Below are 107,885 nucleotides of genomic sequence, written 5' to 3'. Positions count from 1 at the left end.
CATAGTGTTTCTCTCTATTTCTCTATGTTCTCTATGTTCCTCTGTTTCTTTCTCTTCTCTGCATCTGCGTTTCTCTCTCTTCTCTTTCTGTTTCTCTCTCTTCTCTCTCTCTCTCTGTTTTCCATCTTCTCTCTCTGCTTTCTATGTTTCTCTCTCTTCTCTACCTCCGTGTTTCTCTCTCTCTTCTCTGCATCTGCGTTTCTCTCTCTTCTCTCTCTGTTTCTCTCTCTTCTCTCTCTCTCTGTTTTCCATCTCTCTCTGCTTTCTATGTTTCTCTTTCTGTGTTTTACCCTCTTCACTCTCTGTTTCTCTCTCTTCTCTCCCTGTTTTCCCCCTTCTTTCTCTCTGTTTCTCTCTCTTCTCTGTCTCTACGCTCTCTCTCTCTGTCTGTTTCCCAAATGTCGACAGAGTTGTGCTATTTCTCTCTCTTCACTTGCACCTGGTCTGTGGGGCCCACCAGAGCGAGTCAGTGGGCCCCCGGCACTCTTTCTCTCTCATGCGTGTTGACTGGTTCATCTCTCTCTATCTGTCAGTCAATCGCAACATGTTGGACATACGTGGCACGTTTCCATTTATCTCTCTCTCTTTTTATCCATCTATCTCTCTCCATCTCTCTTTATCCAGGTCTACATAAAGCGCGACACGCTGGGCATCTGAGGCACGTCTCTCTCTCATGTCTCTCTATGTATCTCTCTATTCCAGAAAAGTTTGAACAACAGTCGCCTCTCTCTCTATCGTTATATTTCTATCTCTCTCTCTACTCCAGATCAAGTAGAACACCATCTCTCTCTATCTCTCTGTTTCTCTCTCCATCTCTCTCTCGTATAAAGCAAGGTAAAGTAAAGTAAAGATCCCCACCGCTGTAATTTTACGTGGAGGCCCACAAAAGATTATTAAATGTGAAGCTGGCCAGCGCGGAAAGACTGAATTAACCTGTCATTATCTCATTAATCGTTATTAGTAAGATAATGACGGGTTTGACTTATTTTAATTAATATACTGATGTAAATTCGCTCGTAAAAACCGCCAGAAAAACTGTCAGTGAGTCGTGGGCCATGTGTGAGTCGTAAATTTATCCTGGGATTTATTATTTTATTAATATCAAGAAATTGGTGGCTCCAATTTTGGTAAGTTGTTTTTAGCGGTAAATTTGTAAGTAACTGACTTTGTGGGTCCCACAATGTCACGTGACTCTTGCCTGTGGGGATTGCCTGGCAGAGCGGGCAGACACGTGATAGCTATTAAGAGTTACCCGAACCGGGGCCGGTTCAACCCGGCCAGTCCGGTTCAACAGGTAGAAATTACCATACAATTAGCTTAGGTGACAGCATATATCAAAGGGAACTGCAACCGATATAGTTTCTCAAATCTATAATAATTGAAGGAATTCTATCAACAGAATAAAACTAATGGATTTGCTTTTTTATTGTTAACTTGACTGTTCCAAATAAATGTTCATGTTTTGTCTTCTGATGTTTGTAAATCTTAGCATGTTATTAGTAAGCAAAAGTGATTTATGTATTTACAGTTTTTGGGTTAAGTTGATATGTTGCTTTTCTTTATTAGAGCACAATACTGTGGAAAGTTGTTTCTCATACTGAAGGATCAACTAAATTATTCCCCCAAATCTGATATTTGTAAACCTTGACGTATTCTAACAGTAGAAAGCCAGTATGTGTGTGTATTTTTTAGATAAACTGATGCTTTATTTTTGTTCTCTAACATACAGAAGTATGGAAAAATCTATCTCAAACAAAATATCTATCACCCTAGTCAAGTAGTCTTTTTCATTAGTATATCCATTACAATATTTTACATACTTGGTAAAACTTTGTGGCTTTTTAGCATATTAAAATTGATATAGATTACTTGGTCGAAGAATATATAGACTGTTCATACACTCATACATATTTACAAAGCTCGTCACCCAAATCAAATGCCACATTATACCAAATTATGGTAAATCTCTGAATAACTCTAATTATCAAATTTGGAGTCATATTAGGTTGTTTACATCAACTCGCCATCATAGTATCCATCAAAGACATTTATAATATATATAGATTTTAAAAATCAATTGAAGACATTAAATATCATAAGAACAACAGACCAACACCCTCAGAGGTATTTCAGATTTGGAATTCATCTTGATGTTGGAGATGGAGATTAATATACTAGATCTCACCTGTCACACGGATTTCTTTAATATATTCAATAAAAATGTGAATAATTCACATTTTTAATAAAGTAAGTCTATAAGAGGATCACTGATTTCTCCTCAAGGATGGGAATTCAGGACAAATGATTATAAGATCTCCCCCTCTAAGATCCGGAGCATATAATTTTTTTTTTACTAATATAGTAAATGATGGGGTGTTATGGAAACCATATGGCGACCTTTCTCTTACACATTTCTCTAATAAGAATGGAAATTCAGAATCTCTAGAGGTTTAACGAATTTGATGATTCTCAAAGCCTCAAGGAGTTCAAGTTTATCCAACCATTTGACTTAGTACACGAGCCTAATAATTTATTACTTTGAGTAAATATATAGAGCTTTTTGAGGAGTTTATAATATCAGTATATATTGTAACATACTCATGATTGTCTTATTGTTTACTCATTTATACAAACCTGATTGCTTCTAATTTATTTTGCTAATAAGTAAATTCATATTCCATTTATGTAGTAACTTTCTGTGACATGCATGTGTACTTTTTATTTACATAAAATATTTTCTCATTTTTTTTGCAACTATATTTCTCAATTTCCTATTTTAGATTAAATATTTATCCAACTCCTATTTCTTTATACTCTTTATTTTTCCCCAATATTTTTTCTCCCCTATTTTTTACTGAAATGTCTCTTCAATAAATATCAATACAGTTAATCCTCCCCCTACTAAGCTACATTTACATCTGTCTACACGGAGAACCCTCAGCCCCTTGATTTAATCTTTTGGGAGGAAAACTCAAAGCATAATTCATGAAACATTATCCTTTCTAAGACATCTATTTGGACCACGACCCTCATATTAGAAGAACTTAGAGACCTAGTTCAAAATCTCATAATAAAATCATAAGCTTGCAGATGGAAGGCGATTTGAATCCCACCTCTTCTTATCAATGCATCAGTTGTGAAGACAAACGCTTTCAACCACTAGGACATTCATCCCTACCTGCTTTGCCCAACCTATCTATGACGTAAACAACAGCTGACTGTAAGGAGGCAGGAATACCTCTTGAGGGAATCAGTTGTCTGAATATGGCTGAAATCGGGCGTTTACGGGGTTGACCAGCTTCGGTTAATTGACATAGCCTTGTAACTTGAAACAACGTGGACAATGCTCAATATTGACTATCATTGGAGAACGTACAACCACCGAATCCGAACAAAAGAAACAACACCAGCAGCTCACGCTAGGAGGAGGAGAAGAGTACCTGTGTGCTCCGAGGGGAAGTCCTTAGTAGGATGAGTAGCACTGTCGAGTCCAGAAGGGGGGAGGAAGCCAGAAACAATAGGTTGAAAGAGAGAAAAAAGCTAGAGAAGAAAGACTACAAATGTTCCACAAGTTGTTCCCCTTTCATGCCCGTTTCAGGGGCTATTAAAAGTAAACACACATACACACTGAATAGTGTTTTTGACCATAAATAAGAATGGGTCTTACCCACCGATAAAGCCCCACGTGGAGATTTACTCCATCCGGCGGCAGACGTATGCAATAATATGTCAATTGATCTGCTTCCCAACATGTCTAAAGAATTTATACATTTTTGTCCTATCGTGAATTAGAGACAAATTAAGACTATTAGTAGAACTCATTTTGTACAAGGTATGAATACTTTTTTGTATCATAATATATCCATATAAGTTTCTCCATCTAGACACTGGCAGTAGAGGTCAATATCAAAACAAATACCATTATCAAATGCCAATAAGTTGAGGAACACGATCCATTTATCTGATATCCATTTATATTAGATAAACTAATTACAGAAATTGATATTTAATATCAACATCCAGATGGATGTTTGCATCTTCCAGTGTCTCTCTATGTCAATGGTAATATGAAATATCACCGTCAGAAATTTGAATACAAAAGCAAGCAAAAATAAAGGGCGGAACTCTAGGCCCACCCCTTGCCTTCCATGCGGATGCCAAGTGGCAGGCATGCAGGTCAGCTAGAATAGTGGGTCAACCAGTATGAGTTATTTCCACTTATTAAAAGAACCTTGAAAAGCATGTACAGTCAAAATTTAATAATTTATAATATATAATAAACCGGTGATAGCAAAGAGTCGGTCTCTATTCTAGTTTTCAGTTTTAATGATGTGTTTGTGTGCTTTTTATTATGATATTCTTGAATTATTATTGTTATGATTCTTAGACAAATAATTCACAAATAGTACAAGAAAATAATTATTTGATCACACTTTCATAACATCATTTGGGTTATGTTGATTAGGATAATAATCACTAACACACAGTTGACCTTATATGAAATAAGATTGAAACCTTATCCTTATAGGGATTCATATCTTGATAGGTATTGATATATGTGTTAGTATAAAGTACTTCCTTACTGGCTAGATTAGAGCCCAAGGATATAATCATACTGGATATCTGGATATATTATGGTTTAGAGTGAAGTAAGATTAGAGGGTAATTCAAGTACAGTGGAATCACCGGCACGAGTTTATGAGCAGGCGCTTAGGAGCAGGAGCAAGAAATGAAGATGAATTTGCTAAGAAGTCAGTTCAGATTAAGATTCATGTTATGAAGTCAATGAAGTTATGGAAGGTGGAAAAAATCACCAAAAAATATAGCAAAAAAAGTGGCAATGCAAAAATGTGCTCCATATGCACAAAAAGGGTTTAAATGAATTTATGTTCATTGAAGAACATGAACCTAAAATAATTAAAATGAACTATTTATCCACAATAAAATAAAATTATGATTTAAATGAGAAATATATCAAAGTAATGTTAGTCAATATATATATATATATTCACTTTTTATAAGGTTCCTAAGGAAGCAAAAACTCATGTTCTGGGTTTTTAAAATTTTCACAATATAAAAGAATATGAGTTATCAAAAGCCATAAAAAACTGGAATTAATTATTTTTGTTATTACAGGTCATGCCCTAATACATCCATTTGTACGTGAACTAATGTTTGATATATGCTTTATCATATGTATGAGTCATAGATGTATGAAGATCTACATTTGAGGTAAAAAATCAATTTGTTCATAGTGATTTCATGCTTTATTTTAAAAAGTCTAAAAAGATCATGATGGAGCACGCCCAAATGATGTCGACAAAACGTCATCAGATTCGTCATTGCCATCATCAGCATCACCGCCGGTCTGTGTCCAGCCCAACCGGCATGCCAAAGCATCCGTGAAGACGCTCAGGTTTAAATACCCCAGGTAGAGCACGTCCGCACACGTGTTCACATTTTAATTATCTGTTTTCAGTCGTTTAATTTTTGTTTTGTGTTCGTCACGATGAGTGCACCATACTCGTCGTGACTTGTCCGTATCACTGTGTTTTCGTATCCATTCGTACCATTTTATTCTCATGTCATATAATCAAATATTTTCTTTAATCGTGTTGTAATAGGGGGGTCTCTTATTGGGCTCCCCCCTTGTTGGACCCATTGTAAGGGGCCCATCATGGCTCTATATAAGGCCATGATGGGCACCACATTCAGACCAGATCTGGAAGTTGTATTTTGCAGTTATTCCTCGTTTCAGATCTCACCCAAGAAGAAGATAAGAAGGAGAGGGAAAGGAAGAAGGAGAAGAGGAAGAAGAAGAAGGAAAGGAAGAAGTAGGGAAAAGAAAGAGGCGAGCAAAGCAGCAAAAGAGGACGAAGGGGACATCTGCATGCTTACATCGACCTAGAAGTGCAGCACCGTTCTGCCGAGGTCTTTTCCCATAACCGCGCTTACGCGCTGCCTCGGTCCACAGTTGTACCCTGCCGTGTGATCAGCCAACCTGCGTGATCGGTGCAATTATTCTGGTGATGCTTCAAAGTCCACTCGCACATGCATCTCACCGGTGTGCTCCACCCTATGATCACTGACCATCGATGGTGGGATCAATCCGCGACGCTGTGAATTCCATCTCACGGGATTGATGGAAAATTTCCCGGTCGCGTCGTGAGGCTCTCCTGCATCAGTATCTCATGGGCTCGCCTCACTCGTCATCCGTGAATTTCTGATGGTGGGTCCCCCCATCCTACCCCTGATTGACGGTGGTTTTCATCACCCGTGTGCCAAAAACATCAGTCGTCATCGTGATATTCCAGAAGGGATTCTGACGACAACGTCTGTTGACTTGCACCTGGTGTCTCGACCGCCAGAAACATCCCGTGGAGGTGCAATCAGAGGCTTCTTTGGTATGGGTCCATGTGCTACCCTCCACGGCCGTGTGCTGCACGGTGTGCCCACGTTGCCCCCTCCGTGTATATCCAATGTGTGCTGCAGTGTATATCCAACACTGCACGGTGTGCTCCGTGCCCGTAGCCACCGCAATTGATTCTCCTTGCAACAGCATCACACAACCCATCGAGCCCCTCGCTTCACTCATGCCGCACGACTGATTTGGCCTTGCTAACATGCATCTTGTCGACGTTCGCAACTGCTGTTTGACACCGCCGTGGTGTCCATCATAAACCCGCCGGTGGCTGCTCTGCCTTCTCATACATGCCTTCTTTCTTCGACTATCGCTCCCGTGTCAGAAACCCGCCGCCAGTCGAGCCTCGCCACGCCCTTCGGCATACCTTCTCCACCGCATCTGTCCGAGCCAGTTTTTGTGCCGACGAAGATATCGACGATGAGTGTCACCACTGCCGAGGTACTTCGTTTCCCCGCGATTGCTCGTTACATTACGTCTTACAGGATATATTCGATTGCACTCCACTACGCTCGGGTTAGAATTTGGTGAGAGATTATTGTGAGAAAACTATGTCACGAGTGACTTCATAGGTATGGGTCAAGCCCATCTGTTTACATGTGAGCCCCTACGGAATCATTCTGTTTGGCGTCGTAGTTCCCGGTGTCACTCTGACGAGGTTCAGAAGGTCACCGTCACCGTCCGCGGTCACCTGCCCCAGAACTTGGAACCTGGTGAAATCCCACGAGTCGGAGCCTGCACGTACACGCCATTTAGGTCAGATGAACTCACGTAGTTACATTAACTTTAGTGAATTACCATCGGACAAGGTCATTACCGACGTCCGACATCAGATCATTCTATTTTTGTTTATGTACAAAATTTGAAAAAATAACTATAATTCGTTGACACCTACTATCATTCAACATCTTTGACAAATTTTAGGAACAAAATCCCTCACTTTCGTATTTAAGATTCCTTAATTTAATCATATTATGAATCTATTATTTTACATGAAAAATTCATTTCTTAAGTTATTTTTATCTATTCTTGGAAATTTATCTCATGAAGTAAATTAACCAAGTTCCCTATTTCATCGAATCTCAGCTGTGAAGTCTATAAATTAGATGTAAGGGGCACGACCAGACATTCCCATGATTACATCACATGTGCAAGAAAGCTTGCAATCTGAGAATTTTGAATTATAATATTTTAGGCTTATTTCCTATTTATTTGAGCCATTTTTTCCTCCATCTTTTTTTCTCAAGGATACTTTGAATATATTAAACACTGCAAAATACCTTTGCAAAGTCAGAGTGTGCTTTAGAATCATTTCAGATATGAGATATTTATATTTATTCTGACAATACGAAGATGAAAACTAATAGAGAATAAAAACAAATATTAAGGTTTAAACCAGGGCTCTCTTGCGCAAAATAACCCATATGGAGTCAAGATATGACAAAGATCCAAGTGTTTTTAATGAAAACCAGGTAATTGGGCGATTTATGAATTCATCCGTACAGATTTTGCATATATATATATACATATATATATTCAAACTAACTAGACTAGTAGATTAATTTACACCTTTTTTGTTTTCTTTTTTTTCAAGCAATAGTATATAAATGATTGAAAAATAATAAATACTATAAATTTCCCCATTCAAATCCTTTCCTGATTCTACCACCATCACTTACCAACTAAAAGTTAAAATAAAAAACACATTGAATTGCTCCTTGTGTATGGATCCCAGATCGCCAAAAATAAACTTACAGATTATTCAAGATCAACTTTGAGTTATAAACATTAGGGATGTTAATCTGGGGTTAGAATGATATTAATTCACTTTTAAGCCACTATTTTGGCATTGTTAGACAAGGAAATATTTATGCCAAAAGGCTAATGGTGATTTTTATTTCCATATATGAATTTTTCATAAGCTTTTAATGTGAGGGAAACAGGTGTTTGTCCTGAGAAAAATAGCATGATTTTTTAATAAATGGCACAAAAAGTGAAGACTTTGAAATTTATAAATTTTGATATTTTAAGGTTTATGGTTTGTTATTGGGGATTTCTTTGAAAATTATGAGATATAATATTTTTTAATTAAACTGGTCAAAATAAATAGAAATAATGATCAAGACACATGTTTCACTTGAATATGAAAAATCTAGATCATGGTTTTGACTCGCAAACAGAGCTCAAAAGTTGATACCCTTTGGATTATTTTGGAATTTTGAATCTAGATTTTAAGAACTATAACTTAACTAGATCATCTATGAAAAAACAGTAAATTATTGAGTGTAAAAAAGAATTAAAACATTTTCAAATTAATAAACCACTATTTATTCCTAGAGGACCTTGTGAGATACGTTTGAAAAAGTGAGGTATACTCCATACTAATCTTAATTTCTAGTTAGCTAAATTTATCTTAATTTCGTAATTACTGTGTTTTGGGAAGAGGTATGTTCCAAAACTATCTCCATTTCCTTTTAAATTATAAAAATGATCTTCTTTTAATTTTATCATCACTTTATATCATTAATGGTGAATTATAATTTTAATATAACTCTTAACCAAAAAACTAACAATAATATTCCATCTCTATCTACCTCTATATGTTCATCAATATATATATTTATATGAATCCCTATTATATCATTAATAATATCTTTTAGGAAAAAGTGTACTAATGATATAAAATATAAACTAACAACAATATTGAAATTAAATATATGTACACATACATTTCATATCATATTTTCAACATATTAGCTTTTAAATTTATTTTTATTATCTTATGTAAATAAAATATCATAATCATCATTTACTATATCATTTCCAAGATCGTATGAAACTTCTAGAATTATTCACACGATCCTAGGCACATCAAATCTAATCCTTTGCCTTGACGAGCTCAGTTCAGCTCCGTTGTCATTGCTACCCCATCCCGATAACATCAATAATAGAGAGGAGCTAAGGAGAGAAGGGAGAAGAAGGGGAAGGTCCCAAAACAATTATGGCATGGGTGAATGATAATGTCAAATTAGATCAGTTATGCTTTTATACTTATTTTTTACCACTTATTTTTAGATCTTCACCAGCATTATTCATCGTTTAAGGAATAAAATGAGAAACTTCTGATTTATTTTCCTAATATCTATTTTTAGATATTTTATTGATTTTTGAGACTAACCCCATTTGACTTTTTCGAGTCGACTTGATTTCTCACATCTTCTTGGAGTTTTATTTGATAAATAAGACTTAGGTAAATACAATGGTGACTTTGAGATGCAAATGAGAGGAAAATATAAGTCTAATAGATAAGAAGAGGATGCCCAATACACAAAAAGCCCATTCTAGAAGCCCATTTAAACCTCCCTAAAGACCAGGTCAACTAAAGGGAAGAATTGTGGAACTAACCCACAATTTGAATATTAATGTTTACTTTCAAGTATGAGGAGGGCACGTGGTTTCACGATAGAAATCAAAAAATCCTTGCCCTCCAATCCCTTGGAATTAAATCCAATGGCTGAGAGAGTTTTGGCACTTCTATTTATTCTCTTCTCCCCTCTCTTTGTATCTCATCTTGGATTTCTGCTCCCAACTTATTGTTGGAGGCCTAATACATCAGATTTCTTTGATCCATTCTTTTTATACCAGAGTATGGGAGAGATAGCTCAAGGGTGATCAAAATTCTTGGAGAAAGAGTACCACTTGGCTCTTGGGGGATGTGAAAACCAGGTTTGTGTGATCTCCTGAATGTCTGATTTGAAGTTTCTCATCATTTTTCTAGATAAACATTTCAGAGGATCGCATGCTCTTCAAGCTTTCCAATGCATCAAACAGCACTAAAAAATTCTCCTGTAGAAAAGTTATAGTGTTTTCAATCTACTACTCACCCCATGGAACGCTACCGCCCACAAACTGCGCTCGAAGGTTTTTTTTCAATGTTAAATCTTATTTATTCACCTAAGTTCTCCAAAAATCACATTTAATCATTAGAAATTATCTAAAAAAATAAATATGTATTTAATTTAGTTAAAATATTTGTTTACTAGTTTTCATTTATTTGATTGATTTCCCTATTTTGAAACTACTTAAAAATCCAAAAAAATATGTATCACCTAAAATAATGATTTTAAAATGTAATTTACCTTCTCCTTGTGGATTTGAACCTTAATTACCCTATTCTAAGTGAGAAAAAATTTATAAATATTATTGCATAAATCAGAGCCTTAAAATGACTTATTTAACCCAAATTCTGGTTTATCAGTAAATTTCATTTAGGGCCTTCCCTTATTATAATACGTGGGTATTTTTCATAAAAATCCCTGAACTTTATGAACATATTTCAACATCCAAAGACCATTTACGTTGTGATCCTCTAGGTCCATGTATCCATCTAGTTAATGACTCTAGCGACCCAATAACCTTTATTGGCCTTCCAAATTAATTAATTAATTAATGTTGGATTGATTTAACCCAATTGATAGGTTGAGTCTCCAACCCTTGGGATGACAAGCTACACCTCGTGCTCTAGAAGATACAAAGGAGTGTGTATCGACACACTCATGTAACCTGTCCATCATTCATTACCATGTACATATAGTCCCTCATCCCCTTAATGCTCCTAAGATGGATTAGGATAGGGTCAACTATCAAAACCCTAATCAATCATCCAAGTTAGTATTGATGAGTTCGGAAATCATTGGAAAACTCTTCTATGATATTTCACCACACTGGCCAATGACTTTATTGCATTGTCTTCCCATGTACCTTGAGCTATCTCCTCTTATACTGAGGACAGACGATTCCATCTGGACCATTCAATCATCTTCGTGAACTTGTTGATGCACCCGAACTAAGACTATTTATAATCACATGAGAAGATACTCGTAGGTCATAGTCAAAGTACAATTATTCATTCACAAGACGTCATTGGTGTCTCATATCTAAGAACCACTTACAATTGTGACATGAATCAACCTGATTGATGTTTTGGTACAATACCATTCATACGAATCAATTTGGTGAACTCTTTTCACTAAAGAGCACCCACTTTCTATCCTTAGTGTCTCCACACTAATAGCTACGGGACCGGCCATACTCATCATATAAGTAAGGCTTGATAGTTTTATTCTATCCGGATACTTCGATGTCCTTCTTGAGTATCCTTCAAATATGAATACTCAAGAAACATGCTTAAAGATTAGTGATCTCTGTGTTATGATTTCATCATATTTCACTAAGTTTGATTATGTATTCATGGACTTCATTATAAGCATCACACGTGCACAATAATGACTAAGTTCTATTAATGAACATGGAACGAGATATGGAATATCTGATTGGCTTGCTGACCACATGTATTTCAATTAAAAATCTACCTTTATATTATATACTAATTCTACTCTCTCATTCTAAGCCCTTCACCTCCATAGTAGGGATCGAGGATTCGGACAGATCGTTCGAATGTTCGATCGGATCGGGCATTCGAACAAATGAATCCGAACACCGATCTGTCCTGTTCAGATCCAATCTGAACACGATCTGCGCGTCTGTTCGAATTGGATTGTTCGAACAAGATGGATGTTCGGATCGAATGTTTGAATTCAATCCAATTCGAACGCGTTGTTCGAATCGGAACGGTTCGAATGTTCGGATCCAACCAGACGCATTCCACGTGGTCGCAGACCAGCTCTAGCGGCGCCGGCGTCCAAGCTCAGCCCCTCCGACGGGCCATGCAGAGGAGAGGAGGAAGACGACGGAAGAGAGGCTTCTCCTGCCGCTACGGAGAAGAGGGAGGAGCAGGCCGTGAGCGAGCTCAGACTCTGCGCAGCGGTCGCGGAGGAGACGACGGCAGAGCTCCGCCGGCTGGTGGCTCTCCGCCGTTGAGGCGAAGTGGAGGGAGTGCAAGGAGGTGCTCTTCACCGTCGAGAATGAACCCCCCACCGAGGCGACAGCGCCACCGAGCTTGAAGAGGGCGCTGGAGCTGCTCAGCGCTGAGGAGGAGCTGCCACGGCTCTCCCGCGAGATCAAGCGGGCCGGCGAGGCGGCGCGCGCGGCGGCGGAGGCGGAGGCGGCGCTGAAGGCGGTAGGAGTCAAGAGGGAGGCGGCGACGGCGGCGGGGTACCCCTGCGCGTCCGCAAACAGTCCGTCTGGTGAGCCCACAGACTCCGCCAACTGCAGTAGCGCTAGCCACGCCGATTGTCGCAGCTGCGCGCTGGCACATCCCACTGCCGCAAGCAACCGCCAGTGCAGCACCACCAGCCACGGGCAGTCCCCGGCGAGCCACCGGCCACTTATTTGATTTTGTTCGAACAGTTGGAACAAATGGCCGATCGAACACAAACAAACCAAAATGTTCGTTCAAAACTTTCGATCGAACACAAACAACGGGATTGTTCGATCAAAAGATTCAAACAGAGTTGTTTGAATAAGCATTGTTCGTTCAAATCTTTCGGTCAAGATTCGAACGATCCGATCCGATCCCCGATGCTTACTCCATAGTTATATCATCTACCTCCTCCCTAGTTCACACCTCCTTATGTAGATATCCAAAACCAACATTTTGGATTTTACATAACTCATGGTCTGTATATTTCATTTCTCAAATATTTTTAATTTTCTAATATGACATTATTTTATATTATTATCTAGCCAAAAAATACCCAATTCAGTTATTTCAGATAATAGGATATTATTTTAACTATTAATTCGACCAAATAATACCCAATTCAGTTGTTTCAGCTAAAATGGTATTATTTTCTAATATTATTTCAAATATGTTGAATTCTATTTCAAATTGGTAGAGATTCTCATTTTTATGGACAATTTATATGTTTCTAGCGTGCTCAAAATAAGGATGATAGAAAGAGGCTGATGGGTCATCATTAATATATGTTCTATAATCCCTGAAGATAAGTATATTTCATTTTAACCATATGTGGATGTGAATGTCCATTACTATATCAAAATCTATTATCAATTCTAAACAGGATAGTAAATCAAAATATCCATAAAAATATGAAGATGTTACACAAACGGAGATACTCTCAGACAATGATTCCTTCATCATTACATAATTACTTTGTAAAACTGATAATGAACTTTGATATGGTTCATACGTTAGCCCGGACCTGGGGCTTTTGCCTAGATCTATGCAAATTAACTCAAAAGGCTAGCTCTAGTGACATATTATGATATGGCTTCATGCACCCATTGTTCTGGTTCTAGTCGTAGCAAGGAGAACGTACGATTTATGGGAAGAAAATTCCATTTATTAATAATGGATCTGATCACTGGAGAAGATCTCTTTATCACAACTACATATGAATATATTTTTAGTATATTTCACACTTTAGAGGGTATCAAAGGAAGCTAGAAAAATGTCACCATCCTATGTGATAAACTCAAAATTTGGGATTTAATTCATCATTATTGGCTTTTGATTTTAATCAATAAAATTTATAAAAATATTAACTCAAAGAAAATATGGCTAGCTAGTGATGAGTAAGGATCATAAACATATGGAACTGCAACTCGGGATTTTGTATTATTTGAATAGTGATTAATAAAAAATAGTTAATAGGAGTTAGTTATGTGCACGAGATAATGAGAAAGAGTGAGACGGAGTATGATGTAGTGAGGACGAGATAAGAAGATAGATAAATAAGTATGTAATGATAAAAAGAGAAATAATGTAAGGCAAGGACCATGGCAATTTGCATGTGAAGGTGAGCTCCTCTTCTTCTCTATTCCCTCTCCTCAAACAACCATGAAACCAAGAACATGATTGATAGATCTTTAAACTTCACGCTCTTTCAATCAGCCCAGAATTATTTTTCCACTAATTTCCAACTCAATTATAAACCTGAGGGCATGGATCAAAAGAGGGATAAAGATGAAGTTGCCGTCCAAAATTTTAGCACAATCAACCTTGTGGATCATCAGAATCAAGCTTTGAAGTTGGAGAAATTTTTGGTCATTGATTTGATGAAATACTATCTCTCTCCTCATCAGTGCCACTATCACTTCAGGTCTATCCATTGAAGATTTTTTGTAGCCTTAAAATTCACCCAATGTTCCATCCAACATGTAGATGTGGCATGTGGAGACGTGTTGGCACATCACATTAATATATTGTTTAATGTAACCTTATTCTTGTATCTTCATGTGTTATTACATGTGTGGACTTTTGAGCCATCAATCATCACTGGCACAGACATATAAATCAATGATTTAGTAGATGTGTGGCCATTCCCAACTTTGACTAATGACATGCCAAAATATGTCAATTTTGATATCTAAAAATGCACATACAATGGTTACAAAAGTAAGGTTATGATGTGGTGAGAGGGATTGGGGCGCCACATCGACATGATTTTTCATTCTCCACTAATGAAGTAATGTCACATAAGTACAACACATTTATTAACTTTTCTAGCATTGACTAACACATAAAGGAATTACATCTTTCTTTTCTCCATGATCGTATTTATTCTTACTTGAATCCAGTCTTTTTGCTATTGTTCCACGTTACCTGTCAATTAAAAGATGAAAAGGTGTCAGTTAATCATTGGCCATTATAGCATCACAAATTGTGATGCGATGATGACATCTGTTGGAAGATCCATGGTCACCTTGCCTAGGCATCTAATCCATTCAGTAAGACACTACGTGGCTCACATATGAAGATATTGATCTTTTTTCTGAACTTTATTAGGCCAACCTACCTGGTCCAATCAGTTATTCCTTCTTGTTTCTCTATTGCTACCAAATCCCGTCACTTTTATGACTTATGGATCTTAGATTCCTGTGCTACTGAATATGTGAAACATTAAAAAATTATTTAAAACATATGAACCACGCTGAAGAGAGTCCAAAGTTCCACTGGTAATTTGTTAACTATCATAAGAAATGGGTTGAAATGGGAATGGCTTCCACTACCTCACTGCATCAACTCCATTCCCGGATCCCTCTCATATGGCATCTACTGTTGTGTTGTCTATGGTTTCTTCATTGACATCTCAATCATCCATCAATGTTTTAAAATCAATGTTTCCCAATATCTGTTAGGGATTAAAATTGGATACTCTTATTTTTCATATCTATAATATGGAAAAAACATAAATGCACCATTTAATCTTCCACTCAGTCTCATTCTAAGAAAGTTTTTGAAATACTTAACTGTGATGTATGGGGTAGGGCTCCATTTCCAAAAATCCATGTGTTTATATGATTCCTCCTTCTCATTGATGATGTTAGTTTCTTCAGATGTATTCATATCATGAAGGCTAAATCTGAGGTGCCCAATATCATTCATTATTTCATCAGCATGATTCATCACCAATTTCATGCCTAGATTAATCATTAACTCCAAAACTACCTCCCTGTTTAAGAATATAGGTATTACTGATGAATCATCATGTCCTTATACCCCATAAAAAATGGTGTAGTGGAGCAAAAACTGGGGCATATTCTTGAAAAAACATGTGCGCCTAAAATTCAGAGTGAGGTTCCACCAACATTCTGGGGGAGGCGGCCTTGTTATATATTCATCTCTCTAACATATTATCCACTCCCTTGTTTAGTGGAAAAACTCTGTTAGAACTCCTTAAGACAACATACCCTTGAGCTACACTTCATCATACTTTGCTGCTTCAAATATTTGGCTTTAGTATTATGTCCATTTCTATCCACATCAGACCAATAGGTTAGCCCCTCAGGCACTGCCTTGTCTAATACTTGGAAATTCCCACAGTGAAAGCCATAATCTCCAAAGATATCAGATGTAATGAAAGTCAATTATGGTGGTTCTGCAACTAAGTTATAGGCAGAGATTACTATATATGTTGACTATATGCTTCCTCAGATATGATATCCTCTAAAATCATTCCCTGAACCAAATTTGGTCCCTCCAACTTTTCCGAATACTCTAAAGTCTATTCATTGAGGACCCTATAATCATGGGAAACTCCAAAAGGTCCAATGCACAGAAATGGGTCGTCCCATTATAGGATTCCTCCCTTCACATCCTCAACACATGGTTCAGACTTAAAGAATCCATAAATTGGGCTTTCATACATTGTTTAAGGGGTTAATGCAATAATACTCATAATTTTCCTTACGAGCAAATGCTGACCAAGGGTTAAATCCATGAGGAGAAAGTATTGAATAAGTGAATTTTAGTTTTAATTTCTATTCTTTTAGATTACACCGACCAGAGATGGAGGGGGTGAGTGATGATGTTATTTTTTCTGGTGCAATAGAGATGGAGGCTGATATGTGCCAACAAGTGGCAGAGTTAGAGGTGGCATGCATGAAAGTGGAAACCTAGGCCACAGGTGATGATTACCTAAGAAAAAAGACAAAGAAGTGAGTCCAAAAAAATGAAGATCACACTTACCTTGTTGTCACGTGCACAAAGGGTTGAGTGGTGTTTTTTCCTTCAAGTGTCTTGATCTTAATGTCACGCCTTCAGGCCTTCACTTTTGGAGTACCAAAACAAATCCAAATGAGATTTTGAATGAGCAAATCACTCTGCTAATCGTAATGAGGAATAAAATCCAAGGTGCCATTTTACAAGCATGAAGGGTTATATTTATAAATATAATGTGGATGGCTAGAGGAGAGAAAGATGGAACTACCTTCAAAATTTAAGCCCAAAATTTCTTATGAAACGTTAGATATCATCATTTCAATTTGGAGCAATGTAAGCCATCCGATTTTCTCTCTCCTTTAATTGTATGGTGGTTGACATCGTGGCACACATTTGTAGGAGTATGAAATTTTAAATTTTCAGTTAAAATATTTCAAAAATTCAAATTATATTTCCTGACTTAAACATTATATTTTCATGAATTTAAAATAAAAATTCCATAAAAATAACAAATCCAAAAATCAGAATAGCATTTCGAAAATATATTAAAACCTTAATTATTTAACTAAAGATAAATATTATTTTATGACTTATAAAATTATTTTATTTTATGAAATTAATACCAGAAAGTATGTTTAAATACCATAAAATAGAGAAAAATTAAAATTCATTATATAAGTGAAATTTATCATTTTGACCATTAATAACATGCATTTACTATCCTTTAATTGAAAATAGACACATAAATGCATGAAATTATTACTAAAAATAACATAATATTTATGATTATCAGGACCCTGGTCTAGTCTTCTCTAGTTTCGCATACCCAAATACTCAACCGTCCTCTATACTCTCCCCCTCAGCTGCATGCATACTACTATTAATCCTATTTCTGATATTCTGATTAGCCGTAAGACATTTCTTCTGAATCTTCTACAAATAACAATGCCCCCCACAATTATGGAGTCTCTTAGTTATCCACAGTGGAAACATGCAATGCACATTGAAATGGTAGTTCATCATGCTAATTACACTTGGGATGTTGTGTCTCTCCCTCCAAGGAAGAATCCAGTTGGATGTTGATGGGTTTATACCATTAACTATACTACAAATATTAACTTATAAAGCCCGTCTAGTTGACCAGTTGGATATGGGGTCGACTATGTGGAAACACAATCAGAATTATCCCTAGCAATCAACCAACATTAAGACCTTTATCTGGTTTATGTAAAAATGATGTCTTACATAGTGATTTAAATGAGGAAGTTTATATGAAACCACCTCCAGGATATGTTACACCAACCGACCAAGTGTGTTGTTCAAGAAATGCGCATATGGTCTGAAACAATCACCTTGAGCTTGGTTTGAGAAATTTACTCAAGCTGAACTCATAACTGGAGACAATGTAATGGTGTGATACTCTCTTATATCGTCACATTTCACCTCTGCATGTGGTTATTCTTATTGTCTATGTTATCAGCATTATAATTGGGTGAACAGCTTCATTCCTAGTTTGATATTAAGAGCTTAGGCATCCTCAAATACTTTTTGGGTATCAAAGTGTCCCACTCATCCAGCGGTATCACTCTCTCTCAACATATAGATAATATATATGTGTGTGTTATGACCAAATGGTGAAACAGGTCACCTCCAATGTCAACCTCCCCATACCCCTCAAGAGGTGAATAGTAAACTTAACAATGATCCCTCTGACCCAGATACTGATTCACTGTTGTATCAACACCTAATTGGTTAACTAATCTAACTTTCTCATACCCAACCAGATATCCTACTCTGTTAATCTTATAAGCCAATTTATGCATCAACCTAAAATATCTCATTTCCAGGCTGCACATCAAGTGCTTTGGCAATTGACAGGAACTATTGACCTTGTCCTCATATTCCAGTGAGGTAAACTTTAAGCCATAGTCAACCAAAACTGTTTACATTTAATTTTTTTTACTTTTCCGTATGACCTGTATGGCCCATTATGATGTAGCCCATATGAGTGCCCAATATATAATGGTACATGGTTCTAGGTTTTGTAAGAAAGGATAGTATTCTGTTACTTCTTCATCTTGTCATCTAGGGCTTGCAAGCCTTGAGATTATTTGCCCCTTCCTGTTCAGGAACTCACATAAACCATTGACTCTTGAAATTTACACTAACTCTGATTATGACGCCTCACAGGTTTATCTCCCATCCACAACGAGATATGGCTCTCTTCTGTGTGGGAAAGTAGTTACCTGGCACAACAAGAAACAAAATGCTGTTTCTCGATTCATTACAGAGGCTGAAATCTGGGCCCTCACGCAAGGCATTTGTGAAGTCATCTGGAACTGGGGCATTCTCCAAGAGATAGGCTGCATCCCCCGCATGAGGCCCAACAAACTCTGATGCGATAATAAATTAGCCATTTGTCATCCCCTGATCCCATTCAGCATGACTGCACCAAGCATGTCAAGATAAGAATGGGGTAACAAAGAGGAGGATAGATCTTGTGACTGATACAAATCACTCATCACTCTTACATTCTGAAGTGATGAAGGGATTTTGGGGTGAGGCAGTCTTGATAGTTGCGCATATAATTAATTGACAACGGTCAAAGACATTACCTATGAAAGACCAGAATTTTGATGATGTATTTTCATTTGTTTTTCTTAAATTAATATTATTATTTTTGAGTTTAATTGACTATAAATTGTTATCTTTATCCCATGTAAAGCTAAAAAAACTAACTTATCTTAAATTGTATCATCATGTTTGGTTGAAGATAGATTTGATACCCATGGTATTTGGTTGTATAGTGTTTGCGCATGTCCATAATCCAGGAGATAAATTTAGTCCTAGTGTGGTGTGGTGTGTGTTTCTGGGTATTCACACACCTAGTAAGGGTAGAAGTACCTTCATCCTGCGTCGAGGAAAATGTTCATATCAGCTGTTGTTGCTTCCATGAAAAATTAGTTTATTAAAACTCAAGGAAGAGCAAGTGTAGAAACATCTGAAATACAAGTGACTGGAATCCATGACACAACTAGGATTCATCAATTTGTTATTTCTATGGAAACTTCTTGGATTACATCTGATGACCTACATGCCTCATTCGAGGGAGCTCCAAGGACTCAACATGATAAATTAAGCCATCTACAAGTTCAATTACAATGGACACAAAAGGTGAAATTGATGAAGTTATGAGAGCAGAGGACGAATCAAATGAAATCCTAGATCAACCAGCTGTAATAGAAGAAGTTGACAGTTGATGACCAATTTCCCCAAGAAAAGGAAAATGACAATGTACTCAAAATACTAGGTATCTTATTTGTAATGTGGTGAGTTATCACATGATAGTACATGCTTATTAATCCTATATTATAGCTCTCAACTCTGTCTATTCCAACAACACATGAGGCAACATTCAAAAAGGTGAATTAGAAGAAGGCTATGTATATTGAATTAGAAGCATTAAAGAAAAACACATCAGAGATTGTAGGAGCCCTATCTGGCGAACATCAGTGGGATGGGTATTTACCATGAAGTATCATGCAGATGGTACGCTAGAAAGATAAGATGCTAGATTAGTGCTCAAAGGATACTCACAATCCTATGGGATAAACTATGGGGAGACCTTTTCTTTAGTTGCTAAATTCAATACGGTGCAAATGTTTATTCTTGTAGCAGCCAGTTATGGAAAATAGAGAGAATAGAGAGAGAGGGTTGGGGGAGAATAAGAGAGAATCCTGGGGTGAAGACGAGAGTGGAAATGAGTAGGAGATGACGTAGGATCATTGATGACAATGACTGATTCTCTTCAAGAGGGACTGGGTCAAATCTTTATAGAGGATGAGTTACAACTGAGCAAGGGTAAGGCAGATTCAGCTAGGGTGGCTTACGACTTGGGTTTTACTGAGGCCGGGTGGAGGATAGGGTTTAAGTAGCTTCAGTAGTGGGTTGAGCCAGCAGTTTAGGCCCACATGAGTGTCAATATTTTTTTCTGTTCATAGACCTACTGCAGGAGCATATCAACCTGATATTGCATTCACACTTGGACTGTTAATAAGATTCATGGATATTTCAAGGAAGCCTCACTTAGATGTGGCTTATAAGGTATTGGCATATTTGAAGGGGTTTGCAGGTCATGGGTTACTATATAGTCGTCAAAGGGAAGGATCATGGATTGATAGAAGGTCTACATCAAGCTACTGTTCATTCCTAGAGTAAGGAAAAATCCAAATTTTATTGTCAAGTGCTGAGGCAGAGTATAGAGTATTGGCCAAAGGCACTAGTGAGACATTGCAGATCAGAGGTATCCTCACAGAGGTTTGACTGAAACAGAACAATCCCACAACTACGTATGGTGATAATAAAACATCCATTTGTATTGTCCATAGTCCTTTTCTGCATGCCATAACAAAGCATATCCAGATGAAAAAGCATTGGATGAGGGAGAATATATACCAGGGACATGTCCTAATCACACAGACCAATTGATGAGAAATTCTTTGCATTTCCCTCTCTCTTCTCTCCCTTTTCTTTTTCTCTCTATCTATCACGTTCTTGTTCTCTCCTCCCTCAGCCCCCTTCATTGACTTTTCTCCTCTCTCTCACTTTCTTTTTCTCTCTCTCCTCACTCAACCCCTTTCTTTGAATTTTCTTTCCCACATGTTCTCTTTCTTTCTATCTGCTCTCTCAACCTCTGAACCACCCACTATTATTGACTATTCCGTCATTCTCTTCCCTCTCCAAATTTCTTTCTTTCTCTCTTCCCTAAAACTTTTCTCATAACCTCTCTCCCTCACCTTTCCCCACAACTTTATCCACGTGAACCACCAATTCTTTCTACCACTTTCTCTTAAAAATATCACCTCGAAAATTTTCTTTGTATTTGCATGTTTCTCTTCCTTTAAAGGGGCTATGAGCATGTTTGTGTGGACACTTTTGCTTGAGACTTAATTTGAATTTTTTTGCATTAAAAAAGTTATTCTCTGGTGATAACGATGACAGAACGGCCCCGGTGATGTCTCGTCTTCAACATCGGTCAACTCCTCTTGGGTTCTTCCTTCCCTTCTTCGTACTTTATCATCTCCATCATTTTCCTATCATCTTACCCCCCCATCATCCCCATCATTGAACACATCCCTTCATCTCACCCTATCATCCCCATCTAGTTCTCATTGTCTCCCTTCTTCTTAACTTCATCAATTCTCATGCCTTATCCCATCCGTCGTGTAAGTCATTTCCACACTTCATCTCCCCCCTTTCACATTACACATCAACATCTTCTCGTGCCAATCAAATCTCACACTCCTTTTTTATCCGCTTCCCACACCTCCTCTATTCACATCTGCTCATGGAGCTGCATATCAACATCAATCAAGGTCATTCAACATCAAAACAATCAACTTATTGGCTCCCATCTCTGAGGTACCTTGTGATGCCATAATTTTGAGATAATTATTGGCTCATGATAATTGTTTATTTGCATTGAGTGGTTGCTTACTTTAGAATTCTATGTGCCAAACTTTGATTGATCATTTCGCATCTCCTACTTCCATAAAGTTAGGAATATCATAAGTATTCCCAAAGTGTCGTTGTTAAATCCCTGTTCCATCGACTTAGTTCCCTTCTATAGAATTAAACTGAATTCGGATCACCCTCAAGGAATACATAATTTATATTGTTCTGGTATTGATTTATCAATTTCACGAATTCCATTTGCGTGTCCCACATCACCAAGTCAGCAAATCAGATTGCTGATATTTTCACTAAGTGACCAACGAAGACACTCTTTGGTAGGTGTTCACCAGCGCGAGGGGGATGTCATCAATTGTTTTTTACTTTTGTAATTTATTGTCTTTTCATACTTTTCTCTTTTTCCACTATGCACTCAACCTGTTTGTAATGAGCACACTTTGTAACCCCATAACGGATGGGGCTGGAAATTTAGAGAAATGAACTGATCATTCCCGCAAACCCTAGCTAGCGCAATCAATGGCTTCCATGTAGACTTCCAGCTGGACGAATGAGCATTTAAATGTGTTTATGATAATATTTTTTCATCATTTGACAAATTTTCCATTAAAAATCATTGCATTAACAGGAATGAGCATTTAGTATCTCAATCAGTGATTAATAACTTTAGATCGAGCTGTAGTGAAAGAATAAATACCCTTTGATGGATTTAGATTGTACAATCTCTATAGGTACACAAGAGAGTACTTTTCTGGATTTTGTAATAAGAAATAAAAAAATTGAAGCTGTGGCCGCTCGAAGATGCGATAAGTTTATCTATGGCGTACTCCAACCATTTTCATGTTTGTCGGTCTCCATCCAAAGTTTTCCAAGAACTCTTCAATCAACCTGGAAATAAATGGAAAAAAACAAAAACAAGATGAATACTTATGTGAGTGACCTGGGGCAAAAATTAAATGAAACCAGTTGACTTACAAGTTACATATTGCCTTTTGTGAAGCTGCTGCTTCTCGATCCGGAAATGAATCCTCCATTCGGAAACTCAACCAAACGTATAGATCCAAAACCTAATCCCATATTATGTGTTCAATAAGATTTGGCAAATGGTAAATGATTTATTTAAGAAAATTTAATGCACCTTACTTTTGTATGAAATAAATCAAATATAAAATGATAACTTTGAAAAAGAATTCAACATTTACAAAAGCACTGTAAATAAAGAATAAGAATAGGAAGACCAATACACCTACAAAAGCCAGTTTGTTAAAATATCTCAACAGCGGCATGATACATAACAATAACTTACTAGCTCCTCAAAGCCATCCAATCATTTGACAAGGGATAAGGAAAAGAATTATAAAGAAAAAATGTTCAACTATTTTTGCATATTGTCAACATTTGAGAGACTGGTCGGAAAGTCAAGAAGTGAGGCGGCCCGGGGAACACCTGCCAGCCTAGAACATGATGTTTGGTTAAACACTCCATTTTATTCCATTCTATAAGCTTTAAATACGCACAAAGGTACGAATTTACATAAAACCTTATTAAAGATTGATTGGGCATTCTCATACTGTCATCCAACAGATATCAGTCTGGGTTTTTAAGATAATGTGGACACAAGCTAAAATGAAATGAATGGAGATATATATATTCAAAGTCAATCTGTACCTTGTGAATCGATTCAAGCTCCTTGAGTGCCTTGTGGGTCTTGGGCACCTTCACCGTTCCTGGGGTAAATATCTCCCTAAGTTTAACGACCCCTTTCCTGGCATAGTTTTCTGCAAACTGTTTTCACCAGGTACAGCGTAAAGTAAAGTAATCTGGTTTAAATGTATAACTACATGGAGTATTTCATTTTCAAACTGCACCTGAGTCAAGCCCTGAGCTGATATATCATCGTTCATATCAACTGGGCTATGGAATGAACAAAGAGAATGAGCAAGGAGACCAAAGAAGTCAAGTCAAAGCATTTAAAACTGAAAAAACAATTTTCAAAAGAAATTTACAATTTCAGAAGTTTACCAGATGCAGAAGAGATATTTATCCTTCAAAGCCATGGGCAGTTCATCAACAACAGCAGCAACCTTCTGAAATACATAAGATTGTAACGTCAGGAGAAAATGGTACCATCAAATTCTGCTCAAGAATGTCAGTGTTGATTCCTATTGGTGCACTATCTTATGCATTATGAAGAAACCCAGAATGAAAAGATACTCAACCCTCTTAAGATCATTTTAGGGTTCATTAAATAGTACTTATAGTTGGGAGGAAAGAGTCTGAAGTGGGCCCATATTAATGGGCTATTACATAGAGATACAAAAGGGTATGACCCCATCGAAGAGACTCACCCCCTAGTATGATAAAACCTGAATTGTTCGATTTAATTGGTATAATTTAATCTTAACTTCTCATTTAGTGGTTAATCCAGATCTTATCATTATAATGGATTATGAGACGGATAATTGTACTCATCATTTTCATCTGACTGTTTCAATTGAACCATTGTGATACGATTCTCACTTGTACCTATTTAGAGAAAAGGATGAAGAAGAGAAGTCGTAGTCTCACACATGCCACATCAGACGACACAATAGAAGAAGAATATGAGGGACCCCTGCCTATTATTAAAGAAAATGGGGGATGACTCGGTGATAGGCCCCTAACTAGGCGGCATTCCCTGCCCAGAGGCCTGCGTGCTCATTGGAAGGGCGTGTTCGTGTTAGACTCACGATATTTAAGGACTAAGTCATATTTAGTGCTCTCGCACTATGGGTAGCAATTCCCAGCCTGATCTTTCAGGCCATCACCCCCGTATGTGGTGATACACAGCAGACGGTGCGCGTGCCCATTCGCGCCTAAGACAGAACGGATCAGGTGAAGTCCGCGCATGCTGGGCGCATGGGCTGACAGGCGTGAGCGCGCGCGCGCCAAGCGCAACGCGCCAGCACCAACACTATGCGCGAGCGCCAAGCGCTGCGCGGGAGGGGGACGTGCTGCGCGCGAGCGCGGGATGTGCAAGCCGGGCGACGTGCCGCAGGTTCAGTGCGCGGAGTTGTGCGGGGTGCCGCGCAGCGGCCACGTGGGCAGCGCGCGCATTGGGTGTGCGGGGCATGGGGCTGAGAGACATCCCACTAGGAGACTAAGGCATGTGGCGCACTGAGAGCGCCGAGGCGGCATGGGGACGCGCAGCGTTCCGGTGGGTAGTTCTGGGCGCGCAGTGCCCAACTTGAGGCGCCGAATGCGGCGGCGTCGCGCAGGCTGCGCGCGAAGGTGTCAGCGCGGGTGCTGGTGGCATGTGTGATCGTCAAGGCAGGGGTGGCATGTGTGATCACCACCTCGAGGCAGAGAGGCGACACTACCCTGGTGTGATGCGCCTCGCCTCGTTTGTTTGTATCACCTCTTGTCTTCCCCCATGTAATTGTCCCAACTACAATGTAACCTCTTATGATATGAATGCAATGACCCTATTCCCCGATGAGGCTGCGTCCCCACCATCTCCTCTAACCCCTTCTATGCGATCTTAAGTAATTGCAAAGACTTCCGCTGCAAGAGATCAAGGCTGCTCAGTGTTTTGCTCCGAGCACTGAGGCTGGCACATGTCAGATTCGAGCAAGAGACCTAGCTCGGAATTTGACCGTGTGACACTCAGGAATACTGGGAAAACGGTTTCAGCAGACTGGCTGAGCGGGAGATCCTCCCCTTCAGAGGAAGATGAGAGTGATTCGCCTTGTCTATCGAGCCTAGTACATCCTTCCATCGATTCCCCTCTCCATCCCCGTTCTTCCTGCACATTGTTCTTGGTTTCTCCTCTTACGTGACTCTTTCTTGAACAGCATTGCTATTCTTGGAAATCTCTGGTATTTTCTTGGACATTTTGAATCACAACTTGCGTTGGTCTATTTCTACATCGATATTCTCCTGGGAGTGTATCACATTGCCTCTGGGTCCCTAGACAGGGAAAAATCAATCATATTTACACATCCAGATTTTAGTAGGAGTTGGCAATTTATCATTTTGTTTTTCCACTTCTTTAGCCTTCAAATACACAACCAGAATGCCAGTGTTATGAAACACTGCGACAACCAGTAAGATTCATAAAAGAGATATATCCTAATCAACAAGAAGAAGGATTATATGGAGCACAAGACACGTCCCCCTCTCATTCCCGACATCTTGCGTGTTCTTTACCCTGGCATCCACCTGACCTTGTTTCTGCCTCTCTATTCCCACTCTCAACCCCTCTATCGTTCTTGCTTTTCCCTGCTCTTCTTCTGTTAGTCGCTCGCTAATCAACAAGAACAAGGATTAGAACCACATTCAATTAAAATTATGAAATGGGCTAATTCTGAGAGTTGATGACTTGCACATGCCACTAAAAAGAGACTTCTTGAATAAACACAAAATTTTCATAGGGCACAAAAAGCTAGAATTGGCAAAATTCTAGCTTTTTTTGGCAAAATTCCAATATAAAAATTCTAGAATCGGCATACCAGCATTTGTTCACAGTCGGATATGAAGTAGTTTGGAGATAACTTGGCCTTCTCCACAAATCGTTCCTGAAAGAAGTAAGAACGTAACGGCTGTTGATGAGAACACTGTTAATCAAAACATACCAGCTAATGAAATCACTAAAAGTTCCAAATGACACTCACCAATCAAGGAAGAATTTTGCATTCACACTTTTACCCTACTTGAGTTATAATTGTGTTTAGATCCATGTACGACTAACATTCTGACCATTGTACACGTATCGGGTTCAAAAATTAAGATCTGAACCCGTTATGCTCCTTATAAGGCATTAGTCCTATCCAAGAAATATGGGTTATTTTTCTCTGAATATCTCTCTCTTATGTTCTTCTTTTGGCCTCACCTCATGGAGCCCTTGCTCATCTTCCCTTCAAGATTGCTGGATTCATGGGTGCATTGAGGTGATCGACATCCAAGAGAATAATAAATTAAAGGTATTCATTTACTTAGTTTCAGACCACCAACTAAATATATCAGGATTGTCAAGAAACCTCTTACTGAAATCCTTCATTCCAGCAAAAAAAATTGCTGATTGATTCCTTGTAATGCAAGTCCTTGACGATACAAACAGAATCGTATTCCTCAAACCTTGCCTTGAAAGAGCAAGTTCAGTGGAGGTCATGTTGCTAACAACAAGCTAGCTAAAATCACCATGTTTTGCTTACCTAAAAGGTTTAACACTCAAAAGAGACTTCAAAATATGACAACAAATCATCAAAGATTCCTACTTAAGAAACCGTCAATAACAAAGGGTTCTCTGATGCACCAATCACTAGAAGCTTCAGCCAGAGGATGTATTTTTGTTAAGAGAAAGGGAAAGAGAAATTCTAAAGATAATGTACTTTTGTTAGGAGAGAATGAGTATTGAATACCTAAAATTATAAGGTCTGCCTGATCAGCTAGGGTCGAATTGATAGCTATCTCTGATCACGATGTTACAAGTGTTCCATCCAATAAAGCATTTGAAACAAGACACAGACTGTTCTTGGTTAGAAATCAGGTACTTATGAGCTGAGAAAAGAACTAGGCCTTCTTCACTGGTAATAATTCATGAGATATAGATGTAGCATATTGCACGTTCCTCTTGGTGTAGCCTGTATGACGCTGTCAGAGTGCCCCTCTGCCATTATCCAAGAGATTTGGGTGAACCTTAACAAACGAGTCACTTCAAATTACTTCATTTACGCATCGAAATACCACTTACGTGAGGTGATGGGCTAGAACCTCTAATCCATTAAGTAGGTCTGCCAACTACTTAGGAGGAAAAAGTTCAACATTAGAGTAAAGAGTGAAAATTTTAACATTTAAAATGACAACTAAATAACTAAAAACAAAATAATCCATTATTTTCATGCTCGGCAGAAGCAGAGATTGCCAAGCCACCAGTCGCTACCCCATAGGGTTAGGAAAGAAAGTCATCTGTACATAAGATTGGCTGGTTTTAGTACCAGCTTACAGAGGGTGGGCCACCTATGAAGAAATCAAAAGTGGCCCAATGCCAAATGTGAAAAAGGTTTATTTAAACAATACAGTATGGGTCTATTACCAGTTACATAAGACAACGACATTAAGGATGAAAAAGAGATCGCCGGAGTCTAACACTTATGAACACCCTTCCACAAGCTGTAATCCATACCATGCTTGGATACCATCTTCTGGAAGGTTGGACCAGGAAGTACTTTGAACAAATCTGCTTCCTAATTAGATTTCCCTGTGCAGTGAAAGCAGTAATTTCATCTTCGACCTTTGCCTTCTAAAATGTCAACCCATCTCGATATGTTTTTCTTTGTCATGAGGTACAGAATTTCGTGCAAATGCATCAGCCTACTTATTTCACAATGTACTGTCATACTTCCAAATTAATGATTTTTTGAATCATTCAGCAAACTTTAAATCAAATCTGCAAGGGTACATACTTGGGGTTCTAATTCATTATTGAAGACCAATCTGGCATACTTGATACCCAATAACGTGTACCAGTTCCATTAGTTAAGATAAATCTCTGCACATAGTTCTGGTAAAGAATATAAACTGTTTATTCGTATCAAAATTTTGATCTTATAATATACTATAGGAGAAAAAAAGGGACATAAACAAGAACTCAGATGAAAATCTATGAATCAATTCACACAAATAAAAGACATCCCAATGATGATAAGATCAACCACCCACCTAAAAAGGATAACTTAAAGACATGAACCATCAAATATGCTCAAGATTAGAAAAAGGAGATAGATGAAATGTACGTACCAATATATGGTGGAGATCAGTAGTCATATGTATCCGAGAATAGAGGGATAAGAGGTCGAATGACGGAAACAAGCCTGCCCGCTGTATAAAAAAATTGAACATTGGCATAACAGAACATTTCACACAGAAACGGGATCCCATTACGTGTCTACACAATCTTTGAAAGCTATTACTAGTTTCACATCAACATAAATCACAGATACAGAAAACAAGGCAAATAAATGGTACATCAGATCTGCAGTTCAAAGAAAATGATACAAATGATTCAAATAGGCCTCTTAGACAATTTTTATCTTTATCAACACTTTTTTCTATTGAGGTGATGTAAAAAATTCTAGTATATCAGTATTAGATCAGAAATTCTGACCCCGAAGGCCAGAGTTTAGTTAATACAAAATGAAACATGAGAAGATGAGAAGACACGCAGGAAAAAAACTTAAGATGAGGGATGGAGTTAATGAGTGATTCAATCCTTGAAAAACATTTTCCACACAGCTGGACTAATGAATTCTTCAGTAATTGCCCATATCTTTTGTCTTTTGTGTACATGTCTCCACTTGCTATCTTTTTCTATAATCTCTCAGATATTTAAGATCCGTGCTTTTGATACAACCCTGGTGTAGACGTTTCTAAATTCTAATCCAAACAAAATAAACTCCTCACAATGTTTCCAATGTTCTCAACGGCAAAGGAAGAAACGGAAGTAGGGAAAGAAATGGTGGGGCAGACACTGCAAGCCGAAACAGATTGGAGGGGACGTCGCCTACTGCCTGGGAGAGATAGAGAGAGCTACCACTTCACAGGAGTGGACACCTGCAAGGAATGCCTAAAACTGCGAGGAATTCTTCAGAACAAATTCCATGGCTTGGGACCCCACTAAGGAGAAGATAGCAAAATTCAAGAATCAGTATTTATATCAGAAAAAAGAAATCATAATCATATGTTGTCAAAGATCCATGCCAACCATCACACCTAGGACAAGCTCATTGATATGGGTCAGCATCTGCGAACACTCAAGTTTTTATTCCAACTCAGAATTTGTCTCATCCAAACAATATCCGTAAAACAAAGTTATATTATTTTACTATTTATTCAAATAGTCCCGCTTTCTATTTTTAGAATTTCTTACAACCCCTTTCTCTATATATTTGTCAATGCGCCCTTAAGATGATCTACAGACAGGGATTTTCTTAATAGGATGAATTGGGCCAGACCCCAGAGACTAAAATATGAATTTATACTAGTAGTTCACCAGCAAATAGTGATTTTTCATGTTTCACAAACCCTAAACCTTGTTGGGCGTGCCCGGCTTGAGATCTACAGAAAGAGCTCGAGATCTGTCATGGTATCTGGTGGGACCCGTTTCTTCTCAATGAACTAGTACAAAATAAACAACCAGTATCCAACATTCCTGTGCAAACCCCCAGAAGGAGATGCAAGTAGAGAGGACAGAGGAGCGCCGCACAATCTCTACTCACGATGGCGCGGCCGCTCTGCCAACCCCTCTTTTGGTGAGATTGGCGAAGGATCGAGAATAGGATGGAGAGGGAAGGACTCAAGGTTAGGGTTGAGAGAGCAGAGTACATATCTCACATTTCTTTTCTACCCGTTCAGCATCGTGATCAGATCCTTGAAAGGATCCTCGACCTATCTAGGGGTAGTCTCGTCGTATTAGCCCATAAGGGCATTTCAGTCATTTGGCTATTGTGTATTTCCTTTAAATAGGGATACCCTCCCTTAAGGAGGGCAGCCAAGAAAAATGAAGTAAGGTCTCTTGTCTCCGCTCTCCACATCTAGGTCCTCTCTCTCTCTCCCTCGACAACCCCGATCCCTCATGATCTTCTCTACCTCACCACATTTTCAGGTAGCTCATCCTCGGCCGATCCCTTCCCCTCTGCTCAGCCTCCTCTCGGGTCCTTCCCGTTTCTCCTCTCTACCCCGAGAACTTCTACCTCGCCTCAGCCTCTTCTCTCCTCCCGATACAAACCTAGATCGAGGTTTGCATCACATCGAGGGATGTTCCCCCTAAATCCAAATAAGATTTCTGTTGGCCCTATGTGCTGATGGTCCCAGGCCTTCATCCTCCTTGTGGGGTGAAAATAAACGGGGTCCTTTGGGATCCATTTTCTTATGGTAAGAAAGGATCAATGTCTTGGCAGGTATCAGAGCTCAGATCCATCTAAGGAGTCTGAACAGGCATTTGGGAAAGCTTCATGCGAGCACAGGAGAATCTAGAAGCTAGAGGTGTTTCTCGTTCCTACGTGTCACCCTTGATTTTTTACTGGATGTTTGCACATGATGGGGTTGAAGGTCTTTCATCTAAAGGTGCTTTAAGGTATGAAATCTGGACATGAAGTCAACTTCCCCCTCTACTGTCTTTCTCAGACTCAGATAGGGAAAAAAGGGCACTTGTTCTTTGTGCTGCCAGGCATTCCTGAGGAGCTGAAATTCTCACAGGGCCAAAACTCTATTTTATGGAATCATTTTGTGAGGTTGACACTAATTGGATGGGGTCTGGAAAATCATATGAATGAGGAACTATCAGATGTGGCTCACCCAGAGTTAAAAAAAATGAGAAGCCGAGGAAGCCCTCATTCATGGGTGGCTATAGTTCCGGATGGAAGGACGGGACGGGACAAAATTCGTCCCGTCCTACGTCCGATGTTAGCTCAGGGACGAAGGACGGGACAGTTTTTCATCCACCGACTGAAAAACCTTCCCGTCCAATAATCTGGGGACAGTTTTTCGTCCCGAAATTCGTCCCGGATGAAAATTACCCATTTAATATTTTTAATATATTAATATGGATTTTTTCAAGTTTTTAGGGAACTAATGAGGAGATAGAACGCAAATGGACATATCTACGATTAATTCTGAGCGGCGTTAGTTTGCACACGCGATAAAATACAGGGACCTTGATGCAAATTGTCATTGCAACGCCACGTGGCGAGATCTCAACCGTTGAATGTGAATTCGACGGTTTTCGTCCACATCCTTCTGTCCTTCGTCTGAGACCGCCGGACGGACATTTTTTCGTCCCACGGGACGAAAACCATCCTGTCCGGTGGTCTCCGAGACAAATTTTCGACCCAAAATTCGTCCATATCCTCGGATGGGACGATTTTTTCCTCCCGGGACGAAAAAAATCGTCCCGTCTGCGTCCCTGAATTATATGGGTGGCTTCTCAGTACTATGATGCCCCAGATGTATGAAAATTCGTGTTCATGGGATCAGTTGAGGAGCTTTGGGAGAAGATCCAGTTGAACTGCAGCAAGAAGCATGATGGAGAGACAGATCAGACAATGGAGATGAAAGGGACCATCTGCGGGAAGATCATACCGCCCTGGGAGTCAGGCAAAGAAGAGAAAAACCATAATCATATTACAAAGGAGGTTCCCCATCCTCAAAGAATAGGAAACCATTAGATGAGCTACATATTGATATGATACATCATCATGTTTATGTAAGGAAGAAGGCCCAACATTGGCCCAAACCAGAAGCATGGCCCCCAGCCACGACGGCCCACCTCGAAGGAGGTTGGAGCAGGAAATCACATAGTGAGCTCTCTACTTCTCTCTAGAGTAATTCCCTCCTCTCCCTGACCCGGTCATGACTCTCCCTCTTTTGTGCTCGTAGGTCGACATTGCTTTCCCTTGCTGAGCCGCAACTGTTCATCAGCAACCCTTCGCCATCACCTCGTCATTCCCATTCTCTTACCCTCCTCTCCCTAGCACCCTTAACCCCCTACTCGGACCACAATGAACATCGTTGGTTTTTGAAAGTATTTCTTGGTTGAATTTGAGATTAGAAGCAAGGCATTGATCATGTCAAGGACCTGGGTACACATCACACATAAATACCTAACTCCAACAAATTTGTCTCTGACATTTAAGCGATTTTGCTATATTTTAAGGGAATAATTAGTAGGGATGTGGGGTCTCCCCCAATGTCCTAGAAGACAGGTTTGGGCTAAGAGTTTTTCACTTTCATTACATGTTTATCCGCCTCAAATAGGCATAAAGAAAATAAGAAAATTTTCCGACAACATCATTCTGATACAGAGAATGACTAATCTCTGCCTGCCATCCAACATATTATGATAACCGGCAATTTTTAAATAAATAAAACCCAAAGCAAGTCGAATTAGCATGATATTTCATTTCTGTGAATGGCCATCACTTTTCATTATGCAAATCAAGTTCACCTCAAGTACAGGTGATGGAGATTCCAGAGAGGAATGAAGCAGGGGCAGGTCATCAGCATCAATACATGTGACCTCCCCGGTTTGAAACTTTGACCCATAACGTCCAGCACGACCTGCAGTAGCACAACAAATAATATTATCCGCACGAAAGATAAATAATATCATCTGTGAAGTAGAATAATATCTGCACAAAGTTAAAGGAATAGAATCTCAATCATGAAGAATAAAATTAATCACAGAAAAATGTGGAGGTCATTGCAGGGTGGGCAGAAGAGAAAAATGAAAAAATTAAAAATATAAACACAAATACATGCATTTCTGCTTGCGTGTGTTGAACTTTGGGAAACTGGAGGAGAGAAAAGAGGTCAGACAACAGGAGGAATGCATCACCCTGGGAGCCAAGAAGTAAACATTCTGAGAAGAGAGTTCTAATTTCTCCACTAAAGTGCACTTAAGATCTGATGAAAGAAACAGGAATGCTGGGATGCAAATCAGCCCCAACTTCACTAGATTAAGAATATAAGCTTCGATCAGAGGAAGATCGCCCAGCTGCAAAGAAAGATGTTGGGAAATAGGTGGTGTGGCCTATTAGGTCCACTAGACCTTAGCCCACTAAGGGTTCCCTCTCTTAATCCCACATTGATAAATCTCTAATACTCTTTCTCTCTCAGCCCTATATAAGGGCATGTATCCCTTCTTTTCTAAGTAACAAAGTTCTATCTATTTTATCTTCTTCAACAAAAGATACCAGAGCGTAGGTCGATGACCTAGGGCATCTTCTGCATCGGCATCCAGGGCGGCGGAGGTTTTCCCTCTGCCGCCCTGCATCTTCCGTCCGCGAATCATCTCCATCGATCTCCTGCGTGCGCTCTGCATCCCTCGGTCGATCTCTGTCCCACGGCGCTCCCAGGTTAGGACTCCTCCCCCTCGTCGCCTCACCTCCTCTCCACCCTAGTCTAAATGCCGGCTTCCTCGTCGGGATTCGCCTTCGCATCCTCATCCGTCCCGTCTACCTTCTCTTCGCACTCGCTCTCGGTGTCCTCCTCCTCGCCGTCCTTGTCCCTTTTCTTGGCGTCCTCTGGCCAGCCTTCGTCGCCGTCTATGTTCTCTTTCAGCTCGTCTATCCTCTCCGGTGGTCTCCAGCGGTCTCCAACCGCCTTGGCCGCCTTCAGCCCCCTTGTCGGCCACCTCCGCAGCCTCCGGCCGCCCTCGCATTCTCATAACCCTAGCACATTTCCGGACGTCACCGGCCGTCTCCGGCCAACTCCGGCCGTCTCCGGCCACCTACGGCCGTCTCCGGCCGCCTCCGGCCGTCACCGGCCGCCTCCGGCCGCCACCGGCCGCCTACGGCCGTCACGGGCTGCCTCCGGCCGTCACGGGCCGCCTCCGGCCGTCTCCGGCCGTTTCCGGCCGTCTCCGGACGTCTTCGGCCATCACCGGCTACCTTGGCAGCCTCCGGCGGCCTCGGTCACCTCCGGCCACAACTGACTGCCTCGGCAGCCTCCGGCGGCCTCGTCGCCTCGGTTTCCACCAGGTACCTTGCCTCAGCTGCCTCGGTCGCCTCTGGTCGCCTCGGTTTCCACCAGGTACCTTGCCTCAGCTGCCTCGGTCGCCTCTGGTCGCCTCGGCTGCCTTGGTCGCCCTTGGACTCCCTCCACTGCCCTCCGCCGCCTTCGGCTGGCTCCGGCACCTCAGCTGCCTTGGTCACCGCCGGCCACCACCGACTGTCTCGGCTGCCTCAGCAGCCTCCGGCGGCCTCGTCGCCTTGGTTTCCACCAGATGCCTCGGTTGCCTCAGCTGCCTCGGTTTCCCTTGGGCTCCCTCCTCTGCCCTCCGATGCCTTTGGCCGCCTCCGACGCCTACGGCTGCCTCAGTCACCTCAGCAACCTTGGATGCATCCGGCTGCCTCCTGGTGCCCCCACCGCCTCGGCCATCTTCTCTTTTTCAACCGTCTTCAGCCTCCAGCCATCCTCTCCCATCTTTCCGGCCATCCTGCTCCACGCTCTACACCGCCTCCTACTACATCACAATCTGGGCGTGGATGACGAGCATCCACGCTCCAGCTTGCGGGGGAGTGTTGGGAAATAGGTGGTGTGGCCTATTAGGTCCACTAGACCTTAGCCCACTAAGGGTTCCCTCTCTTAATCCCACATTGATAAATCTCTAATACTCTTTCTCTCTCAGCCCTATATAAGGGCATGTATCCCTTCTTTTCTAAGTAACAAAGTTCTATCTATTTTATCTTCTTCAACAAAAGATACCAGAGAATGTTGAAAGATGTCTGCACTTCTCCTGTTTTCTTTTTTCTTCCTGAAAGATTTCTACTATATGTCTGGAAGTTTCCTTATTGTAATTATGCCCTTAAGGAATCTGATTCTTTTTTTTTTTCTGAAAGAAAGGAATCTGATTCTTATCGGATCCATCATATTAGGTCCTTGAGACCTGACTGAATTGTAACCCAGAAAATGTACTGGGATTCTATGTGGAATGAAAGTGTTTCCCTTATGATTATTTCTCTGACGGCCTGTGTTTAGACAGGTGGAAATCTGCAAAGTGACAGAGAACAGTTGGCAAACTTATTAATATATTAATTTGATTTGAACAAACTTATTTATATATTAATACCAGACTAGACATAGCATTTCTGGTTGGGTTGGTCAGCCAATTTATGCAGGAAGTGAAAGAAGCTCATGAGATTGCTGTGAGATCATTTTCTGAGCGGCCAACCACGATAACCTTAAAATTTCCAGAATTTTCTTTTTTTTGAACTATAACAAGGGATGAACACCCGATGAATCAGTGACCTTCCCATTAAAATTTCCAGAAATGCTGGCGATGAAGCGAATATTACTGATAGGCACTCTACCACACGTTACTGGGTCTTGCTACAATAGAACCTAATGATACAGAGCGCTTCTTCTCCAAGAGTTACCAAAGAAGTAAAAGAAATAACAACCAAAAGAAGACACGAGATCCATAATACCGCACGTGCGAGGAGTTATAAATAACAAGATCCTGAAGGTGCAAGAGTCCTTTTCTTTTTCAACAATTGATTGTGGGGAGTAACGGGAGGCTGGTTCGCAGGATCAAGCCTGCTCTTCTGGAAAGGGGAGATCTCAGCAAGAGATCTCAAATTGTCATTCTGTATTCCGTCCTGAATCTTATCCTTCTCTCTGAGTATTCTTGATACTTTCCTCCACAGATCTTGGATTTCACATCTATCGTACTTTTCTTGATACAAATATTGCATCATCATACTATCAGAAATTGTCATCGAATTTTGGTCTCATCACCAAATAACCTGAATGAGCAAGAAGTGCTTTCAAGATTAAGCACCACGGCGAAGTTTAGGGCCATGTTACTAGGTGTGTGTAAATCAAAGTGGAGCAGAAATATCCTGGATGATACAGGTTATTTCCTTTCGACAAACTTTCGGCACCACTTGACACAATTGGGTGTAAAAGTTGTCACCGACACAGCCATCCTCAGACTGTGTTGGCTGGTCCCTGACATGATTCCACGTCGGGTCTGTGTCCGCGTAAGGCCCAACAAGGGACTCAAAGGGAAGACTGGGGCCCAGATCCCTGAAGAGTTACTTAAACTGTCAAGTCCCTCTGGGTTAGGGCAAGAAGAAAGTACCCAAAGTGAGCCTCTCTCTCTCTCTCCCCTCCCGATCCATTTCCCTTCCTCTTCATTCAGTCTTACTCATCTCTCCCTCCGCTTGCAGGTCACTCCTAGCTGCAAGCAACGACTGTTCAGGGTGTTCCGTCGTCCCTTCGGCTCGTCCTCGCCTTCCTCCTGTTCCCGTTCTCCCTTCTCGCCTCTCTTCTTTCTCATCCATCAGACATTTGAGACTCTAAGTTCAATTGAAGCATTGTGTTACATTTGGTTTATACCAGTCCCATAATTAGGGCTTTCGAATGGATTGAATCTCAGACATCTTCTCCTCCTTATCCATGAGAAAAACAAGGTGAGAAAAAATAAGTGCATTGTTTAACCTCTTCTTGTTTCCACTAGGGTTAGCCAAATGCAGGAGATCCCATGAACTCGAGGCAAGGAGAGAATAACAAAAAATAATAATAAACAAAATAAAAAATGATCCCAGCTCTGTATGTTTGTCTAAATTTGATACCACATGGAGGTTCTGAGGAGCGTTTTCCAAAGCAGACCTCAAGGAATAAGAGGGACAACAGTAATAAGTCCATTATCTTCAATGAGTGCGTGAAAATACTTGGGATATCTATATGAGAATATGTTGATAAGGAATCGATACAAATAATAAAATACCTCTATCTAATTATATAGTGACTATGTAACAATTGCAATGATATATAAACACAAATGTCCACAAATTGAAAATCTTTCTTAAAAATAACACGACATCATTAGACCTTCTCAAAGTTTAAAGAAAAAGAGTAAGTACCAGCAATTTGCTTAATTTCTGGAATGCTAAGTTCCCTTAATTCAATTCCATCAAACTTTTTCAAGGTTGAGAAAATGACCCTTGAGATGTTCAAATTGAGACCCATTCCAATAGCATCACTTGCCACAAGTACGTCAAAATTGCTCCTTTCATCATTGAACATGGAGGCCTGGAAAACATTGAATTTTTTTAAAGAGACTCTTGTACCGATTACCAGTGGTTACCTTTTACTATGAAAGGGAAGAATATAATTTGCTTTAAAGATTATTCATCAAAACATATCTGTAGTTGAAAAAACCAATCAACCTCAGTGAAGATTCATAGAATGAGCAATGAACAAAGTGGATGCCCAAAGATGACATGAACACAATAAAATTCAACAAAAAAATTATATTTACAAAAGAACAGGCAATGAAAGGTTTTTACACTATTACAAGATAAATATAAAGATCCGAATTTATGGACCACAATATCCCCAAATTTTGCCTTTTTCTCAGTATTCTTGCTCCAGATTTCTTTGAGTCCTACAATACACAAAAATAAATGGGTTTATCCACCTAAGCAAAAGTTTGATGTTGTCTGATATCATCCGTCAGTGCATCTATGCCTGGAAGAAGACCCGATAGTGGCCCGACCCCGAAGTACAGGCCCAGCCTGCTTCGGCGCCTACTTACGCCCTTCCTCCCAGGAGGTAGGGCAGGAAGAAGATTATTTGTGAGTCCCTCTAGTACCCTATCCTCTGCCGCGTTCCGGCCGTCACTCTCCCTCCCTGTGTTCGCAGGCCCGACATCGTCCCCCCCCCCAAGCAACAACTGTCCATTAGCGATCTTTCACCATCCTCTCGACCATTCCCTTCTCTCCTCTCTACCTCAGGAACTACTCCCTCTTGTCTCTCCCTCTCTCGTCTCCCTTTGAAAGCTTGTGAATGCTTCGTAAACAATTGCAATGTCATTTTTGGTTTGAAAATCGAGTTAATAGTGCAGATCGATCATGCTCCCAAGTCGTGAACCTATCATTGGTATTAGAGCAAGACCACCCTACCTCCGCTGCCACCACCACCATAATGGAAACCGAATCTGAACATTCATCATCGATGAGCGGGGATAACGCGCAGGCCAAGGCACTTGCCGAAGCCATGGAACTCCACCTCTCCCTTTGGTTGCGACGATAAAGCTCCTGACAGCCGCAGATCACCGCCAAGCTGCCACTGCTGCGCCACTGCCCAGGATGCCCCCTCTAGGCCGCCGCAGAGCCTTTCAAAGGCAGACCTCGTCATGCCGGACTTGATATCCGACAACAATGAGTCCAGACTTTTGGCATCATCACTGTGTCCTTCCAACCGCAGATGCGTCACCGCCAGGACCTCAAACCCTACCACTGCCGCCGCCATTGCCCATGCCTTCAGCTCCGCTGTCACCTACACTACCGTCACTTACACTGTAGTTGCCTACACCGCCGTCCGCCTCAAGCTCAGGTGAGGGTACCCCAGCCCACCACCTAGGGTGGCTGAATGGGCGGCCCTTCCCACGCCTGGGTGAGCCCGATTTTTAAGCACGCGAGCAGAGCGCCCCCACCAGAGGAGCTCAAGGGCCTGGCCAACATTCCATTCCTAGGCGAGTTTGGACTCCTCACATGAGAAAGGCCACTGGGGGACCCCCCCTCAAACCGGGACGAGGTTAGCCCAGCCTCCCTCCCCCTCCCCTTATCAGAAATACAGCCAGGGCCGATAGAGCCATGGACATCGACTGAGCCCGAATTAGTCCCCCTTCACAGCTCTTGCCTGTCCTCCCACACCATGATCGGGAGAGTGAGTTTCGGTGGTACGAGACTGACGACGAGTTTGATGCAGTGTCCACCTCTTCATGGCAGCTGGCACAGTATGGCCCCCCACAGGATCGTCACTGCCGCCCTGACCACTACCTGACTGAGGTTGCCCCTGTCACCACACTACAGAGCAGCCCATCTGCTCCGAAGGGAACCTTGAAAGCTGGTTGCGGCGCGTTGAGCAATATTGCCATGCCGCCCCCACGGATGATATGGAATGACTACATATCACCTCTTCTTGCTTAGACGTAAAGGCGTCGACATGGTTCTGATACAGCTCATTTGGTGGTTTAGTCCTCAACCGCAAGAGGCGTATCGCTAACTCATTTGGCTGCAGCAGACAGGGACAGCGGACAAGTTAGTTGCCTCCTTTATGGAACTCACGGGCTACCTACCAACTCTTGCCAATGACATCGTGACGCATGCCCTACACGCCCACCTCCAGCCCACCCTACTTGCTGGGGTAAACCACTGCCCCCCAATGATTGCATGTGCATTTGAAGCGAAGTCAACCCTTGCCGAGTTACAGTATAAGAGGGCCGACAATTGGGTTGACCATTTTGCCCCCGCATGGCCAGCCAGCTACAGTCGGCACCCCTGGTGCTAGGATGCACCAGCTATTGCCTACACGCTGCCTGAACCTCATAAAGGACGAGTTCCTTCATCATTATGCACATGGTCTTTGCTTTCAGCGCAATGAATGGTTTATGCTGGGGCATCGTTGCAGGCTCCACATCCACATAGTCACCTATCACCCCAATAAACCCAAACTGAACCAGTCGAGGTTGTTGACCCAGCACTAGAGGATGATGAATCGATCGACGACACTTAACATAGAGCAAGTGAAGTCGCTGACCGCCATGGGTGTCACTTTCCCCCATGCTCCCCAGATCCAAGACATCCCAGGGCGGGACATACAGGTACTCATTGGCACGAGCCCCTCAGCAAACTTCATCTGCCACTGTCTCACTAGTGAGCTGGGCCTCCCCTTCGACCATACATGCCTGTATCAGCTATGGCAACGACAGGGTCACCAAAGACGATGAGAACGTCGCGAATGTTCCATTGGGCCTCCAGGATACACGGCCATGGTCACCTTCTTGCCGGCTCCTGACCTAAGCATAGACGTTATCCTGGGGCATCTGTCGCTGTACGCTCTTGGTTTGACGCAGGCGCACTAGGATCACTTCCTCTTGAAATATCAGATGGATGGGGTGTGGCACACCTTGGCCGAAAACCCAGTTTCTAGCCGCAAATGAGCTACACGGCACCAGCCTAACAGGGACCCGCACACTCTGAACGTCATGTACATGTTTTCAGTAAGCCCTTTACCACCTTCTGCGTTGAACTAAGTCACGGCTTTCCCTTCGGTTTTTCACCACCCAGGGGGGCTCCACGATGCGCCCTCAACCACCAGATTACCTGCCTTCCAGGTATGGGGCCAATCAACTCATGCCCCTACCGCTACCCTCATTTCCAGAAGAAGCTTGAGCAGTTGGCGCGGGAACAACTCGACGCAGCCATTATTTGGCCGTCGCGCAGGCCTTACTCAAGCCCGGCTCTCTGGGTCTGCAAGAAGGACAACAGCTGGTGTTTCTACATTGACTATCACACCCTCAACAAGATCACAGTCCCCAACCAGTTGCTGATCCCTGGGGTAAACGAGCTGCTTGAAGAACTGCACGACATGTCGAATTTTTCCAAGCTCGATCTCAAATCCGGCTACCACCAAACTTGGCTGTACGAGCACGACATTGACAAGATAGCGTTACGCACCCACTTGGGACATTATTATTATTATGTTGCCATGCCATTTGGGCTGTCCAATGCACCTGCGACCTTCCAGGCCTTGATGAACCTCGTTGACCAGCCCATGCTACGGAAATTTGCTTTGGTCTGTTTTGATGATATCATGATCTACAGTCGCACCCAGGACAAGCATGTGGAGCACCTCACTCAGGTCTTGCAACTCTTAGAGGCCCACCCCTTCAACGTCAGCACCAAGAATTGCTTCTTCCTCCAGCCCTAGTTTGAATACCCAGGTCACTGGATGTCATCTGCCGGGATTTCCATAGACGTCAACAAGGTGTGTATCAGAGCCATCCAAGAGTGGCCCACGACTCTTACCCTCCCTCTCTGCGCTTGCAGACCCAATGTCATCCCCCCATCGAGACATGATTGTTCGTAGGCAATCCTTTGTCCTCCCGACCATTCCTGTTCTCTCCTCTCTCCACAAAAACTTCTCTCTCATCTCTCTGTGAACACTTGTGGATGCATCATTAACATTTCGGATAACATTTCTGGTTTGGAAATCGAGTTAGAAGCACAGATCAATCATGCTCCCGAGTTAGGATGGTATCATTTTTATTGTTAAATAACATCCCAAGATAAAACATGTTGAAATTGAAGACCAGTTCATTAGAGGGAAGATAGACTACAGTATCATGAAGATGGCGTATACCCAATCATCTGAGCTGGCTGCCAATAAACCCACGGAAGGAGGGGTTGGGAGTATTTTTTACGGTTTTTTCCTAGCTGGGCATGCAAAGCACGTTTACACCAGCTTTAGAAGGTTATCAGCCATGGCACATGTTATCTGATGTATGATTTTTATAGCTTTAATTTTTCCAACTTTTATTTACCCTCATTGGACATCATATAAATCAAATATGGCTTGTCAGGTCTGTCTGACTTCCCTATGCAATTTGTATGGTACGCTTATGCCATGACACATGTTATCTGAGTCACTTCTGTCACGGGTCCTGGCCTGCTTTAGTTAAAAGGACCCAGGCCTGTCTTGTAATAGACAGTATATAACTGGCTTTAATAAATAGAAATCCATCTTTTGCATCCACTTTCTTTAGTTTCTAACCCTAACAAGACTGGTTCCTTGCGGCTAAGAAAGAGAGGAAGATTGGAAAACTAACATAAACCCCTCACCCTATTAGCCTAGATCAATTATCATAAGCTAGAATTTATATCAACTCTGTTTCATAGTTTAGAGAAGATTTCACTCTGTAACCTAAAGAGTGAAATCTTCTCATACCGTTGTACTTAAACCAGCCCTCCTCTAATTTAATAGCCCAGTTCCTTTTATTAATTTTAACAATTGCGCTTCCTGAAGAGCAAGGTCTCGAGATCCATTCCCACATCACAACCTCCTAATGTCATATAGGCCCTCACCATGATGAAGCTATAATTTCAATAGATATCAAGCTTGTTCTCCAGTAGCAAAGATTAATTTTGTCAGAGGTATATCAGATGAATAGCTTTATAAAACAATCATGCACATGCAAGAAATAAAAGTACACATAGCATGTCACTCTGCTACTTGCAAACATGACAGTACTGGATACCAGACTATTTGAAAAAAACAAGCGAGAATGACCAAAGTCACCCTTCATAACTTTATGACCATCAGTTTGGGAGAAGGATTAATTTCTTAAACATCAAAATCAAAAAATATGCAAAATAAAATAGGATTGAAGTTACCTGCCTTGTGCGAGTTTCTGGTGGCAAAGAACCATAAACTACTGAACAAAGATGGCGTCCTTCTATCTCAATATGTCTCTAGATAGGAAACAAGAAGTTACAAAATAAAAAAGATAAAAAACATATCGCAGATAACAACAAATGCAGTATTCGAAATATATAAATTTTAATGGGTTTTGAAGGGTGACAGAAGTTTCATCGGTAATATATTTTCAACGTTAATATAAACAGTCTTCAACAGACAGACTCGTTTAGGGTATAGGCTGCATCACGATGTTAATGGCAAGGACTTTGAATAAAATCATTAACAAACACGATAAATTGTAAGAGACTGCTCAAATCTTGATCTTCTCCCTTTGATGCTTCTCTATATGGTGACAGGAGACAGGGGGGCTGATGGCTAGGGTTTGAATGAGCCAAAAGAACACCATTTCTATTGCAACAGACTGGTTTAAATACCAGCCAATAAAACAGAGTCCGGGGACCCTACTTAATAACGTGATCCACAGTCACGTGGGCCACTTATAACTGTGGCCCACATCTAATGATTTAAAGGACAACCTATATGGGCCACTTATAACATGTGGCCCATTTATAGGACTAAAAACAAAAAAAATAACCAACAAGAGATAAGAACAAGATTTCTAATCAACATAAACAAGATAATTTAATCTTCCAAAGAGTGTGTACTAACCTTGAAAATAGACTAAAATAAAATAAAATAATTTTAAATAAATAATTTATTGAGTAGTCTTCAAATAAAATTTATGAACATACAACACACTCAGTGTTAGTGAATGGGAGGCCGGAGGGTGGATATATACAACCGCAAAGGGGAGTGAGGCAAGGATGCCCGCTCACACCCCTTCTGTTCGTACTAGCGGTAGATGCATTAGCCACATGCACTATACTCGCCTGCTCACACTCACAGTCTCTTGAGGGGCTTCCAAACGCATAGCCACCCCGAGGGAATTCCGTCAGTGCAATACACGGACGATACCATTTTATTTATCGAAGGTTCGGTGGAAGAGGCAAAAAATCTGTCCATGCTTCTCGACCTGTTCGCAGACTTTTCGGGCTTACGTATAGATCGGGCCAAATCAGCGTTTGCGAGTTTGAATCTTCCCCAAGAGGAGGTGACACAATGTGCCGAGGCATTGGGTACACTGATTGGCAGCCTTCCTATGAGATATTTGGGACTGCCACCGACCCAAGGGCAGATGACTAAGGCGGACTGGCAGCCGGTGATAGAGAAAGTCGAGCGGCGGCTGGAAGGATGGCAAGCTAAAGTGCTATCCATAGGCGGTCGGCTAGTGCTCCTGAGATCAGTACTGTCAGCTATTCCTATCTTTCATCTTTCCATGTACAAGCTGCCAGCCGGGATCAGCCAGAGACTGGAAGGCTTGATGATACGCTTTTTCTGGAAGGGACCCGATAGTGACCAGAGCCGAGGACTAGCACTGGTCGCATGGGATACCATTTGCAAACCCCTCAAGCTAGGAGGGTTGGGTGTGCTGCACATCCAAAGCATGAATACGGACCTATTAGCGAAATGGGTAACAGGGATCATGCAACCTAGCGAGGACCGAGTCATCCAAATCTTGAGAGAGAACTACGGCGAGGGCTTAAACTGGGCTGACAAAACGGTTCCGATTAGGGGGCGTCACCTTTTTGGCAAGGTCTCAGACAAATATTCCCCAGAGTTCGAGATTTCTACTCAGCCCGACTAGGCGATGGCTCGGTATTTCGCTTCTGGACAGACCACTGGTCGTCACGTGGCCTCCTGCAAATAGCACTTCCGCGGCTATTTGCGCTAGCGCAACACCCCCAGATCACAGTGGGGGGGGTGTTGGGACGGCACATGGAACCCGAGGTTTGTGGGCGCCCTATCAGACAGAAGAGCGGCAGAGCTATTGGAGATGCAACAAGCTTTGAACCAGCTTTGCCCCAGTTACGACAAAAAAGATGGGTGGGACTGGACCAATGCCCCTTTTAAGTGAGGAAAGCCTACGAGGAGATTCGCCAGGGAAACACAGAAAATTTAGACTGTCAGGGTATGCCGGATGATATGGCACCTAAAGATCCCTTTGAAAGTGAAGATATCAGGTGGCTCCTACTCCGCAATAGACTGGCGACCCGAGTTTTCCGGAGGAAAATGTACCCTAACGCACCGACGGAATGTGTACTGTGCACAGGAGGAGACGAGACTGAATCCACCTATTTTTTTTGGATGCCCTTTTGCTCGAACGTTGTGGGCCACACGAACTCAGGTGGTGGTGACCATGACATCAGAAGAGGCCTTCCGGGACTCCATGCAGAGACTTGGAACCAGACAAAATGAAGGGGGGCAGAGCATTAACAGTGCTCTGGGGAATTTGGCGCCACAGGAATGAAGTGGTATTTCAAGGTGGAACAGCCTCCACAGACGGGCTAATCCACGAGGTGGAGGGACTTATGGCGGCATGGTTCCCCAAAGCCGGGATCGGAGGGGGACGAGGATAAATACCCATGGAAATGAGCCTTAGGGCTTGAGTCATGAATTCGCTGGGTCTTTACCGATCTTTTCGGGTGACCGCCTTTTAGCATTCAAATAAAAAAATTATGAACATACATCTTTAGGGATTTTAAATCCATCATATTTAGTAAAAAATATCACTTCAATCCCATTCCACATGAGCCACAAATATATAAAATCCAACAATGCTAGACTTGGAAAAAGAAATTCAATTCCTCACTCATTTATGCTTTAAGTTAACAAATGAATAGACAAACATTCCAAACTGACCTTTAACTTGTAAATCTCCTGTCGAGAAAAGGTAACAATGCAATCACCTCTCTGAATATTTGCAAAAGATCCAAGAGGCCTTTTTAAAGGAAGAAGAGGAGAAAGCCTGTCATAATACAGAACCTGCCATGGCCCCCTTACAAGGTTATAAATAGAGGTGAACCATGACAAAACAATGGAAACGAGAGCACTAATGACTTGGAGAACTTTGTCAACTGAAAAACATGACAGGAAAAGAGTTCATCACACAGGATTGCAGTTGGCAGGAAGAAGGATCGAGAAAGCTTAGAAGATAGTGTTTGACAGAATAAATAGTGTCAGCCTCCAGTAATGGACCAGTAATTGCCTCTATATTAAACTCTCCTCATGTAACTCCTATGTGACCCATGATGTACAACCCATAAGGACTTCCCTTTAAATGACTAATAGGACCCGAACATGTGCCCATTAGTCTAGTAAATACAATGAGGTTTCACACTTCATCAAGATTTTATAGTGTTTTCTCTGTAAACTATTGATTAGAGCTATCGTCTTATTTGTATTTCTTTTTGCTTGAAAAAGACAGGGAAGACCACCCACGAACGGTGGCCAACCTGCTACTATTAGAGACTTAAATTGTGTACAGTTAATGTACAATCATGACCAAAATGGTCTGCCTTTCATCTCCCTCCAACCCAAAAAGATAATAGCACCTCAACGTCGTGAGTGGCGTTCTCCACTAAAGCCGTCCGCCCCTTGAACACCACCTTGTTTCGATGCAGCAATATTGCCCATAGCACAGTTACTATACAATCATGACCAAAATGGTCTGCCTTTCATCTCCCTCCAACCCAAAAAGATAATAGTGCCTCAACGTCGTGAGTGGCATTCTCCACTAAAGCTGTCCGCCCCGTTGTGCAGAAATATTGCCCATAGCACCGCGAGTAGCCCCCCCATTCCAGCCTACCTCTGTATCTACCGTCAGTGACTGAGGCCCGAAATGCCTCGTCGGAGGAGATATTCACCCGTGGTATCTACTGTGATACCCATACTCCCTGGGTGAAATGACACGTGAAGAATAGGTGGAGCAGTCTTCATCACCCCTGGCGCACATAGGACATTTGATGGAATCTGTCAGGGCCCACCTCCAGCGAAAGACCCGTGTGACCAGTCTTCCCCACCTCAACACTCAGCTGAAGAGTTGCACTTTGAGGGGAACTTTTTGCTTAATCAACATGTAACACGCATTGTTGGTTACCGACTTGCCCCTTGCTGGAGAAGAATGAAGTATTAAAGCAGAAGTTTTTTTTAGTTTTCCCATTTTACCCTTTTTTCTGTTTAATCCCTTTTTGGGAAACCCTACCGCCACAGCCGCTCGATCAACAGAGGCCACGTTCCCCACCCTGCCGATCGCGCCTTTGCCCGCGTCGTCGCTGTCTTGCGCCTGCATTGCCGCCCGCTGTGCCACCCCATCTCCGACTGTGCCACCTCTGCGCCATTGCATTGCACTGCCTGCTCCGCCCACATCGCCTTCTCCACTGCCCCGTGCCTCTAATTGCACCACCACCATTGGCTTGCCGCCGTCCATGCCACCTCGCCGCCACCGCCCTTACTGCCACTGCACGCTGCCGCACGTGCTGCCACCGCGCCACCACCGTGCCGTCACCTTGATGCCGCCCCTGCCGCTGCCGTGCGCCATCTTTGCTGTCACTGTGCACCACCTTGCCCATCACCTGAGCCACCAACTGCACTGCCAGCCTCAAGCAACCAACGCCAGCACCCACACTGCCACCGCGCCTTGAAACTGCACTGCCCTCGCCGCCCTCACCGGCAGAGCGGCCCTCGCCAACCCCCCTGGCCACGCCCGCACCGCCGACCATCTGTTGTCCGCACCATCGGCCGCGCCCCCGACCATGCTGTTGTCCGCACCACCAGCCGCGCCGCCCTTGCTGCCGCAGCACACCGTTAGTACCACCGCCCGCTCCATTCCTCGCACTGCCACCTGTGCCGCCGTTTGAGCTGCCGCCTGTGCGCCATTCTAGCCACTGCCAGTCCCCACCAGCAACACCGCCCGCGCAACACCAGCATCACTACCCACATTGTTGCCTTCGCTGTCGTACAAGTTGTCGCCCTCGCTGCTGACAGAGCGCATCGCCCCCACCTGTTGATTCCGGCAGTCTGAATGCCGCTATCGCACCCCGACCAACAATGCTGTCAAGACTGACAGAACGCATGCCGGACTCACATCTCCAGCGTCATGGCCGACTGGGCTTCAGCCCTCAGGTATGCTCGCAACCTTGCCTTAGAGCACTCCTTTACTTCTTTCAGTACCTTCCAAACCCACCTCCATAGCTGGGGTTGAGGTAGACGTAGAAAGGGAACTTGCACTGAGGGATAGGACTCCAGTCGGTCAGCACTTGGTTGGATTCAACGAAGGGGGCACGCATTAGCAGCAGTAGCCGTGCTTGAGCCATCAGCCTTCAACCCAGCATCTGGGTCATTGGGAGCATAGTGGCATTCCCAGGTCCCTCTTACCGTGACTTAGTGGTCATCGGTGTCCGTCGACAACGGTCTGTACTTCTCAATGAATTTATTGTCGCCTCCGCACCTGCATCTTAATCGCATTTCACCCACGTAATTGATGTTGGAACGGTCATTCAATCCCAACCCGTCATTCCGCATCAAAAGATCAGCCGTCAACCTCCCTGACTTGCTCAGGTAATTTTTCTATTTTTTGTGGTACTATATCCTTATCTGTTGCCGATGGTATCTGGTGGATCTTATACACCGGAGCAACTGATCACATGACACCTGACCGTGCTAATCTTGTTAACTATAGAAGTGTTGGTATTTCTAAAAGGGTTCTTACAATAGGTGGATGATATCTCTCAGTTGTCGGAATTGGTCACGTTGAATTTAGTAAGCTTGGGATTTTAAAGGAAGTTTTACATGTGCCAGAACTCAAAGCCCATTTACACTCAATTCAGAAACTCGTTACTGATACTGGATTGAGATTTTCCCTTGATCATGATTCCTGTTCTCTGAATGACAAGGTATCGATGAGGAGGATTGGATTCATTAGACGGGAGAGGGGGCAGCTTGTGTCAGAAGATTGTGCTTCAACGTGTTCTCCTCCATGGAGAGTTCAACCGGCTTGCAGGAGAAGATTTATATGCTCCATAGGAGGATGGGCACCCGTCTTTTGATCTACTCATTGATTGCTTTCCTACTGTGTTTACTGTAATCAATTGTAGTGCTCTTTCATATGAGGCCTGTCAATTGGCTAAGCATCAACGGTCTTCATTTAAATTGTAGAATGTAGGTGTTTGAAACCTTTTGAAATTATTCATAGTGATGTGTGGGGGCCATGCCCGATATCAAGCCTGTCAGGTTGCGGGTTGTTTATTCTATCTGTAGATGATTGCGTAGGTTTACATGGCTTTATATGCTCAAGTCAAAGGCAGATATTCCCCAGATTATTCTGAACTTCTGTGAAATGATTAAGACTCAGTTCAAAGTTAGTGTCAAATGGCTCAAGACGGAAAATGGCAAGGAATTCTTGAAATCAACAGTAGGTTCCTATCTTTCAAGCCAAGGAATTGTCCATGAGTCATCTTGTGTTTATGCACCGCCACAGAATGGACGGGCAGAGAGGAAAATTGTGCACATTCTCCCCTCAGCTAGGTCACTACTATTTCAAGCAAATATGCCCAAGTACTATTGGGGAGAAGCAGTTTGGACTGCAGTCTATCTTATAAATCGAGTCTAAGCCAAGATTACTGGTCTTTGTAGTCTGAGAGAATTGTTGATTTATTTATTTCCAGGTGCTAGACTGGACACAGGTCTTCCACTGAGGATCTTTGGGTGTACAGCCTACGTACACGATCATGGTATGTCAACAAGCAAGCTTGACCCAAGAGCAAGGAAGTGTGTGTTCATGGGATATTCCAGTACTCAGAAAGGGTGTATCTTCTATCATCCAGTGACTTGGAGATCTTATGTGTCCGCTGATGTCACATTCAGTGAAGGAGATATGTTCTATCCAAAGAAGAAGAAAGGGAGTTTGAACATTCCATAAAGTTGGAATCTAGTCTTCAATTTCTTGTGATACCCAAAGACAAAAACAAGGACATAGGACCATCACAAGGACATCTTCAAGGTCAACCTAGGAGTCCATCAGGTAAGGAAGGTCAGAATGCACGGGAGAGCTCAGGTGAGCATATTGTCTCCATACAACAGGAAGACGTGCTGCCAACTGGGGACGATGAGTTGATAACTGTGGTAAGGGAGCAATCAAACTTGATGATTAAATGGAAGCTCTTAGACGCAATCAAGCTTGGGCATTAGTGGAACTTCCGCAAGATAAGAGACCAGTGGGATGTTGATGGGTGTACACTATGAAGTACAAGGCAGATGGAATACTCGCTGAATATAAGGCTAGACTGGTGGCTAAAAGCTACACTCAGTTCCAGGTAATCGACTACGTTGAGACATTTGTTCCATTCGCAAAGTTCAATACAGTGCGAATATTAATTGCTTTGGCATCTAAGCTGGGTTGGAGTCGATATCAATATCATGTCAGAAATGCCTTTCTGCATGGATAATTAGAAGAGGATGTGTATATGTCCATTCCACCTGGCTATAAGTCGACTAATCAAGTGAATGTTGTCTGCAAACTACCGAAGGCGTTGTACGGGCTCAAGCAGTCTCCTAGAACATGGTTTGGGAAACTTGCTTGGTTGATGAAGACGATTGGTTATAGACAGAGTAATGGAGATCATACTATGTTCTTTCAATTCAGTTCTGATTGTCGACATACAATCTTGATTGTCTATGTGGACGACATGATTATTACAGGAGATAATGAAGATGGAATTCATACCTTGAGTCAGAATTTGGCCAAACAATTTGATATCAAGAACTTGGAAAAATTAAGACACTTTCTGGAAAACAAAGTGGCATATTCACATGAGGGGATATCCTTGTCACAACACAAGTATATATTAGACTTGTTGGAGGAAACAAGGATGATTTCCTCAAAACCAGCTGGGATACCTGCTGACATATATGTAAACCTGGATCTTGGAGAGAAGAGTGTGCCAGTCAACAAGGAGTCATTTCAGAGGCTAGTTGGCAAATTGACTTATTTGAACCACACTCGTCCAGATATTGCATATGCAGTGAACCAGTTGAGTCAGTTCATGAATGATCCTCATGAAATTCATATGCAAGCAGTGCATCGTGTATTATCTAATCTAAAGGCATAGTAGGCCAGGATATACTGTTGTCAAGAGCTGGAGGGATGACACTTGAGGTGTACTCTGACGCAGATTTTGCTGGCTCTGTTGTTGACATCAGATCAACTACAGGACATTGTGCATTTATTGGAGGGATCTTGGTAACATGGAGAAGTAAGAAACAGGAGACTGAGTCTCTCTCTAGCGCAGAAGGTAACTATATAGCTATGGTACGTGGGGTATGTGAAGCTGTGTGGATTCAAGAGATTCTTGAAGAACTTGGTCTTCTATCAAAAAGGAGTATCACACATTATTGCGACAATAAATCAGCTATAACCATTGCCCCAAATCCAACTCAACATGATTGGACCAAGCACATTCATTTGAATAGATAATTCATGAAAAAAAAAGATTATCAATCCAGTGTTTGAGAGATCTGCTGCAAAAACGACGGACATCTTCACCAAAGGACTACCAGGACCGCCATTTCAGCAATTGGTCGTCAAGTTTACCATGATCAACATCCATACCCAACTTGCAGGGGGCTACTGATTACAGCTATTATCTTATTTGTATGTCTTATTTGTTTTCTTTATTTTCCCTTATAAGTAATGTAAATGGGCCACGTCTAATAAGTGGCTCATATCTGCATTTAGTGGCCCACATGATTTTAAGTAAGAGGGCCCACACCAAACGCTGTAACTGGCTGGTATCAAATCCAGCGTGGAAGAAAAGAAGAGTGACCCTTTTTCTTTATTCAAAACCTAACATCCAGGTGCTTTCTGTGGATAAAACAGAGGATTATCACCAGAGGAGGAGGAGATTTCATCTGTTCTAACATGGTTCCAGAGCTGTTTCCTGTGTAGGACGGAGGTTGTACTCTGCAACTCCTTGTCTATTCCCTTCCCCGATACAACACTACATCCAGGATCATTTCAGGTCCATGTGACTGTGATCAAGTGACTTATTCCATGTGAGAATAAGTACCTTAAGTTAATGGGGTCCATTAGTCTGTTTTGTATTGACTGGTATTTAAACCAGCTCAGACTGAATAGAAGATGGGTCTTTTTTTATTTTTCTAAAACCTACCTGCCAATGGAGCTTCACTGTGAGGCTAGAGAGGAGTATCAAGGGACAAGGATATCGATTAAGGGCATCTATATCCCTCCCCTCCCATGTTTCCCTTTAATAGCACAGCCCTCCCTTTAGAAGGGCACACTGGAAGTTATCTTATTGACTATTTGTGTCCCTCCAATCCTCTACATCTAAGTTCCATCTTCCCCTCTACGATCCCCGTCCTAGGGATCGTTTCTTCTTCATTGTGTCTCCAGTCAATCCCTACTGCCCTTCATTCGACTCTTTTCCTGACCCTTCCCATTCTCCTCTCCATCCCAGGAACTCTCTTGTTCGTCTCCCTCTCAATCCATCCATCTCTATCCAATTGGGATTTTACATATTGGAATTACATCCAGAAGATACGTCCCCTGGAGGAACGTATCACATTGTCATTTTTAAGTCATCTCATATGTAATTGTGTAACCATGCAATTCTCATTTTGCTTATGTAAATGATATTGTACTAAATTGGTGAACTTTTTTTCTACCAAATGTGTTTAGGGCGGTGGGTTTCTGATGCAGACTTCTTAGAAATACTCCAAATTCAGACAAAACGAACTAGGAAGAAAAGTAAAATATATTGATCAGAGTTGATGATACAATGATTCAGATCCACACTTCCTGGACCTGATCTCCAGACGATTTCTCGTCTCCCAAACTCTTAAGGATTAACTAAGAGCCTTAGGCATCACTCCCCCTTTATCACCGAGTGTTTTCCCAATCTAAACAACACTTATCTACATATATATATATATATATATATATATATATATATATATACTATCACGTCCCTCCTTACTTAGGCAGTTATGCTGCCTCTTCAGTCGCCTTCTTCGAACATATCCAAGGGTGGTGTCATTTGGACATCCCCCTTGGATTCTTCTTCAGGAGATGCCTTTGTTAGTGTCCCTTCAGATGCCTTCGTTGCTTGAGTATGTTGGCTTGACGCCCAGTCTTCTAACTGTATATGAAAGTGAGTGCCATAACTGTCATACCCGTCATAACTGTCATTTTTCACAATCAGCATCGATTTGTTTCTTCTTTCGTATACTTTAGGAAGATTAATATCAGTTTCCTCATGCCGCCCTAACATGCTCCTCGTCTTTATCCCCTCCATACAAAGAACATTTTAATGTTTGAAAAGATTGATTCTATTGATCAAATATCACAAGTGGCTAATCAATAATTTGTTGCATCATACATTAGTCTAACCAATCAGTCATTGAAGACCAGTTCACACGCAATTTCCAAAAATTATATGAGAAGACAAAGAACATACTGTTTACCTTGATTGTATCTCCGGTAACCTCAAGAATCTTTTGGATAAGAGGAACCGCTGCCGGATCTCCGCACACATGAAGCTCGTCTGAAGATATTCCCAGCAGTGCACGCGTAAAAGAAAAGCCTCTGGTCCGACAGCTGATCATCTGAAATAAGAAAAAAATTATTTATCCTGGATTGAACAGTTGATAGTGCTTAAATCACTCAAAGTTCTTTTTCTACACAGAAAAATCATTGTCCCTACCCCCACTTTACATACATTATGAGGCAATACCTCACTGTACCACTCCTGAAGACAATTTACCTGAATTTCATCTATTACGGCGCAATTATAGTCTCCACATGTATCAGCCATTTCCACAGTAACAGATTTGTGGCGAGCACCTTCTTTTTCTTCTCTCTCCTGTCCAGTGATTAAGTCGCATTGGACACCGGCTTTATTTAACCTATTTGCCACCTCCCAAGCCAAAAGCCTTAAAGGCCCGCAGTATATACCTGGCCAATGATAATGATTACCATGAAAAAATGTGATGATCTCTTGAAAAATGAAACTCCTTAGTGCCAAACTGGGTACCAGAAGAACTTCTTTCCAAACTCTTTAGCGCATTGTATGTTTTTCCACTGTTTGTTGGACCCACGTGCAAAAATACTTTGCGTTTCTTCCTCCGAGCATTTGGATACCATGCATGTGGGCATCTGACATACATACATCAAAGAGTGTAATGAAGGGGAAAAGAGATAAGATTACCATGCTCCACAACTTGCATAGAAGTAAAACCATAGACATCTTGCACAAGTTATAAAATGCTAGAAATAGTATTTTTTACAAAGAATGCTTGATACATGATCATCAACAAATTTTCTTTGTTCGTCAGACATGAACTAAAAATTAAAATGTACAACTGATGTCTTAATAGCTAAAAAGTACATACTGAACATCATAGACAACTGGGTACAAATATTGGCCGCGGTGCAGCATAACAAGGCTTTAGTTGAATTCAGAGGCAAGGACTTTTCTTAGAAAGAAAATTTTTCCATGAATGATACAGGAAAACCTTAGATTACACTGCAATAAGATATATTTTTTTCCCTTTCTCCTTTGCCTTTAAATTTATTTTACTCTATATTTCGTACCTTTTTTTTCATAATTCACATGTATACCACTAAGTTCCATAGAATAGATATGCCAATAGCCAGATCCGTTGACATTAAGGGTCTAGAAATCTAGCCAGTGGGCTAGAGACAAAATTAACTTGTTTCAGATTTTTGCCTGAACAGTTATGGGAGGATATATCCCTTGGCTTCATAGAGGGACTCTCTATCTCTCAAGGATTTAATGATATTCTAGTGGTTATTGATAGGCTGAGAAAGTATGTGCATTTTAAAGCCTCAAAAACCCTTTGAAGCTAAAGATATCGCATTAACTTTCAAAAATCGTGAGGCTCCATGGTATGCCAAGGTCTATAAATTCTGACAGACGGAATGTTTTGGAAAAAGCTGCATCAATTACAGAGTAACTCTTCGAGATTTAGCTCCTCATATCACCCAGAAACTGATGGGCAGACCAAAATCACTAGTAAGGGATTGGAATACTACACCTGGTGTTTCCCTTCTGAATGCCCAAAGCAATGGGTAAAATGGCTCCCTTGGGAAGAATACAACTACACCAGTTCTTACTCTGTCCCAACTACAGCATTCTTCTATTTAAAATGACATATTTTAAAGGTGTATACAGAAGAGATCCTCCAACTCTTACGCGCTACGGTTAACCATCCGCCCATTTGGACTCTTTGGATGCCCACCTATAAGAAAGAGATCATACGCTGTCCAGATAAAATCTCATTTGTCTAAGGGTCAAACTTACTAGAAGGAACAGGCTGATAGCATAGGAGGGATATCGAATTCTTAGGGGAAATAAGGTGTGCCTGAAAATCAGACCCCATCTCATGAAATCCCTGGCTAAAAGGCCCTAAGAAAAGTTTTCACCAAAGTTCTTTGGACCGTACACTATCATGACAAAAAATTGGCCCCGTTGCTTATAAATTTGATCTACCAGCATCTGCAAAAATCTATTCTGTTTGTCATATAAATAAACTACAAAAGACACAGGGTGAAAATCAAACAGTTCCAGATATTCCCACTAGCCTATCTGATTCTTTGGAATGGCAGGTAAATCCCAACAGTACATTATCATACGGGTCCACTTGCAACCATATTAACTTCTTATCAAGTGGAAGAATCTGCCCAATTATGAAGCTACATGAGAAGATCAGGAAGTGATCAAGAAGAAGTTGCCAAACTTTCCGATTGGGGACCAATCAGTCTTCGGGCACGGTAGTAGTGATAAGGCTCCTTTGAGAACCTATCAAACATCGAAGAGAAGGCACCAACATCACACTTGTGTGGGTTGAAGGCATGTGCGAATTAAAATTAGAATTGGCTGGAGATGAGTCTATAAAAAAACATACAGAAAACAAGAAAGGAATCTGTCAATCTGAGGGGAAATCCTCCTGGCTCACATCCACAGCAAGTGAATTTTATATCATTACTGCAGCTTGTATGTGATACTGGCGGTGCTTCATTCTTAATAATGATGACTTTTCTGTGTGACAAGTTGTAAGGTCGCACAGTATGTGGCCTTCCCGTGCAGAGGTCTGTGTGCCAACTGCCCCGAGTGCGGGGGTAGTCCACTGCGTACTTGCCCAAAGAGGAACCCTGTATACTTAAGACTCCGGACGAGAGCTGAGACTGTTGTGTAACGACAGTACATACCACGGGTGGTGATATCCGTCCCTGATCTACAAGGCCAATGCCCACATGGTGCTTACGCTCACGGCCGCACAAGTGCAGCTGATCAAGAGGCGGTCGGGCACCTGTTAAGGCTAAGGCACGCAGACCCTGCGGCAGATGTAGCCATGGCGAGTGAAAGCACCAAGACAGATCCATGGCACATGGTCTGTCCTTGCGAGTGAAGTCGTGGCATGCAGGTGCTAAGGCTTGGGGCGCCGAACACATCCCCGTCAACAAGGACCAAATCGGAAGCGGTGTGAGCATGAATGTTGGAGGCGAGCGTAGTCTTAAGGCTGTGTTCTAGACACGGTGGTGCTGCGAGTGGACATCAGGGTGTGTGGTACAACCAACTGGCAGGTGCACCAAGTGCCACAGCCCATGTGTGCCTGGAGTGCTCTGCACAGGGGTACACTTGGTGCGATGGTGCCTGCAAGTGCATAGGCGCAAGGCAGCACACAACAAGGTACATGAGCGCCACTACCCCGCTGCATGGGCTGTGCCCCGTCTTTACATTCTTGTACGGGCCTCACACCTATGTAATGGCTATGACCACCCACGTATCTTTATGTGTGGTAATAATATAACTCAGTGCTCTGCTAAGGGTCTAGTCCAAACTCTTTCATGCCACCAAGCAATCTCAAGCTTCCTCAAGAGACTTCCGCTGCCTGAGAGAGGGCTGCTCAACGGTCCTGCCCAAGCATTGAGGCCGGCACGTGTTCAATCAGAGCATTGTTCTTAGCTGCAGATTTGACCACATGACACAAGGTAACATACAATTAATATCCAAGACGAGGATTTCATCCTTTAGGTGAGAAGATGGATTGCTCCTGCTCAATACCTCGTTTCTAATGTTATTTTTGAAAACATATGAGGCAGTCACCTGAACGAATCGGTAACCACCTGACAAGTACATGGTTTGAGCCCTAGGGCTCTATCACATGTATACACTTTCCTCTTCGCTCTCCATCCCCATCACGAGGAAAACCATGATGCTATGAGCCCTTCTATCTCATGGGAGAGCCCATCTGTAGAGGCCTTCCCTCCTCGGAAGATCACCTCATTCCTATGTAGCCAGATTCCCCAGAGCACTGTCAGCGCTCGGATCCCCACTTCTCTACGTCTGGGACCGGTCCTCTGCATGAACTCCAAAAAAGCCTCATTTGATGACAGGTTCACCGCCAACTGTGCTTGGGCGGCCCAAACTGTGCGTGCGAGAGGGCATCCAACAAATAGATGATTGCAATCCTCATTGTCTCTAGTGCACAACACGCATACCGTCGGGGCATCTGGATACATCCTCATCCTCTTGAGAGAGACGCCAGTCATCAGTCTCTTTCGGAGCAAGAGTCACCCAAAATCTTGACCTTACGCGAAACCTTAAGATGCCAGATGGCTCGACAAGCCTGGATCGTATTTTTGTCTTCCTCGTTGCCCTGGGGATCCGTTCATAATCCTTCTGCACTGAGAAAGGAGCTCTTGTCCAATCCCAACCATCTGATTCCCCCGGGTTAGGGGGGATCTGATTTAGAGCTTGTTGCAAGCCCAAGAAATCAGTTAGTTGTTGGTCTGACACGGCGCCTTCAACCCTCGGATTCCAGGTACTGTCCCAGCATTCACCTACTGTAGCCTCGGGACATTGTGCCAGTGCAAATAGCCGAGGGAATGCTTCTCGCAAGGGGCCACTAGACGACCAGGGGTCTGTCCAAAATTTAAAGAGAGAGCCATCGCCTATTCGGACTGAGTAGAACTCCTGGACTTTGGGGAAAATTTGTAAGAGGCCTTGGCAGAATGCTGATGCCCCCTTGATTGAGGCTATTTTCTTATCTCAGTTTTATCCCCGACCATACTTGTCTCTCAAGACCTGTATTGTGACGTCATCTCTTTGTTGCATGATCCTTGTCACCCACTTTGCTAATAATGTCATATTCATGCTCTGGCTATGCAATACTCTTAGTCCGCCATGTTTGGTTGGCCTGCGTACGGTATCCCATGCAAATAGAGCAAGCCCTCGACTCTGGTCGGTACCAGTGCCTTTCTAGAGGAAGCATCTCATCAAGCCTTCGAGTCTCTGGCCGATTCCAGTAGGTATCTTGAACGCAGAGAGATTGAATACAGGGATTGCTGACAAGATCGCTAGCACCAACCTACTGCCTCTGGACAACACATTGGCTTGCCATCCTTCCAACCGCCTCTCGACCTTCTCTATCAGCGGCAGCCAATCCGCCTTTGTCATCCGCCCTCTAGTTAATGGCAGACCCAGGTATCTCATATGGAGGCTACCGATCAGTGTTCCCAGCACCTTTGTGCATTGAGCCTCCTCCAAGGAAAGGCCACATCTCACAAATGCAGACTTAGCCCGACTGATGCGTAGGCCCGAGAAGTCCTCGGGTAGGTCGAGTAACGTGGACAGGTTTTTTGCATCCTCTACATAGCCTTCTACAAAAAAAGTAGTGTCATCCGCATACTGCAGTAACAAGCTACCCCCAAGGACTCTAGCAGTTTGATAACCCTTCAAAAGGCTGTGTGTACATGCTAGATTAGTGCATGTGGTGATTGCGGCTACCGCTAGCACAAAAAGTAGGGGTGCGAGCGAGTACCCTTGCCTCACCCCACTTTGTGGTTGTATACGCTCGCCTTCCAGCCTTCCATTCACCAACATTGAGAAGGAATGTGTTGTGATGCATGTTTTCATCCATGTGACCCATTCTTTCAGGAAGCCTCTCCTTTTCATTGATGCCCAGAGGAATCCCCAGCCAAGTGTGTCATATGCCTTGGCAAAATCAACTTCCACATGAGACCTTTAGTTCCGTATCGTTTCCATGTCGCTGGGATCTCGCCTGCTGCTACGGCACTGTCGACCAGTAAACGGCCCTATATGAAAGCTGATTGGGAGGGTCTTACAAGTTCCCCAATCACCTCTCTCAATCTGTTTGCCAAGACCTTTGCAATGATAAGGTATATGGAGTTAGACAAGGAGATTGGTCTGAAGTCCTGCCGAGTTAGACAAGGGCCTCGCTTATATTGTTTTTGGCTTTCAGAAGTATCAGCCATACTACCAAGGAGAGAACCATCCGCCTGCATCAACACATGGGACATCCCCATTTTAAATTTTTGAAGGCTTTTTTCCCGTCATTATGACATGGAGTTGATGTTGGAAATCTTTTTGTAATGCATGTCATCTGGCTAAACACTGGCATTAAACTTTTAAAACTATAGATGACCGTCGCTCCAATCCTTTTGATCGCATACATAGTGATATATGGGGACCTATCTGGTCCGAAACTTCACTTCTTGTAAGTATTTTATAGTTTTTTTGTATGATTATACACATGCGATGTGAAGGTCTCTTCTAAAATTAAAATCAGAGGCATCTCAAGTTATTTTAAAGTTTTGTGAGTTCATATCTAATCAGTTTGTGGTAGTCATCAAACACTTTAGATCAGACAATGGGACTGTTCCTAAATGCTACTGTAAACTCCTATTTCTCCAGCCATGGTATTATACACTAATCATCATGTGTGAACATCCCCCAGCAGAATGACCTTGCAGAAAGCCGCCTCAACTACACTCTGGCAACTGCACGATCATTATTATTCCAAGCAAATATGCCAAAGATGAACTGGGGAGAGGGAATGATGACTGCAGCACACCTTATTAATCAACTTAGACTGAAAGTCATCAGGTGCGAAAGTCCTATTTCCATTCGTAAAACTGTCATCACGGTAAGCAGTTCGGCTCTTTGGTTGACCATCCTTCATAGATTTTTTTGCTTCGGCAGATGTTACATTTAATGAGACAGAAATTCTCTTCAATTATGGTACACATAGAGCGATTTATTGCTGACACTAGCGTTGGGGGAATTTTACTTTCTCAATCTTCTAGGAAATACTCCACAGCAGGGGAATGTTTTAAGAACCATAGAGGTTGGAAGAGACGCAGTAATTACACCTGAAGGTATAGCTGAGGCATCTATGGATGAACTGCATGTCAATCCTGAAGGCATGGCAGACAATATTGAAGTGCCACCAGGCAGATGGTGATACTCAGCCTCAACCCGAAGATGCTTATCATCAGGAGGATGCAACTGTGACAGCAGAGATGTCAAAAAATGTTGATGATTCACCACTTCCAGTGACTGACAACTTAGGGTGATAAATTACCAAGCGGAAAAGAGTAAGCTATCCCATTGGATACCATGTATCATATGAAAAGCTGGGACCCCATTTTAGGACCTTTCTCATAAGGCTGGGAGACGTATTTGTTCCCCATTGGGTAGAGGAGGCACTAGGTGGTCCAGGTTGGAGACTAGCCATGGATGAAGAGAAGCAAGCCTTGGAGAAAAATGATGCTTGGGAGCTTGTTGCACTTCTTGCAGGGAAAAGGGCTGTTGGGTACTGCTGGGTGTACACCTCTAAGTTCAAGGCTGATGGCACACTCGAACAGCTGAAAGCATGCCTAGTTCTCAAGGGCCACACTCAGACCTACTGTGGATTATGGTGAGACCTTCACCCCTGTTGCCACGTTCAACACCCACGGAGCCTTTATTGTGCTGGCTGCTAAGTGCAATCGGGATGTTCCCCAATTCAATGTGAAGAATGCATCCCTCCAGGGTGAGCTGACAGAATAAATGTATATGACTCCACCTCCTGGGTATCAGCTACCAAAGAAGGCCTTATATGGGCTCATACAGTTGCCCGGCTTGGTTGGACATTCACCTGCGCAATACACTCTCTCCAGTATCATAAAGCTCCGGGAAGTCACAAGTTTTTCATCAAACATGGCACTCCCCCTCAGCTCAAACTTCTTACTAAATATGTGAATGATATGCTTATCATTGGCACTTATCGGGAGGTCTTTCTTAACTGCCTACACTGACTCTGTTCGGGCTGGATCACCTATGGACCAAAGATCGATATCAGGATACCGGACATCCTTGGCGGCAGTCCTGTCGCTTGGAGAAGCAAAAAACAGGAGGCGGCCCTTTCCACTGCAGAAGTTGAACTCAGGGCGCTGAAGCATGGCATCTCTGAATGTAGGTGGCTCAAAAACTTACTGGAAGACCTTCAGATACATGCGGGGAAGAGAATCATCTTCTATTGTCATAACCAATCCACTATCCCCAAGGCCAGAAATCCAGTTCAGCAAGATCACATGAAACATATAGGAATGAATCGACATTATATTGTAGAAAATATTGATCAGGGAATCATTTTTCCAGTCCTTGTTCTCTCTGCTGAACAAAAAACTTGACATCTTCACGAAATGACTGTCAGGCCCTCAGTTCCAGATGATGGTGTCCGAGCTGGGTATGACTAATATCCACACCCAGCTTGAGAAGGGGTGTTTTTTTTTCGAAAAAAGAGGGGGGATGTTAGACCAAGTCTTTTTATTGGAGTTAGTGGGCCACTTATTAGCGGCCCACTTCATGTCTTTTTATTTTGTTTATTTTGGTAAGTTCAGACCAGTCTGACTTTAGACTGTCGGGCCTGGTTCCCTTCCCTGCATGCTGGTTAAATACCAGATACCGAAACGAGTAAATGTGATTTTATCTCTTTCTTTTCTGCCCAAAGTCTGAAGCAAAGTTTCCCATGGCGAGGAGTTCGACATTCTCTGTCTGATACCTTTTCACTGTCTTGCATGTAAGGTTTGTGGATCAATGACAAACAGAAGGGGACACTTCTCCTCCTTTAATCTGTTCCGTGCTGTTAAGTTCTGCCATCTGATTCTGTTCCATTCCTCTAATTTTAGAATTTTCCTGCGCCCGTCCTGTCATCCATCAAGCCCCTTTGATAGGAAACAAAAAAAAAATTACAATGCCAGTCTGTTCCATCCTGTTGTCTGTATTTCGTCAATGAACCTTGCACGAAAATGTGCAACACACGAAAGTGCATTTTCTGATGCTACAAGGGTTGACCTTGTTCAGGGTTCTCTCACACAAGCAGAACCATAATGGGAAGCTCTCTACAAGGCGGTGAAATCGTAACACGTTTAAAATCAAGGCACGAAGCATAGGAAGTGTTCACTTACGTCAAGTCAGTCAGATCCAATTTTTGCCTTCCGTCTTGGGTACCAAACCGTCTCGAACAATTCCATCGGTCAGCATCTGTGAAAAAATGATTCTAAAAACATTAACATTACCCTCCGATCAAACAGTCTTTCACCGAAATTGCGTAGATTCCCTGTAGCTTATCAATAGGATGGAAAATGAAGAAACAAAAATCCACAAGCGCAAGCTATCATTTCGACTTGATCGAGCAAAATCCAACAAACATGAATCATTTGAGAACGAAATTCCAAATCTAATTGAGTGAGCAAACGCCACTGAACGAGCATCATTGAAAAAATATCCAAGGCAGAGGTGAAGACGAGCATTCAAAATTTTGAAAAGAAATTTGCAAAAATCAACGTCTGACGAGAGATCCGAACTGTGCGACGACGTTAACATGAATCATGAAAAAAAATACGCCAAGGGCATAAGGAAACAAGAGCAGAACAAAATTACGAAACCAAACTCCAAATCTAATTGTGAGCAAACGCCACAGAACATGAATCATCGAAAAAATATTCAAGGCGGACGAGAAGACGAGCAGATCAAAATTTTGAAAAGAAAATTGCAAAAATCAACGTCTGAAGAGAGATCCCAACTGCGGGACGATGTCGAGCGCAGAAGAAGCCTCCGCCAGAGGATGAGATGCTTCATTGTCAGTTAGTCTTCCTCCCCAGCGTCCCTCTTCCGCATCCTCTTCCCGCCAAAGTAGACGAAGAAGGTCACTGCCAAGCGGCCTCTTATGCCGATTTGAATAGTATTTATAGTCCGGCCTCATCCTAAATTCAACTATATTACGCCCTTAAAAATATTAAGTATTAAATTCTTTATTTTGAAAATTGCACAACAAATATTATTAAATTCTTCATAGATTGTATTGTATAAGAAGTACCTAAGGATTAACCAACACCTGGTTCAGTGTTTAGGTGGAGAGAAAGCAGAGACAACTCCAGAGAGATTTTAATTTGAACTAAGCCTGTGTCATATGTGAAAGACGGAAGATCACCCAAAGACGAGATGGTCCTCCTGACCAGAATATATGTAATATTGAATTCAGAATTATATATGATCGTGAAATACATGACTGACCAGAATGGTCCTCTTTTAATCATTCACTCCCTTTGAAACATGTAGGAGAATATATGTAATATTGAATTATTTTAATCCTTTAATTCACTCTCCACATTATGTTGGATAATGTCCTTTTGGACGGCCCTAGTGTCATGTGCATTAAAAGCAAAAGAGAAAAAGAGAGCGAGACATACTTAGGTTTAAGGTTGACCTTGGCTGTCATTCCACCGCAACCAATGCAATTTTAATGGATATAAAACTGCCAGTGGAGTAATTTATTAACCTTTATGAATGTACGAAAACTACCATTGTCGTAATTTGTATCTCAGTAGATACAAAACTACCTACGTCTGACCATACGCTTCTTTCTAACAAAACAAGAGTAATCACTATAACTATAAAAAACCCCTCTTGAGAAATAATCATATTTCCAAGCTGATCGCATAATTCAGTCTGTTATTGGGATAATCACATAACATGTAAAAGATAATATGACAATAATTAGATTATTTGCACTAAAGTCATCATATAATTGTGTATGCATGCTTAAATGATTAGATCCACTTTTAGAATGGTATTGTGATTTTTTTTCTGTATTTTTATATTTTTGTTGAAATTTCTGACAACATATTCTATAAAGAAAAATATTCTTTAAGTGGAATATATATTTTTTAAATATTCTAGTGAGTGAAAGTATATTTTCTATAATAATTAAAAGCGATTTCATTTTTTATGAAGTCTAGTCATGCATCATCCCTTGTGTCAAAATCTTGTGCATTTTGATCCATATTTACCATGGGCCCTAGCCAATGAAGGTTGAAGCCAATGATTGGCACATAGATTTTTACACAAAGGTGTCTAGTGGAGCACACGACCACGCACCATCACCGGACGTGGCACCACGACCGAAGGAGACATCATGTGTCATGACATGTTGCCAGCACCAACTTTGGACCCAAGATCCGAGCGTCATTTAAATTAGATTTCAATTTTATAGTTATTTTAAATTTTCTCTTTCCTCCAAGGCTTATACATAGGCCAATGCTGTACTGAATTACTTGGTGATTTTATTTTGGAGTTGAAGGTTTCTTCTTCTATGAGAAATTTTTCCTTCTCTCCTCTCTGTCGCCACCGTCGCCGTCATTTGACGTCGCTATCGCCATCAAGAGGAGGCCTCCCTACCTGTATCATTGCCTGCCACACACGATCGTCGCGCATGGTCACTGCCCGCGCAACCTCTCGCATGCCCACCACATGTGCGGCCGCCGCGTGCAGCCGCCATCCACGCGACCGCCGCACGCAGCCGCCCACCTCGCGGCCCCGCACACAGCCTGCGCCGCTACGCCAGCGCATGCAATCGCCTCCTACACAATTCCGTATGTGTAGCCGCCACCTGTGCTGCATTCCCCCTTGACCCCCCATCAACTGACCACACAGTGGATCCACGACACCCTATCGAAGCGCACATCAATCGCTCCCACCAACGACATGTCAACAATTCTCTGCATCACCTCTTCGCACTACTCTTGTGCCAAAGGTCCATTCTTCCCTATTTGGTGTCGGTGTTACTTATCCTTATGTTTCTCGTGTGTTTTTCCACCGGGTTCGGACTTAGTTGAATATGTTTGAATCTTCTCGTGATCGACCGTTCGAGATATTGGATTTGGAGTTTTGTTTTCACCGTGATGGTTGTAAGACAGTCCTCCTGCACTCGACAAAGGAAAGGGGCTGTACCATCAACATTTTCACCGGATTTAAATGTTTAAGTCGACCGTGTTGATTTGTGGTCTGTTTTATCCATCCCTAGCTGAGTTAGCCTATCTTACCCACATCAGTCCTAGTCATCATGCGTTAGTGTCATTATATCATCACAACTTACAATGCCATAATGGCCAGTGATTTATGACTATTCTCTTTTTTTTATTCAACAGGAAGACATGAATTAACTAATTAAATCAATACAATTTTGAATCTCAAGAACAGAGGAGATGCGGACCAATAGAAAAATGATTAATTGAAATCTCAAGCAATGTGCTTTTGGCAATTGAGAAAGCAAGAAAATTTTAGGGTTGCTTTTGACTGTGTCAGCTAATGACTCGAAAAATTCTAAAAATTGAGGCTCATGTTTATTTGTCAAGAAGGAATAATTTGAATAACACAATCAAATTTTCAAATAATTAAAGGCGTACTTTTTAATTGGCAGGCCTGCATATTTCAAATATTTAAAGTGAATATTTAATCCAAAAATGAAAGTAAAATATTTGAATTTCCAGAAGTTCTTGCGCCACTCTGGTGGTCTACCATATAGGAGAGAGAAAATACATAAACTAATAATGATTCAACCTCAAAGCAGTATATTTGGTAATCTAGAAAAGTTTTGGGCTAAATTTAAGGAGGGCTTTGTCCCTCTACCTCTTGTACCCGTTCATAGCTTATGATATCTAAACAGACCCCTGTATCAATGTAAATGTTATCATGGAATTGGTGGTACTTTTGTAGGATGCACGGAAGAAGTGACTTTGAGGTACATCAAGTTTTTTTGGTGCCCGTCATTGATCTATGTTAGAAAACTAAACAGAAGTGGAGGGGTCCTCCCACTAGCACAAAACACCTTGACCTGGGTGGAATATAAGGTTCTACAATGAGTCTCCTTGCACTTACGTCATTATCATCTTCTCAATATCCATCCATCAATCCACATTCATCCATCATATCCACTTATCCATCTCTATACATCCAGTATCATTGTCCACATATCTCTCCTTATCCCTAACACAACTTTCTCATCTCATCGTATTTTTAATTTATTCCTAACTTCTTGTCCCCAAATCACCATATAAAAGACATTTTAAACACTAATTATTTTATGAACAAAGGTATCAATCTTTTTATTGAATGATTCAAATAACAACAACAATGGTTTAAATTCTTTAGGAATTTAAGGATTGCACAAGAAGAGGAACTAAAGCTTAACCTTGATAAAAGGACATGATAGAGAATGTACATAAACTCTTACTTATGAAATAAAAAGAAGACCTAAAGTCGGTGAAACCTTCTGAACTTAGATAAAGAAGCTATAATTAGTTTAATCATTGTGCCCAGAAAATAAGATTAAATGAATTTTAATATCTGGATCCATTCAACCTCCAAAAAAATTGTAGAATGATTGGAAGTGAAGGTAAAAATAAGCTAATCAGCTATTCATTTGGATCTAATCAAAACTCAGATCGGATTATCTATAAGACAATTCAGAATAATAATCTGGTATCTCCGAACCAGAGTAAGTAATTTTGAATATAATTCTAAAATTAGAATCAAATTGAATGGGAGATTTGGAATTTAAATCATTTTAAAGTATTTTCAGGGGTATGTACCGTGCAGTCTTATCGAAGACAATTTTATCACCCTTCCAATTTAAAGGGCCCTTTGTGAACATAAACACTATTTATATATTGTCTGGTAGCAAGTATGGAAACAAAAGAATTAGAGACATGGGAAAAGGCTTATGCGGTGAATACTTCTTTTATGGCAAGGACATGCGGCTTCTTGAGAATTCCAATGCCTTTGCAAATATTTGTTAGAAACTTAAAATACAATTGAGAAATATGAAATTATCCCTCCATTAAATATAAAAACTATAAAGCTTATATTAAAATTCATATCTCCCTCTAATTAGGACATTAGTATCAAACAAGTAGACAATAATGTGACACGATAGAGTGAAATTCATGCATGTCCTTATTATCGTGCATTTTTTCTTCTTAGGAAGTATTATTTACTCTTAGGGTTACACATATTGATCTAAATAACAAAGTAAGATAGGATAAAAGTGGGTACATTCATAAAATACATGGTTATATATTTAAGTAAATATAACACACAATAATATTATAGTTATTTGAAAATATCCTCTTAAATCACTCCATGATAATCACAATTATACATATTCATGTCACACCTAAAAACTAGCTTGAATTCATTATAATTTTACTTCTATTGTAATAAATTATAGAATACACTTTATAATAATATTTAAAATATTTATATTAATATATTCATTTTCATCCGATGAAATATCTTAACCATAAAAATATATTTAATCCGTGTATAAGGATGATTGAAGCTCAAAGCCAGATTACGAGGTATACAATAGGCTTATATTTATAACATATTTTCGTGAAATGATAATAAAAGAAGTATCATATAAATGAGGCACTTTATAAATTACCAGCTAAATCTATTTTGAACTAGCATTTCATTCAGTAAATTAAGAAGACACTTAAATTCTAGATTATATTCTGAATTGTTAATTTCATCTTCATTAGTAGTTATTCGATACACTACATACATTTTCACTTGCGATGCCTTTCCATGATCGATGATCCAAAATTTGATTTGTGTATGAAAATAAAATGAATCTAATAAGACTTTTAAACTGAAAAAAAATATTTAAGATGATTAAATGAATATAATTTTTATGGACACACAAATGTCTGTCCTCTAGTTATAGCTATGTGGTCATTGGCATGTCAAATTCCTCATACTCTACTCTATAAGAGTCTCCCTCAGTTCAGGAAGATCTTACTGACAACGAGGGAGGCAACCTAAGGAGAGAGGGATAAAAAGGGGCACCCAAAATTAAACTTGTATTGGTGCATTACATTTAGGGCTTTATATCATTTTATATTTAATGAACTTTTTCATGAAAACCATTATACTTTAGTTGTACCATCCAATGTCTGATAACCATTATGTGTATGATCCTCTAGGGTCATGTACCAGTCTAGTTGCAACTCCATAATCCCAATAACTCCAAATTGGAATCCCTAATTAATTGACTATGTCTAACACATAAACTAATTGATCTTGAAACAATTTAGCTTTATTAATAGGTTTAGTCACCAACACATGAGGTTCCAAGACACACCCCATTCTTTAGATGATATAAAGGGTTTAATCATCTATTATATGTAATCTCTGATGGAAATATAACTGACAAGCCAATCAAACATTTCACATCTCGTTCCATGTTCATTAATAGAACATATTCATTATAGTGCATGTGTGATGCTTATAATGAAGTCCATGAATACATGATCTGACTTAGTGAATTATGATGAGATCATAGTAGGGAGATCACTAGTCTTTTAGCATGTGTTCTAAATATTCCTACTCCAAGGCTACGCAAGAAGGACATCAAAGTATCTAGATAGAATAACACTATCTAGCCTCACTCCTATGATGAGTATGGCTGTTCTAGTAGCCATTAATGTGGAGACACTAAGGATAGATAGTGGGTGCTCTTTAGTGGAAAGAGTTCACTAAATTGATCTGTACGAATCCCAAAATGGTATTATACCGAACTGTCAATCAGGTTGATTCACGTCACGGTTGTGTAAGTGATTCTTAGACTTGAGACACCAAAGACGTCTTGTGGACAAACAATTGTACTTTGACTATGACCTACGCGTCCATAATCATGGGATTCTAAATAGTCTTAGTTCGAGTACATTAAGAAGTTCACGCGGACGATTGAGTGGTCAAGATGGGATCATCCACCCTCGGTATAAGAGGTGACAGCTCAAGGAAGATGATGCGATGAAGTCCTTGGCCAAGGCAGTGAAATATCGGAGAAGAGTTCTTCGATGATTTCCAAATGCATAAGTACTAACTCAGATGACCGATAAGGGTTTGACAGTTGACCATACCCTAAGTCATCCAAGGAGCGTCAAGTGGATGAGGGATTATACATACATGGTAACTGATGACGAACAGGTTCTATGAGTGAGTCGATACACACTCCTTTGTATCTTCTAGGACATGAGGTGTAACTTAGCACCCCACGTGTCGGAGTCTCGACCTATCGATTGGGTTAAATCGATCCGACATTAATTAATCAATATGATGATATAGTTAATTAATTTGGAAGGCCAATAAAAGTTAGTGGGTCGCTGGAGTCATTGACTAGACTGATACATGGACCTAGAGGGTCACACGCAAATGGTCTTTTGGATGTCGGAAGATATACTTAAGTTTTGGGTTTTTTTTATGAAAAATACCCACATAGTATAAATAGGGGAAGGCCCTGAGCGAAATTCACCCAGGCCAGAATTGTTCAGGGGCCTTTCCCCTTCTTCTCCCATCTCCCAAGACACCCATCTCCCTCCCCGATGTGATCGGGACGACGTAATGACGCCGACAGAGAAAGAACGGGGCGCGTCAACGAGAAGGAGGAGATCGGACGTGTCGAGGACTGCGTGGATACATCTAGAGGCTGCACATGTGAGCAGCTCGACTGGGCTTACTCCGGGATCCAAGAAATCACGGATGCGATCCGTGGAAAGGTACTTCGTTTAATGCTTTTATTGATGCCGTTCGATTCGTTCAAGTCTTCTGCTGCAAGTCATTTTCATTTATTCATACATGTCAAGGCCTATAGAACCTAACAACATGTATAATCATTCATATGTGTGATACTTTTAGTATGACTTAGGATATGCTCATCATAATTAGGACTCATGCCTTTGAGAAATCAACTAAAAATATAATTTTTTACTATTTACACTATCATGGTGTCATATTCCTTATGGTATCCTGATCTTGTACCCAAGAGCATATCATCCCATATTGATCAGACAATCACCCTTTTTGATTTGGTTTTACGTCCAAGCTAAGACTGCTTGGATTTCCTTACTAAGGACATATAGGTTAGATAAATTATAATCGTTCATTTGCAATATGTCATTGGTGTCTCAAGACTAAGGACCATCTATACAACCATGACATGAATCAACCTGGTTTATATGTATAATACCATCTAGATATTCATAAAGACCATTTCAACAAACTCTCTATGTAAAGCGCACCCATTGTCTCTCATTTCTGTATCCACATAAATAATTATGTCATCATCCATCCTCATCATATGAGCAAAAGTAAAAAATATTATTTTAGAATAATACTTAGAATTCCTATTCAAATATCCTATCAATAGGAATATTTAATAAAAATGCTTAAAGATGTGCAATCATCATAGTATGATATTATAATATTCGATTAATATTTCACATATTAACTATGCACGATAATGATATCATCATAGTTCATTTGCATTTGAATGCATTTTTATGAAGACAACAGATTATTAATGAGAAATAATTTTAAATATGCATAAAATCAATTCACTTTACTATATTAACTATGCATGAAAATGATATTGTCATAACTCATTTGCATTTGAATGAATTTTTATGAACAAAATATTATTAATGAGAACTAACATTAAAAATCTATAAATTAATTCACTTTACCAGATTCACTATGCATGAGAATGATATCATCATAACTCATTTTCATTTGAATGCATTTTATTAACAAATCAGATTATTAATGAGAAATAACATTAAAAACCCATAAAATCAATTCTTTGACAATCCAAATCTGACAGATGCAGTGGAATACAGAAATCAAATCAGGCCTTTTAAAACAAAAACCAAATTACGCGATGATCAAATATGACTCCGACAACAGAAAATTCTCTATAGAAATTACAATAGTATTTAGAACCATTTTCAACATATCCATGCCTACATCAAGTATTTTATATTTTTGACATAGGAGCTGAGCTTAATTGTTGAACATTTAGTCTAATATATACTCAAAGTATATTCAGTTGCATTCAACATCACAGATGACATAAATGTACAGAACTTATAAAACATATTTGTATTACCCATAAACACTTATAAAAAAACAATACTTGAAAAAATATTGACACTTGTAAATGAGAGAATAGTTTCTTGCCGTCCATGTTTGGCTCCATTCAGAAGGGTCTTAGCGGTGGATTGGATTTCTGCTTCCCCATCATATTTGAATTCTACCCAAATAACTAAACTACCTTTGATATAGATAGTTATAGTCTCTCATGTTTCATTCCCATTCAAAAGGGATTGTATTTGTCCACCGTATTATTATTTTACACAAATAACTACTTTCATACATTCGGTGACGAGACAAAATATTTATCATATGATCAAATCCTGGTGCTTTGACATTCATTCTGTCTTTAACAAATTAGCTGATTGGCGAGAAAAAGAAAATTCTTAAACTTGATGGATTCTAAAACTTTGCTCTTTGTCACCAGATTCTAGTCGGTGAGTTTAAGGGAGTTTTTCAAAATGGCCATTGATTCTAATGTGCGTGATTTTCACCTCACACATTTCATCTTATTAAATAACTCCAAACAATACCTTCACTTAACAATTGTCTGGTTAAAGCAATGAGTTATTATTATAATGTTGAAAAAATGTCATCACTTCTGATAACGGAGTTGGAAACTCGGCGCAAAATTGGACTCTTAACAAGATTAGCTAGTAATATTTGGACATGTGCCCTGTACTCGTAACGAGAAATTAGTGTCTAGGATTAAACATAGGATCAAAGATAGATGGCTGGGATTAAATATAGACAGGTAAAGATCTAGCAGACAGGATTAAACATGGACAATTGATGCTCTAACGGACAGAATTCATCTTAACATAGCCGTTATGTCTTGTTATATTAACTATATAAACACTATTATTATATTAACTATATTAACGGCTGTGATTAAGTTATAGAAACTAACTATATTAACACTATTAGCTATTAGTACAAATACCAATACACCAATTTTATGGACAGAATTCTTCTACTCGTCTTCTTCCCCCTCTTGTTCTTGAGAAAGATCTTCCGTTCTGTCAACGTCTTCTTAGATGGAAGTTTCACCTATCATTAAAACGACTGTTCCATGTTGTTCTTGGATGCCTGGAAGAAGAGAAAGAGACGCAGATGAGAGAGAAAACAAAAGAGACTATTTTATTAGCGTGGCAGCTTCACTTATTCCACTACAAACACGGACGAATCTGCTCGCAGCAGATAACATCGCCGGAGAACAGGGAGAAGCACTCAAGCCACACATCCGACGGTCGCGATTTCATCATCACGCTCCGATGGCGCAGCGGCAGCCTTCACGGCGGCGCTCCGCCCTCTCTCTCTCTATCTCCTCTCGGTATTGCTCCTGGCAACGTCGGCGGCACTGTTCTTGCTGACGTGGATCCTGTTTCTCTCTCCTGCACTCTCTCTGGCATGCCTGGAGCTTCTCTTCAGGGTCTTCTCTCTCCGCCACGTCATCACGGCTCCGACGGCGCTCCTCTCTCTCTATCTCCTCTCGGTATTGCTCCTGGCAACGTCGGCGGCACTGTTCTTGCTGACGTGGATCCTGTTTCTCTCTCCTGCACTCTCTCTGGCATGCCTGGAGCTTCTCTTCCGGGTCTTCTCTCTCCGCCACGTCATCACGGCGACGACGCTCTTCTCTCTCTATCTCTTCCCTGTACTGTTCTTGGCAACGACGACGGCACTGTTCCTGCTGACGTGGATCCTGTTTCTCTCTCCTACACTCCCTCTGGCATTCCTCAAGCTTCTCTCTCGGGTCTTCTCTCTCCGCCACGTCATCACGGCTCCGACGGCGCTCCTCTCTCTCTATCTTCTCTCGGTATTGCTCCTGGCAACGTCGGCGGCACTGTTCTTGCTGACGTGGATCCTGTTTCTCTCTCCTGCACTCTCTCTGGCATGCCTGGAGCTTCTCTTCCGGGTCTTCTCTCTCCGCCACGTCATCACGGCGACGACGCTCTTCTCTCTCTATCTCTTCCCTGTACTGTTCTTGGCAACGGCGACGGCACTGTTCCTGCTGACGTGGATCCTGTTTCTCTCTCCTACACTCCCTCTGGCATTCCTCAAGCTTCTCTCTCGGGTCTTCTCTCTCCGCCACGTCATCACGGCTCCGACGGCGCTCCTCTCTCTCTATCTCCTCTCGGTATTGCTCCTGGCAACGTCGGCGGCACTGTTCTTGCTGACGTGGATCCTGTTTCTCTCTCCTGCACTCTCTCTGGCATGCCTGGAGCTTCTCTTCCGGGTCTTCTCTCTCCGCCACGTCATCACGGCGACGACGCTCTTCTCTCTCTATCTCTTCCCTGTACTGTTCTTGGCAACGGCGACGGCACTGCGCTTGCTGACGTGGATCCTGTTTTTCTCTCCTGCACTCTCTCTGGCATTCCTGAAGCCTCTCTCTCGGGTCGTCGGTCTTCATAGCCAGGACTCCCTCTCCTCGGCGGCGCTCTTCTCTCTCCATCTCCTCTCTGTACCGCTCCTGGCACCGGCGACGGCACTGCTCAAGCTGAGGGCCTTCCTGGGCCTGCCTCCCGCACTCTCTCTGGCATTCTCGGAGCTTCTCTTCTGGGTCTTCTCTCCTCGCTGAACAGGAGGAGAGAAGGAGAAAGAGGGCTAGAGAGAGAAAGAGGGCTTGGCTTCTGCTCGTCATGGTCGGAGCTCGGAGAGGTGATGGCCATGGCGGAGCCACTCTCGCTGTATTTATAGCCGGCGAGGTTGGAGACGTGTCCTTTGTTCTTCATGCAGATTCTTCGACGTGGGGCGTCGGCCTCGTTCTTGGCGCGGCGATCCGCCGCGTTATCTACACGCGTCGGTGTTTGAAATAGGATGAATTTGAAGTGTTTATCGTCGTTGTTGGGATGAATAAATACCAAAATAAAACGTCAAATCGTTGTCTCTGTGCTTTTTTCACTTGAATTTGAACATCCTAAAATGCCCATTGCATGAGTTTCACGGCTTGTTCTTGTCAAACAAATTAGGAAAGATTATCAGGGTTGTCACTCGAATGCGACGGATTGAAGGTCGTGACTTGAATTTTAGGAAGTTCTGGTCTTCTGGAGGGAGAATGAAATAAAACATCAAATCGTTGTCTCTGCATCTTTTTCACTTGAATATTAACATATTAAAATGCCCGTTGCATGAGTTTAAAGTCTCGTTCTTGTGAAGTAACTTATCAAAAATTATCACGGTTGTCAAGCGAATGCGACAGATTGAAAGTCTTGACTTGAATTTTGAGCAAGTTCTGGTCTTCTGGATAGAGAATGAACCAGTTCATCATCAAATTACCGTTGCATGATATACCGGTTCAAGCTCGTTCTTGGGATGATTTAACACTCGAAGAAAAAATCAAATCGTTGTCTCTGCATCTTTTTCTGTTGCATGAGTTTAAAGGCTCGTTCTTGTGATTCAGATTAATTAAGATTATCTGGGATGTCACTCGAATGATATAGATTGGAAGTCTTCAATTGAATTTAGGGAAGTTTTGTTCTTCTTTTGGATGAAGAATGAACCAGTTCATCTTCAAATTCCCATTGCTTGAGTTTAATGCTCGTTCTTATGATACGGATGAACAAAGATTATCAGGGATGTCACTCGAACGTGACAGACTGGAAGTCTTGCCTTGAATACTGTGGCCGTTCTGGTCTTCTGGATAGAGAATGAACCATTAATTTTAACGCACGGTTTGCATAGTTGAGCATAAATGGAGAGAGGGGGTTGTCATCCTCGAAGTATATATCTTTTCTCACATTCCTATGAAAAATTGAATGCATTTCGAGTAGGGTTATGTCTCCTTGCATGAAATATCTATACGATTTCAATGCCATGTGTATATATACTCTTTCTTATAATCCAACTAGGACAGATCATCGGAAGTGACACTGTGAAGCGTCAGATTGAAAGTTTTACCTTGAATTAAAACGAAGTTCTTCTAAAAGCATAAGCTATTGATTTCAAAAACACAAGGGATGCAGGATAGGGCTAGTTGATGGGAGGGATGGAGAGAGATAGAGATGAGATGGCGGATGAAAAAAACATCAAAATAAACATCGAATGGTTATCACAGTTTGATTTTCTAATAAACTTGGGTTTTAAATTTCAGCAAAAGAAAGCCTATCTCTTTTCTTGGATGGAGCAACTTTACTTCGTAACCTGATATATACACGTAGGGAATGGCACGTCCGAGACGTGACGCCCGTGACGTGATGGGACAGATGACGACCCGTGACGAACGGTGGCGTGAGGAAATGTTCGTCACGTCACCGTCACGTCACGTACCCGTCACGCGTCCATGCATCCTCATTCCGTCACGTCACCGTCACGGTGACGGCATCACCGTCACCGGTGATGGAAATAATGATATTTATTTTTATTATGTTAATAAACATAGTGGAAACATAGTATTATTTATTTTACTATGTTATTATTTATAATATTTATTTTTTTATGTTAATCCCACGGCCGTCATCCGTGACAGACCTGTCGTCACGTCACTCGTCCGGGGTATCCCGTCACGTACAGCCCGTCGCACGTCACCGTCACCGTCACATCATCCATCACGTGTCTGTCACGGTGACGTGTGATGTGACGGATGACTATTGCCAATCCCTATAATACACGTTTATTCTCCAAATCAAAACGAACTATCAGATACACAGAAAGTTTTACCCTGAATTCGGACGAAGTTCTAGTGTATGAATAAATCATTGATTCCGAGAGCACCTGGAGATGCATGATGGGCCTCGTCCTACGGAGAGAGTGTTGTGTCAATATGTTTGGGCAAGATAGATAAAGAGAGGGACAGAGGGTAGAGAGAGATCTGGAGAGAGAGAGAGATAGAGAGATAAACAGACAGAGATAGATACATAAATAGATAGATAGACAGAAGGATAAATGTAAATAGGTAGATTGATATATTGATAGAGAGATAGATATATAGATAGACAGATAGACAGACATAACGATAAAGATATAGAGATTGATATATTGACAGGGAGATATAGATATATAGATAGATAGATATAGACATAGATAGATAGATAGACAGATAGATAGAAGGATAAAGAGAAGTAGATTGATACATTGATAGAGAGATATAGATAGATAGATAGATCGATTTATAGACACACAGATAGAGAGATATTTAGATACAGAGATATAGATGGATAGATAGATATGTTGAGAAAGAGATAGATAGATAGAGAGCGCGTGTGAGTGAGTGAGTGAGGGTGTGTGTGTGAAAGAGATAGATAGATAGATAGAGTGAGAGAGAGAGAGAGAAATGAGAGAGAGAGAGAGAGAGAGAGAGAGAGAGAGAGAGAGAGCGAGAGAGAGAGAGAGAGAGAGAGAGAGAGAGAGAGAGAGAGAGAGAGAGAGAGACGAGGGCGAATCGCCGCGTGCACGTACTATCATTCATTCAGAGCAGCAAGAGGTGGCAGATTAAACCCCCAATCCCACCACGTCGCCACCATGCACAGCATGCAAAGCTCCTTCCGCCACGCTCACACACTAATGTCCCCTATATCAATCCAACGCCCCTCACTCCCCCCCTTCACCGCTTTCTCCTCCATCTCTCTCAAGCTCGGCCATGGCGAGACCGACCCTCTCTCTCCTCTTCCTCCTGTCCTTCTTCCTCCTCGCCTTCTCCTTCAACGCCGAAGACCCCGAACTGAAGACCTGCAAGCACCATTGCCGGCAACAGAGGCAGTTCAGCGAGAGCGAGAAGAGAGAGTGCGAGCTCCGCTGCGAGGAGTACGCTAGAGAGAGAAGGGAGTACAATCCCCGCCGAGAAGGCGAAGAGAGAGAAAGGTGGGAAGGAGAGAGAAACCCTTATTTCTTTGATCGGGAAAGCTTTCAGCACCGGATCAGGAGCGAGCATGGCAGCGTGAGGGTTTTGGAGAGGTTTACGCAGAGGTCGGAGCTCCTCCGTTGGATCGAGAAGTACAGGCTGGGGATCATGGAGGCCAACCCTAACGCCTTCGTTCTGCCTCACCATCTCGACGCCGACGCTGTTTTCTACGTTATCCAAGGCAGCTTCTCTTTCTCTCTCTTCCCTCTCTCGTCTCTCATCTCTTCTCTCCCTCATCTCACTCCCTTCTCACTCTCTCTTCTCATAATCTTCTCCGCCTCTTCCCTTCTCTCAATCTTCTTTCTCTCATCCCTCCCTTGTCTCTCCCTCATCCCTCTCTCTTATCATAATCTTCTCCCTCTCTTCTCTCTCACTTCTCATAATCTTCTCCTTCCCTTCCCTCGCGCTTATCTCCATCTTCTCTCTCTTCTCTCCATCTTCTCTCTCCTCTCTCTTCTTTCTATCTTCTCGCTTTCCCCCTCTCTTTTCTCATCCTTCTCTCTTCTTTCTCTCTTCCTGCTCTCTTTCCCCCTCTCTTCTCTCTTCTTCATATTCCACTTCCCTCTCTTCTCTCTCTTATTTCTCTTCTTCATATTCCACTTGCCTCTCTCCTCTCTCTCTCTCTCCCTTCTCTTAATCTTCTCTCTCTCATCCCTCTCTCTTCTCTTAATCTTCTCTCTCTCATCCCTCTCTCTTCTCTTAATCTTCTCTCTCTCATACCTCTCTCTTCTCTTAATCTTCTCTCTCTCATCCCTCTTTCTTCTCTTAATCTTCTCTCTCTCTTCCCTCTTTCTTCTCTTAATCTTCCCTCTTCATCCCTCTCTCTTCTCTTTCTCTTCTCTCTCTCATCCCTCTTTCTTCTCTTAATCTTCTCTCTTCATCCCTCTCTCTTCTCTTAATCTTCTCTCTCTCATACCTCTCTCTTCTCTTAATCTTCTCTCTCTCATACCTCTCTCTTCTCTTAATCTTCTCTCTCTCATCCCTCTTTCTTCTCTTAATCTTCTCTCTTCATCCCTCTCTCTTTTCTCTCTCATCCCTCTCTCTTCTCTCCTCCTCTCTTCTCTTAATCTTCTCTCTTCCCTCACTCTTCATCTTTCTCTTCTTACTCCTCTCTCTCATCCCTCACTCTTTTCTCTCTCTCTTTCTCCTCTCTCTCATCCCTCATTCTTATCTCTCTCTCCTTTCTTCTCTCTCTCATCCCTCGCTCTTCTCTTTCTCTTTTTTATCTTCTCTCTCTCATCCCTCGCTCTTCTCTTTCTCTTTTTTATCTTCTCTCTCTCATCCCTCACTCTTATCTCTCTCTTCTTTCTCTCTTCTCTCTCTCATCCCATAGTCTTATCTCTCTCTTCTTTCTCTCTTCTCTCTCTCATCCCTCAGTCTTATCTCTTTCTTCTTTCTCTCCTCTCTCTCTCATCCCTCACTCTTATCTCTCTCTTCTTTCTCTCCTCTCTCTCATCCCTCACTCTTATTTCTCTCTTCTTTCTCTTCTCAATCTCCTCCCTCAGTAATCTCTCTCATCTTTCTCTTCTCTCTCTTCTCCCTCACTCTTATCTCTCTCTTCTCTCACTCTCCCCCTCACTTCTCACTCTTCTTTCTCCTCTCGCTTTCCCCATATCTTCTCTTTTCTCTTCCGCCCTCTCTTCTCTCTGTTCTCTCTGTTCTCTCTCCTTCCTCCTCTCTATCTCTCTCTTCTCTCTCTCTTCTCTGTCATAACTTCTGAGCTCGGGGTTGACACTTCACAGGATGCGGGACGTTGAACGTTCTGAGGGAGGAGAACAACCGCGAGAGCTTCAGCATCCGCAAGGGAGACATAGTGAGGATTCGCGCCGGATCGATGGTCTATCTCATCAACCACGACGATAACGAGAAGCTCTACATCGCCAAGATCCTGCGAACAGTCTCGTCTCCCGGCGTTCTACGGGTAATTCTTCAAAATTCTCATTTCTCCTGCGAACAATCTTGAATATTTTCATCTGATCTTGTCCTCTTTCTGCAGGAGTACTTTGCCGTGGGCGGAGAAAACCCTCAATCCTTTCTGAGAAGCTTCAGCAGTGAGATTTTGGAGGCAGCTTTCAAGGTGGAAAATAATCGAGCTCGTTTAATTATTCTACCTTAGTCTGTTAGTATACAGATTAATTTTTCTCTTAATTCATTCTCACTTACTCTTCTTTTTGTAGTCTTGTCCAGTTCTTCCTTATTCTTCTTAGTTCTCCAGCTGTTTTTCCTGCTTCTCCTTCGTTCATACGTCCAATTCTTTCTTGGGTTAGAGGAAATCTTTCTCCTCTGTTTCTTTTTTTTTCGTTTTCTTCTTACTTTTCTTTCATTTTTCCTTCCTTTTTTCTCTTCTCTTTCTTTCACTCCTCGGTGATTATTGTTCTGCCTTGTCATTTTGCTCATTTCCCACCTTTGCCATTAGTTCTCTTCCTCGTCTTGTATCTCTTCTTCTACGTCAACTATGGATTATCATCTCATTCTTCCAGATCTTAATCTCTCTTCTTCTCCAAACTTTCATCCCACACGGTAATCGGTGGAATAAAAACTTGATGAATCTCCAGAATTATCATCTTCTTTTATTCAATAATCTAAAAGATAATCAAATTATCACCTCCTCTATCTCTATTGTTTCTATTTCAGACCCGGAGAGAGAGCTTGGAGAAGCTGTTCAGGCACGAGAAGGGAGCCATAGTCAAGGCGTCTAAGGAGCAAATCCGGGCCATGAGGCGCCGTTCATCAGAGGGCGGCAGTCGCTGGCCCTTCGGCGAATCGAGCAGCACATTCAATCTTCTTAACAAGCGTCCTTCCATCTCCAGTCGCCATGGCCAGCTCTTCGACGCAGACTCTGGCGATTACAGAGAGCTTGAAGACCTCGACATCCAAGTTAGCTTTGCCAATATCACTGGAGTAAGTTCATACCATCTTCTTCTTTTTCCCAAATTACTTCATTTTCTACTTCATTTTCATCTCTTTATTCTTTCTTCATCACCTTCATAATCATCGCATTTTCATCCTTCAATTTATTCATCTTCATCTTCATCATATTCATTTTCATCCTTCATATTATTCGTCTACATAGATGATTCCTTCATATACTTCATATTATTTGTTTTCATCTTCATCCTTCATATTATTCGTCTATAAAGATGATTCCTTCATATACTTCATATTATGTGTTTTCATCTTCATCCTTTATATTATTCGTCTATACAGATGATTCCTTCATATACTTCATATTATTTGGTTTCATCTTCATCCTTCATATTTTTCGTCTATACAGATGATTCCTTCATATACTTCATATTATTTGTTTTCATCTTCCTCCATATTATTTGTTTTCATCTTCATCCTTCATATTATTTATCTATACAGATGATTCCTTCATACACTTCATATTATTTGGTTTCATCTTTATCCTTCATATTATTCGTCTATACAGATGATTCCTTCATAGACTTCATATATTTTTTTTTTCATCTTCATCGTTCATATTATTCATCTATACAGATGATTCCTTCATATACTTCATATTATTTGTTTTCATCTTTATCCTTCATATTATTCATCTATACAGATGATCCCTTGATATACTTCTTGTCCCTCAGCATCTTCATCTTTTCTTTGCCGCCAGAATGGTATATACTTATTATTGTACTTCATCTTCATCATCTTTATTATCTTCTCCATCTTCTTCTTTTCTACTTCACTATTTTCTTCATCACCTTCATCCTTGTTCTCTATATTTTCCTCCTCAAGATCTTCTTCTTCACTCTCAGAATAGTCGCATCCTTCTTCATTTTCGTCATCATATTCTTCTTATTCATCCTTATCATCATAAACCTCTTCTTCACCATCATTCTATATATTCTTCTTTTTCATCCTCATCCTCATCCTCATCTTTGTCGTACTCTCCATGTTTTCATCCTCATCATTATCATCATCGTGTATTTCATCTTTTCATCCCCACCATCATCATCTCGAAGATCTTCAGTTTTTTTTCATTATCATCACTGCCACCACATACATCTTCAGTTATTTTCATCCTCATTATCATCATCGCTAACATCTTCATTTTTTTTCATCCACATCACCATCATCGCTTATATCATCAATTTTTTTCATCCTTATCATCGTAAGCATCTTCAATTCTTTTTCATCCATGTCATCGTATACATGTTCAATTCTTTTTCATCCTCGTCATCATCATTATCATCACCATCATCATACTTGTATAATGATCTTAATGGTGCAGGGATCAATGATGGCACCGTTCTACAACACGAGGTCAGCCAAGTTTGCCATTATAGTGGGCGGAGAAGGCTACTTCGAGATGGCTTGCCCCCACGTCTCCGGCGAGCAGGAGGAGGGAGAGAGGAGTGAGAGAGGAGAGAGAGAAGAGAGAGAAACAGAAGAGAGAGAAAGTCAGGAGAAGAGAATTTCCTACCAGAAGATCAAATCTCAACTCTCCCACGGCAGCGCCTTCCTCATCCCAGCAGGCCACCCAGTCGCCATCGTCGCCTCCGGCAATGAAAACCTTCAGCTTGTTTGCTTCGAGATCAAAGCCAAGGACAACCGCAGACTCTTCATTGCTGGTAAGCTCCAAACCCAGAAACCCTAATTTTTTCATTGAAAAAAAAAAACCTAAACTAAGATAGACCCTAATTTTGTGTCTTCTGTGGTCGACCCTTTAGGGAGAAGTGGTCTGATCGTAGGGAAATGTGGCATTATTAAGCTAAGAAAGATTACAAATGGCTGCTGTTCAAGCCACTGATTTTGATGGGGGTGTTTAGGAAGTGACTTGTTCCAGCACTAAGTCTCTTTGGTGTCCATTGACAAACTATAATTATTTTCTTTGCTTAATACGCATGAATGTAAATTTACATACAAATTCGATGTTCATAGGTGTATTCATAGCACCCATTATATTTAAAGGGCAAACACTGGTTATGGAAACCATTGACTTATCCATATTTCCTATTGTCTATGTTTTCTTTGCTTCAAGCACTAAAACATTTTTTTTCTTTTAAAAATATCAGAATAAATGATTATTTCATAGCACTAGATGAATTTGAAGGTCAAACACTCTTTTTTGGCATCCATTGACTTATGTCCATATTTACTATTGTCCATGTTTTCTTTGCTTCAAACACTCTTGTGTAATTTTTTCTTCCAAAAGTTATCCATAGCACTTGCTGCATTTGAAGGCCAAAGACTCTCTTTGACTTATCCATGTTAACTATTGTCAATGTTTTCAACCACCCTTGTACCTTTTTCTTTTAAAATTTATCAGAATAACTGATTTATTCAAAGTACTTGCAGCATTTGAAGGTCAAACGCTCTTTTTTGGCATCTATTTACTCAGATTAAATATAACAAGGGTGTGTGGCATCTATAATTGATTTATCCAAGTTTAATACTGTCAATGTTTTCTTTGCTTCATACATGCGTGTAATTTTTTCTTTTAAAGAACTATCATAATAACTTATTAATTCATAGCACTTGCAGCATTTGAAGGCCACACACTCTTTTTGCTTCAAATACACATATAATTTTCCTCTAGAAAACTATCAGGAAAACTGATTTATTCATAGCACTTTCAGCATTTGAAGGTCAAACAATCTTTTGCACCATTTCGGCATCCATTGACTCTATCCATGTTTACTTTTGGCAATGTTTTCTACGCTTCAAACACGCTTGTAATTTTTTCCTTAAAGAACTATCATAATAACTGATTTATTCATAGTACTTGCCGCATTTGAAGGCCAAATACTCTTTTTTGGCAGCCATAGACTTGTCCAGTTTTACTATTTTAAATGTTTTATTTCCTTCAAATACGCATGTAAGTTTTCTCTAGAAAACTATCAGAAAAACTGATTCATACATAGCACTTGCAGCATTTGAAGGCCAAACACTCTTTTTGAAACTTACCCATGTAACTACAGTTAAAACTTGATTTTTTTTTGGGTGTTGCAGGGAAAGACAGCATACTGAAGCAGCTGGAGAAGGAGGCGAAGGAGCTGTCTTTCAACGCTCCGGCCAAGGAAGTGGACGAGTGGCTGGGCAGGCAGGAGGAGAAGGCCTTCATGGCAGGGCCAGAGCATCGCCGTGAGAAGCGCATCCCGGTGAATTCCATCCTCGATTTTGCTGGGTTTTGAGGATGAAGAAACAAGACTCTTCTGGGAGAGTATGTAAATGAGAGATGAGAGCTGTGAGAAGTAGAAGGGATAAGAGGCCGCCTCTTTTGAGGACCGGAACAGGCCTGCTTTGTATCCACCCAACTTAATAAGTTCCCTTCGGTATAAATACTGGCTCTGGGTTCTCACTACTTAGATGGGTGCTCTGATACATATACTAGCTTGGGTTTGAAAAGGTTATAAGATCTTTTTACTTTGCTCAATAAGTTATACCTTCATTCTAAGGACTGCCCTCTCTTTGAATAGTTGGGGTGCGTCTGATATATATATACTACCTTGGGTTTGAAAAGGTCATAAAGTCTTTTTACTTTGCTCAATAAGTTACCTTCATTCTAAAGACTGTCCTCTCTTTGAATAGTTGGGGTGTGTCTGATATATGCACTACCTTGGGTTTGAAAAGGTCATAAAATCTTTTTACTTTGCTCAATAAGTTTACCTTCATTCTAAGGACTGCCCTCTCTTTGAATGGTTGCCCTCTCTATGATAGTTTGCATTCATTATTGCAAAAGACAATAATGCCCCCAGTGGGCTTGGTTTATTTGAAAAGGTCATAAGATCTTTTTACTTTGCTCAATAAGTTACCTTTATTCTAAGGACTGCCTCTCTTTTAATAGTTGGGTGTGTCTGATAAGACGATACCAATGATAGGATCCTCGAGAGAGGTTAATATGACACTATTTACTTATCTATTCACATTAAATTGATTATATGCAAATAATTCCATTTTTAGAAAAAACTTTGAGTCACAATACGATTTTTCTTTAAAATTTCAATTTTATTCATAAATATATGATTTTCTAAGTTGGAATATATATTTATTTATACTGTTGGGCTTCATATTTAATTTTATATGCCACATTCAGTCAACCAGTGATTACAGTTAATGATTTCAACAACCAATCATTAAAACAAAACAGTTATGCCATCTCAATTACCGAAGTCATAATGACATTTAATGCTAACGATTCTCTTTCCTATTGTTTACATAATTGCAATTCTTGTTCTAGAACTAGAGGCATTCCCCATGTTATATACTTTCAGATCAGATATATTTGATATAGGCAGTGAGGCTCCTGGGGGGAATAAAAAACTTTTAAAAATGTAGCCCAGTTCTTTGAAATCCAACTATAGTGATGCCCATGAAAACAGAAAATAAAAGTGCCAAAGTAATGAGAAAATGACTCGTCACTGTGACGGTATAGGGTACCATACCCTGGGGGTTACCAAATAACGAAGAAGTAAGTGACCCAAGTGCGAGGGTAAATCTTTACTCTGTAACCACCTATTTATTAGTCAGCCAGGTTCAGCATGAGTAAGCCCTACCAAAGATTAGACATGGTTGTTCTGTTCTTTTTGTGCAAATTAGTATAAATTGTTCATTCTGTTCGGTTTTCCGAACAGAACAAAAACAAATTCGAACAGAACATCACACAAACCCGTGTGCGGTTCTTTTGTTCGCTTTGTGCGAATTTTGTTCTAGTCTTTGTGCGAATGTGCGAATTTTGTTCGTTTTTGAAAAAAAAAAGATCAGAACAAAGAACAAGGCCCTATGCGGTTCTTTTATGCGAATTTTTTGTTCGTTTAAAACGAACAGAACAGAAAGACCATGTCTACTGAAGATTGCCAAGCATTTGGCACTGAATTTCCCCCTAATTTTTTGATATAATTAAATGCCAAGGGGCAGTAATTTTTTGATATAATCCACAAGGCCAGCCCCTCGATCTGATCCCTTCATAAAGTCCACTCCTCACAGAAAAATAATACAATATAAAAACTATATTCCGAAATTCAAATAATTCCCAAAACTATAAATACCGGTCATTGTTTTTGATTTTACAATGAGCTAATTTGATTGGCAGAGAATGGCGGGGCAGTGAGCGCCTCTCACTACTCTCCGGCGATCTACCGACGATCTACCGAGCCGAAGAACTGAAATCTTTGCAAAATGATCACCTTGATCGGGCCGACGACGGCGACGTCGTTGAATCTTGATTTTTCCAAGCGGAGGATCTTGCGGCGACGTGTTCAGGGATGCTCGCGTTCTTCGTTGGTGTCCTGCTGTTTGGGATCGTACCCTTCCCGAAGTTTTCCGCCCGGGGATGCCGCTGTTGCGTCTCCCTCGAGCTCTTCGGAGGCTGGGAAGGGCGGTCCCAGCTATGCGCGGAGTAATTCCTCGGCTGGTGCTGTCATTCCGTCTGCGGGATCCACGGAAGCTATGATCGAGAAGGTTAAAGACTCGAAATTGTAGTTATATTTCTTAATTTTGGATCATATTAGTCGAATTTTGAATTTATCGTTTTTGATGTTCGCGTCCTTTGTTCTGCTTTTGATTGCGATGTTTGGGTCAGTTGTAATAACATTCCCGATCTTTCTTGAGTGCTATTTTATCTGAGTTATCAACCAAATTTTCCTGATCGTTTGGAAGAGAAAAAATAAAATTCTTGTTTTTTTCTAAAATGAATCCGATCTGTTGTGGACATCTTAGTAGGATATGAACCCAGATGAAATTCTGCTGCAGTGAAAAAGGAACCAGAGCAAATATAGATTTATTTTTCCATTTTAACTGTTGTAAAGCTATTTTTCTTACCATATTCTGGATAAAACTAGTCTATATTCAACTCGAATTTGATTGTTTTCGTGTCCTCTGCTCTTCTTTTGATCGCAATATTTAAGTCAGTTGTAATAACATTACCGATCTTTCTTGAATGTTACGAATATGTGAGTTATCAACCATTTTTTTATGATCGTCCGGAAGGGACTAAACAAAGTTTCTGTTTTTTCTCAAAAAAAATTCTTATCGGTTGTGAACATCTCTGTAGGATATGAACCCAGATGAGATTCTGGTTCATTAAATAAATAAGGTAGCTAATTTATCTTTGGGGTTGGATACCCTATTATGTAGTTGGTATAGGCGCTTTATTCTTGCGAAAGAATCATATAGACTCTTATCTGAACCTTCAAGTGTTCTGTATTTGGATGCTTCGCAACGGACTTATCTATTTTCTCTAGTAGCTTTAATAAATCTTCACTGCTGAGATTTTCTCTTTCTTGAAGTTAAGTAGGAATAACTTCTTCGGTTGCCATCAGTCATTATGTTCTGATGTCAATTTTTTGTGCAGGCGATTTTTGATTTTCGTTTTCTGGCTCTTCTTGCTGTTGGAGGGTCTCTAGCAGGTTCCTTGTTATGCTTTCTTAACGTACGGTGCTCCCTGATATTTTCTCCTGATCATAAAATTACTGCTCGCTTATATTTATGTTTTCTTTATGAACGATATTATATCTTTTGTTTGAGAACATCTTCTTTCCAACCGACTAGAAATTTCTCGATTTTAGGCAAATTTTTATTTGCCTGGATCTTCGACCTAAATTTTTTTTGAATTCATGACTTTAATGTAAAATTTCGTTTGGCACTAGACTTAAAAGTGGCATGATAAAATAAGGATAGAGTTGCAAGAAACTTTATGGGCAATCATCTAAGTTTAAGAGCAGTGGGGACTTGGCACCCATTTGAGGAGAGGTATGGATGAGATGGAAACCCCCACGCTCCCCAGTGAGTAGAGTTATCTTTCCCGGTATCTTACCTCAATACAAATAGTTATTAGGGGTAAACACAATATTTTGACTTGACAAGATGACCGGTAAGATGAGTATTATGTAGAACATTGGTGAGGGTGGTAAGGGAAGATGGGGACTAGGCACACGGCAACATTTGGTAGATCATTAAAGGCAGTACAAACTTAATAACTGCTGGGGGAAGGGTCTTAGGAAAGAAAATGATGGGAATCGGGAGTCATGTGCACGGTGGCACTGATCCATGATAAAAGAGAAGTCAAAGAAGAAGCAACCAAAGCAGTGGGAGAAAGTGTTAAACCTTCATGAGAAAATGAAGTGGATCTCACAACGGTGGTGTCAGGTAGGTGATGAATAAGCCCTATGTAGTCCTGTCTCAAATAAGCTTTAGAAGTAGTGGTGTTTGGAGAAAGTTGAGAAGCAGAGAGTAGATTAAGAGGGAGTGGAGGACGGGGCGTGGCAACCAGGGCATGAGATGGTGGAAGAGGGCTTGCGGCTGGCATAGCAATAACAGCAAAATGACCCTGGCGATCACCCTGATAAGCACCTTTCTTCTGCAACTTACTAGCATGTGTTCTGTGAACGACCCCGTTTCTTGCTATAGGTCAATGTGCCAAATTTGCATCCATGACTCCTCGGACGGAGCAATATGGAGAGCCTCTTTGAAGGCCAGTCTCTTCTTACAGTGAACAATCCAATCCCAGAGAGACGCAAGCACTCAAGTCCCATGAGAAACTAAAACATTCAGAGTTGAAGAATATAACACCATCAATGGATGATGGTTCAGGAGGCATGTAGGGTAAAGTTGAGCCCATAGAAACTGCTATTCGATGCTGTACTCCACCCCTGAATGATTACCTGGAGTAGTGATACATAAATCATAGATGGTTGCCATTTTTCCTTGGAGTAATTTTCATGGGCAGTGTTCCTGTTAGTGAGAGGCCTCTCCTAGTGGGTCATGTTCTATAAACCCACTAGGCTCCCTCACTTATCACTAACTCATATTCTCTCCTCTCTCTCTCCTAGGGTATATATACCCCTCCTCATGTACATTCTAGTTAAGGAATTCATTTCCTCTCCTTCCTCCAAGCCCTAGCATGGAGTTCAACATGGTATCAGAGCCAAGCTCTTGATCCCCATCTCTAGCCCTAAGCCTGTGTGCGGGCTTCTTCTTCTTCTTCTTCTTCTTCTTCTTCTTCTTCTTCTTCTTCTTCTTCTTCTTCTTCTTCACCATCACCCTCTCAATCTTCTCCTTGCTCGCACGCAAGCAGCGCCCGCACGCAAGCAGCCGCCCGCAAGCAGCCGCCCGCGAGCAGCGCCCGCATGCAAGCAGCCGCCCGCGAGCAGCGCCAGCCGCGAGCAGCGCCCGCGCCGCGAGCAGCCGCCGCAAGCAGCCGCCGCGAGCAGCCGCCCGCAGCAGCCGCCCGCGAGCAGCCGCCGCAAGCCGCCCGCAGCGCCGCGCCCGCAAGCCGCCGCCGCAAGCAGCCGCCCGCGGCGCGCCGCCCGCAAGCCTCCGCCCGCAGCAGCCGCCGCGAGCAGCGCCGCCGCCGCAAGCCGCCGCCCGCAGCAGCCGCCGCGAGCAGCGCCGCACGGAGCACCCGCCGCAGCCGCCGCCCGCAGCAGCGCCGCGCGAGCAGCGCGAGCAGCGCAGCCGCCGCAGCAGCCGCCCGCGAGCAGTGCCCGCGAGCAGCGCCCGCACGGAGCGCTCGCCCGCAAGCCGCCGCCCGCAAGCAACTGTCTCCCGTGTTCGGTTCTTCGTTCGCTGCCGCTGCTGCTGTTTGCCGTCATGTCGACTACCTCCAGCATGGGCAGTGATCCGTCTGCATCCACCGCCCCGACGTCAACCCAAGCAGATTTCACCGCGGCTGACTTTGCCCGGGAACTCCCGTCGCCGAAAATCGGTGCTCCTCTCCTCCGCCCGGATAACTGCCGCCTCAGTGCTCCGAACTTGATGTCGTGGCTGAAGTTCGCCGAGTACCCTCTGCCCGCCCGTCTGCTCCAGAAACATCTCACCTGCCAGCCCCTCCCCGTCATGGACCCGCATTTCCCGGCCTGGAGTGCCGAGCAGTACTTCGTCCACTCCTGGCTCTTGACTCACACTCTCTCTCGGGAGGTCTATGACAAGTTCCTCCACCTGACGACTCCGCGGGAGATCTGGGAGCACGCTCGTCGCTACTGCGGGCATGATGCTGATGACTGGAAGATCTTTACTTTGGCCGAGCGGGCGAGTGTACTCCGACATGGCACCATGTCCATTATGGACTATAGCCTTGCCCACCAAGCCCTGTGGGCGCGAGGTGGACTATTACATGCCGGTGGGGATCCGAATGCGTCGACCGCCATGCTCTCAAGCTCCGCTACATGTCATTTCTCGACAAGCTGAATCCGGAATATGCGGATGTCAGGCGCCGGGCTCTTCACTCCCAGACTCCTCTTCCGGACTTCGATGGTCTGGTTAAGGAGTTGACGGAGGTTGAAAGCAGCCTTCGTCGTCAACGTCCGCTGCTGGACCTGCCTGCCGAGTCCCCCGGCGAGAGTGCTGCCCTCCTGTCCCGTCCTACGGAGCAACCTCCCTTGCTGCCCAAGCCTTCTTCGGGCTCTCGGGCACCGGTGGTTTGCTCCTACTACGGCAAGCCGAATCATCTTGAGGCCCGGTGCATCAAGAAATTTTTGGACAGTACCCGGGATCCGGAGGTCGCCCCCTCGTCGTCATCAGCTCCTGCCTCGTCGTCTCGCCGGTCCCGCAAAGCCAGAGCCCATCTTGCCCAGGCACCGGCCCCGTCGCCCTCTAGCTCCAGCCATCCAGCCATGACTAATGACCAGCTGACTGCCGAACTTGCCCGTCTCAGCTCCCAGCTGGCTGCCCTGCAGACCGGGTCTTCTTCGCAGCCTACCGTGGCTCACTTCAGTGACTTCGGTGCGTTCTTCCTTCCCAAGTCAGATCAGTGGTATTGTGGACACTCGGCCCTCCAAGCTCCCTTCGTTTCGGATACCACCTGGGTGCTTGATACTGGGGCCACAGAGCATATGACCCCGTTCAACCACCGGTTTCTGTCCTACGAGCGGCACCTTGGTGGTCGAGCTGTCCACACGGCGGGTGGGGGACGACTTCGCGTGACTGGTATCGGGTCGATCCATGTGGATGGCCTTGGTATCATTCACAACGTCCTTCATGTTCCGTCCCTTCAGACCTTACTTATGTCACCGCAGCGACTCGTCGATGCGGTCCATTGCTCGTTCCACATTCAGTCTGATGGGGTCTTTTGACTGACAAGGTGGGGAAGACTTTGCGATTAGGCGCTCGGATGGCCTACTGCTGTTGGACGAGAGGGGGCGGTCGGGGACCCGGTGCAGCGGTGCTTGTTGACGGTCGAGGACCAGCGCCGGCAGCGGCTTCTACTCACTCACCAGCGGCTCGGGCATCCGTCTTTCCATGTTTTGAAAAGACTTTTTCCGACATTGTGTACTGGCTTGGACCTCTCTTCTGTTGTTTGTGATGCATGCAAACTGGCGAAGCATCGCCGGGCCTCCTTCCCTCCGTCGACTTCTCACAGTGATGTTCCCTTATATCGCATTCATAGCGATGTATGGGGTCCGTCGCGACAGGCCAGCCTGAAGGGACACCGGTGGTTCTTGATCTTTGTTGATGAGGCCACCCGTTACACGTGGACCTACTTGTTGCCGTCCAAGAGCGCCGTCTCCTCGACTGTTCAAGCCTTCTGCACCATGCTTCAGACTCAGTTTGGCCGGACTATTCAGCGGTTCCGGTCCGACAATGCGCGGGACTACGTCAACCAGGAGTTGACCTCGTATTTCACCGCCCATGGGATTCTCCACGAGACGTCTTGCGTGGCGACGCCCGAGCAGAATGGCCTTGCCGAGCGGCGTATTGGGTATGTCACGTCGACTGCCCGCACTCTCCTGCTGGACTACCACGTCCCGTGGACTTATTGGGGGGAAGCCGTTCTGACGAGTACTCATCTCATCAACCGGCTGCCCACCCCGACCCTCCAGTTCAGCCCTCCGCTTGACCGGTTGTCGGCTGCCTTTCCCGCCGCGCAGCTCCGCACTCACCTTCTTCCCCGCGTCTTTGGCTGCACGGCATATGTTCATGACACGACGCCCTCCCTGTCGAAGCTGGATGCCCGGGCGCTCAAATGCGTCTTTGTTGGCTACTCTTCGCTTCAGAAAGGGTATAAATGCTTTCATCCCTCTTCTCGTCGGTTTTTCGTCTCCGCCAATGTCACCTTCTCTGAATTTCAACCCTTCTTCTCTCCCACATCTCCTCCGCCCCTTGGGCGGATCTGGTTCTGGAGCCCGCTGCTCCCTTTCCTCCCACCGTCGTCTCTCCTCCCACAGTCGTTCCACCCTCCTCTTCTTCTCCTCCACCGGTCGGCCTTCCTTCCTCACCCATTGCGCCTACTCCATTATCTTCCTCCCCCGAATCCTCGCCTCCTGCTTCCGCTCCCTCCCCGTCTGCTGAGTCCTCGCCTTCCTCTCTTCCGCCAGCCATTTCCGAGTCGTCTTCTTCTCCTGCTGACGATGACTCCCCTGACTTGCCTATCGCTTTGCGTAAAGGGGTCCGCCAGTGCACCACTCCCCTTTACCCCCTCTCTCACTATCGCTCCTTCGCCAGGTTGAGTACTCCTACCGCCTGTTTTTGACCCGTGATCGACTCTGTCTTCGTTCCACGCCGCTTAACCGATGCTATCGCTTGTCCTCATTGGAAAGCGGCGATGGATGAGGAGATGCGCGCCTTGCTCAAAAACCACGTGGGATGTGGTTCCTCTCCCACCCGGGAAGACGGCCGTCTCTTGCAAGTGGGTTCACACCCCCAAGCACAACGCCGATGGCTCCTTGGAACGCCGCAAATCGCGGCTCGTGGCTCGTGGCTTCACTCAGTCTTACGGCGTCGACTACTTGACGCGTTTTCTCGGTCGCGAAGATGGACACCGCCCGCCTCCTCCTGGTGCTGGCGCTCATCATGGGTGGTTGATTCGCCAGTTCGGCGTTAAACGCCTTCCTTCATGGCGATCTTACCGAGGAGGTCTACATGCATCATCCTCCGGCTACCTCTCGGGCCTCCGGGACCGTCTGCCGACTGCGGAAGTCCTTGTATGGACTGAAGCAGTCACCGCGATGTGGTTCGCCGCTTCAGCTCCGTCATGCGCGCGAAGGTACACCCAGAGCAATGGGAAGCCTCTCTTCTTCCGTCACGCCCGGCCGGGGTCGCTATCCTGGTCGTTGTGTGGACGACATCCTGATCACCGGGTCGGACACTGCCGAAGCTTCACGCCTCAGCCGCTCCCTTGCCCGCGAGTTCGAGATCAAGGCCCTTGGTCAGCTCCGGTACTTCTTGGGGCTCGAGGTGGCCTACTCGGCTCGTGGTATCTTCATCAGCCAGCAGAAATATACGGTGGACCTGCTGACTTTGACGGGTATGACCGACTGTGCTCCTGTGAAGACCCCATCGACCCCAACGCGTCAAGTTGGGCGCCGTGACTCTCCGCCGGTCAGCACCCATCAATATCAGCAGTTGGTGGGAAACTTCTCTATCTGACCCACGCGTCCCGACATCAGCTATGCAGTTAGCCTTCTCAGTCAGTTCATGCATGCTCCGCATGAGATTCATCGTCAGGCAGCTCACCGGGTGCTCGCGTACCTGAAGGGCTGTCCCGGGAAGGGTTTACTCTTCCCCCGGAGCTCAGAGCCGACTGTAAAGGTATATACAGACGCTGACTATGCAGGCTCGACTGTGGACTACCGGTCTACCACCGGTCTTTGCATCTTTGTCTTCGGGGGCCTTGTGAGCTGGAAAAGCAGCAAGCAGGATCGTGTCTCCCGTTCGAGTGCAGAGGCGGAATACCGGGCACTTGCGGATGGGGCCTCTGAGGCTCAGTGGATTCACGGGGTGCTCCGCGAACTTCGCGTCGAGTACACCCGTCCGATCCACTTTTATTGTGACAACAAATCGGCTATTGCCTTGGCTCAAAATCCGGGCCAGACGGGTCGCATCAAGCACATGGAGATCAACCGCTACTTCTTCAAGGAGCGGATGGACGAGGGCTTGTTCGACTTGTCTTTCGTGCCGTCATCCGACCAGGCGGCCGATGTTCTCACGAAGGGATTATCAAATCCTCTCCTTGTTCGTGCTACCTCCAAGCTTGGCATGGATGACATCCATACCTCGCTTGCGGGGGGCTGTTAGTGAGAGGCCTCTCCTAGTGGGTCATGTTCTATAAACCCACTAGGCTCCCTCACTTATCACTAACTCATATTCTCTCCTCTCTCTCTCCTAGGGTATATATACCCCTCCTCATGTACATTCTAGTTAAGGAATTCATTTCCTCTCCTTCCTCCAAGCCCTAGCATGGAGTTCAACAGTTCCTAATTTTCGTAGCTGAGGGAAGAAATTAATTCGAAAGCAATGGAGGAGTGAATAGAGTCAAACACTAATTGACAACACCCTCAACATCAAACCAGTGATTATACTTGGGATCTATTCTTAGAGGTTCATCCTCAAGCAGATGCTTCATAAGTTAGCCTTTAAGAGTGATTTACACATATCGACATTATTACAACAGATTCAACCCCGTAAAACAAAATTCAGCGGGTAATCCGTCGGCAAGGATAATGGAAGCTCCCCGTAATGGAAGATATAGATGAACCAGAATGACCAGGAGTGGGAGCTGGGGTGCCTGAATATCAGAACAGCCCTCAAAGTTGGTGAAGATCATGGTAAAAATGAAAAATCACCAGAAGACATGTGAACGGGTAAGAAGCAGATGAGATGGGGTGTCAGCATCAACGGGTGCACGGTTGGCAATGCTGGTTGTTGCTGACAGCTGAGCAGGCATTTCCGAATGTGCATGCAGGAAAGTAAGGGCAAACAGCAACACCAGATGACAAAGACTGACAGATGGTGGCGGAGGTCACAGATGTGCAACGAAGGGGAAGAATGGGATACGTGAAACAGAGGATGAACATTGTTTAACAGATTAGATTTACAATGATGTATATATACAGAGGAGGGACAGATAAACTTAATGAACAAGCCCATTAAATTAAATAGAAATAGGCTATGGCCCATTTCAACAAAATTAATGCCATTTGCTCTGATGCGCTCAGAGACTTTGGTTTTTCATCTGATGCCTAGTATCCAAAAAAAATGATGCATCAGAAACTACTAAACATAGTAAATTTTTTTGGCATTGGGATAGAAATTCCTCCCATTTCGTCAAGATAAACAAGTCGTATTCTGTCACAACTTGTTCCCCTTCTTATATGTTCTCGTGGGGGATGTTTGCATGAGTCCTCACTAATTAATTTTTTGGTTATTTTAACAGGGTTGTGTCTATATCGTTGATGCATACAAAGTGTACTGGACTAGCTGTGTCAAAGGGATTCACACAGGCCAGATGGTTCTACGACTAGTTGAGGCAATTGGTGCGTGTCTGTGATTTTAATTTCAGTAATTTATGCTTTATGAATGCACACTGATAGAGATATTGATGCATGTCTCTATCCAGGAAGATCTTTTTAAGACAAAAAGATAAGTGGCGGGTACAGGCCTGGATTGGCGCATGTACCTCGTAGGACAACATTTTCTTCTAATCCTTCCTATGGGAAGTTCTACATTTAGTTAAAGGAAACTATCCTAAGCTCAAATGACTGGAATACCCCTTACAGGGGTTGGGTTATTGCAGGGAATATCAGTTGAGAACTGTTGCCTAGCAGGGGCACTGTCAGAGTAGATTAGAGTTTAGGAAGAACCAAGGAAAGTAGAAGTGGGCTAACTTCGGTTCCCACACAAACTGGTTTAAGTATCATGGCAAAGTCGAAGTGGGCTCGGGGCTCACTTCATTTATTCGCTCGTGGGAATACGACTTAAAGAAAGATAGCGACTATGGGCTACTTATATCACGTGGCTCACATACGTCATTTAAAGTATTAAAAGAGCAGAGATGGGGGCCACTTATCATGTGGCCTACTTATATTACTTAAAAAGGATATAAAAGTAAAAACGAGTGGGCCGCTTACAACCATTAGTCCACTTACATTGTTGTAAACAAAGAAAGCCGTTATAGAGACACTAAGGGCAAGACCAACATGTAGCATTTACCCATCTTGATGCTGTATCATCATTAATTTTCTTCACTATCAATGTTAATTTTACGAGATGGACTGCAGAAACTTTAAGCCTTTGGACTGCAGACAGGAGCCCGAGAAGCTTCGTTTTTTTCCTAAAAATTGTATGTATGAAGTTTATATGTCTTCTCGATTATTACGGTAGATATTACGAGGGAAAAAGGGCACAAAGAGGAGCCACACAGAGATTTGATGTGTTGAAATGGTTTAAATGACCGTTGTAGAAGTGAAAGAAGGCAACTGTCGAAAAGCTTGTAGTAATGAGAAGAGTAGTTATATGATACGTTCCCAAATGATAGCGTCTGGGAATAGCCATAGAGGGAGAGACAAAAACGAAAGAAATAGAGTAATAATGAGTAATGATTTACGAGAGTCCAATCCCCATTTTTAGGGTTTATTTATAACCATTTTACCCAGGGTCATGGTTGGACCGTTCCCCTCTCTCCATTTTTTTTTAAAGAAACTTTTTTTTGGGAACACTTTATTTCAAAGAAACTTTAAATTAGGTTCATAGCACTATAACTGCTGAACTCAAGGGCCTTTCTGTAATATGTCTTTAGGTCTCCTATCCCTATACATTTATCTTCTCTCCATGTCTCTCTGTAGGTCCAGAGTCATCAGCCTTAGCATGATTCATGTATGTTTAATCATTACCTGCAATCAGCTGAAAATAGTTGAATATTCATTCGATATCCTGACACTTTAGGTTATTGGAAAGCTCTTTGATGTATCTTTTGAATTTTCATTTATCCTATCCTTTTCATCACCTTAAAGATGCATAAATTATGATAATATCATCTACAATATGCTGGTGCTACTGCCACAACCCTCTACTCTCCCCACCTCTTTTCTTTTCTTAGAAGAAAATCTGTGAAGCCCCCTGATATGTTCTTCTTGAGACGTAACATCTTTACTGTAATTTCAGTGACGGAAGACAGTATCCAGGGGTGACGAGTAGAACGAGAATTGTCAAGGGAGAGGCTGAATGGGGAAGGGTAGGAATTGGCCAGGGATAAGCTGCCTGAAGACGTGGTGAAGAGGAGACAATCACGAGGGGATGGGGATGCAGTGGAAGAGATGAGGTTCAGACGTAGAAGAGAGGGGGGGAGTGCTTGCAATAACAAGATAGTTTTTTGGCTGCTCTCCTCAATGGAGGGTGTCCTATTTAAATGAAAACATGAGCAAGGGAAAAGTTTCTACTAACCCCTAAGAGGAGATTAGGGATTGCATCACCCCTATTTTTAGCTTATCCTCCTATGTTCGCCTTTTCTTTCTCCCCCTCTGATTTTTGGTAATTTTCTCTGGAAAAAAATCTTCTTTCATTAATATTTTAAATGCTTTTATCATAAATTTTCTGACATCTGTGAGAAAGAGTCAATACTTTTCTGATGATCTTTTGTATAGAGATTTCTTCAAAAGAAAAACCTTTTGTATAGAGTTGTTTAAGACGGGAATCACATCATGTTTCCTGGCAAAAGTTAACCTTTCTTGTTCAGATGTCTATCTCGCAGGCACGGTAATGTTGATATTCGGCATGGGCCTTTATGGTTTATTTATCAGCAATGTGCCTCCTACTTTGCCGCCTAGCATGGACCGGTCTCTCAAGGGATCTTCTCTCTTTGGGATGTTTGCATTGAAGGTATCTTTCTTCTTGCACTTTGGAGTTTGGACTACACATGTTTATCGGATATTTCTTGATGAACTCCGGAATGTGTTGAGAGAGAGATGGAAGAGAAGAGAGAGAGAATAGATAGATAGTTGAAGAAGAAAGATAAAGAGAGAAGAAAGTTGGGTTATTGGTGATGATGAAAACAAACTCAATATTAGCTCCGGGTTCTTTATCCTCTAAGTTGGGGATTAGTACCTTAAAGTAAAAAGTAAAATAATACTTGACTTCCAAAATTTTTTCCTATTTTTTTCTCCTTGCATCTAATTTATGGCATCATTTTGATGAACTCCAAAGGGGGAATGAGTTGAGAGAGAGATGGAAGAGATATGGAAGAGGGAAGAGGGAGATATAGAAAGAAGAGAGTTGGGTCGTTGATAATGATAAAGAAAAATTCAATATTATGTAGAAGTATTCTTTGCCCTACAATAGAAGTACATTACTACCCTACGTCCAACACTTCTTCCTATTTTTTTCTCATTTTATATAATTTATGGCATCATTTTGAATAGTCCTAAGACAAATTCTCTGTTAACCAAGTGGCTTGTCCTCTATCATGAGTTGTGGTTTATTTTTGTTTTTTTTGAAGAAAATAAGACATTTGAAGAAAAAGGTAGGTTGTGGTTATATCATGTAAATCAATAATGTGGGCTCTATAATATGTTAGGTTAGATAGGTGGTCATTTGAGATTTCTCTGTGATACGATCCCCGTCTCCCTTCCATATCTAGGACCAGTTTTACCATTTCAGCCCAATAGGGGTAGTTTAGTCATTTTTACACTATGCTTGTATTCCCCCTCAAATAGGGCAGCCCTTCCTTTAGGAGGGCAGACCAGGAAGTATAATCAAGTTGGTTCCTGTCCTCTGTGCAACGTCCATCCCGCTGGCAATCCATTCATGTATTGTTCTGATTCATCCTGGGGGCATCTAGAAGGTCACGTCCATCTCACGAGAGCTTTTCCTCTCCTCTCGCTGAAGTCCATTCTGGCATCATTGGTCACTCCGCCAACGAACATTCTGGCATCTTCTCCCTCCATTGCCATCCTCTCATCGCTAGAAACTCACGGGGTCTTCTCACTCTGCATCCTAGATTTCTTAACATTTCATTATTAACATTCTAATTTCATCAATAGCATGAACAGTTTTTTTAAGATCGTGTTATTAGTAGAACGTCGGTTATAGAGGGCTGATACGATCTGTATCGAATTGGTCAGAAAAGATCAAGAAAAGTACTTACAGATGTAATGTCGCAATTCCACAGACAAATCCCTCTTCAGAATTCCCTGTTGATGCCGATCCTCCAGTAGCTAGCTCCCCTTGTTGATATGAACGCGCTCAGAAGACTCTTGCGCATACAGCTGGTCTCTCCGAGATCTCCCCACACCCTTCTAGGACTCTAACTGACCACAGGTGCCTTTCTTGGAGGTCTCACCTCTTATTTATAGGCATCCTTTATTCTCTTATCACTCCCAGTCAAGACTGGGAGTTAGTCGCCACATCAGTATCACATGGGCCATCAGGTCCCCTGGTGCCTGTTGACTGGTCAACAATCTTTATTTGGCTCCCCCTTCTTTTCCTCCTCTCATATATTCTAATGGGAACCATATGAATGGCATTCAGTTGTATCAATCTGATGATATCATTCATTTTATTGTATAATGATTTATATAGTACTTTTAGATTCAAATCTCACCGGTAATATTGCTAGGTTTTGTTCAATGATGCTAATATGTGCTGCAGGTTACACAAAACCCTTATTCCTTGAGCAAGACACCTATACCGCTGTTAAGAAATCTATTCGAGTGTTTGAGATGGTGTTTGTACTTTAGGTTTCTTAATTTTGTTTTATTTATTTGATTTTTCTGATACACGTTGATTGAGTTTTTTATTTCCTTCAATTTTCCTTGTTGAATAATTATTTATGCAGGAGAGACCAAAATGGATGAAAATTGGTTCCCTCGATGAACTGAAGACAAAAGTGGGTCATGTTATTGTCATGATTCTCCTTGTAAAGATGTTTGAGAGGAGCAAGATGGTGAGTATTGTGACAGGAACTGATCTTCTTAGCTACTCTGTGTGCATATTTCTCTCATCAGCCTCTCTCTACATTCTCCACAATCTCCGCAAGACAGATTAGAAAACGTTCTTTGGAGACTGAGGAGTCTGATTCTGTATTATATGGTCACAGTTGAACAAATAAATTTATGTGCATGAAACTTCTGTATTTATTCTGTACCAGCTCGTTGAATCCCCTAGGGGTAATTTGTATAATCTATTGTTAATTATAAAAGAACATTGGATCTTGATTTTCTTGGTTTAATCCCAAGTCCAATTTGTTTAAAGGGTTAATATCAGTTTTTTCCTTTGTGCATTGAGGTATCATGCTCTGCCCAATTCGCTAGTCTCAATAAATAAACAAAAAAATATTTTTGGGGTTATATTTAATGACATTTTCTTCTTCAAAAAACATATAATGAAAATTTATTTTACTCAAAATTACTTCCAAAAGGATCAAGGCGATACAAACCTGGATCTAGGCTTGTATTGGAAGGAGGGTAGAGGACGAGGCGTGGTAGAAGTTCCTGGGGTAGAGAGGTGAAACGGGAAGAATCCAAGAGGAGGCCGAGCAGAGGGGGTAGGGATCGGCCAAGGACTAGCCGCCTGAAGATGCGGTGAGGTAGAGGCAATGACGAAACCCCCAGGATCCTATCACAAGGTAACTTGTTCAGTGTGCTATTATATCCTAAATTTAGTTCTTATATCAATAATGATACTAATGCACTTTACACCATTACTCATTCTCATTACTTCCGGTGGACTAGTCATGGTTGCTTTTTCAAAACATAAAACGATGAATGACTAACTCATATTAAAATAGTTTAAATCAGCAAAATGTTTCCATCATTGTGGTTAAAAAAACCATTGTAATATTTTTGTTATAGAAATAACTGTGATTGTGAATTTATAAATCAACTACATATCATGAGGGTGTCATATCCTTTTCATATTTTCCCTCGTCCCAACTACGTTAAACAACAGACGATGAAACTTGTTTTTTTCTGGAAATTTAGGTGGTAAACGAATCAAAGATTTCATTGCATAAAATGCTCAATGAGAAAGAACTTCAAAAGCTGAGTGATTTATACCTGCTGACTTAGTTCTCTATCACTCTCTTTTTTTTGAACTCTTAGCTTGTCAATATTTTTTGTCATGTGAGCTACATAGTCATTTAGTATGTTTGTTTCTCCAGTCTATAATTTGTTTTCTGATCCATCTTTTTGTTTCACTACGTTTCCCATTCATCTGCACATCTATGATAACTAAGCATGCTCTTATGAATACATATTATGTGGTTCATATGTTCTGTTTTATCTGGGCTGTTCTCTGTGGTTGACTGATCTCTATCACTGGGTCATGTTACACTGGTATCAGAGCCTCTCCTTGCCCAACGATCTGTGCATGGTGTTTACTGGAGGCCAGATGGAGCTCGAGGCCTGCATTGCCAAAATCATTGCTACGATTGAGCAATGATACACACTAAAGATGATGACCAAGCTGTCCAAACAGCTGCAGGCTCTCAAGGCATCCTCCTCCCAACCCCCAGACAACTGAGACCCGCTCCCACTTCAAACTGAATTCCACTCCGACTCCACTGGCATGCCTCTGGAATGCTGTGGCTAGATTCCTACCTTCACTGGTGACAACTGTTAAGCTCTGTGTAACTACAAACGATTTTTGATAGAACTTAACAATGTTCCCACAGTACACAGTGTCTGAGAAAGGTAGAAGGAGATAGGACGATAGAAGGAGGGGAGGACAGTTGGCGGGGTTGACGACGCCTCCGAGCAGACAAGGTTGATGATGTCTGGACTCAGCCTGGATGTCGCCCTCGGGCAGGGATGGTCGTCTGCAACGAGGAAGGTCAGACGGGCCTTCGAATTGGAGAAATGTGCGAAGCACTTACCAAGGTCAAAAACCATTGATCTCCCTTTGCCGGTTAGTTGAAATAGTCTCCGCTAATGGGCCCCCGACGTGGGCCTGGGCCAACGTTCGTAGATGCGGTGTTGGATCGCGTCAACAACACAGTGGGTTGGCTCTGCAAAGTGGAATGCTTCTTCCGCATAAACCCGATCTCCAACCTTGATTGCCTGCAGCTGATCCTCACGCCCCTTGACCTCAAGGCTCTGGACTGCTATCTTCTCACAGAAGACTACTTCTCCTTCCGCAAATTGTATGATTTTATGTGGAAGTTGGAATGTTGTTTTGCTAAATCTTCTCTACGTTCCTATTTTTTTTGAGGAATCTTTGCTAGGCCCCAAAAAAAGAAAAAAAGAGACCCAAACACTGGCGCAAGACCACTGGTAGAGTCTAAGTGTTCATTGCAATAATAGCAAAGGCATTTCTGGACCTGAAATTTGGCCTTGGTCACTGATCTTGTGTTTGAACATGAGGGGAATACCCGGTAAACACATGAAGAGAAACAAGACTGGACGCTAGTGGAGACACCAGAATCCAAGCCCAGAGACCTATTCATGGCATATCTCTCCTTGAACTCATCTGTGAGCATCTACTGCTGGTATTTCACTATGTTGTTGGCACGACTGTTCCAATCACAAACAACACGATTGACACTCAAACCATGGAGGACACGATACAACTCTTTTCATTAGTGGTTAAGGACACCCCAAGCTGCCACCCACCCAGCTTACTGATCATAAGATTCACCTGAAGGATGGGCCTCATCAAGTGAACCAGGATCTTACATGTATTCTTTCTACCTTAAGACTAAAGTATAGCGATTGGTGCACAAATTTCTGTCTGGTGGTATCATCCAGAAGTCAAACAGCTCCTATTTTCAGCCCCACTTTACTCATAAAAACGACAGGAGGCATTTGTGCATTAATTATCGAGTCCTTAAGCGTGCACTACGTCTGAATCATTTTCCTATTCCTTTCATCAATTAAGCTTCTACAAGAGGCATCAGTGTCCTCTTGGGTTGGAGGGAGATGATTGGCAGTCCGGTTTGGTCATGTCTGTATATTATTTGTACATAAGTTCCATCTTTAATGGTAGCAGGTTGGCCACCACTTAAGGGTGGTTTTCCTTATTCTCCTAAAAAAAAATCAATTAAGTTTCTACAAGAGCTCCATTGTATGCACATTTTCTCAAATGGGATTTACGTTTGGGTTTTTATCAGATACAGATGTAGCCAGACGACATTGGGAATAGGGCTTTCAAAGCACGCCATGATCATTTTGAGTTCATGGCCCTGCCTTTTTAATTATCGAATGCCCCTGCCACCTTCCAAATTGATATCTTTTAACCGTCCTCCAGAATTTTGTCCTTGTGTTTTTTAAAGTATTCTTATTTACAGTCATTTTACCGACAACCATGAAAACCTTCTGGAGCAAGTGTTCCAGGCGTTTGTAGGTAGTTCTCTCTGTGTCAACATGAAGAAATGTATCTTCAGCCAGCACTGTATGGAATACCTGGTTCACTTGGGTATCTGCCGATTGTCTGGCTACCGATGAGTCAAAGATGTTAGCCGTTTTAAACTCACTCTGTCCCATGGCACTCTAAAGAATTATCAATCTTCATTGGCCCCATTGATGGCCCCGTCAAAGAAGTACTCATTCGTTTGGTTTTGCTTGACATGGAGAACAAACTATCAGCTCCTACGAGCTCAGTTCTCGTCCTCCCAGACTTCTCGTTTCTGTTTGTCATTGAAACAGGATGTGACCAATCTAAGCATCAGCGCAGTTCTCATGCAGAGGTTCATTTTCAGAACTGACCAGTACAGTTTGAAATTCCTGTTAACCAGAAGGAGGTCCCGTAGCAATACCACAAGTGTCTCCTTCAAATCATGGGATATAATTTCAAAAATATGATTACAGAGAAGGCCACAACAATCAAGCAGCTGACTGATTTGATTCTGTGGCGCATGTATGAACACAGACGGAGGCCCAAGGACAGAAGGGCAGCCCAGCCTGCTACGGAGGGTATTTAAAACAACTGACCACCAGAGGGCTAAGGTAGCAAGTGTTTTGCCAGTAAGCACTTCTCCCTCCTACCTCTCTCTCGTCCCAATCCCCTTCCTTCACTGGTCGTCCTCGCCTCCCCTCCGCTTGCAGGTCTACCGTCACTGGCGAGCAGCAGCACTATCCCCTTTTCTTTCCTCTTCTCTGTTCTCCTGATGTTATCTCTCCCTTTCCCTCTCTGGACTTCATGCATGTGACCTGTCGAGTGGGGAATAGATTACATTTGATCAAGGTACAGAGAGAGAGAGCATAGATACGTTGAGCGGGAATGTATCACTGACACTCTCTCCCATTTACCATGCCTGCATTCTGTGATCTCTTATTCGTTTATAGAAAAGTCCCAAGTGCAACAGGTGGTGCAGTAAGACAATCTCTTGGACGTAGATCATTACTGCCCTTCAGATGGCCGAGTAGCCACCTCCCCATTTTATGATTTAACTAGACCTACTGTACAAGGGTCGAGCTGTTCTGCCACTGTGATTGGCTCTCACTCCCTCGATCGTCCACACATTTCTTAACAGTCCTATCAGGGGCCAGGAGGCTATGAAAAGACGTACCGCCGGATTACCCATCTACTGGAAGGGTATGAAGAATCAGATTAAGAAAGACGTCAACAAATGCCTCTAATACTAGGAATGCACGATGTCCAACCTCAAGCCAGCAGGATTAGTTGAACGGCTACCTAGTCCGACGGCCATTCGGGAGGAAGTATTGATGGATGTCATCAAAGGCCTACCAATATCAAAAGGACATAACTCAACTTTGAACGGTGTCTGCGGGATGTCAACATACACGCACTTCATCGCCCTCAAGTACCTGTATTCTGCCAGTTATTTTGCCTCGGCCTTTGTCAAAGAGATCATCTGCCAGTGCAGAGGGTCCAAGGTCATCATCTTTGACAGGGGCTGCATCTTCAAAAGAAAAATTTGGCACGAAACCATCAGAGCGAGAGGTCAGACCAATCCCATTCATCCTGGTCTGATCCAAACGGATCTTGTTGAATTCATTGATCCATTATTGTATGCTTCTTAGTTTCTTCATCATTCCTTAAATCAGAACCCGCTCCCGCTCCGTTGCTTTTGCTCCGCTCCTAAAGTCATGCCTCTTCGTCTCCTAGGCTGAGAGCTGCACATGAGCTTGCTTTATTACCAAACAGGAAGAGTGAACAGTTTCTTCGTGTAGACTTCTCCCCAGCCAAGCCTTACTCAACAAGTGGAGAAGGGAAGAACCAACAGGGAGAACCAATAACTAAGCAACAATTGTGGTTCTTGTTACAAGATTTGTTCCCATATACCCCTTATAGAATGGGGTATGCAGGTGACACACATTGACCAAAAATATAGAAAGGCCAAACATAGAAAGAGATTTAAAGAGGAAACAAGACATGTAAACAAAGTGTAATAAGGAAAGCTCGCCAGCTCACACTTGGGGAAGCTTTGCATTGGACAAACCAAAGGCATGGCATGCGTGGCTGGCTTGGGCAGAACTGAATTACAACAGTGCATTTCACTCAATAAAAATCACCCCCTTCCAGGTCATTTAGGGAAGGTTACCGCAACACATCCTGCATCATGAACATCAGGTATCACCAGAGGACTTAGCGGTTGACCTACACTACGATCGAGACCGGAATTTGAAGTTCTTACAGATCCACCAATAAGTAGTTGAGATAAGAATGGAACGTCAGATAGATAAACATTGGCGCCGTGAAGAATAATTAATTGTGGAAGACTCGGCCTTTATCAAAATTATGCTTTACAAGATGAAGTTGTCAGTTCGGAGGCCAAACAAGAAGCTGAGTTTGATAGAGAAAAATTAGGGACCGCAATTTTATGTCATAATTTTCAATCTTGCTTAAATCAAATAATACTTTTGCAAATTATGACCTCACTCAGGGCATATAGTGATGAGCGACATCGTCTTCATCTGGACTATCACTTCAAGATAGATCCAATTAAATGTCAAGTATTTAGTTATTATAGTAAAATAGGCCGAGTGAGCTATGACAGGAGAGATAATAAGTATTTAGTTATATTGTATGATAGACTAGGATAACAATAATAAAGATAAGTGTGATAATACTACAAATAAGGACGTATGTTTTTATGTGATTTAATGCAAATTAGTAGATAGATACAAGAGACGAATGAGAATAATATTTTAATGTTATGGTTACATGAAAGTGGGGGATATGTGAGAAGAAAATAACTATTTATTTTAATATAAGAAAGATAAAAATGTAGATTGATAGAAGGGAAATTTTATTTTTTCAAAAGGGATAAGAACAAAGCAATATAAAGAAAAAGAAATGAGGGAGAAAGGAATAATAAGGTATCAGATAATGAGAGAAGTAGAAGAAAAGGGTGAGATTATCCTTAGAGAATGAACATGTAGCTAAAAATATAGATTTAGGTAATTATTTAAGATAGTATTAATGTAAATTAAAAGATAGTATAATAATAAAAACAAAATAGGGATATAGTGCGAATATTGAAGATAAATCATTAGTAAAAAAAGAAATCATACACTGATAATATCAGAAAATATACATCATTCTCATATATTGTTACGTGGGCAGTATCATCAAATGATAAGAACTGAAAAAAAGTGGGACAATATAAGAAAGAGGGAAGATGAAGAAAACATTATAAATCAGTATTATAAAAAATATCTGAGAAAAATGAAAAACACAATGTCAGAATCAGAAAATACAACAAAATGCGCATCATTTCATTTTTATGATATAAACTTACTTATATGGGGAGGGAAATTATAAAACAGATAAGTGCACATTGGGAATATCATCAGATCATAAAAAACGAAAAATAGGACTTTATGACGAAGACGAAAGTTGAAGAAAGCAATAAAAATCAAGATTAAAAAAACCAGAGAAAATATAAAATACACATCCGCAGAATCAAAAAATATCAGAAAACATACATACACCCTTTTCATATGCTTTTACACATCCTCTCAGGCAAATTTAAAGCAAAAGAAGATCAACATAAAGTTGAATGAATTACTTAAGTAAAGGGTGCACCAAATCATTACTTGCAGATATTTCGTCTAAAAAATCTACTAGTAAGAAATAAGCAAAAAGGGCACAAAGTAATTAATCAGAAACGTAGGGTAAAAGAGGCAACATTTTCTCCCTCCTTTTTTTTTTCCCTGTATAATTTGCGACTTCATGAAACTCTATCACTCATTCGTTCGATCTTCCCCAATTTCTTCTCCGAATCGACCGCTGCAGGCGTAATCGCTCCTCTTCTACTGCAAAATTGCTCTCTTTCTTGCACGAGCTGCGCTCATTCGACACTCTATCTTGCTTTCTGAGAGCCCAGAAGAAGCTCAAGTTAAGGGTAGAAGGGGCTATTTGTACCTCTTGCTGGCCGCTGAGCCGCTGTAGAGATGGCCCATAGGCTCCTCAGGGACGCCCAGGCAGATGGTTGGGAACGCTCAGATTTCCCCATTGTTTGTGAATCCTGCCTCGGAGACAACCCATATGTCCGAATGGTGCGGTTGCCTGCTCTTTCTTGCTTAATTTCCTTCTGTTTGGTGTTATTTTCACTGGGTTTTCGCCGCTTTCTTATTTCTACCCGCGTGTTTGATCTTGGGCCCGTCGTCGTATTCGGAGAATTTACCTGTACATGATAATTTTCTTATCTGTATGAGTTGTTCAGGTCTGTAACCCTAATCCGAGAAGAACCCATCATAGGATTTGATGGAATTTTTTGAAAATTTTGATTGTTTCTTTGATCGATGAGGCTGCCACTGTTTCTCAACCATAGTTTGTTTGCTTTGTTGTCGCCGCTTCCCCCTTTTCTGCGTGCGTATTCGAATTTCGGCTCGTTATCGGGTTCTGAATTAATGCGCGATGATTTCTTCTGTTATGATTTTTTCAGGTCTGTAATCTTAAAGGGAGACTAACCCATACTTGGATATAATTGATTCTGTTAGAAAAAAATATTGTTGTGTTAATGATGCTACCACTGTTACTCAATCATTCGATGTTGGTTCTTATTTGCATTTTCTTCTAATTTCTCTGGTCAAGAAGAACCCATCCTGAAATAAGCAGAGTCTTTATAATAAAATGATTGTTTCCTTGATGAGTCTACAACAGTTTCTCAATCATTCGATTTTGGTTCTTATTCGTGGTTTTTTATAATTCCTACAGACGAGGGCAGACTACGACAAGGAGTGTAAGATTTGTGCAAGGCCATTTACAGTGTTTAGATGGAGACCAGGCCGCGATGCGAGATACAAAAAGAGTGAAATCTGTCAAACGTGTAGTAAGCTGAAGAATGTTTGCCAGGTCTGCCTTTTGGATCTAGAGTATGGATTACCTGTCCAGGTTCGAGATACAGCATTGAGCATCAACTCTAATGATGCTATTCCAAAGAGTGATGTGAACAGAGAATACTTTGCTGAAGAACATGACCGCAAGGTGGGCACTTTTGGGAAAATATTTTCCCCTTTTTCCGTTATATTCAACTGAATCAGTTACTCAGTGCGTTGGATAACCTTTCTTGACTTTGTAGTCCTTTCTTTATTTGAATTCAAGTTTGAAGCGTTATTTTTATTGGACCTGTTTTGACTTTTGATTTACTCTACGCTGATCTTATTTTGTTCTTTGTATTGTTCTTCCGTCGTTTTCTTTTAGTTTAAGGCCTATCTTTCTTTAATCTCTCCTTTCTTGCAGATTTTTTTTTTGTGCGTGATTCTAATCAACCTTGGTTTACAGTGGGGTTTGCTGTCCTCCATGAATACGAAAAGAGGACTATGACAAGCCATCCTCGTCTTTTGTCCATGCCAGGGTGACTATGGTAATGTTGATGACGATGAGGAGGCCCTCATTTTGATCATCACGCATCCCCAAAAATAATGACGATGGTTTGTGATTTCTTGACTATCGAGAGGAGGAATTTGTGAACAAGAAGAAAAACTGATTGATCTTATTTTCACACACACCAAAAAAACCTTGCATAGTACACAATAATCCCCTCTTTTAGAGAGGTGGCCGATCGACCATTGGAGGGATATGACCGTTGGACTCAACGGTCATATTTCACTATGATCGGGCCCATTTATAAAACATGGGCCAGGTAATACATGAGTTATTTGGGCCGTATGATCTAACACCCCCCCTCAAGTTGGGTATAGATGTTGATCATGCCCAACTTGGACACCAATGCCTGGAACTGCGGGCCAGGAATTCCTTTGGTGAAAATATCCGCAATCTGCTCCAGAGAAGGAATGTATTGAGGTATAATGAAGCCCTCATCGATGCTTTGTTTGATATAGTGTCGTGCCACCCTTGCATGCTTCGTCCTTTCGTGTTGAACTGGGTTTTTTGCCATAGCAATTGCCGATTTGCTATCAGAGTACAGAGTCATTCCTCTGTCTGAAAAAACTTTCAAATCCTGCAAGATACCCTTAAGCCACA

The 107,885-nt window shown here is 42.0% G+C and overlaps 6 protein-coding genes across 9 annotated transcripts in view; 4 read left to right on the top strand and 2 right to left on the bottom strand.

The window, feature by feature from the left end:
• Positions 1 to 22,938: 22,938 nt before the first annotated feature.
• On the bottom strand, positions 22,939 to 62,955 carry ATSUV3 (ATP-dependent RNA helicase). 3 transcript variants are annotated; one of them, XM_078580159.1, is made up of 16 exons: positions 62,809 to 62,955; positions 62,191 to 62,266; positions 53,948 to 54,069; positions 53,678 to 53,868; positions 53,379 to 53,519; positions 45,762 to 45,884; positions 42,977 to 43,054; positions 37,661 to 37,829; positions 33,238 to 33,350; positions 29,034 to 29,114; positions 26,747 to 26,812; positions 24,279 to 24,343; positions 24,125 to 24,170; positions 23,925 to 24,041; positions 23,232 to 23,323; positions 22,939 to 23,144 (listed from the first exon to the last, which is right to left on the bottom strand). In XM_078580159.1, exons 1-16 carry the CDS (start codon positions 62,861 to 62,863, stop codon positions 23,069 to 23,071), a joined length of 1,611 nt encoding a protein of 536 aa, XP_078436285.1. In that variant the 5' UTR covers positions 62,864 to 62,955; the 3' UTR covers positions 22,939 to 23,068. The 3 variants fall into 3 exon arrangements, with proteins under 3 accessions (XP_078436285.1, XP_078436286.1, XP_078436287.1); XM_078580160.1 differs by lacking the exon at positions 45,762 to 45,884; XM_078580161.1 differs by lacking the exons at positions 22,939 to 23,144; positions 23,232 to 23,323; positions 23,925 to 24,041; positions 24,125 to 24,170; positions 24,279 to 24,343 and adding an exon at positions 26,255 to 26,541.
• Positions 33,548 to 36,004, top strand: LOC144706523 (uncharacterized). Its single transcript, XM_078579524.1, has 4 exons — positions 33,548 to 33,601; positions 34,009 to 34,147; positions 34,353 to 35,149; positions 35,912 to 36,004. The coding sequence occupies exons 1-4, from the start codon at positions 33,548 to 33,550 to the stop codon at positions 36,002 to 36,004; spliced, it is 1,083 nt and encodes a 360-aa protein (XP_078435650.1).
• A 9,157-nt stretch (positions 62,956 to 72,112) lies between the features above and the next one.
• On the bottom strand, positions 72,113 to 73,822 carry LOC144706652 (uncharacterized). Its single transcript, XM_078579653.1, has one exon. It carries the CDS (start codon positions 73,635 to 73,637, stop codon positions 72,261 to 72,263), a length of 1,377 nt encoding a protein of 458 aa, XP_078435779.1. The 5' UTR covers positions 73,638 to 73,822; the 3' UTR covers positions 72,113 to 72,260.
• A 2,749-nt stretch (positions 73,823 to 76,571) lies between these two features.
• On the top strand, positions 76,572 to 82,981 carry LOC144707127 (vicilin Cor a 11.0101-like). The gene is made up of 6 exons (XM_078580244.1): positions 76,572 to 77,013; positions 78,575 to 78,753; positions 78,829 to 78,909; positions 79,467 to 79,733; positions 81,079 to 81,418; positions 82,800 to 82,981. The coding sequence occupies exons 1-6, from the start codon at positions 76,572 to 76,574 to the stop codon at positions 82,979 to 82,981; spliced, it is 1,491 nt and encodes a 496-aa protein (XP_078436370.1).
• A 1,868-nt stretch (positions 82,982 to 84,849) lies between these two features.
• Positions 84,850 to 98,724, top strand: LOC144706339 (uncharacterized). Its single transcript, XM_078579244.1, has 5 exons — positions 84,850 to 85,247; positions 86,140 to 86,217; positions 93,937 to 94,036; positions 96,235 to 96,377; positions 98,332 to 98,724. The coding sequence occupies exons 1-5, from the start codon at positions 84,966 to 84,968 to the stop codon at positions 98,539 to 98,541; spliced, it is 813 nt and encodes a 270-aa protein (XP_078435370.1). The 5' UTR covers positions 84,850 to 84,965; the 3' UTR covers positions 98,542 to 98,724.
• A 6,910-nt stretch (positions 98,725 to 105,634) lies between these two features.
• LOC144706463 (zinc finger CCCH domain-containing protein 40-like) overlaps positions 105,635 to 107,885 on the top strand; it is a 14,078-nt gene continuing 11,827 nt past the window's right edge. For both annotated transcript variants that reach the window (XM_078579427.1, XM_078579426.1), the window contains exons 1-2: positions 105,635 to 105,955; positions 106,617 to 106,886. In XM_078579427.1, the coding sequence (XP_078435553.1) occupies positions 105,851 to 105,955; positions 106,617 to 106,886 (375 nt within the window). In that variant the 5' untranslated portion in view covers positions 105,635 to 105,850. The remainder of the gene's footprint in view (positions 105,956 to 106,616; positions 106,887 to 107,885) is intronic.

This window comes from Wolffia australiana, chromosome 8 (assembly GCF_029677425.1).
Source record: "Wolffia australiana isolate 7733 chromosome 8, ASM2967742v1".
Taxonomy (NCBI): domain Eukaryota; kingdom Viridiplantae; phylum Streptophyta; class Magnoliopsida; order Alismatales; family Araceae; genus Wolffia; species Wolffia australiana.
This window is presented reverse-complemented; position numbering and strand designations above follow the sequence as displayed.

Excerpts from the sequence above, each read along its gene's own strand:
- ATSUV3 (XM_078580159.1), bottom strand. The coding sequence starts at position 62,863 with ATGAAGCATCTCATCCTCTGGCGGAGGCTTCTTCTGCGCTCGACATCG. Across the intron at positions 62,267-62,808 it reads GCGCTCGACATCGTCCCGCA|ATGCTGACCGATGGAATTGT; the intron begins GTTGGGATCTCT and ends ATTTTTTCACAG. Across the intron at positions 26,813-29,033 it reads CTGATCTCCACCATATATTG|GAACGATTTGTGGAGAAGGC; the intron begins GTACGTACATTT and ends TACTTCTTTCAG.
- LOC144706339 (XM_078579244.1), top strand. The coding sequence starts at position 84,966 with ATGATCACCTTGATCGGGCCGACGACGGCGACGTCGTTGAATCTTGAT. Across the intron at positions 85,248-86,139 it reads CGGAAGCTATGATCGAGAAG|GCGATTTTTGATTTTCGTTT; the intron begins GTTAAAGACTCG and ends TTTTTTGTGCAG. Across the intron at positions 94,037-96,234 it reads ACGACTAGTTGAGGCAATTG|ATGTCTATCTCGCAGGCACG; the intron begins GTGCGTGTCTGT and ends TTTCTTGTTCAG.
- LOC144707127 (XM_078580244.1), top strand. The coding sequence starts at position 76,572 with ATGGCGAGACCGACCCTCTCTCTCCTCTTCCTCCTGTCCTTCTTCCTC. Across the intron at positions 79,734-81,078 it reads GCTTTGCCAATATCACTGGA|GGATCAATGATGGCACCGTT; the intron begins GTAAGTTCATAC and ends TTAATGGTGCAG. Across the intron at positions 81,419-82,799 it reads CCGCAGACTCTTCATTGCTG|GGAAAGACAGCATACTGAAG; the intron begins GTAAGCTCCAAA and ends TGGGTGTTGCAG.
- LOC144706652 (XM_078579653.1), bottom strand. The coding sequence starts at position 73,637 with ATGACGAGCAGAAGCCAAGCCCTCTTTCTCTCTCTAGCCCTCTTTCTC.
- LOC144706523 (XM_078579524.1), top strand. The coding sequence starts at position 33,548 with ATGCATTTCTGCTTGCGTGTGTTGAACTTTGGGAAACTGGAGGAGAGA. Across the intron at positions 34,148-34,352 it reads CTGTCCCACGGCGCTCCCAG|CTCGTCTATCCTCTCCGGTG; the intron begins GTTAGGACTCCT and ends GTTCTCTTTCAG. Across the intron at positions 35,150-35,911 it reads ATGCATCCGGCTGCCTCCTG|GAAGTGAAAGAAGCTCATGA; the intron begins GTGCCCCCACCG and ends CAATTTATGCAG.